Below are 144,179 nucleotides of genomic sequence, written 5' to 3' on the forward strand. Positions count from 1 at the left end.
GCAGCATTTCATCCCCTGCCATTTCTCCCCCTGGTCGCCTACTTTGGACTGAGACTTCTATCGGACTTGCTGGTATACCCTTTGGACACTTTAGACAATTTTACAACAGCTTCCTTCCATTCACGTTGCTGGTTTTTCATAGACTGACCCTGAGTAGTTCATAGACTTTACACACTGTTGCCCTGGGCATTAGATAAAAGGAAAGGGGGGAGATGCTGGGAAATTGTGCAGATTCAGTCACATCTGCCATGTTGTCCCCATCAGGCTACTGCTAGTTCCCGCGAGAGTTGGGACATTCTCGAAGTGCCTGTTTCGCCATGTTGTGCCCTCAGGGCATTGTCTATTTCCCCGCGATATTTGGAGTGCTTTGGTCACTCCTCCCCCCTCCCATTCTCACAAGAGTTATTATCCTATCCTGGAGTGCTATGGTTACTCCTCCCCCTTCCCATTCTCGTGAAAGCTACTCCTATAAAAGCCCTTCTTCTTCCGCACCTCCCTCTCTTGCCAGCGCTTCACTTCGGTGTTCAGACGCAGGAAAGGTTACTGCATGTGGCGGCCATTTTCGCTACCTCCATGTGGCCCAACCTGCTTCTCTAGCACCCAACTCTGAGGTGCCAGCGCAAATAAAGATTTGTGTTCCCTCTTCACTCTGGACCTCCTCTCTCTCTTCTCCGCAGCACACAACAACAACAAAAAGGATGTGTTTCTGAGCTAGGCAGTAGAAGTACACAGGAAAACTGGAATCTTGGCAGTATAACAAGAGATGGACACTTTAGGTCTTCATGATCATGTATATGGAAAGAAAGAAACAAGAACATGTGAAGATTTCAAGATCTGGAGAAAAAGAAAGAAAATTATTCTTTAGAAAAAAAAGTTGAGTTTATTGTAGTCATGGATACACATGGGTCCATAGGAAAAGCTAAAGGACAATAGATATGTACATCAGAGAGAGCTATGCTGGTGATACTCCAGCAAAACTGAAGGTGATGTAAAAATGTATATGGCTGAGATTCCTTTAAAGGTTTCAAGCCCGAGAAAAGAAAGTTGATAAGCCAATGACACAGTTCACAAGGAAATGTCGTGGCAGATTGTGTAGATTTAAGAAGATCTGGGGGAGTTGGGCGGTAGCGCAGTGGGTTAAGCGCAGGTGGCGCAAAGCACAAGGACTGGCCTAAGGATCCCGGTTTGAGCCCCCCGCTCCCCACCTACAGGGGAGTCGCTTCCCAGGCAGTGAAGCAGGTCTCCAGGTGTCTGTCTTTCTCTCCCCCTCTCTGTCTTCCCCTCCTCTTTCCATTTCTCTCTGTCCTATCCAACAACAACATCAATAATAACTACAACAATAAAACAACAAGGGCAACCAAAAGGGACAAATAATAAATAAAATTTTTTTTTAAAAAAAGAAGATCTGGGATGTGAGCAGTTGTACCTATGTTTTGGCGAGGTGAGGGATTGTACCTATGTTTTCAACTGTACTGTAAACCATTACCAACCAATAAAATATAAAAAAAAAAACAGGGCCCAGGTGGTAGCGTACTAGCTTAAGCACACATGACGCAAAGCTCAAGGACCAGCACGAGCCCCCAGCTCCCCACCTACAGGGGGGTCGATTCACAGGCGGTGAAGCAGATTTGCAGTTGTTTACTTTTCTCTCCCCCTCTCTGTCTTCCCCTCCTCTCTCGATTTCTCTCTTTCCTATCCAACAACAGCAATAACAACAATAACAATAATGACAACAAGGGCAACAAAAATGAGAAAACATGGCCTCCAGGAGCAGTGGATTCATCTTGCAGGCACTTCTTCTTCTAGCATTTGCCCTTATTCCGTAGCCAGTCAACAGCGTCAGGTTGAGCCTGATGTAAAGTTTCGAGACCTCCTTTGAGGTCTCTGAGCCCCAGCAATAACTCTGGAGGCAAAAAAAAAAAAAAAAAAAGAAAGAAAGAAAAAGAAAAGAAAATAGAATATGGAGCTTTCTAGTACTTTGGTCACATGCTAAAAACAAGATGAATGAAAGGAACAACTGAGGAAAGAAGTGCAACTGGGGATAGCTACTGGTGAAGAAGTGGGAGGGTTACTAGGTTATAGGTGAAGGGACAAGGAGTTTGGAGATCCAAAGATACGTGTGAATTTTTTTTCCCCTAGCAACATTGAAGCACAGCTGCCTTGGGGAGGGACAAGAAAATGAAAAATGAGAATGTTGGGAAGTGATAGGCAGAGAGAAAATGTCATAATTTGTTGGATGCAGTAACATATTTTGTGGTCATGATGAGATCTATATTAATGAGAAAATTTAGATGAGCAATATAAGGTAATAAGCTGTGATTATAAGTTATAATACAGATCAGATTCTTGGAAGTAAAACAGAAAGTGGGCACACTTTTATTTTCCTTTTACTTTGTTATATTTTATTTTGCCTCCTGGGTTATTGCTGGTGCTTGGTGCCTGCACTACACATCCACTGCTCTCAGAGGCCTTTTTTTTTCCATTGTTGTTGCTGCTGTTGGATAGGACAGAGAGAAATAGAGAAGGGGGAGATAGAAAGGGGAAGAGAAAGATAGACATCTGCAGACCTGCTTCACTGCATGCAAAGTGACCCCCTCTGCAGGTGGGGAGTGAGGGGCTTGAACCTGTCTTATCCTCTGCACTGTATGCACTTAACTCACTTCACTACTGCCCAGCCCCTCCCCTTTTTTTTTTTACGTTTTGTATTTACCTAGGATAAAGTATCAGAGTACCATTCTGGCATGCATGGTGCAGAGATGGAACTTCAGATTTCAGGCTTACAAGTCTAGTGCTCTACACACTACTAAACCTCCCAGGCTGCTGAAGGTTTATTTTAAAGTGGGAGTTAATTAATTAAATCAATCTACTTTATGGCTCTCAGTGCACTGATAGCTACATAATTACTTACACCTATTTGCTTCTGAACAAAAAGAGGTGTTAACTATTTTTAAACATGTCTTTAGACCAGGAAATATAACAAAAGACGGAAAGAAAGAAAACATACTTGTTAGTGTTTGAAGGCAAGGGTGTTAAATATACTCCTCGGAGTCTTCTATTTCAACTCCACAGTCAGTGGTATGAAAAGTTATGTAGATGATTATGTTACAGATCTCCTTACTAAAAATAATAAGAAAGAAAGAAAGAAAGAAAGAAAGAAAGAAAGAAAGAAAGAAAGAAAGAAAGAAGAAAAAAAAAACCCTTAAGGAAGCAGTGCTCCATTTATGCCATACATAAGAGGGGGTAATTTTGTGACGGTGTGAAATATTTCTCTTTTCACTTCAACCAAATCACATGACATAAATTGTAGAAATAAACCTGAAGATTCCACAGACTAGAAAAGTTAAAGAACAGTGTCACTACTTTCCATATATCTTTTCAAGATGGAAGATCTCTTCAGTGCGATTGCAAAATGTGGGGCCACAGTTGCATTCATTGATCAGTGAGCTTGGCCACACAGTTCAACCCACCGACAGCAATGAATGTTGATTGTGACCTTTTGAAAAAGAATCTCTACACAGGAAGATGGACATCCAGATTTGGTTTTTCTGTCTTCAGTAAGTTCTGAAAGCCATGGAGTAGATGATGGGTAGCCATAGGGTACAATCAACGGTCGATGGTTTTGATTTTAATTCCAAACTCACCGACAGCGTTGAATGTTCACTGAAGCGACCTCTAAACTCAGAATTCTGCTGACTTTATAGAAGCTGTAAGTGTCTAAAGGGGGTGGGAGACAGAAACAACAGTGTAGCTTTAGTCATACATTTTATGCATTGTAAGCCATTTCAAAAGAAGGAGAAAGCAGTGTGATTCTTCCAACCAAGAGATTGGCAAACTTCCACCTCATATTGTAAGAGAGAAAAAGATCTACTTCATTGAGCTAAAAAATGCCGATCTTGGCTTTGATCCAGAGATGAAATTATCTCACAGTTAATCACAGGGAGAATTTGTTATTCAAAGTAGGTTGAGGTATCAAAACAATATATTGCAATTTAAATATTGCCATGCTTATCACAGGTAAACACAGTGTGTTTAGATTATTCAAATTGAAGAGAATTTTCTTAGATTTCCCCAAATCAAATTGTTAATCACTGTTATCCTTTTAAATTTAATGTCATTTTAACTGAAAGTTTTAAAATTAGTATAATTTCTCTACACACACTTACTGAGAAGCTACTAAACAAAATATGAAGAAACCAGCTCAATGAATTTTTTCTAAGCTTATGACACAAAATTTTCATTAATAGCACGAAGGGTAAATACAACTTATTTAAGGTACAAAACAATTGCAGTCATTTTGAACATGAACTTTCTAACACTTTTCTTTTGTTGTTTTCATATCCTCTTTTTCCAAATGTATTGTGTCAGCTATGCTTATTTTAAAAACATTGTTCTCCGGACCCGGTGGCAGTAACCCAAGCTGACGGCACACATTACCATTCAAAGCCCTGGGCTGCACCTGTAGTGGGAAATTTCACGAGCAGTAGAGCAGATCTGCAGGTGTCTCTCTTTTCCTCTACTTCACACTCCCTTTTCTCCCTCTCTTTTTATTTCACCCTCTATGAAAGGAACAGAAAAGAAAAAAAAAAAGGCTTGCAGGAACAGGGGAGTCATGTGTAGGTACTGAGCCCCAGTGATAACTCTGGTACAAATATATATATATAGTTCTCCACTAAATACATTTTAAGACCTTCTTTAATTGGCCAGTTTTTTAAAAGTCACCTTAGATATATCAGAACCAGGATAGAAAGTTATTATTTTGTACATATAATTGGCATGCAATATTATAGTAATTATCTGTGGTATGATATTCCAGATCTTCTCTTTTTACTACTTGGAATGGTATTCTGAAGATGACTATAGTCTATTTAAACCCAGGCAATTGCTTTTGCACTATAAATAAGGCATACATACATACATATATGTATGCACACATGTACACATGCATATAGATTCACACATTCTAATTTTATATACATAGAATATTGTAGAGTCACTAATCGTTTAATATCTTCTAGGCAAATTGCTTACAGAAAAATTTATTTTTCACTGGAAGAGAAATTACTAATCTACCAGGACTATGCACTGTGGTGACAAAGAGTCTTAGAAAATAAAACAGTGATTAATCTGAATTTTGCAGTATTTAGTTCTTTTGAAATATACTTTGTCCCCCTACAGAGTAAAACCTTTTAGCAGAATGCTTTATCTGTAAGCATTTTTGTGTAACTGCTGGAAAGATGTTATCATGGGTCTGGGGACACATTTATTTGCATTATCAATTACAATCTGAAGGCCCATCACTTCTGTTTTCCTGCCTGCCTATTGTGGAAACAGTGTGATGTCAACACACAACCATTTTCAATCATGCCTATTCATTTCTTGCTATATCTGCTAGCATTTATATAATAGAGATGCTATGATAAAAGTCTCTAAATTGTGTATTTTTCATTAACACAAAATATGCATCTTGCAAACTAATAAGTAAAGCTCTAGGGCAGTTACAATTAATTTCAGTACATAACCATATTATTTGTTTTCTAAAGTATTTTCCCAGAAGCACTTTGCAGAATATAATTAACGTAGGCTTTAAATTCTTAAATATAAAAATGATTCACAAACACCAATAAGAAATTACATTAAATATTTTGCCATGTTCAAATAGAATAAGAATTGTAGATTAATCATTTTATCTTTTCTAGACTAAATTGGATGTATATTCCACCAAGTTTTAGTTTGATGATGAAAACTTGTCTCTGAGCAGTTTAAGTTTTCCTCAGCTAGAAAACGGGATCTCTGTCTTTGTTTGCATGCACACTAACATCAGAAAACAAAGAACAAAAACAAACCTTTTTCTTTTTAACCAGAGCACTGCTCAGCTCTGGCTTACAATTGTGCTTGGGATAGAATTTGGGACTTCCATGCCTCAGGCATGAAAGGCTTTTTGCACAACCATTATGCTATCTCCCCAGCACCACCACCCCAAACAAGCTTAAAGACTACTGTTTAGATGTGTTTTGCTTAACACAAAAAACACTTCTATTTATTGTCTTAGCTAACTTTTCTCCTAACATGTCCTAACACATGTGTTTTCAATCACTATTTTATATCCTCTAGTGATAGATCCCCTATACCTCTATTTTCATGACAAAATCTTTGTAAAATATTTATGTTTAAAATACTGAGATTCAATGGTACTAATGTTTTACATTTTCTTTTCTTTTTTTTAATGAATCTTTTTTCTTTTTTATATTTATTTTATTTATTTATTCCCTTTTGTTGCCCTTGTTGTTTTATTGTTGTAGTTATTGTTGTTGTCGTCGTTGGATAGGACAGAGAGAAATAGAGAGAGGAGGGGAAGACAGAGAGGAGGAGAGAAAGACAGACACCTGCAGACCTGCTTCACCGCCTGTGAAGCGACTCCCCTGCAGGTGGGGAGCCGGGGTTCGAACCAGGATCCTTACGCCGGTCCTTGTGCTTTGCGCCACCTGCGCTTAACCCACTGCGCTACAGCCCGACTCCCTACATTTTATTTTCTTAGACTTTTAAAAAATTTATCCCCTTTTGTTGCCCTTGTTGTTTTATTGTTGTAGTTATTGTTGTTGTTCTTGATAGGACAGAGACAAAAGGAGACAGGAGGGGAGACAGAGGGGGAGAGAAAGATAGACACCTGCAGATCTACTTCTCCACCTTACGCCAGTCCTTGGGCTTTGCGTCATGTGCGCTTAACCTCCTGTGCTACCGCCTGACTCCCTGTTTTACGTTTTCTATAAGAATGTCTGGAATGTTGACTGTAGTGGACTGTCATAATCCCAAATTCTGAACTGACAACAGCTATATGCATTCTTACATTTTTGTTCAAGTGAAAAGACCCAGAAACCATTGGGCAGCTATACATGAACACTTCCCTGTCTACCTCTCTCTAATTTTGGAAGTTTGCGTGGGCTAAAGAAGACCAACTTTCATCAAGTTCAGTTTTATTTTAGCTTTTACTTCTCATCTCTCAGCCTGTGAGAATTCCAAGTATTTTCATCTTGCTTAAGGTTAGTAGGTCATAAATAAACCAAAGCAATTTCTTTTGCTTTGAGCAAGAGTGCCATAGAATGCACAGAACACCACTTGTAAACAGAGCACACCCTAACATGAACTGACAGAGAGACATGAAGAAGGAGTGTGGTGAGCCTTTGGGAAAAGGCCGTGGGGACTCTGGGTGCTGAAGCTGTCGGTTTTAGGCATAGATTATATATCTTGTCTGATGGCCTGCCTCTAATTTAAGTGACTGCCTCTGCCCGTCCTTCCAGAGGGCAAGTGTGCGAAATAGAGCATCTCAGCGTCAGGCTCCAGACCTTTCCTCTGCCTGATGCCTTGACCTAAATTGAGGACGTGGGCACTGAGTTGGACAAATGTGAGGGAATGAGTCTTTGCTATTTCATGCATTTTCATTTTAATTCTCTCCAGTTTGGACATTTTTGGGGCAGCACATGTTCATAAACTGATTTATAGTTAGTTTTATTTTCTGTTTGTGGGGATTAATCTTTTTCAAACAAAAAAAAGTGAAGAAACATTGCATTATTACATGCCCATGACTTCCTTCTACTTCCCCTCACTCCCACCCAAGGAAATAATGTTTTCTCTAAAAGCCATAATGACATGCTAGGATTACTGATTCTGGTTGGGGGTGAAGGCTGAAAACCCCTTCCTCAAGATGATTTCCGTTTTCTTTGACACCCCCCCCCCCAGTCAGAATAGGAAGTCTCATGAAATGATTCACATCAGCATGCTCACTATCCCAACCCTCCAGTTGAACTGTTAGAGAAATGCTTGCTTTGGGTGATTATCATTGTAATTACTGAGACTTCTGGCTGCTTCTGAAGAAAGAGTGAAAGCAACAAAAAGGTCAGAAAACTGAGTAAAGGCAGAGAGAGCCAAGTTGAATACTTGGACATGGTTCTTCACTGAGAAAGCAGAAAAATCAGGGCAAGTGATGCCAACACTTGGCGCCGATTAGACCTCTTTCAGTGCTGAAACACTGACACCCCAGAGGGTCTGCCATTTTGTTTTCCAACAGCTTTGTAATTACCAATAGCCCTTACTCCAGTTGACAGCAGAGGGCCTGACATGTTTCTCATTTTCATTCTTCCCAAGCTGTGGAAGTGATTCAATACTACTCATATTGTCAAAGACTTTATGAATTTGCTTTGGAGAAGAGAAGAAATTTCAGCATAATCTTTGCTAGAGAGTTGGTAACGTTTCTAGCAAGTGAAAGACACAAGTTGATTTTTGATTACAAACAATATGTGAGACCCACATTGCATATATGCTCCAAAATAAACTGTGAATGATCTACAAGTACACTTCACAGACAAATGAGCCCAATGAATACTTATTGAAAATTTACAGTTTCTATAGAAAACTACAATTTCTAGAGAGATTTAGAAATCTATGTACTACTATGTATGTATACTATCTGTTGATTTTAGAAAGTGTTCACAGATATAAATATTTATGTATTGCTCATTTAAAAACTAGACACTGCTGGGGCCAGGCAGTTGCACTCCTGGTTACGCATATACATTATAGTGCACAAGGACCTGGGTTCAAGGCCCTGGTCCCCATCTGCAGGGGAAAAGTTTCATGAGTGGTGAAGCAGGGCTGCAGGTGTCTCTCTCCTTCCCTCTCTCTTCCCCCCTCAATATCTCTGTCTTTATCCAGTAATAAAATGCTTAAAAATAAATAATATTTTAAAAATCTGGGTGTATCTGACTTCATTAAAAAAAATCAACAGTATCTCAACAGTATCAACAGTAAGGTTTAAAAACCAGATTTACCTTATCTGGGAGGAATAGCTCAGCTGGGACAGTCCCTGGATGCGTGATGTTCCTGAAGAACTTCTTTGTGTACCAGAGTAGTGCTTTGACTCGTCTCCTCTTTTTAACTCTGAACCAAACTTTCATCTATATAGACAGGCAAAGAGAGGGAGACACACCACAGTACTGGAGCTTCCTCCTTCTCCACAGCACCTCCCACATGGTGCTTGGGTTCAAACCTGGGTCACAGGCAAAGCAATGCAGATACTCTACTTCTGCACTTTGTCTCTGCCTCCCCTTTCGGTTTCTCTCTTACACGTTGAATTATCTCAATGAAACAAATGCAATAAATTTCAAAAATGTATAGAGTCCCTATAATCCCTATATCATTGACTTTTTTTTATTGCCTCCAGGGTTATCACTGGGGCTCGGTGCCTGCACTATGAACTCACTGCTCCTGGAGGCTACTTTCCCCCTTTTTAGTTGCCCTTGTTGTTTACCATTGTTGTTATTGTAGTCATTGTTGTTGGATAGGACAGAGAGAAATCCAGAGAGGAGGGGAAGGCAGAGAGGGAGAGAGAAAGACAGACATCTGCAGACTTGCTTCACAGCTTGTAAAGCAACTCCCCTGCAGATGGGGAGCCGGGGACCCAAACCGGGATCCTTACACTGGTCCTTGCGCTTCTTGCCAGTGTGCTTAATCTGCTGTGCTACCTCCCAAACCCCATCAACAACAATTTTTAAACAACAGCTTTAATGATTGGCTTTTTGCCTATCTTGCTTATGTTAATCATTTATTATCAAAGAATTAAAACTTTCAGTATAGAGCTAGACACCAAAACAACACCTATATGTATAATAAGTTTCTACTAGCATGACCTGCACTGATTTACAAGATACGTTTACTGGGCAGGTACTTTCCCACTTCTAAAATTGAGAAAGCATTATGTTTCTTTTTAAATATCCTCCAAATACTATATATTTTAAACCAACACAGTTATATTCCCAGTATAAAGTTTTTCAGCATTTATACATTATACTGTGATGGGTAGTTTTCTTACCTGGTAGGTGGTAGTGATTGATAGGCAGAGACAGCTCTTCTAAAACAGGTAGTTCTAAAGAAGATTGATGCCTACTTAAAAGTGACAATTAATCTTGAACTTTCCTAAACTGGGAACCCTTCATTAACCTAATTTACTCTGGTCTTAATCTCCAACATTAATACAGTATGTAGGAACTATGGTGTGTATATTTAGAATTTTCCTAATCACCTTTCAAAATGTTTTTCTTTGAGTATATGTCATAAATTATTTTATTCAAATGACTATATCCTTGGTTCTATATAGACTTAGTCTAGTATTTAAATATTTCCCAAGTGCTCATGCTTTGAATATTTCTATATCTTAGTGTTTCTTTGCTCTGAAAATTGACTTCCTCCCAAAACAAACAAAATACATACATTACTACATCTACCAAAATCCATAAATTGATTGCACATTTAAATTTTTATTAGGCTTTCAAAATTACCTCTTTATAATGTGTCATAAAAAGTCTAATCTAACAGAAAATGCCATTGCATAGAATCAGACTCTTACAGAAAAAGGGAAGTAAGAGAAAATGATGGTGTGAAGTTCGGAGTGAACTGAACATAATGAAAAATCCAAGGCATAATTTCAACAAGGATTTCTTTTTTGTATCATGAAGATCCGTTTGTCAACAGTGCAATCATGACTTCCACAAACTGTGCCAAGGTCATGATCCTGGAGCTCTGGGTTTTAGCAAAGGAATATTGTGTCATCGGCACAAATGCTTGATTGGTCTCTCAGTTTGGAACTGAGACTTTTTGACTGACCTTCAAAGCTGTTTTAAAACCAACCTGCAATAAGCGTTACCATGTCAATAACACAACTTGTCCTAGAATGCTTTTTTTTTCTTCACTAACCACACAAATTATCTTAAAGATTATATAATGAGTGTTATTGAAAACAACTATTTCTTTCCTAAAAAAACAAACAAAAAAAATGCCAGCCTTTAAAAAGAGGTAAAACTTTCTGTCATTTGTGAGCAGATACGCGCAATCAAAAACCTGTTAGGTTTAAAAAAAAAACTTCATGTGAAACAGTCAAGTACTATTTTATAGTTATATTAAACTTGAACTAGTACAGTAATATTTTTAAAAGATTGACACTATCTTCCACATTTTTCTGAGAGCCATTCAAAATTCAGTCTACAACTCAGAGTCTCCAAAGTGTTTTGCCTCCTTTCCTCACTGTGTTTTAGAATACCTTACTATTTATGGAAGATATTGTGAATGTATTTCTGGCTTCATAAATTATATGAAGCATCTGTTCTCTCAATCAGCAGGGTACCACATGTGTTTTACATCAATCTGTGTGAAACAATGTATAGGATACGATTTTATTTCCTGTGTGCTTCTAAGAGTACTGACTCTTACTCAGAAAAAAATTTTTGAATGATTAGGTTGGTAGAAGGGGAAAGAAAAAATAGTAAATAAAACTTATTGCACCGACCAGTCAACGCCCATGTTCAGCGGGGAAGCAATTACAGAAGCCAGACCTTCTACCTTCTGCAACCCACAATGACCCTGGGTCCATGCTCCCAGAGGGATGGAGAGTGGGAAAGCTATCAGGGGAGGGGGTGGGATATGGAGATTGGGTGGTGGGAATTATGTGGAGTTGCACCCCTCCTACCATATGGTTTTGTTAATTAATCCTTTCTTAAATAAAGAAGAAAAAAAAGTTATTGCAAAGTAAAACAAGAATTAAAAACAAGGATTTTATATATTCATTATGCTACCTTTTTTGGTTTCTATAGCATACAGAAAAGCTAGATTAGTAAAACAACTTTTTTTCTTCACGTATAAAGCTGTATCTTTTTTTAATGATTTATTTATTTATTTTTAATTTATTTACTGGATAGTGACAGAGAGAAATTGAGAGCAGACGGGGAGACAGAGGGAGAGAGGGACAGAGAGTGACACCTGCAGCCCTGATTCACCACTTGTGAAGCTTTCCCCCTGCAGGTAGGGACCCGGGCCTGAACCCATGCCCTTGCGTGCCCTTAAGCAGGTGCGCCACCGCCTGTCCCCGAGCTCTATCTCTATTAAAAAGTTATTTTAATGTAAATATGGTATTTGGAAAATATGAAGGTCAATCAAATATTTGGTATTCATATGTGAAATTTGGTTTACTCTGTCAAAATAATCTTTATGAGAAATTATCTTTTAAGAAAAAATAATCTGGGGGGCTGGGCGGAGGCACACCAGGTTAAGCACACATAGTAGGAGATCAAGGACCCACACAAGGATTCAAGCCCCTGGCTCTCCACATGCAGGGAGGTTTCTACACAAGTGGTGAAGCAGGTCTGCAGGTGTCTGTATTTCTCTCTCCTTATCTGCCACTCCCATCTCAACTTCTCTCAGTCCTATCCAATTAAAAAAAAAACAAAACAGAGTTGGGTTGTAGTGCAGCAGATGAAGCGCAGGTGGTGCAAAGCACAAGGACCCGCGTAAGGATACTGTTTCTAGCCCCCCCCCCCCCCCCACTCACAGGGGAGTCGCTTCACAGGCAGTTAAACAGGTCTGCAGGTGTCTGTCTTCCTCTCGCCCCTCTCTGTCTTCCCCTCCTCTCACCATTTCTCTCTGTCCTATCCAACAACAACGACATCAATAACAACAACAACAAAGCACAAGGGTAACAAAAGGGAATAAATATTTAAAAAATAAAGTTTAAAAAAGATAAGAAAAATGGCTGCAGGGACAGTGGGTTCACAATGTAGACACTGAGCCCCAGAAATAACCCTGGAGGCAAAAAAAAGAAGAAGAAAAAGAAAAAATAATCTAAAGTAGACTTACACATGCCAAGACCTTACATAATGTAACCAGCATGTTACTGTATTCTCTCCACAGGTGATTTTTGGGTTGAGAAATTATTTCAGACAAAAGTCAAGGGTCTACTACAGTTAAATATCATATTGTTTAATAAATCTTGTGCAAATTAGGCTCTCTAGCACAAGTTACTCCTCAAACATGCTGTATGACATGTCTGGATTAATTGTCCAAGGGATTTATGCATTAAATTTATGGACTGGTGAATGATTTCTAAACCTGAGATTCTGTGATTGTTATAGATTCCTTTTATACCAAAGCTCAAAAATTTCCTTAGTTTCTACTGGACTTAATATTTCTTCCAGTCCACACTTTAAACAAATAAATGGGCAAAACCATCGTATTTACCTAACAGTTCATAGTTCTTTCTTCTTTTAAGAAATATTCACACATCAACTTGTTCCTTGAACAGTAAGACCATTTGGTTATTTGAATCATTGAAATCATGACTGAGGAGAGAAAAAAATGAAGAAAAATACTTCTTTCAGAGATTATGTTTGTATGAAAATGCAAGTATTCCTTATTATCAGCGCAGTAATAATCAATATTTCAACCATTTAAAAATTACTCTTATGTTTTTATAACATATTTCTCTTTTAAGAGAGTTACATAAAATAAGCATGTGTGAATACATTTCCAGAGAGAAGAGAGAGTGAGGAGATGTGAAGGTGGATGAGGAGAGGAAAAAATGAAAAATGAGAAAGTGACTTCACAGGAAGTTTCTTCCCATTCACATTTTCAAATTGTCTTCACTTTTGTGCTGCTTTTCCCTTTACAGATTTGCAGAAATTTAAATGGTCTCCCTTGAAAAAAACAAACAAACAAACAAACAAAATGCCATGTTATCCATGATAGCCCAACAGAGATAGAATCAAGCCATCTTAGACGTTTTCAGGTAAAAATCAGAAAACTCTTAATTGACTTAAGCTATCTTCATCAGTTTATTTTATAGAGTTCTCAGAGAACACCTTCTCATCATCACTAATCCAGCTGTGAAATCCCCACTTTCTAATAAAGATGGTGTAGGCTATTATGTTTTTCAGGAAGATTCCTTTTAGACTAAATTGACGAGCATCTTCTCTCCTATATTCATCCTAGATGAGCAGTGAAAGACAGACACAGTGACATGTATGTCCAACAGTCATGTTTTTAAAAAGTTACTGACCCTTATCACTACAGTGACTTCACAACTTGACATTTCCAATCAGTAGAAAGATATTAATCAGATAATTAATCAGATAATTCTGGATCAAAGTCCATGTAGGTGCTTATATTCTCTTAAATACACTGCTCTTCTCAGCAGCCCATCTTAAAACCAGGGTTGAGTGGTGCCTGGAAGCTGTTACACAGCTGCAACATTCCAACCATGAAGTGATGAGTGAATTACACAATGGCAAATGCTGTTAAATTTCTCCTGGGATGGGGTTCTTACTGATGCACAGATTTTTTGAAACAAAACAAAACAAAAGCTTAGATGTCAAAGAACTACAGACATAAAAATATAGATATACCTATGCGATTCCAACGCTCGAATTCAGGGCCTCACACACAGCAAAGCTTATGCTATAAGGGTGGTGAACCATCTTCTGGCCCCTTTCTGAAATATCTTTCAACAAGCACTTTCAATTTGTTACAGTTTTCCATGTAGATGAAGCTAAAAAATAATAATAATCTTTTTATTGATATAAAAATTTGTGTCAAAAAGTATGTCAAAAATAATATGTACTGGGGAATAAATAACAACAAATATCTATTTCTATTCTGAGAGAGTCTGGAGGTATACTACAGAGGTAACATCAAGGTATTTAATTTTCTGACTGCCTTCACACATGCCATTTTATTTTAGATAAAAAGCAATGTATTTTTTAGACTTTTAAAAATATTTTTATTTATTCATTTATTTTAGATAGTGACAAGGAAAAATTGAGACAGAAGAGGAGAGAGAGAGACAGACAGACAGACAGACAGACAGACCTACAGCACTGTTTCACTGTTTGTGAACTTCCTCCTGCACGTGAGGACCAAGGGATTGAGCCTGGGTCCTTGTGCACTCCAACATGTCACTCTTCTGAGTACAACATCACCTGGCTCCATACTTAAAAACAATATCATACTACATAATGTTGATCTACTTAGAATGTCTTCTTGTCATTACTAGAGCTTCACCTCTCTAGGCTCACTTTTTTCATATAGAAAGAGACACAACGCAGGAGAGATACCACAGGACTAAAGTTTCTTCCAAGGCAGTAGAAGCTAGGCTCAAGTCTGGGTTGTAACTAAAAATCACTATTATATTTATTTTTTTAATTTTTTATTATCTTTATTCATTGAATAGAGACAGCCAAAAATTGAGAGGAAGGGGGAGATAGAGAGGGAGAGAGACAGAGAGACTCCTGTAGCCTTGCTTTACTACTCATGAAGCTTTCCCCCTGCAGGGGGGACAAGGGATCGAACACATGTCCTTGCTCACTGTAACGTGTGCTCAACCAGGTGCACCACCACCCTGGCCCCAATATATTTAAAGTACAAGATTTGTTTGTTTATTTGTTTTTTGTTTTTGTAAACCTCTCTGACTACTAGAGATGTGTTATTGGAATGGATGGTAAAATTCAGAAATTAGGTGTACATTCATTTTCATAAATGTGGGAGATTTTGGAAGAAATCATGAAATCAAAATACACATGTCATAATAAGAAGTTAAACACTTGTTTCCTAAAATTTATTATGTTTACTGAATTCAGTATATTTCCAGTATGTTCAGTGTATTTGTAAATTATACTTATTTCAAAAGTTAGACCTTTTTTCTACAAGTAGTGCACATGTCCTCATGGGATGGCAGAGGGGGAAGAAGGAGTCTGTACTCAAATCGCTACATTTGGTAAAACTGCACAGCTAAGTACAGCTGAACGTGTCTTTATGAAGGACTGCCTGAGTGACTCTTAAAACAACAGTTTACATGCTTTTGAACGTTTTCTATTGCATATTCTTTAGCATAGACACCTTGGATTTCACATTTTTTACGTTTTCAGAGAGTGGTACTTGCAATTATATACTAGAGATATTTTTTTTAAAAAATAACTACTATCTTTATTTATTCACTGGGTAGAGATTACCAGAAATCAAGAGGCAAGGGGATGATAGAGCAGGGAGAGACAGAGAAACACCTGCAGCACTGTTTTACCACTTGGGAAGCTTTTTCCCAGAGCATGAGCCCTAGTCCTTGTACATTGTAACATGGGCGCTCAACCAGGTGTGCCACCACCCAGTCCCTAGATATTTTCTTTTTTTTTTTTTTAATATTTATTTTGTATTTTCCTTTTGTTGCCCTTATTGTTTTATTGTTGTTGTTATTATTGTTGTTATCATTGATGTTGTCGTTGTTGGATAGGACAGAGAGAAATGGAGAGAGGAGGGGAAGATGGAGAGGAGGAGAGAAAGATAGACACCTGCAGACCTGCTTCACCGCCCGTGAAGCGACTCCCCTGCAGGTGGGGATCTGGGGCTCAAACCAGGATCCTTGCGCTTTGTGCCATGTGTGCTTAACCCGCTAAGCTACCGCTGGACTCCCGAGATATTTTCTATTATTTCTGCAATAATAAGGCTGAGTCTGGAGGTTTAATCAATTATTGTACTTCATTATTTGCTTTGGAATTCTTAGCAGAGTATGATCGAGTAATTATTACAAAACCTTGGAAACAAAAAGTGAAGGAAGGAAAGAAGGGTGGAAAGAAAAAAGGTAGAAAGGAAAGTAGGAAGGAAGGAAGGAAGGAACGGAGGGAGAAAAGAAGGAAAAGAGGAAAGAAGTGATAAAGAGTGGAGAAAAAAAGTGGGAGGAATTCTAACTGAATTTGGTACATTCTACTAACAGCTTTATTTTAAGAATAAGGAAGAAAAAACTTTTAAAATTGCATTATAATATGGGCCTAGACCTCTAATATGAGCCTCTCTCTAGCACACATCATCATTTTGCTGGCTTTCTCAGGACCATACCTTCACTATGAACTAGCAATGGGAAGGACTGCCCTACTCTACCAAGGGAAGCTGGAAGCTGGGCCACTCTGCCACTCAGGCAAGACAGATTCGGAAGTGAGTGCAGCCAAGAATGTTTCTAGCTGTGACTATGGACTGTGAACCCAGTGTCACAGGAACTAAATTAAGGCTCCAGTGCTAATGATGAATAGATATGGACCCCAGATTAGATCCTTGTGGTGAATAGTAAATTGCATTTACATTTTTCCCTCCAAATTTGCAAGCAACTCTATGCCTCAGTCCTGGCTCCTAGTTCAACTCTCAACTCTGACACCATCTTCCCAGACACTATTTCTCAATTTTGCTCAAACTAAGATTACTAGGACATAGAATCCTAGTAACATTCCTAAAACAAGATCTCGTAGCTTCGTTCTACCCTAAGGTCACTACTTTCTTTCATCTGCTCTATGATGACGGTTTCTGTTTATTGAACATATTGTTCTGCTTTCAGTCTTACTGCATTTCAGTCACCAAGTGTGGGGAGCCACATGTGCCCTCAAGGTTGCTATTGGCATGGCCATAGAGTTTATGTTAAAAGATAGTTCCTGGGAATCGGGCGGTGGCGCAGCGGGTTTAGCGCAGGTGGCGCTAAGTGCAAGAACTGGCTTGAGGATCCCAGTTTGTGCCCCCGGCTCCTCACCTACAGGGGAATCACTTCACAGGCGGTGAAGCAGGTCTACAGGTGTCTTTCTCTCCCCCTGTCTTCCCCTCCTCTCTCCATTTCTCTCTGTTCTATCCAAAAACCACAATATTAGCAATAACAACAATATAATTACAACAATAAAAGGCAAGATACCAAAAAAAAGGGGGATAAGATAGTTCCCGCTTCCCTACACCTTAGAGTCTTTGTTAAAAGATAAGTTCTTTTTCCCCATGAATATATAATAATAAATGAATAGGAAAGATACATCCCCCAATACTCAGTTGGCTAAGGCACCAACCAAACCTCTTTTTCTATAAAGCATTCAAATCAGATGCCCTGCTAACCATGAGAAGCAGATTGCTTGTGTTTCTTCCACAGGAATCCCGGCAAAAACCATCTGGCCCCCTGCACACCCTGACATCACCCACTAGATGGCACGACTACAGTGGCACACCCCCCCGAAACCCTAGATGTCACCTGACTCAATCTGAAGAACCTGATTCACAGACTCCAAAGACAGAAATTTTTTACTGTCTGTCTGCCTTTCCTGCTTCTGCTTTGCCTGTCACATTTTGGCAGTTCCAGCTCACAATCTACAGAAAAGCAGAATTCCAGAGGCTGACCTTCCTCATGCAGCATTTCATCCCCTGCCATTTCTCCCCCTAGTTGCCTACTTTGGACTGAGACTTCTATCAGACTTGCTGGTATACCCTTTGGACACTTTAGACAATTTTACAACAGCTTCCTTCCCTTCACGTTGCTGGTTTTTCATAGACTGACCCTGAGTAGTTCATAGACTTTACACACTGTTGCCCTGGGCATTAGATAAAAGGAAAGGGGGAGATGCTGGGAAATTGTGCTGATGCAGTCACATTTGCCATGTTGTCCCCATCAGGCTACTGCTAGTTCCCGTGAGAGTTGGGACATTCTCGGAGTGCCTGTTTCGCCATGTTGTGCCCTCAGGGCATTGTCTATATCCCCGCGATATTTGGAGTGCTTTGGTTACTCCTCCCCCCATCCCATTCTCATGAGAGTTATTATCCTATCCTGGAGTGCTATGGTTACTCGTCCCCCTTCCCATTCTCGCGAAAGCTGCTCCTATAAAAGCCCTTCTTCTTCCGCACCTCACTCTCTTGCCAGCGCTTCACTCCAGTGTTCAGATGCAGGAAAGGTTACTGCGTGAGGCGGCTATTTTCGCTACCTCCACGTGGCCCAACCTGCCTCTCTAGCACCCAACTCTGAGGTGCCAGCACAAATAAAGATTTGTGTTTCCTCTTCGCTCTAGACCCCCTCTCTCTTCTCTGCGGACCGCGCACAAAAACAACCAAGTTGCAGATGCTATCATGATTCCATCCTGACTTCCTGAGGCAGATGACCTCACCAATGCTTCTTGGAACCTCACCTCTCCAAAGTTCTACCGATTAGGGAAAGATAGAAAAGGCTGAGGGTATGGGTCAAGCTGCCAATATCCATGTCCAGTGGAGAAGTAATTACAGAAGCCAGAACTTCCACTTGCTGCACCACAAAACAATTTTGATCCTTACTCCAGGAGGGATAAACAATAGGGGAAATAAACCAGAGGGCTCTGTATCCCTATTCCAACAGGACCTTAAGCAGGAATCTTGTTTTATACTATCAATGAAAGAGAAGTGAATCTGGATAATACCAGAGCAAGCCAGGCATGGGTAGTTTCACTTATCTGAGACAAAAGAGGAAAAAAGGAAAGACACTTAGAAGTAGTAATAGATGGAGGGTTGAACTAGAACGAAGTGAAGGCAGGGGGAAATACATCTGCACATATGGATAAGATAGATAGTTATAGAATCAGCCTGTGTGGTGACCCTGGGAGAACTACTGCAGTTTCCAAAGGAGGAGATGCCACACAGATCTCTTGGTGGTGGTCACTGTATATGGGATTATACCCTGTAAATTTGTGATAATGTAAATCAATATGAAATCACTAGTAGACAAATCACTTTGTTTTCGTTTACCTTTGTTATACGTTTGTTTCGTTTCCCTTTGTTATGTAAGAATATGCTTTACTGGGAAAAGTCAACATAAGAAGTGTTTTTTTAATAGAATGTTTTTAAAACTGTTTATTTATTTATTTATTTATTTATTTATTACCTAGAGAAAGAGAGGGAGAAGAGATAAAGAGGCAGAGAGAAAGAGAGGCACCTGAAGCCTGGCTGAAGCTTCTCCCCGTGCAGGTGGACGCCCAGGCCTGAACCCCGGGGTCTCTATGCACTGCAGTGTGGATTCCCTACCACTGCAATCACCACCACTTGGCCCTGATTACATATTATTAGATGACAATGAATAGACATGGGTATGTTTCTCAGTATATCAAAAACCAGTTATATACTTTGTCATAAAAAATAAATCTTGAGAAATAACTCTAAAATTAATGACTGGTGCTGACAAATTATTCAAGATCTTATTTTATTACAAACATCTGTTGTGTCTGATATATTTCCTGTCAAAATAGACTACTACTTACACTTCCAAAACTTTTTAAATTTTTTTCCTCACCTAACCTAAGGTAGCCTTTTAACTCATGAAAGAGAAAATGTAGACTTTAGAAATTTTGACTTGCCTAAAACCCCAAGTAAAAACACTGAGAAATAGTCAAGTATCAGCTCAGATTTGGGGCCAACTCAACAGATCTTTTCTACTTTGGGGTGCTCAGTAAAGTCCAGGAGACAGACCTAAAGCTTCTTATCAACTTTCAAGTCCATCATTAGTGTCCCAGTCATTATTGCATTCTTTTTGAGATATCTTATGAGTTTTGTTTGAATTTTTTTCAGTTAAAAGATAGCTCCTAGAGTTCTATAATTTCAAATTCTAACATAAATTATCCCAAATTCTAGTTCCTTCCTTGCTTCCTTCCTTTCCAGAATACTGCTCAACTCTGGTTTATTGTGGTGCCAGGGAATGAATTTGGATATTCTGAGCCTCAGTCAAGAAAGTCCTTTGCATAACCATTGTGTTATTCCCTTCCCACTCCTTTTTTTAAAATGTATTGAAGAATTCAGAGTTTCCAAGTTTTTCAGATCAGTGTCATCATGCTTGTACCGCACATACAGCCAATCTCTCTATGGGCCCTTTCTTTTCCTCTCCCAAAGCCCCTGGCAAATATATTTGATCTCAAATGTCATGAAACATAAGCCTCTATTCATTTTTTTTTCCTTGAAGAGCAAGTATTCTTCACAGATATGTCCATCATTATTTTCCCCTAGGACAAGGAGCTGAATGCATTATTATCTTCTAATAAATACAAACATTTAATCTAGTTCTTAAATCCATATATATGTGCATATATTTATGTTTAAATTTCTAAAATTAAGACTGGAAAATTAAAATTTGAGAATACTACCTGCAAAAATATACATTCAACCTTAAAATGGCACTCTCTTTTATAATATCTCCATCACTGAATTGCTAAGATACACACCAGCATTTATTATTAATACAGCTATGTGGGTTATGGCTGGATGTAGTCTCCACCCAGGCATTTCTCTCAAGGAGAACTCAGCACATAAATCAGAGACTGAAAGTCTGCCTCCACTGAAACCAAGGAGCAGCTGAGGGCGTGAAGGAGCCATTGTCTGCAGCTCTTGGCTGTCTGCTGAGGGTTGTGATTATAGGCTGGAAGAAACACAACCTTGCAGAGATCTAGGAGACTGAAAGATGAAACAGTGATTGACTAGGGAAGCCCAAATTGAAAGACCTGAAATAATGAATAAGTTTTCAGGACAAATGGAATTAATTTATAATGTATAGCAGGTCATCTGCCCGACCTCTGAGCAAGTAAAATCATGAAAATTCCACATATTCGACCCCAAATTTGAATTGTTTTTAACTGATATCTAGAACTCTTTGAAGCTGAATGTAGCGCATATGTTTTAGCTTAGATAAAATCTAAAAAAGGTAGCAGTTGTTTGCTATTATGCAAAGAATCAGACTAAACAAATATTAGTGGAGCCCTTAATCTTTTACAAATCCTTCAAAGGTTCAGATTGAGTACATATTAGTTTATTTATACATTTATTTAGTTGTTGCTGGGACTTAGAGCTTCAAGTTTTTTTTTTTTCATGTAAGAAGAAAAAGACACAGAGAGAGAGAGAGATAGAGAGAGAGAGAGAGAGAGTGAGCCTGAGTGGCAAATATATCATAACACCAGAGCTTTCTTCAGTGTGGCAGGAACCAGCATCAAACTTGTGTTGTATGCATGACAGACACAGGTGAGCAATTTTGCCAACGCAACAACTTGCACTGAACACCCTCTATATTTCAGATATTCTGCTCAAGGCTTTGTTGGATGCTTAACATTTTTAATCATCTCAACATCTTCCCATACTCAATTTATAGGTCTATTACCTTTGCAATAATTTAGTAGATCTTGTCATCAAATCCACAGTTCTCAGTAGCCCTATTAATTATGATTGGTCTGAACAATTTATCTCACTTTTGTTTCTGTCTCTTTTCTCCTCATTTCTACTCTGATCCAGAAATACTTGCCTGCATGCCACTAACAGAGCACATGAAATATCATTTAGTCTTAGGGTCTTTGTATATTGTGTTACTCTTTTTCTCTGGAAAGTTTACCCATCAGTTAGCCTGATGGCTCCTTTATTCTTTTTCATTTATATCTCCCCTTCTCTCACTATTCTATCTAAAACAATACTCTATCACTCTATCTGCTTAGACTTCTATTTTGCTTTGTTGATAATATCACTAGGCGATATTATACTAGACATTAAATATAGTAGATAAAATAGACAATATCTATCCCTTCATGGAACTTATAGTTTAGTGAGGAAAAAGCAACAAAAACAAAACAAATGATTTACAATTATGGTATGTCGGAGAGTATTAAGGACTAGAGATTTAGAGTTGTACTGTAGGAAAGGGGATATTGTGTGGTGAGGAGAGCTGTAATGAAACTTAAGATAGGTAGTGAGTGAAGGTGACATTTAGCTTGGACTGAGTTGAGTGTATTGCAGTAAAGCAAAGGACTCTGGCTTAGAGGGAGCAGGGAGGATTATTTTCTGTGCCCAGTCAGTGTGTGATGTTGAAGAGGGACTTGGATTGGTGGTGGGAGTGCTGTGCAGATCACCAGGAGGTAGGAGACCACTAAAATTTTAACAACTATCATGTAAATGGTTACTTACCCAACAAAATGATTAAAAGAACGAGGAGGAGGTGGAGGAGGAATATCTGAACACTGCGAGTAGGCTAACGTGGCCCATAATTACAAGACAGAAATTCCTGGAAGAAGAAAGGACACTCATGACCTAGAGAAAAGAGTGGACAGGCTCATTTCTCAGTGAAGTACCAGCCTCCTGTATGGGAATGGAACCTCCATTAGAACAGGACTTTCATCTCTCAGCCTCACTGCTAAATCCCTAGCATTTAGAATGGAAAGCTCTAGCTAAGCATAGTTGAATGAATTTAGTAATTTCATTGTTCTCAGTTTATAGCTGAGGGAGTGGAGGTGCAGCAATAACATGATGAGTTCCAAGTACCCACGTGGGCATAAGTGGTGAATGTGAAGTTTGAACCCCAGGACACCCTAAGTCCACAATCTATTTCTAATCACTATCTTCTGGGGCTACAGCAGCTCCCATTTCTCCCTGAGAGTGAGGTCACTTGGTGTGTAGACTAACTAGCTGAAGGAGAAATCAGAAGAGAAGAAAGGAAATGAACTGTTGTGGATTGTTTATTTGTATTCCCAACATTTGATTTAGACTTAGTATGGTGAGAACTTTCCAGTGCAAGGGGATGTCTGAGATTGTGGCAATCAGAATGGTCATCATTTGTGAGGCTGGCAAGAGCAAGACAGCTAGTGCTGGTGCTATCATTACACACTGTGCAGCTCTGGGCCGTGTCTTCTCTCTGTACCTCAGCTCCCTTAGCTGCAAAATACAGCACTTGGGCCTACATAATACACAAATCATTTCCCCCTCCACATTAATGTTCTTCTTTTTTAATTATTAAGTTCCTGAGAATAGAATGTTTTGAGTAACTCTTGTAATTAAAGACAGGATTAAAAATCATCGATGAAGAGAAAAAGGAAGAGGCATTCCTAGGAGATAAGTTTTTGATTTTTATTAATTTAAGTGTATTTTAGCATGCATATGAGAAACACACACACACACACACACCCCAGAGCACCGCTCGCCATTTATAATGTTTTGTTTGTTTTTGTTCTTCTTGTATTCATATGTTCTAAAGAGCCAAATTCAGGGTCCCTTCCTTCCCTTCTCCTCCCCATTCCTGTAAGGCTTTGCAGGAGCCATCTGTGCAGAAAGCTTCCTTTATGACTGTGATTCACCAGCCATTGCGTGTATTACATTTCTTAGTGACGCACTTGTTGGATGACCCAAGTGTGCTCTTCACTTTTTTTTTAATTGTTGTAGTTATTATTGTTGTTGCTATTGATGTCATTGTTGTTGGATGGGACAGAGAGGAATGGAGAGAGGAGGGGAAGACAGAGGGAGAGAGAAAGATAGACACCTGCAGACCTGTTTCACTGTAGGTGGGAAGCCCCCTGTAGGTGGGGAGCCTAGGGCTCAAACTGGGATCCTCATGTGGTCCTTGCGCTTATCCCACTGTGCTACCACCGGACTCCCCTGTGCCCTTCACTTCTAGGTGGAGAATGTGTTTGTCCCCCTGATCCTGAGTGGCTTATAATTCACAAGGCTAATGCATACACTTTCAACACAGGTTAGTATAGCATTAACATTTGTTATAGGATAGCTTATAAAATCTACTAAGTTAGTAGAAATTCATTTCTCAACAGAAAGTTAACAAGAAATAAAAGATAATTGGTTAAACACACACACACACACACACACACACAGGTACTCTGGACTTTGACCTTATTAGAAAATTCTATTATAGTCACTTTGAAATTTAAGTATTTAAGTTAAAGTGAGGACAGGGGTAGATAGCATAATGGTTATGCAAAGAGACTCTCATGCCTGAGGCTCCAAATCCCAGGTTCAATCCCCAGCACCACCATAAGCCAGAGCTAAGTAGTGCTCTGGTAAAAAAAAAAAAAAGTCAAAGTGATTTAATTTGATAAATTTACTTATAAACCAATATATTGGGACTAAATCAAACCATGTTACCACTACAATGATTAGAACATCTGCTCTGGTGTTTCTCTCTCTGTGTATGACTCTCTCTCTCTGCATCTCTATCAGAAATAAAATTAATAATAAAAAAAAAAGCCAGAGGCAGAGCCAAGACTAGGGAATTTCTCCTCAGGAAATATATTCAGATCTGGATCTATTTGTCCAGAAAGAAGATCATGGAGAATACAAGGAGTTTTAGAAATAGAGATGCAAAAAAAGACACAAAAGAAACCTGTAGCATACATGTACAGGAAGACTTAAGAAAAAAAAAATGAAGGAAAATACAGACATATATGAGGCTTCCCCCCCCATTCCCCCCTCTGCTCCACCTCTAAGCCTTAAAGACAGAGATTCAAGTTTGTGGAGGTTGCATTTCTGAGCCACCAAATTGTAAATGCCACTATGATTCCATCCTGACCTCTGGGAAAACCAACTCACCAATGTGCCTTAGAGCCCCATTCCCACAGCTCTACCACACTAGGAAAAGACAGAAATATGCTGGAGGAATGGATCTGCCTGCCAATGCCCATTAGAAAAGCCATAACAGAAGCCAGAACTTCCACCTTCTGCAACCCACAAAGAACTTTGGTTCATGCTCCCAAGATGGGGAAAAGTGCTAAAGGACCAGAGGGCTTTGAACTCCAGTTCCATCAGGACCAAGAGAAAAAAGAGGAAAAAAAAAAAAAAAAAGAAAGCCATTTGCTTGTCATCAGAGGATGAATGGATTTATAAAATGTAATATATAGATATGTAATATATATATATCACTTGACTTAAAGAGGGGGCATTATATTAGAATATGGATGAAACTGGAAGTCATGTTTATTAAAATAAGTCAGATGCAGAATTAGTTCATTGGATAGGGTGTGTTGCTTGCTATGCAAATAATCCACATTCAGGCCCCAATGCCACATGGGAGTGCTACAACACTAGGGAAAGCCCTGGTGCTGTGGTGTCTCTCCCTTTCTGTGTCTCTCTATCTGAATAAAAAATTGGGCCTCAGAGTTGTAAAATCGTTCATGTGTTAGGCTCTTGCTCTACAAAACAGACAAAAAAAAAAAAAAATCAGTCCCCAAAGGCCAATACCATGTGATTATACTCACATGAGCTACCTAAAGTGGTCTACTTTATAGTGACAGCAAGTGGTTACTGCGGCTCATGGGGTAGAGTTTCAGGTTAGAAAGACAGAAAAGGTTCTGAAGCTAGATGGTAGGGATCGCTGTACAACAGTATGAATGCTTTTGATGCCACTGAGCTGCACACTGAGAAATGAACTGTACATACAGCTTTATGTCACGTGTCTCTTATACCCTAGACATTTTCTAGCTAATGCTTTCGTATGTTTTTCTGCCTGTCAAATTCTAATTACAATTGTCCATTTGAGGAATGTATGTTAATATCTCTAATAGTAATTTTAATAGAATGTGGGCAGGGGAGTAAAATTAGTCATTTTTGCTTTGACTGAATCCTCTGATCTTAATCTTGATTTCCTGAGTTTAAAATAAATTCATTCCACCTGTATTAGAATAGCCAAAATGGTTTCTGACTCTCCTCCCTCTTCTAGCTAATGGATTTGTAGAGAATAACTGACTGATTGACTTAGCAAAACACTCATTTCACAAAACTACCCAAATAGCTATTTATAAATGGAATTGATACATACACACAAACAGTACTTTTACAAATGCTGCAAATAGTAAAAATGTTGGAGTAATTAAAGAAAGCCATGTCCTAATGTTATAACATACCCATGTGCACTCATTAGCGCTTTTAAGGTTTCCTTTTTGCATATATACAGTTACTCTAGTCAAAGTTCCTGTTCTAATACACACTTGGGAGTTTTTCTTGGTCCAGTGCACCAAAAATATATAAATAAGTATATGTAGACAGTAACATGTTTAATTGAAAATAAATCAACAATCCAAAATGTCAAAGAAGACCAAAGAAAAATAGAGCATAGGGGAGCCTGGGCGGTAGCGCAGCGGGTTAACCACACATGGTGCAAAGCACAAGGGCCAGCATAAGGATCCAGGCTCCAGCCCCCAGCTCCCCACCTGCAGGGAATCACTTCTGCAGATGTCTCTCTTTCTCTCCCGCTCTCTGTCTCCCCTCCTCTATCCATTTCTCTCTGTTCTATCCAACAACAACAGCTATGACAATAATAACAGTAATAACTACAACAAGCACAACAACAAGTGCAACAGACCAGGAAAAATGGCCTCCAGGAACAGTGGATTCCTAGTGCAGGCACCAAGCCACAGCGATAACCCTGGAGGAAAAAAAAAAAGAAGAAAAGAAAAATAGAGCGAAGTAAAAATAAAATATATAGTAGTCAAGTAGAAAACAACACATGTAATAACATAGAGGAGTCAGAAGTGATTTCAAGTTTTTTTTTTTAAAGTGAGTTCTCTGACCAGGTATTTGCATGCATGAGGTCCCAAGTTGTATTCATCATAATGACAGCATGAATGATGCTCTGGTTCCTCTCTCTCTCTCTCTCCCACCCCGCCTCCCTCCCCTCCTCTATCTCACCCCTCCCTGTATAAATATCACAATGTTGGAAAACTCATGATGCATTTTTACATAGAAACACATGGAAAAAATACCACAGTTCATCTTTAAAATTTAGTTCTATTAAGACTTTATATAAAATGCTATAATTTTTTAAATATTTATTTTCTCTTTTGTTGCTCTTGTAGCTTTTTTATTGTTGTTGCTATTGATGTCGCTGTTAGATAGGACAAAGAGAAATGGAGAGAGGAGGGGACGACAGAGAGGGGGAGAGAAAGACAGACACCTGTAGACCTGCTTCACTACCTGTGAAACAACTCCCCTACAGGTGGGGAGCCAGGGGTCCGAACCGGGATCCTTACAGTGGTCCTTGCACTTTGCGCCACGTGCGCTTAACCCGCTGTGCTACTGCCCCACTCCCAATGTTATCACTTTTTGTAAAGCTCAAAGTCACCTACACACACACATACATATACATGTAAAGGTAACTCCAAAGGAGCTCATGAAGTTGGCATGTCCTTGTGAAAATCTGTGCAGGATACATACTGCATACGTTATTCATATAGGACTGATTGTGATGTGAGAATAGCTATCTCTTTTCATTTTTAGGATTTATTTCTTTATTTTAACAAGACACAGACACCACAGCACTGTTCAGCTCTGGCCTATGGTGGTGCACAGCATTGAATCTGGGACCTGGGGTCCTCAAGCATGCTAACACCGTTCTAACAAGCTGAGCTATTTCCTAACCCGACTGGAGAGTAGTGATTCTCACATTGGTGAAGCACACATCTTACACAATTGTACATGGTTTCCTTGGAAATAATACATTCTAGGGGAGGAGAAGAATGATAGAGAAGAAGCATAATTTTTGGTATTATTCTCTTAAATTAGGAGGTTAACTCACAAGTTTTTATTATATGTATCTAAATATATGTGGGGCTTCATTGCTTATGGCTGACCTTTTCAGATAGAAACACAGAAACAGAGGGAAAGACACCAGGGAGCACTGAAACTATATGGTAAGGAGCCGGGCTTGAAATGGAGTCATGCCCATGACACGGCACGCACACTATCCACGTGAACTATCTTGCTGGCTCCGTCTAATACATTTAAACAACCATCCATCAGTAATTCTAGAAAAGATACTGGGGTTCAAGGGACAGCAGAAGAGAAATGGTTATTAAATGCCTATTTTCCACACAAGGAGGTTTGTTTTTTTCTTTATCTTTATTCCCAACACTATTTTTGTCCTACTATATAAAAAAAGAAAAAAAGAAAAACAATTCATTTTTAGAAAAGTAATGGCGCTATAGCAACCTAGTGGACACAGTTTTATTTAGCATGTGCCTGCAATAAACTATGTGCCATACTGTATATACGAAGAAAACACTAAGAATTTTTTTTTCAAAACTTGTGTGTGAGGGGGAGGGGGAGATTTTGTAGGAAAAGGAAAAGAAACAAATTTGTTTAAATGAATTAAGTGGAAATAAACCAAAGTATGGCCTTTGTTCAGTTTTTCTAGGTCAACTCATAAATCCAGTTTAAGAGACAATTTGCACAGCTCTTTAGCACAAGCAAAAAATGAGGACAAATACAGTAAAGAAGAATTTTTTAATGAGACATACTGACAGATTATAATATGGTGTCTCATCAGATGACGTGGTGTTTTGACTACGTGGCTAAGGAAAGGCTATAATTTAAATGCCATTAAAGACACATAAGCTTTAGCACAGAGACAGGAATACTGTAAAGTCTTTTGGTCTGTAGTCGCAATGCAGATAAAATTGCTCCTTTGATCTTGCAATGCCAAAGTCTGCTGTCCAGAAGGGCAAAGTCGTTGTGCTTCCGTCTTAAACTAAGACAGATTTAATCTTCAGCTAAGCCATTTTGTTAACACCACATACAGGGTGAAATGCATTTTATCAGCAGAGCAATATTTCTTTCACTGTTATTCTAGGTTTTTATGATTATGTAGGGCTTAAAAAAATGTGCCCAAAATACACACATCTGGGACTGAAGTGCACAGCCTAACTTCAAATGCCTTCATATGGACCACTTACTGGCATTTGTAATTTAGAGTTGAAGAACATTGTAGCCTTCTTCTCCATTTACAAAATGTCTTCCTTCTTAAAGGAAGACATTTTGTTTACATGACTAAGGAGAACATAAACACACAAGTCTGATCTCTATGAGGAACTTCAGTAGCTAATCATCTGTATGAAATACATGACTACTTGCAAAGCCATGGAAAATTCTCTCTTGAACATATTCCTGTATTACTGTGGGAATAACTTACCAAAAATGTTAAATTAAAAGGCTAAAGTTTCAGCTGTAAGGAATTATTTTAAATGTACACATTACATTTTTTTCAGAGAAAAATATGATGAGAAATTTTCAAAAGTCTTATTATTTGTAAAATCAAATGAAAGCAACCATAACAATTTGTGCAGTTTTGATGGCTCATTGCATGTAAACCAGCCAGACTTATATCACACATATATATTGTTTTTAACCACAGTTTGCTGATAACTTTCAGAAGCTAGTGTATTTTAGGATTCAAACATTTAAATTCTGATTATCACTTTATAATAAAATAATCTTATTTTAAAGAAATAAATATTTTAGCTGAGGCTGTATCTAACATTATAAGTATTATTTCCATATGTCTTTCTATTCTCATTAATAATAAAGAACTATTTTCAGTTTCATCTTGGGGATGACAGAAAGCATCACACTTAATGGCCAAAAATAACTTTAGTATGATGTCAAATTTCTGTTATCAGGTAGGAAAATCTAGATAATAAATTACTTAGATCTATGTGCATAGCTTAAAGGCAAATCCTTTGTATTTAGATCGTGTTAACCTGTTTTTTTCCTGCCTTGATACACTTAATCATAGGAGAAAAAAATTCAGAAAGTCAACTCTGATTGAAAGTTCTTAGGAAAATTTAAAAGTCTTCTTTTTTTAAGTGAAAAAAAAAGTTTATCCAGCACTCTTTCTGGCACAGATCATACACAAAGTAAAACAATCAAAACACAGAGTATTTCTGTCAAACACCCATGCACAAACTACCAAACAAACTCAAAACTAAAGTCTGAGATCATCATAATTGCTGCTGTTGTAAATATGTGAGAGTGTTTTGTACTCAGTAGAAGTTGAGGTGATTTTTGCTGCTTGCCCCAACCTGAAGACTAACAGAAAGACTTCCATAAAAAAATAAATAAAAATGCGTTTTCTCAGGGTTTGATGTCCACTGTCAATAATGGACAGGAACTAAAACATAACTTCCTTGAGAAAACTGTCCCAGGTAGGACATCTTTCCTTCACCAACCTCCTCCTCACCCCCCTCACTCCCTACAGCAAATAAACACATCAGACTATGAAAGAAGCCCCACCTGCTTGCTGAGTGCTGTCTCTTCTGTTTGGATGGATTCCTTAGCAAGGCAAAGTACATCACTGGCATTTCACTCAAACCTCTGCAAAACATGAATGAGGTGTAAAAACACTAACATGGAAAAAATAATTCTGCTGTATTGATCCGGAAAACAACTGCTCTGTCTACAAGCCTCCTCAAAGCTGAGACAGAATTCCCCATCAGCCAGTGCATGTTGATGAAAAGTGAATTATAGCTGAGAGAACAAGAAAGATGAGTGGCATTAATGGGAGCAACGGCAATAGCGAACAACTCTAGAAAACATGCTGCATATTTTGCCTCTAGTTTTGAGAAATTACTTTTTAAATACACGTCAGCTTCACTCTGGAATCCACAATTGTTAATGGTTTCAAATTATCAGCCCAAGCAGATTGCCTAGCAAGACTTTCGAAAGCATCAAACATAAATAAACCAATCACTATGCAAACAGATATTGATATATAAACTATACATATATATTCTGTAAATATACAATTAATACACTTTAGTGTACAGTAGAGTATTAAACCATCAGCATATGGCAATATATTCTGGTTAACCCAGGAACAGTTGGGTGAAACTTACAAAACCCTTAAGTACATATTTATCAAAATCATCAAAAATGTAAAGGTAGTACAGAAATATTTCTTCCCAGTAGGGGATGTTAGAGGTTACAATCACTAGACAAGCTAGACAAGAAGGTATTTAAAAAAAATCAGGTAAAATCAACTATTATTTTATGAGGCAAAGATTCAGTAGTGTTTATGAAATTCCACAATGGAATATTACTCAGCTGTAAAAAATGGTGACTTCACCGTTTTCAGCCGATCTTGGATGGACCTTGAAAAAATCATGTTGAGTGAAATAAGTTAGAAACAGAAGGATGCATATGGGATGATCTCACTCTCAGGCCGAAGTTGAAAAACAAGATTAGAAAAGAAAACACAAGTCGAACCTGAAATGGAATTGGAGTATTACACCAAAGTAAAAGACTCTGGGGTGGGGAGAATATAGGTCCATGAAAGATGATGAATGACATAGTAGGGGTTGTATTGTTAAATGGGAATCTGGGGAATGTTATGCATGTACAAACTATTGTATTTACTGTTGAATGTAAAGCATTAATTCCCCAATAAAGAAGTAAATTATTTAAAAAAAAAAAAGAAAGGAAGAGATGGCAGGACCACAGAAAAATTAGGCAAATAGATATAAATATAGATAGTTATAGAAATAATAGTTAACCCATATCTGTGATATTGGGAGAAAAAAAAAGAAATTCCAGAAAAAATAATAAATGTTAAGAAAAATAATAAATTAGAGAATTAAGGCAAATAAAATACACGAGGCAAAACAGCTATGTTTTGAGGAAATGCAAGAAAGAAAGAAAATATGAAATCTGCAAACTAAGTACAAATCACATGTCCTTCCTCACTGTTCTGTAGCAAACCAGTTTAGTTTCAAAGAGATCACTGGGAATAATTTTGATTAATTAATAAGGTAATTGTAGGGTATCACTAAAACCTACTTCAGTTCTATTTTGCAAATTAAAAGTGTTAATGCTCTTAAAATGAACATAATAATTATTTATAGTCCTTTCAAAGCAATATTAATAATGTCAACCTAGTTGCTATATGCTTTGAATCTTCTTAAGAAATAAAAGCATTCTGGACAAATAATGTGTACGCATTTCATCTGCTCAGAAACACAAAACAGTTTTAGACATTAAGTCAAGCGAAAATACGGTTGGATTTTTCTCAACAAAATCATCCCATACTCCTTTTGGAAACATCTTGATTTTAACTGAATTGATAAGTATCTGAAAATCTCCATTTGCTGAGGTACTATGTGGGAAATACAGGACACGATTCTCACAATACTATGATGATCAATTTCTAATTAAATAAAAATTTCCCAACAGATGCTGGTAAGCGTTTATCATTGGAAAAGTCCGTTTCCATGTTGATTATTTGAGAAAATGATAGCAGAGGTGAGATCATCAAATAAGCCCTGGCGTGTACTCTGGAATAAACAAAATCTGACTGAATTTTTAAATCAGGCATTTCCTATTTAACATGGCTAATTTGAAATCCAATTACAATGTTCAGCCATACACCATTAATAAAAAAGATAACATCCAATACCTGTAAGTGGTTCAGAATGTCACAAGTTATATTTTTGTGTATGGTCCCAAAATGAGGTTGACACAAAATAGCATGTTCTCCAACATCTAAGCTTCTTGACTGCCAGAAAAATATCAAAACAATTAGGGCTCTTTGGAATGTGTAGTTAACTTCCTGCTGTAGGACAGGAATCACAGCTGCTACTGTAGCAGTGGGTTTCCAGATGTCAAGGCTGTACGGATAGTGAGGTAATTGCAGGAAGGAAGGGATACAATTTTGTTATCACAGATTACCCTCCCCATAGAGAACCATGGATACGGCATTAATGGCAGCTTTGTATGTGCCCATTATGAACTAGAGGTCTTCATGTTGAAGTGTGGAGGTTTGTACATATGCTTCTGTAGAAGAGGATGGGCCCAAACTTAAAAAAAAAAAAATGTTTGTGAGACAAAGAAAAAGATGGATGCTCTCTCAGTGCAGCATCGTTGGATTTATAAAAAGCCTGCAAATTTTAGTAGGGATTTTTTTAAATCATTAAAGTTGTCCTACAAAGTCCTGAAATAAAATAATGGGACTCAACTCTGAATGTTCCCTAACATAATACACCACTGTATTAAAAGAAAATGAAAAGATTCCTGGCCTGTAAGAGGGCTCAGTAGACTGACTCCGTGCTTTGCATAACTGAGGACATAGATTTGAGCTCTAGCATTGGCAGTGCATTGGTCTCTAAATAAAGAAGTGCATAAATATTTTACAAATAAAATGTTTGAACACAGATTAATTAATCAAGCTCATGTAAGGTTGACTTTGGACATGAGTGACTGAGTAGGGGACACTGGATGATGATTTTGCATTATTCAACCAAGAATAACTCCTGTCTCAAACTCTCTTGGTGTGCTGTCAAAAAATCACAAGTTTATTTTAAAAAGTCTTATAAATGTTTATTCCATAGATAAAATCCAAGTGCTAAATCTCTGTATGAGAACTTTTAAAAGTACACTGTTTTGGCATGCTTCAATGGCTCACAGGCAATTGAGATTGATTTTAAAAAATCAGTCAAAGAATTCGTTGCTTTTCTGTCTAAGCTTCCTGATTATTTATTATGCAGAATACAGAACATTGATTTAATGAACAGAACAGCTGATGCCATGTTTCACTTGCAAATGAGAGAATTCCAGGTAGTATCTCAACATGGTCATTTCTAGATTCTTTCTATCAAGTCACAGACATAAGGCATTTCTTATCCGTCCTACTAAATCATGAGGCTTTACATGGTTTTTGTGGGCAGTTTTACATTGTTGTCAACCCACACTGAGATAATGGTGGTCAACTAAAATGCCATAAACCACACCTGTGAGTTCTAAGCCAGGTAGAATGTTGGAATTATGACAAGAACTTTATATCCCTTTTCTGGCTAAGAATCAGCTGGCTCTACAATTCCAGAAAATACATTCGTATCATTCCTACCGGAACTTGTGCAATACATAGCTTCCATGGCCAGGTGTAGCAGCCTTGCACAGCTTTGCGAATACATTTTTAAATCCTGAATAATTTATGCAGTTATTATAGGTAGCTGAATAAGATCTTAATTTTAATAGCACCTTGCCAAAGTTTAAATAAAATAATTGAACTAATAGGGTCTTCACTCTTATTTAAATTACAAACTATACATGGACAATATACAATGCATTTCCTGAGTGAGGGGCAGAGGGAGAAAAAGATCAATTCTTTTTTTAGCAGGCAGAAAAAAGTAATTAAGGAAAACATATTAGTGTAGAAAATAATCTTCAGTTGGTAGAATTAAAAAGGATTTTGGCAAGCTTATATTACTCTTTTGGATTAATCTATCTTTTTTATTGCTTCCTGTCTTTCAGTGGTGTGTGAAAACTCTTTTATTAAAAACATCCACTCTTGTAACTCATTCTCTCCAGTGACAAAGCTAATTTTGTCTATTGCAAAAAAGTCCAAGTTTATACAATGCTTTTATGTATTTGTATTCGTACAGTCATTGCCATTCTTTTATGATGTGGACATTATCACAGCAGCCTAAGAAGCTTCCTTTGAGGTCAAATCTGTGTAAAGGGCAGGGGCTCTTTCCAGTCCTGGATCACCAGATAATTTGTTAGAAATTAAGATTCTGTGCGCTCACCTACTGAATCAAAAAAGTTAGAGGCAAGTCTTTAAAATAAAGTAAAAATCAATGTGAGGACAGGAGATAGCTCAGCAGATAGAATGAACAAGGTTGAGTTTGAATATTGGCACCACATGTGAGTATCAGGGAAAGATTTCACAGATGGTGGAACAGTACTGTGGCCATTCTCCCTACCACCCCTCCCCACAAAAAGGAAAAAGTTATCTGGGAGGCAGTAGGACTGCACATGCATGAGGTCCCTGTACCGCCAAGGAGAAGCATGACTGGTTCACATTTGAATGGCTTAACATTATCTAGTAGAGAGTTTTTAAAGCAGATGATCTTCATGAACTTTAGAATAAACACATGAGAACCATGAAGAAAGGTTCAATCAGCTGTCTCCCCAATACTCTTTAGGGAAGTCTTATACTCATTCATTAGAAATTTGTAAATCCATACAGAAATGAAATAAACCTTCATTCCATACATTTGAATCCTTCATGTAGTTCTTGTGTTAATGCCAAATCAAGTTAAAATGATTAATTCAATAACTCTCGTGTGTGTGGTTTTTTTTTTTTTTTTAGAATAATGGATTATTAGTATCATATAACACTTGTTTTATGTAAACTGAAACTTAAGATTCCTTTGTTTCTGGGTATGTCTTTTCTGATAAGTTGCCTTCAAGATTTTCATAGGGCTATTGTTTTTTTCCTCTCTTATCAATGCATTGCTATAAAATTAATATATATATATGTATGTATGTCTTCTGTATAACTACCTCATTGCTGTTAGCTAAAACCTAAGTGTTAGTTTATAATTTAGACACAGTCATCAACTCATTTTAATAATTTCCTGGGTTCTCCTCAGACTTTTTTCTTTCATTCTTAAAAGTTGTGTGCCATTTGTGTGCCAAGGATAATTATACTTTAATACACGAACAGGGTCAAACACTGAGGCTCACTCTTCTATAATCAACTTCATGAAGACCCATCTCAAATGGCCTTATTTTTTTACCTTGCTTCAAAACAGTTTTTCCTCTGAATACATTGTTATATTTAATACATAGGAAAACTCATATTCAGTCAAAGGTAACTATTTTTTGCATTCATTTACCTGCTTCACAATGCAGATTTCAAAATATGTTACCAAATATGAGCTGACATTCACAATCTCTGAACATTTATGTTTTGTTCCATGCCTTCTGTAAGATTTTAAGTAATCAAAGGACCATTGAGATTTCCATTTTTTGTATTCTGCAGAAATATTTGCATTATAAATCTGTTCTTTGCTTAGTACATAAAAGTTCTTGATGCAATATTTCTATTAAAGTTAATGAGCAAAATCAGTGTAACTCACTTTGCATTCAGTTAAGAGAAGTGAAGCTTGTCTAGACAAGTGGTTCTCAGCCAGAGATAGTATGCGGTAACCGACGTACTATTGGCACTGACTAACTTAGACCATATAGGCAATTCCCCAAAGCAAATAATTATTTCATCCAAAATATTAGTAGTGCCCCTGCTGAGAAACCCTGGCAGAGGGAAAAAAATTAAAACCTGAACAGTAAGTCCTAATGTGACAAAGTGTGGATAGTGTGGACATTGTCATGTGTGACCAAGTCTCAGCCCAGCCCCCAACTCACTGAAGGAAGTCTTAGTTCTGTGGTGACTTTCATTATCTCTGTCTCTTTCTGCCTCTGTCTCTTTGCCTTTATCAAAAAAAAGAGCAGTGATTCCTGACTTGTCAACTAAATCGGTTACATTTACTATAGTTTCCTTGTTAGTGTGGAAGTCAAATCTTCTACTATATATAGTAATATTATGTGTAACCCTGGAATATGAATCAAATTCCCTTCTGTTCTAGTCAGTCTTCCAAGTTAAGTGAAAGAATTCATTTCCCAAGCCCTTACAAAGTGTTTGTCATCAGTACAGAAAACATGGCTCATTATTCCCAACCACCACTCAGTCCCCCATTGCAGTGGCATTCTGGACCATGTGGAACAGTGCTTTGTGTGCATATTTAGTCTTGTTGATGAACTTTTGCTGAATGACAGTATCTTTTTTTTTTTTTTTTTTGTCTCCAGGGATATTGCTGGGGCTCAGTGCCTGCACCATGAATCCACTGCTCCTGGAGGTCATTTTTCCCCCTTTTGTTGCCCTTGTTGTTGTAGCCTTGTTGTGGTTATTATTGTTGTTGATGATGTCATTCGTTGTTGGATAGGACAGAGAGAAATGGAGAGAGAAGGGGAAAACAGAGAGGGGGAGAAGAAGACAGACACCTGCAGACCTGCTTCACTGCTGAAGTGACTCCCCTGCAGGTGGGGAACTGGGGGCTGGAACAGGGATCCTTAAGCTGGTCCTTGCGCTTTGTGCCATCTAGCTTAACCTGCTGCAATACCTCCTGACCCCCGACAGTATCATTTTTGCATAAGTGATACTTTAGGTTTTAATTTGTAAGTTATTTTCTTTACATCTACGTATATATGTTATATTTTTCTTGAGCATTTTTTCTGGACAAGAAGATAGTTCTTTTCCGGCTCCATGTTATTCCTCAACTGGAACTTGTGCTATCTTTTAAACATTTTTTTAATTGAGAAAATAGGTATTTACAAGCCTTTCTTACAATATTTTTTACTTGATAACTTTATTATTTATCTTAGCAAAACAATCATTTTACTAGCCATATTATTGCTGTTCCTAACAAAACTTTTTTACATCCCTTTTATTTGCATTCCTTCATAATTGAACAATATCAATCATTTTAACAAGTTGATCAAACATTAAGCTACAGCCTACTTTCTAAACAAGTCACATCTTTGATAAAAGCAATCTTTCAATACATATCTAGCTCTTCCAATGTTTTCTCAAGTATATGTGATGACTTTTTCTTTGTTAGCCAGATGATGCTTCTATACTGCTGTGGTTTAGAATGCCAGAGAAATTAATATAATCATACAGTATAAAAATTAACAATGGATGAATGTTATAATGTATATGTTGATGTAATCTATGTGGCACTATAAATACCAGACTGGGAGTATCACATTTTTGTGCAATCGATTAATTTTTGTTGAGTCACATCCTATGAAACCACCTTCAGAATGGAGGCAGATGCTACACAGCTGCATACCTCTGTCCCTGAAGATTCTAGAAGCAGCACTCTGACATAAAGCCTAATTATCTCTCCACTGCTTGATCATGGATATCTTCATTAAGGATACACATACCAAATACCCACAAATTCTGACATTATCCAAGAACCTCTTCTTAAATCAAGAATATAATAAATTTTTAAAAAAGGTTTTTTCAGATTAATTTACAAAAGTAACAGAGTAAAAGAATCTTGTTAATTCTAATTTGTCCTGATTCTCTTTTCCCACAATTCTTGACTAAGGGACTACTTTTTTTTTTCCATAAGTCTGTATTCATTTTAGTTAACTTCTTTATATTTTGTATACTATTATATAAATTATGACAATTACAGAAACAAGTCAGGTCTTGACGCCATTTAACTGAATGTGGAGCGCCTGGAACCCAAATTAAACCTGAAAACTGCCATAAGAGATGGTTTAATTCTTTAAAAAAATATATTTCACTTTGATGTATCCTCAATATTTTGTAGCTAAAAGATATGCCCTGGACACATAGCATATAACACAAAAACTGAAAACCACCACCTACTACAATTTCATCAAAATGTCCACTTTTAACTGAAAAAAAAAAGGCTTCATTTAACATATATGCATCAAAATGCACTTGAACTAAATTTAATTGGTTTATGATTGTCACATGCATGCAAGATTTTTAATTTTAACTCCTAAGTAGTGTTACAGGGTTTTTTTTTTTTTCATCAAACTTGTTTTATTCACAACAGTACTGATTTTTAACGATTTGGTCACACACTTCTGTGTGTTCCAAACAAAAATCTGGATTAAATTTTTTCCTTCCCTTTGCCCTTTCCTTTGCTTCCCTTCCTCCCTCTCTCCATTACTATCTCCTTTCCTCCTCTCTTCTTTGCAATGCTGAGACCTCTCATTTATGTGATGCAACAGCGTGGCCAATGTTTATATTTTCCATCTGAATCGTGGGGGGTAGGGTGATGAAGGAGAAAGAGACACAGAGAGGCAACGACAGCAATGCACCATTCCTCTACCCATGGAGCTCTTTTGGAGCTGCCCATGGTACTCCAATATGGTGCTGGATTTGAACACAGGTTTTTAAACCTGACAAGGCATGTAATCTATTGACTGAGCTTTTCTCTTGGTTTCTAATTTTTTTTTTCCCTTCTTACCACCACCGGGGTTTATCACTGGTACTCTGTTCTTGCACTAGAATACATTACCCCCTTCCAGTTTTGTTTTGTTTTGTTTTGGCCTTTATTTGATGGGATAGAGAAAAGTTGAAAGGAGAGGGTAGAAACAGAGCAGAGAGGGAAAGAAACAGACAGACATCTACGGTATCTGCTTCACCACCTGTGAAGTGTCTCCGCAACAGGTGAGAAGTAAATCTAAATCCTAATTTAAAGAAATTGTTTGACATTCTGGAAACACTAGAAATCTAGCCTGGGTGTATGATTCAAATTTTAAAAGCTTTGTCTCATAAACATATTTATTAGCATGTATAATATTTTGATTTTTTAACTTTAAATATTATGTCTTCAAGAGCAAACTTATTTTCTGCAGAATGCCACCAACTTCTTTGACCAATTGAAGTTAGCTAGTTATATACAGTGGATTTCATCACAACACTATTTTTTGCCAATTCTTATCAAAATATTTAATAATGAAAAGACAGGAACTTTTTATATTCAGTTACTAAGAACACAAAGTTAGTAATGAGGAAACTAACTGTGACTTTCTAACACATCTTAAGAAATAATTTACCTGTTTTCCTTTTGACTCTTCCTTTAAATTCTAGATAAAGCTACAGATCATCAGTGCTAAATAATTGAAATACAAAAAAAGGTAAAATAGAGAATATAGAGGATTGCATTTGAATAGAAAAATATTATTTATTTACACATGTAATTTGAAGTGGTTTACATTACACATACATGTAGAACAGAATATACATTAATAACTTAACTAAGTTTTTCTATATAAATAGTATTCCCAGGCAGTACTGCTATAACTCACTCCAGGTCATTTATCTATAGATTTGGTTGTCTGATGTCTATATATATATATCCTGTTTCAGTAAAGCGGGCTTTTACTGAAAGTCTATAACTACTTCATGGTAAAAATGAGCTAGTCTCTGGCTGAGAGAGAAAGCTCTTTGAATTGTTGTGTCTTGTTTTAAAACATGATATTTTATAGGAACACCCAGCATGGAGCAGAAGTCATGCAACTAAGCAACTCAGGTCTTTTTATTTGTTTATTTATTTATTTTAAGATGTGGCAGCCAAAGAGGAGGGTCAGCAGAAGAGCAGGAAGCAAGGAAGACTGAAAGCAGTAAGAAGGTGTGTAGCCCCAGCACAGAACATTCTTTCAGTCTCTCTTTTGTGAATACATAAATCTTAGAGGAAAAAAAAAGAAGATAAGACAATACTTGGGGGTGGGAAGCAACCATGGGTTATCAATGACAGAGACAGAATCAAGTGCAAGGAGAGAGAAGTAGTTATGAGGACAGGGAAAAGAGAGATTAATGAGGAAGAAGCCTGCAAGGAATCCTCTCACAAAGGATGGCAGTCATCTTCCATCTTCAGCGATGAAAGCCTGGTTTTATTGTCTGATCTGATGTTCACTCTGTCCAGTCATGTCTTTAAAATGCCCGACTCCAACAGCTGATGCAGTTGCCACCACAGAAAGAGAAATTATAGCTTTCAGCCTTTCATTTCCCCCCTCACCTATAATCCTCTAGTTCCAGTCTGTCCGACCAACTAACACACTTTTTTTTCTTTCTCCCGTTCTCTCTCTCTCTCTCTCTCTTTCAGTCTGCTCCTCCCCCCATCTTTTGAGATAACCACTTAAATCTGTTTTACACTTAAAACACTATGTATCCCTTGAAACTCCTGAATCAGGAAAAGTCCAGATGGAGACATTAAATAGCACAGAGGGCATAAAATGATGACTGTCCTGTGTCTTATTAAGAGTCACTGTTTGCCTCCAAGTCTTTCTTTAAAAACAATAATAAACTGGTAAGATTATTTTTTTTAATTTTACATTATGGATCCCTTTTAAATTTTTCCCCCAAATGCTTACTAATCTATTTCCACATGCATGTTGTTTGGTGCAGGGCCTTCAAAGACTCTCAAGGTTTACTTTTATATATAAAAAGAGTGAAGATGAAAGCTATTATTTAAATACAGCATTGCCTTCAGTGGTACCAAGATGCTTATTACAACTGCCCTGATGAGACAGTGGGAGCATCTCAGGGCCCCCAGACTCCTCTAATGTATATTTAGGTGTCTCTGATGGCTTGCCTAAGTGATGTGGCATATATCTGATGAAAGGCCAGTAAACAACAGCACTTATAAAAGGCATCTGTTATAGACAAGAAGAAAAGGAAGAGAGAGAGACTGGGGGTGGGGGGGAGGAGAAAGTATCTGCAGTGGAGAGAACAAAGCAATTAAAAAATATATCATACCTTAATTGTGTCCCAGTTTTAGGGTAAACTACATGCCTCTTTGGAGACACAGCATTTCTTCAACTTTTGTGGAACTGTCATCAAAGAAATCAATCAAACTGCCTTCACTGGTCTTTATGGATTTGCTGGTAATTTTGTCAAGATCCCTGTACAAAGCAAAGAGAGATACATGGAACTCTAGCCAAGCTAAGAAAATCAGCCACAATTGATTGTTTAATCTTCTAATAGGAATGTTTTCTAGTCCATCAATCCATAGAGATCTGTCAGCTTTTCATATCCTATACTTTCTCTTCTCTGGGATACTAATTTGACCTTAGAAAACATTTGGGGGGGATGGTTCCTCCTCTACATGAAACAAATCTTTACAAATAACTACCAAAGATATCAGAAACAATAAACAAAATAAATTTCACTACCTCCCCTACACTGATGCTATAATTTTCATGTTCCTTTGGATGCATCTTTCATGTATAAAAGGCTCTGCAATACAAAATAATAATTGTTAAATAAATCCCCAAAACTTAATTATATTTTCCTTGCTTTTAATCACAAAATTATGCAAAAGAGACTAATTCCCCATCTTAATAATACTATGGCTTTTTATATCATTCTTCTAGTTTGCGATACTAATTGGATTTTCAGAAAAGAAACTACTGAATGTGATTAGGCATTATGATTTTCCTTCCTTTTAATTTGGCTAAACGAAGACAACCAAGTGTGTTCCCTTTTCAGTACTGAATTAGGGAATTTTCATATTTTGTTTTATAAAAACAGTACTATAAAAGAAACTTTAGAATTTACAAGTTTGATGATGATGGAGGATGACCTAGTTGGGGACGGGGGTTAAAGTGTTAAGCAGAAAAGTAAGAAATGTTCCACATGTACCAACTACTGTGTACCAAGACTATAAACCCTTAGGCATATAAACCCCAATAAAAATAAGTAAATAGATAAGTAAATAAAGTGTATTCCTTCACACACACACACACAAACACACAGAATTTACAGGTTTGTTGACATCTTTTACTCTAGACATAATGTGTTGTCTCTTCAGGAATGCATTTTTATTACTTTTGTTTTGAAAAGCTGTCAATATCATTCTGAGTACATCCCCTATAAGTCTTTTACCCCAATAATTATCTTTGATGGCCATTGTCATCCATGTGTGAGGCTCTAGAGACTGCACATGAAGCACAACTGAAGAGGTATGAGTGACCCTGCTGACTGAAACTGCACAGAAGTACTTTGAACAACTTTACGTGTCTGTTGCTATTCCCAAGTCTCTCAAGGGAGAGGCGGCAGTGAGCTTAGCAGTGAGATTTCAACTAACTCAAGATTTTTCTGGCTGGAGTTGGGGGCATTACTTTGGTTTCCTTTGCATTACCCTGCTGGTCTGTGTCCATCTGCTTAGCAAGAAAATGACTACTAAGGGGAGAGAGAGCTAGTGTAAATAAATACATCGGATATTCTTTGAGACGTAAAGTATCAGATGTAATGTTACAGCATGTGGAAACATTCTGAAGAGTGAACAAACAAACGGCACCAGTAGACATGTCTGTGGTGTGATGACTACATAGTTTTTGACTGATTCATTGTACTGTATTCACTGAGGATCCCTGACTATTAGACACTGAATCTCTCTTCCATTAAACCTTCAAGTTCTAAAAAACAACAAAAGTCTCATGACTCTCTCCTCCCATAAGTTTGTTGTTAGCATTTTAGAGTAGATGAATTATAAATGTATTAATTATAGTTAATTAATCTAATAATTATAGATTAATGTAGATTAATTACCAAATTATTTTCTGTGATTGGCAAAATTCCTCAATATATAAAATAGGGGTACTGAGGCTTGGAGACTCACTGAGAGTGGCTGAACAGGCACAAAATGTCATACTCTCAAACTCCAAACCCAGAGATCCAATGTGTCTCCTCCCTTTTAAAAACCTATAGGTGGATGTTTGTGAACTTAGTTTCCAATATGGCAAACGAACTATGAATTATTTTTATAAATAACTTTAAAGTGCTGCATTGTATTTTAAATATATTAGAAAAGATGACTAGAATATATACTGGCAGGAGTGTTGTTCTGGGAATAAGAAAATTGTGCAAAACCTTCTAATGGTCATAGGATTTACCTCATAGTCTCACTTCCCTTCCAATCACATTTCATTATATTATGAGGCAATCTGTCAGTTTCTTTTCTCTCTCTGATCCATCTATTGACTGAAGACATTCATAAATTTCTGGAGCTTAAAGAGAGTGGTAGGTTACAAAACGTATACTCGATTAAAAAAATAATGAAAATATTCCCAGTGATATCTTTTGGTCTGTAACTCTTGACAGCTACTGTTAATTACATTTTAAAGTGTCAATGGCCTAAAACTCCCAACATATATTAAGCCTATTCCAAGTACTTTGTGTTGTCGAGCCTATTGTACACTAAGCAAAGAATGTAGTTGAACAGATTGGAGTGGGGATGTATCATACATGCTTTGAGAAAAAACTATCTTAAAAAAAAAAAAGGTTTCAACTGAGCCCAAAATTTAAGGCATCTGAATAACATGAATTCTACCTGAGTCAATCTAAAACTTCTTATAGAATTTTACTTCTGAGTGACCTCAAAAAAGTCTGAGGGCAGGTGGAAAAAACCCTTACATAAAAAGATGTTCAATGTTTTGACTCTAATTTTATTGACTTGCATGGGTGTAGAATGCCAAAAAACTGCAGTGGTACACTCTCACACTTGTATTTGTTTCTCAGACTCACTATACCCATCCACAAAGTCCCAGGGCCATGACTCTATCTGAACAACTTCCTCCACCCTTCCCTTAGCCTTCTCCCCATTTCCTCCTGGTAACCACTATATCTTTATCAGTTCCCAAGAATTACTTTTGTTGCTTTACTGTTTTTTTCCCTCTCAGTTTATATAGGCTGAAGATGGAAGCCAAGACCTCAAGCATGTATGCAAGTATGTAATCTGCCACTAAGTTACATATTGGACCCCCAAAATATTATTTTAAAGAAAACATTTAAATACTTTTCCTTCCCCTTCAAGCCCAACATAGTATACTACATTTGCAGTATAACAAGACAGTAGGTTATGAATTGATTCCCTAATTAATTTTGTTTATTCATTTCCCCCCATGTTTTTCCCCAGTTCTCAAAGTCATTCTGGCCCTTCTCAACATAGGTAGGAAGAAACATATGACTGTCCTTTGTAAACGCTGAGTTTTCTTTGTCTCTCAGCTCCAGCTCTTGCACCTCCACACTGCCTGGTGTGGTGTGGAGGCCAACCAGACGGGCCTCACCGTCAGATGCCAGAAGCAACGGTGGAAGCCAAGGGCCCTGGGCTCACAAGCTAAAACTTGCACGCTTGGCAAGACTCAGATGCCAAGGCTTGAATCTCTAATAAACCCCTCACTGCCTCTCCAGTAATGATACCCTGGGGCTGCTGGGAGGGGATTCTTTTTATAGGAAGCATACTCATAAGGATTTAATATTATCTTTCTGAACCCTTTGATTCAATCGTGTTTTTTTTTTAACTTTCTCCCTTTATTTTTCAGACCCTCTAATGTGAGCCAGTGTTAATTCTTGATGCAACCATAGCATGTAATCAACATCTCTCTACTGAGCTCGAGATTCTTTTTCCCCCTTTAGCCATGTGCTTCAAAAAATATCTTGCCACTGAATGCCTTTTTACAGACTGAAAAGACTTTTTAGGCTAAACAACATTTGTTAGGTTTTGATGCAATCAAACGCAATTTCAATCTTCTTGAAATATTCAGCCCTGCCTCTCTAAAATTGCACATATGTGTCAGCTTTCAATTTTTCTCACTGGTGTTTTACACATGAAGTCTATTTTCACTGAGAAAATGGAATCTTTGTGTCTTTGTCTCTCAGCGCCTTGCTTTCAGGCATGTTCTGGCAGGGGCTTTGACTATCTAGGCACTGGGGGAGGGGCCTGACTGTCATTTGTCAGCTTTTCTTGCATCTGTAATTTCTGGCCACTCAGCATTATTAGAGGGTCTTAGAAAGGAGGGGGGGGGTTGTCACTGATGAAAGCCAAACTCTGAGGAACTGCCCCATGTTAATGACCAAAGAGAGAGGGAGAGAGTCTGAAAAACTTTTATTGTGCTTTAATGAAAAGGATTTTTTTTTCCTTTTGGAAATGGCTAATTTACAAAATTGCACATGGTAACATTTTCAGATCTCAGTTTAGAAAGCCCCTGTCCATATTATGTTACTGATTTCATTGCTTTCAGCTTGGCAATGGTTCATGAAACTATTTTAATTTTCCACCCTTGGCTTCTGGTTATTTCTGCCCTTATTTCCTCGTAACATAACTGACAGCCCAATTAAACATCTGCATTTTTTAATCTGGATTTCCCCCCCAAAAAAAAAAAAACTTTTTTTGTTTTCTTCTAAAACTTCCAGATGTTTGGGCTCGTTTATGATTTTAATGCATGCGACTTTATTTGCTCCAATTTCAAAGGGAGGGAGCTAGATGAACTGACCAGATGTTTCTATATGAAAAGCTTTGTAATACATCAATAAACAGGTCAGTATTTTTGTCTCCTTATGAACATATTTACATGAGAATATATCTTACTTTCTTTTTGCACTGTATTGTTTGAGTTGATCTTTGAAACATTTTTGTGGGAGACTAGAGCTTAGATTTCATACTGTGATCTTTTAATTAACTGGTGTAGTTAATGAAGAAAGACTCCTACTCTGTTATCTCAGCATCTAGTTGTAAGAATAGAGTCTGCTGTGATTTTTATTACTATTTCTGTCTTCTTTTTTTTTTTCTTTGTCTGTGAGAGATAAGAAATTGTAAGCTATGTGTGGCAACAATATATTTTAACTCAGTTTCCGGTTTGGTACAAACATTAAAGCAATCATCAATATCTTGCCTTGAAGTGCTTAGATAAAAGTTAAAAGAGTCTCTAATATATTTCAAGAAAACTTGTTTCCCATAGTTAATAACAGGAAGCTGAGTAAACAGACATTTTCTGACAAATGAAAATGAAAGAGTAACATATACACAGAAACATGGGAAATGAAACAATGAAGCACTGTACAGTCACTCCAGAAGAGTGGTTCAGATTCCAGCATCACTAAACATGCAAAACTCATACCAACTCCAGAGTAAGTCATCATTCATTTGATATCTCAAGGTGATGTTTGAACATTTAGAACCATCTTAGAGAGTGAAATAAGTTCTTCTACTGTTAATATTTCAAAGTGTGCAGGCTATTTCTTTCATTGATTTTTGGGAGGCAGAAACATTATTTCCTGGAATCTAGATCTTCAGACAATCCACTAGACATGGAGGAAGACACTGTTTTCTTTTGAAAAATCACAGCTAGGAGATTTTTTTTCTAAGGGTATTCTTGCTGCACACTTCTGGAAAGAAGAACAACTAATAGAATAATTTTTTGGCACATTAAGATGGGTTTGGGGGGGTATTCATGAGGTCTCAGACAAGCTAAATAAAACAGTCATTAATTAGACAGACAGAAAGGATCACTGGGCAACTTGACCCACTTGTGCTTAAAGCTCCAGACAAAGCTTCCCCGGGAAGTAATGTGTCTTTATCTTCCAATTGTATCATAGAGTGGGGACTGTCTGATCTCAGTACTGACCTTGAAAGCGGTAAACTGATGTGATATGTTCTTCCTCTGGTTTGCAGAAACCCTGAGCTCAACTTTCATTTTTGATGTTTGTGCAGACTTAGTTTCTATATTTTTCCCCCAAAATGAATTGTTTCATCCTCTTGTTAATTTTTTTATAATAATTTAAAGGTGATTATCTAAGAACTGCCAAATGTAAAATTAAACTTAATTAAATACCTATTTCTAGTTTTACAGGATGAATAGAAAGATAAAAAGTGATGGCAAGAGTAAGGAGATTTTTTTTTTTTGCTCTATGATATACTTGATTGCAAATTAAAGGGTTATTTTGACTGCTCAAATGCAATAAAGAAACCTTGACTATCATATAGTCAGACTAGTGAGTATCCCTGGTAAGCTTCGACAAAGACTCAACTTAAATAAGGGGTCAATCATTTTTGACCATGTATAATAAATATTCACAGAACAGACCCAGAAGCCAAAATCAGATTAATTTCATCTTGGCTCAAACTCAGGAGAAATACATTCAATTGGGGTCTAGAGGAGGAGGTTTGTACTCAGAGCTGACCAGATGATCAAATTTAAAAGAAGTACCTCTCACTTTTTTTTTTTATATACACATGGATGAGGAAGAGTATACATGATATACTTTATTCAAGAACTTTATAGTTGTTGGGGAGTATGCAAACAATAAAGTGAATATCTTGATTTTAAAAAGAACAATTTAAAACAAACAAAACAGAAAATTAAAATTGAATCAGAAAATAAGTGAAGTTTTGTTAGCTGCAAGTAGAATATATTGAAGTTTTGTTAGCTGCAAGTAGAATACATTGTTTAGGTTGTAAAATTTTAGTGAATTTGTAAATTAATGAGGAGTACATAAGCATTTAGATGATCAAGTCCAAGAAGGATGACAGAGGACCTAGTGGGGGTTATACTGTTATATGGAAATCTGAGAAATATTATGCATGTAGAAACTATTGTATTTACTGTAGAATGTAAAACATTAATTTCCCAATAAAGAAATTTTAAAAACATGATCAAATGGAATGTGTACTTATTTGGATATTTACAAATATAGGTTGAACTATTGTTTATCCTATATTCTAGTAATATAATCAAATATATTGATTACTAGTAGTCTACCAGTTCTTTGCATTTTTGTAAGACAAGTTTATGATACTAAATTATAAGAACCCTCACTATAGTGAGTTACCTTTTGTTAGATCTTTATAGGAAGAAAAGTAAAATCCATCAGGCTTAGAACTAGAATCTAACTATATATCTGAAAGATATACTTTCTTGAAAAGCTACACTTTGAAAAGTATGTAATATTTTTCCATTTTCAAAGAGAATTTCTAAGACTTCAGAAATCTAGAAAATTTCTTGCAAGTTTTATGGGTATAAACTAACATGATAACTGTCAATGATATATCTAGAAAGGGGTAATCAGGTTAAACATTTTTTTTAATTGACACCATGCCTATCTCTGGGGCACATCTCTGATTTAGTATCAGTACTAAATATACCTCTGTTAGGGGCCATTTTTTCCTTTTTTCTTTCTATTTTATTTGATAGAACAGAGAGTAATTGAAAGAGGAGGGGGAAGTAAAGACACACACATGCACACGCACACGGTGGGGGTGGGGGGCCAGAGAGAAAGAGATACACCAGCAGCCCTCCTCTACCACTTGTGAAGCATCCCCTATGCAGGTGGGAAACAGAGGGTTGAACCTCTTATGGTAATTTGTGCAAGGGGGGGGGTCTGCCACAACCTGGTCCCCTAAACAAAAAGTTAAATGACAATTCTTCTTAGGTTGCATCATTATTGTTTACTCTCAGAAAGCGTTTATCATCAAGTTCATATAGATGATATGAGTTCACTAAATTATTCAATCAAATAATCCCAGGGTCACTCAAGATATGACTTGTTTATATCTCAGGTAAATTGGGTTAAATAGAATTACCAAATGTTCCTCTTCTATTCCATCAGAGCAGTATGTACCAGTCTCTAGATGAATCTGACTCAAATTTTTGGTATATTTATTAAGAGAACAACAATGAACACCACATAATTACTTCAGTCATTAAATAATCTTATTTACAGAGGAAAGTACTAGCTAAAATTTCATTTCTTGAAAATGAGATCTGGAAGTGAAAAAAAAAAAAGACCCTTACAGACTTGTGTTCAGAGCTTAGACTTGGACCAGTATTTTGATCACAAAAACTAATATTAAAATCACAGAGCTGTAAGTTAGACTTGTATAAATTTTCTAGCAGCAGCATTTTTTATTCAAGTGGTTTGTGTATGGTATATGAATTTCATTCCTCTACGTATCACATAAATGTACTTTTCTTCCTGCCTTCTTTTCTTTCTTTCCTTCTTTCTTTCTTTCTTCTTTTCTTTCTTTCTTTCTTTCTTTCTTTCTTTCTTTCTTTCTTTCTTTCTTTCTTTCTTTCCTTCTTCCTTTCTTTCTTCTTTTTTTACCAGAGCACTGATCAGCTTCAGCATATGGTGGTGCTGGGGACTGAACCCGGGACTTTAGAGCCTCAGGCATAAAAGCTCTAAAAGCTATTTGCATAACCATTATGCTTATAAATGTACTCTTAATGTTTTGTGCATTCTATTTTTATTTGTTTTGTAAGGAACCTGTTTCTTTTTTATTTTATTTTATGTATGTGTGTACATATATTTAGTGGTTTTTTGTTTTTTTTTTTGGTTAATTTTCTCTGAAAAGTAGTCCTAACACATATGGGTATAATATGGGTCAAATTTACGAATATATAGGGAAGCCAGCACAATTGTTTCTTGGCTAGTTGTCAATTTCTTTAACACCTTCAGTAGCCTCTGTAGTCTCCCTGTTACTAGTGAATTTTCTGCTGCGGTTGTTAGATATAAGTTGGGCAGCACATGTCAACACTGTTAGTTGAAGTAGAAAATAGTTAGATATTGGAACAATTTTCTGACAGAGGATTTAGCATTCTAAACATTCCCACCTAACCATTTTAAGCTTCAATTTTTTTTCTTTTTTCTTCCTATTCTTTCTTTGTTTCTTTCTTTCTTTCTTTTTTTTTTTTTTTTGCATTCAGGATTATCACTGTGCCAGCACTCCAAGGCCACAGTACCTGGTGGCCATTTTTTTTTAAATTTTTTTATTTTATTGAAAAGGACAGTGAGAAATTGAGAGGGGAAGGGGAAATAGAGAGGAAGCAATAAAGGGAAACCTGCCAACCTGCTTCACTACTTGTGAAGCGGCCCTGCTGCAAGTATAATACTATATGTGCATTTAACTGGTTCTCAAAACAAGGAAGTTCTTCCAAGCTTCAACCATGCTTCTGAGATCTTTTTGGTCTTGTATTTTTGTTAGTTTTAGTAAGCACATCTTAACACGTTTCCTATCACTGTCATCTTTTTTTTTTTTCCTTTGGATAGGACAGAGAGAAATCAAGAGAGGAGGGGAAGACTGACAGAGACACCTATAGATCTGCTTCTCCTCCAGTGAAGCACCCCCCTGCAAGTGTGGAGGCAGGGGCTTGAACCAGGACACTTGTGTTGGTCCTTGTGCTTCCGGCCATGTGCGCTTAACCTGCCGTGCTACCACCCGACTCCCTCACTGTCATCTTTTTGAACATTACAAACTGCAATACATACCAAATCTACTGGTGGAAACCATATTATTTTGCTAAGAGTGTTCTAGCAGCAGAAATTATTAAGACTGAAGAGCAGTTTTAGAATTTCTACTCAAGCTTGGGTTAATGACTGTGATGGGACTTTGAAGCAATGATTACAATTTTAATTGTAGTGTAAATATAGCTCAAGAATAGACATGTTTATGATAATAAATATTAATAATATATATTACTTTTCTGAGATAAACAATGTAATATGTGAAGCTATACATCCTTTTATCTTTTGCTTTACAAAGAAAGTAAATGGTAGGCTATTACTGCCACACAATTTGTATCCTTTCTTTACTCTTCCCTCCAGGTATATGTCTTCCTCCTTTGCTAAAGGGAAATTACTCCTATAAATTTTAGAGAAAGTAAAAAATATATAAAGTTTTGTGTTAGTGGTTTACGATATATATATATATATATATATATATATGATATTCAGAAACTAATTTATTTCAATTTTAAAAAACCAAGCATGTCAGATTAAAAGGTTTAAATATAAGCTACATTTTCAGCTTAAGTTAAAAATTTAAATGTTGTTTCAGAGGATTCCTAGAAAACCCAAGTATGCATCATGAATTTTGTTTGTTTCAGATAAAAAAAGCTTATTGAAACCTAAAGAAAATATAGCACATGTTTCTCCATGAAAGAAAATAAGAATAACTGAAATTTTAGGGCAATGATGCAGTCTATTTCAAGGTAACTATTGTGCATGAGTTACACTAACTCTAAAGTTTTCAGCTCACTCCTAATGCAGTGTGCTAAGCAGGCATGTAAAACTGTATGTACAGAGTAGGAAAACAGCCTGCTCTGAGTCTGTTGTTTCTGCATTTTCTAAGTAAGTCTCTTTTGTGCATATAAACAGGCTGTATACCCTTTTATTTGGCAACTCTTACTTCTGCATTAGCTTCTGCATTTCACAGGGTTAGAATAAAATCAGCAGCATTTTACATACCTGGGAAGTTTATTGAATAAGAAAAATCACAGATTTCTTTTTATTCTTGTGTGTCTTAATGACACACCTTTTACTCTATGAATTCTGTGTCAAAGATAGTGATCAAGCCAAATTTGTTATATAAATTCAAGTTAAAATTCCAGATAATAAATATTCTTCCTTTAGCTGTGTTTATTAAATAAAACTATACAAGCTGTTTATTTCTTTCAGCCTAGTATATAATTTTAATTATATGCAATGTGGAAACATCTTTATAAAGTAATTAGTTCTAAATGTTAATTTTGTGTAGTTTATGAATGCTTGTCAAGATATTACAAAATAAAATGTTTTTATATTCTATTACTAAATTTCCACGTATAATTTTAAAAATAATTATTTGATTTGATCTTAAAGCTCTATGACAAAATATATTTAATTCTTATTTGGGCTCAATAAGCTTAACAATCTCAGATATTTGTGGCTTTGAGGGTAATTTATTATTTTAATGGGATTAGCACATTTTGTACTCCAAAGCCTAACAAAACTACCAAGGTACCTTTTCATTGTACTCCTCCGTTGTACTTAGTATACTCATTGAAAATAAAACACACTTAAAAGGAGATCCAAAGGATAATAAACTCCAACTCCTTGTCTAACACAATTTTCCAGAAACATCTAAAATATGTAATCATTGTTTAAGGACGCCTGACTTTCAATCAATCCCATTTCCAAAAAAAGGATTGTAATGAGCATCAGGGAGTTTGACAGGATAAATGACTTTAGCTGACTTTACACTAAATATACATGCATCTATTACATTTTGTAAGGCAGGAAGTCACTTGTGTCTCTTCACATCAATATGAGAAAGTGAAAGATTTTCATCATGAGAGGCCTGAGACATCATCTAGCCAATAAGAGTATTTGAAACTACCCTGCATCATCCTGACTGCCATTGATGACTGGATATACCTAAACACAACAATACCATATTTTATTATTGTGATATCCATAGTCCAGCAACCATACAGTGGACTGATGACCCTGACTGTAAAAAAGAAATTGGAATGTCCCATTTTTTTTATCTCCCATCTTCTAAACTTTAAATTCCACTATGATCAGAGTCTAGTTTAGCATTCAAGAATAAAAGGAAAAGAAGAACTTAAGAGAATAAAATGTCATGTGAGAGAGGCAAAATTTAACTTTCATGGGATCCAAGAAAAGGTAGAAAATTCTTGTTGGACAGTTGGCACAATTCTGATTTTGTCTCTTGATTAATATTTAATTGCTAACAGTCATTAGACATCAATTATTTAACACTTTAAGCAATGGCAGGACTTCATTTCTTAGATTATCTGACTTAAAAGATAATTTAGGAGTCACACCTTCATAAAGCTGAGGCTGTGTCCAGTCTCTGTTAACTATTTCTACCTCTTGGCTAGAATGCCAGGCATTTTAAGGATGTTCATGAGATGCAGAACCCATCAGACTCTATTTGGGTTTCCAGAGATAGTAGTAGATACAGAAGAGAAAGAAACGAATGCTTGACTTGAGAGGCTAAGAGTCTGAATCCAGTGTGAGTGTAATAGAGATATTCAGAAAGGAAACTTGTGAAGAAAAAAAAATAATTCACAGGTACGTGAGGAGGTAGACTTTTTAAGGCAGTTTCCTTATTCTGTGATTAAAATATGGACATTTGCATCATGTTCTAGCATTTAAAACAACAGTAGCTAAGATTATCTAAGGATAAATGCTTATTCAGGAACAGCAAGGAGAGAAGTAGTTAGGATCCTAATGTTCCAGTACAAAGTGTATTCTAAGATAATATTATCACTACAGAAAATCCCTGTTACATTCAGTGGAGAAGCAATTACAGAAGCCAGACCGTCCACCATCTGCATCCCATAATGACCCTGGGTCCATATTCCCAGAGGGTCAAAGATTAGGAAAATTATCAGGGGAGGGGATGGGATATGGAGTTCTGGGGGTAGAAATTGTGTGGAGATGTACCCATCTTATCCTATGGTTTTTGCCAATATTTCCATTTGATAAATAAATAAACAAAAATGTTTAAAAAGATAAATAAAATCCCTGTTAGCTGATTGGTTAATATCAACAGTTCAGAGTAAATAAGTAGGGGATTGAAAGCATTCTTAGAATGAAAGATTGGTTATTAGTCCCAACATACTGTGGTTCATAATTCAGAATCCAAATTATGTGAACCCTCTGGTGCAGCAATAAAGTTATATTTCATTCTTAGAAATAGTTTTTAAAATGTTGTCTTCTGGTAATTTCTTGGTAGGTATTTTGAGCCCCTTGTATGTACAAATAAAATAACAGAAAATACCACCTATCAGATACAGGAAATGTGCTCATTAAAATTGCTCAAATGGGAGTCAGGCTGTAGTGCCGTGGGTTAAGCACACGTGGCGCTAAACACTAGGACCAGCATAATGATCCCAGTTCTAGCCCCTGCTCCCCACCTGCAGGGGAGTCACCACACAGGCAGTGAAGCAGGTCTGCAGGTGTCTGTCTTTCTCTCCCCCTCTCTTCCCCTCCTCTCTTCATTTCTTTCTGTCCTACCCAACAACAATAACTACAACAATAACAAGGGCAACAAAAGGGAAAAATACATAAATACTTTTTAAAAATAAAGAAAATTGCTCAAATATGTATTATTAAAGTATTATTGGGGCCAAAATTTAAAAAACTGTCAAAAATGACAACAATATTAATCATTTGAAAATAATAATTTTTAGGAAGCTAACAATTTAGTGAATATTAAAAAATAGTCCTAATGCTAAAACATACTTTACATGTGACATGTAAAACTCCTAATGGATATACAGAAAAAAAAAAAACAGAAAAACAAAGAAACTGTGGAATTTAGTGAGAGTGGAACTTTGAAGCTCTGAGATCTCACTTAATTTTCTGATGTAAAGTTAATCACCTAAGTCTCTCTGAGCATGACAATTAAGCCTTCTCAGAGACGACCTACGACAGACGTGTATTAGACGTCCTCCCCAGAGAAAATTACTACTAATCATATTACTACTACACACATGTCATAGAGTCAGCTATGAGAAGAGATTTTTATTTATTTATTTATTTATTTTACAAAATTGGCATCAGGTAGAGTTCTATCCAGTATGTGTCATAAAGAATGATTGCCTTTTGCTTCTAAATTCTACCTAGGAGGAGTTAGGAGATACAATGGTGTCAGGAGAGCCCATACTTTATCATGCACAAGGTTTGAGCCCCAATTCCATATGGGAAGACCACACAAAGGAGAAGACCTCACAAATGGTGGAGCTATGCTGTAATGTCTCTCTTCTCTCTCTCTCTCCTATGTTTAAAACAACAATATCAATAAACATTCTGCTAGGAGTAATGGAAGCATGCAGGCATGAAGCCTGAGAGACAAAATATAGTCCCACTCACCCCCCAACCTCAGCCTAGCCTGCTTGTTGCTCAGAATCCCATGTATCCTTTGCAAGTCAAGCCTAATTACATCAATTCCACTTCTCCTAGAGGTCAGCATGTTCCCATCACTCTTAGAATACAATCCCAAATAGTAACCAAATTCTGCAAAAAAGATGCAGTGATCTTCCCATCTCCCCATTCATAGTACCTCCTTGCCACTGTTCTCTTAATAACTGTATTAGAACTAAAATGATCTCTCTCCTCAGTCTTGCTCAAGACTCTACTATCATTCCTGCCTTGGGGTATTTGCATCTAATGTGCCCTGGCTTGGAAAGCTATTCTTTGGAAATTCCTGTTGATTCCACCACCTTTTCATTCATTTCTACCTTATAAAGGTCTACCCTAATAGCCTTACTTAACATTTCCCACTCCACTTCTTGCCACATAATTGCCTATGTGTTTACATGGGTGGGAGTGTGGGGGGCTTTGTTTGTTTAGTGTTGTCTTCCCAACAAGTGGAAGATGCCAACTCTTAAACATCGACTTTCAACAAATATTTGTTGAATAAACATTAAATGTTTAGCAGTTGGTCTCATGAGTATATAAACCAAAAATTCTGCATCTGTTTCTCATATGTCACAGTCACCACTTATAATGTCTTAATAGTCCCTATGATTTGTGTAATTGATTTATTTCTCAAGATCAATTACTTGATGAGTCTTTGTACTTCTAAATGATTAAAACTTAAGGTAAATTGGCATGAAAATCTGCAAAACTAATCACAGTCTTCAGCACTGGCCTTTTGTTGAGCATAGATGGGTAAAGTCAAGAGAAATGAAATTTATATAATAAAATTTAACAACTCTCTGATGCCCCTCAGTACCTAGGGTTTTCATATTCAGCATATAAAGGAAAGTAGGACTATATGATTGTTACACTATAGGCATGGAAAAAGTAATACTATTAAAATTTCTAGAGCTATTTCGGTCCTAGAACCAACATTTAGATTTCTACAAGGAGGTCTCCAAGTTCCTGCTTGTTCATTCAATGCACTGACAAAAATATACTTTGCAGCTACAAGGTAAAGAACACTCTGATGGGTGACAGAGACACTGCTTCAAGGACTGGTGTTTTAAGGATGAGAAGACAACAGCACAATGAACAAAGTAGTTGGTGTCTTGAAGGAGTAGAGCTGGCAAGTTTCTAGAGTTTATGAGGAGATGGAATCCAGCCTGGATAGAAGGGGGGGGAGGGTAGGAGAAGGTGGCATTTCTGTTGGGCTACATTTGGACTTCAGAGAACGAGTGGGGGAAGATCTTTTCAATAGGAGGAAATAGCATAAGCAAAATGGGGAGGTATATATGGAAAACAAAACAATAGCTTCACATAATAATGGGAAACCTTAGATTATGACCATTTATACACTTAAGTTCTTGCAGGAGAGTACTATAACACTAGCATGAAATTGAGACTAACTTCAAATACACTTGGAAAGATGAAGTTCTAAAAACTAAAGTAATAATAATAATAATAGTTTGCTTTAGCTGCATGCTTTAAACAAAAAAGAAATCCTCAAAGATCCAAGAACATTAGAAAAATCCAGTGTTATATATTATTGTGGCCATGAAAATAAAGCTTGCATATATTACAGGCAGGGAGGTGGTGTATCTGGTTGAGTACACACATTACAATGCACATGAACCCGGGTTCAAGTCTCTGGTCCCCACCGGCAAGGGAGAAAGCTTCACTGCTGATGAAACAATGCTGCAGGTGTCCCTATCTCCCTCTTCTCACTAAATTTCTCATAGTCTCTATCCACTGTATAAACATAAATAAAAATTATAAAAGATACTATCTTATTTTGCAAAATATCAACTTATTTATTTTACATGTAAGAGGTAAAGAGAGAGTGTGAGAGAGAACACACAAAGCATCTCCCCTATACCCAAGTTTGAATCCAGGGTCTCACATACATAAAGCATATATGCTCTACCATTTGACTCAGCACCCTGAAAGGTGATTAATTTCTAAGCCATTCTTTGTAGTCAATGTAACTTAATTATGAGATGTACTATATGCTCAGATTAGTTCACATTATTTTTTAAAAGATTTTTTAAATATTTATTTCCTTTTTGTTGCCCTTGTTTTATTGTTGTAGTAGTTATTATTGTTGTTATTGATGTCATCGTTGTTGGATAGGGCAGAGAGAAATGAAGACAGGAAAGGGAAGACAGAGAGGGGGAGAGAAAGACAGACACCTGCAGACCTGCTTCACCACTTGTGAAGCGACTCCCCTGCAGACGGGAAGCCAGGGGGCTTGAACCGGGATCCTCACTCCGGTCCTTGTGCTTTGTGTGACATGCGCTTAACCCACTGCGCTACTTCCCTACTCTCAGTTCACATTATTTTAATACATGTAAATATTAGCTGATAAACAAAAAATAAGAGAAAGAGAGAAAGAAAAAGCAAGAGAAAGGAACGGGGTGGCGGAGAGGTGGGAGGGAGGGAGGGAGAGAGCAGGAGTTTCTGCAATGGAACCCAGGCCTTCCTGGAGGCAATTTAGCCCTTTTATCACTGAGTCACTTTTCCAGCTCTTCCAGAGTCACTTATTAAATCTGCTATCATCATCAGATTTCACTATTACGGCAAAAAAGCATGTCTATAAATGCACATCAGACATTTCTCATGCCTTGGGTATGTGGTAAATATAAACTTGGTGATTTTGCTAAGAAACCCCAGGGGGAAACTGTTCTCCCATCTATGCTTCTCTTATGAGAATTAACATTTTATCTCCTACATGCAACCCATGGCTGTGACTTCAACTTTCCCAATCTATCACAGTCCTTGCAAATATATGGCCAAGGTAGACAATACCATGTCCAGTGAAAAATGTCAGCATATTGCATTTTTCATGTCTGAATGCATATTTCACTTTCTATAGTGTCTTTTTCAAATGAAAAATGTCAGCATTCCTGCACAAAGTGCATCTGGAACAGAACAGAGCACTTACATGACTGTTGAAAGGCCCAAACGAGCATCAGCCGCAAAGGACAGAAAACATGCACTTGGGGCATCCTTGCACTAATAACAACTGAGAGTTGTCTCTTCCGTGGTTCGCTTTAGCTTTTTACACTTCCAGTAACAAAGTTCTATCTAGTCTGAAACCACACTGACTTAAGTGTTATGATCAAACATGTAAAGGAGGCAGAAGATACAAAGGAAAGTTAATGGCTCCCTGTTTTTAAGTATTTTAGAAAATGAATGCTGTGAGAAAAATACAGATTACATTTCATTCCTGATCATTACTTCATGTTTTGACAATGACAATGCTACTTGGTCCAAATGGATCCTAGGAGTTATCCTCCTAAGATGCAATTTTGAACCTGTCACTCTTGTGTCTACAACCCTTAGATGACTATTGATTGCTGGATTTGAGAACTTTATGAACCTAGTTTTGGAAACAAACCCGCGTTTGCAAAGGAGCAGATGGAATGCTCCACATGTCTCCACAGGGAGTTTATTTGAGAGGGAACTGTGCAAATGTCCCTATAAACCCATGCCGTTTGGTGGGAATTTTGTAGCAAAGTGCCCTTGGTCTCAAAACTCTTCTCTAGATCTGACGGTCATAGTCACTCCCAACTCCACACTGCCTACAGATTCTGACCATTCTCTTCAGTCATGTGAGCAATTGCTTAAATATGCACGTGCGCTTGTGCATACACACACACACCACATATATGGCATTCACACACTTGGTTCTGCTTCTTGAGAGAGTCCTGTCTGCTACAAGATGGATGAGTTGTCTTAAAAATGATTTCAGAAGGGCACCAAGCAGGGTACACCTGATTAAGCACACGTCATCATGTGCAAAGAACCAGGTTCGAGCCCCTGCTCCTCACCTGAAAGGGGGGGGTGCTTCATGAGCAATGAAGCAGGTCTGCGGGCATCTCTCTTCCTCTCTCCCTTTCTGTCTTTCATGCTTTTCTCAATTTCTCTCTGTCCTATCAAATAAAACATAAAGAAATAAAAGAAAAAAATGGCTGCTGGGAGGGTGGATTCAAAGTGTTGGCACAGAGCCCTAGTGATAACCCTGGAGGCAATAAAAATTTTTTTTAAAACTATGGTTTCAGAATACTGATAGGTCTTGAGCTATGCCTTATGTATTACTATTTAAGTCCTTGTGAAGTCCTGTCACATACTCCCTCTCAGGTTTATTTTAGAACTAGCTCAACTGAAATCTGTTGGATGTCTTGGCTCCCCAATGTACTAGAAATATTCCATTATTCAGGACTGGCTGAACCAATAATAACTAGCATGTCTGTGCTGAAACGTGGCAACTTTGTGAGTTCCTTCAATAGTCATCCTATTGCTGTTTACCCCACATGACAAAGGCTTGATATAAGCAGAAGGGCTAGAAACATAAATCCATGGAGAGGAGCCATAACTGAATTCCATGACTGTAATCAATGCTTGGAGCTAGGCTGTTTCTGCTCTCTGCAAAAATTAACATGCAATAGCTACATGAGAAGGTTTCTGCCTGTGATGAGACTGTACAGGACTTTTGTCATCCAAAAGTTTTTATCACTGAGCCTCAGACAATGGAATTTCTGCAGCAAAATGTTTCTAGATATTTGCCATATCCTACTATTTTAAGTATTTGTGACAGTGAGACAGCTTTAGAAGAGTTATGTATAGAAATGTTTAATGCAATGTTTTTTCTTTATTTTTTAATATTTATTCCCTTTTGTGGCCCTTGTTTTTTTATTGTTGTAGTTATTATTGTTGTTGTTATTGATGTCATCATTGTTAGATAGAAGTGGAGAGAGGAAGGGAAGACAGAGAGGGTGAGAGAAACATAGACACCTGCAGACTTGCTTCACCGCTTGTGAAGCAACTCCCCTGCAGGTGGGGAGCTGGAAGACCAGAATCCTTAGGCTGGTCTTGCGCTTTGTGTCACCTGCACTTAACGGCTGTGCTACCACCCGTCTCCTGGAAAGCTATACTTAAAAGTGCACGTTTAATTTGATGGTGAAGCCTGAGTTGAAGCAGCTGCTCAAATGGTGAGTGGAGAGTTGAGGCGCCATTTTTCTCAGCACCAGCTCACCGGTGGAGGGTCAACATACTTCACCCTTTACTGTTTGAAGCTCTGGCCCTAAATCCCATTGGGCTCCACGTGTAAAGACCTCATGTCTCTAGGGCAAATCCCTAAGGATCTTGACTTTAGTGTTATATGGACATTTTTGGCAGTCACTTCAACCCACTAGTCACCATTATCCCCTGTGGAAAGATCTCTCCTTATTATCTATCAAACATGTCTGGGTTATTGGCTAGCTGTCTTCACTAAGATAAAGAATCAAAGACAAGTTATTTTGTTTAGCTTTCAAACTGTCTTTGGGGGCTAGAGGATGGTGTACCCAGTTGAGCACAAATGGAACTATGCACCACAATCTGGGTTTGAGGCCCTGGTCCCCATTTGTAACAGGGAAACTTCACAGTGGTGAAGTAGGTCCGCAAGTGTCTTTCTCCCTACCTCTCAATCGCCCCATCCTCTCATTTTTCTCAATCCTATCAAAATTAAATCAGATTAAAAAGCTGCCTGTTACCACTTCATTTATGTTGTTCTATTCTAAACCTCTTTTATGCATATCTTACCTTACTCTTGATTTCCCACATAAAGCTATCCCACTAGCACATTGCTCTAGGTATGCAGTCAGCTTACTCATATAACTCCAGATAGACATTTACTTGGAAAACTTAGGGGAATAATGGACACACGAGTCAGTATATGGCCAAGATCTCGTGTGTGTGTGTGTGTGTGTGTGTGTGTGTGTGTGTGTGTGTGCACATACACTTATCTGTTCACATCTCCCTGGAGCATTGCTCTGCCTGCAGAGAGCAATGCACTCTGGGGACTTCTCCATGCTGAACTGTTCAGCCCATGTGCTTTAAGGTGTGAGCCATATTCTTCAAAATAATCAGCTATAGCAATAATAAAGGTGAGATTATGTCTCCATCTGTTTTACATTTTATTTTATTTCAGAACCTGAGTTGGGAAGAAAGGTGCTATTTATGGATTGCCTTCAGAACTCCAACTATCTAATGCTTTGCTTGCTTGAAGCAAACAAATCCTGATTTTCTGCATGAAAAATGAAGCATTACCAAAATATATCTACCTATATAACTATGTCATACTGCGACATAGTTCTATAACTATGACTCAGAACTATGTGGCTGAAGGCCCATTGTGACACATTCTTATTTTCCTCTTTAAATAGTCTAAATCAATTGCTTCAATTAGTTATGCTGACACTTAATTTCTCAGAACTAAAATGATCATCTACACTTAAATTAGAATAATGTCAAATGAATACTGATTAAGACTTTTGGGAGTAAGACGGTAGTGCAGCGGGTTAAGCACACATGGCACGAAGTTCAAGAACTGGTGTGAGGATCCCGGTTAGAGTCCCTAGCTCCCACCTGCAGGGAAGTCGCTTCATAGGTGGTGAAGCAGGTCTGCAGGCGTCTGTCTATCTTTCTCTCCCCCTCTGTCTTCCCCTCCTCTCTCCATTTCTCTCTGTCCTTTCCAACAACAATGACATCAGTAACAATAAGAATAATAACTATAACAATAAAACAAGGGCAAAAAAAGGGAATAAATATTTTTTAAAAGACTTTTGATAGCAATTGCCTGTATTATCTCTCCTCCATCTACTCTATTAGAAAATATAAATTTGGCCCAAAATGACGTAAACAGCTTTGATGACATTTTTAAAGATGTTTACCCACAGATCAAGCTATTTTGCAGGACTGACATGTGCTGCATTACAAAATGTTTCAACTCCTCATTTTCACACAATGGACAGAAGACTCTGCTCCAGAAATATATTAAGATATGTTTCTTTCTTGAATGTCCCTGTTAATTTAAAGGTGACATTTCTCCTCTAAGGAGAAAATGGTTACAACTAAGAACAGAATTTCACAACTACCTTCTCATTGGCTTTTTTTTTTTTAACAATTTGAAACAGCTACACTACTCTCATATGCGCCTTACTGTGTATTAATGTTCAGCATAGAGAAGCTATGGCAATTTAGTTAACATTATTGAAACTGGCTGTATATTGGGCAGATAGGACAGTGTACTAAAAAAAAAAAATCAAGAGACAACATTTGTGTCACAGAGAGAACTTTAGGGCTGGTGAATCAAGAAATACCTTTATACTAAGAGGTGCATTAGAGAGAAGGAATCCAGTCAGCAGGAAGGCACGTGAGGCATTCCTGGGAGGAAGCACTCTAGTAGCTGTTGTCATAGCTGCTGCTGGGAAATTTACTCTGAAGTGTCATTTACTCCAAAATGAGAGGAGAGCACAGAATACCCAGGGCTGATTCTGTGATACCTGGAGTCTGTAGAGGCAGCACTGCACACCTGAATCTACAGGACCAAGTTAGAAATGGAGCTGATCTTTCTGTATGCCTCAACAACTTCATCCTGACTCCCAGGTCATGGCGCCCCATTTAGTCTGTATGTTGTGTTCCTTTGCCAGCTCCCTGCAATTTTCTACTTTATAAAGCAATTCTATCAATGTTATTTCAGAGACTATTTTAGCTTAAAATCCATCTAGCGGTTTCTTTGACAGAGACACACCCAGGCCCATTCTCAGAATCAATAATCAAAAGCCCTGACATTGATGTGGGCAGTTTCTAGGAAGTCAGTGTCATTCTGTCATCTGGCTTGAATATCCTTTAGGCTAATTATGGGTGAGGACAAGTCAAAATAAGCTCCTTCACATTCACCCTGCATACAGAAAGGAAATGGATCATGGTGGGGATAATGCTGAATGGGATGGGATGACGACAAGGCTTCCATGATAAGAGAGCTAAGAAACGCAGACGCAACTTTCAAGGTGATGAGAGACCAGAACTTGTCAGTTGAACCAAATGTTCTAAAATATCAACTATTCCTTGAGCTACCATTACAATGAGACTCCAGATTATCGTGAAATTTATACAGTGGGGGAAATATCCTGTCTCCATGGGTCTACTTACACAGTCAACATAGCACTTACCAGTTCTACTGTGCTGAAACAATTTTGAAACCAGTATAATTTTGGTCTTATCTGATGAAACATTTATGTGACAAGACATTTAGGCCACAAGAAGAGGTCCTTGAGACTATCATTGGTAGCCCTGAATTGATCCAGTGACCATCCCTAAGCTGATCAGTGCTTATGCTGTTCCATCTATACTCTCAATGAGAGAAGTGCCTTGATAAAGATGAGCTCTGGAACATAAAGAACATAAAAAAATGAGTGTGAATATTCCAGGTGATAGTTGGAGTGTATTTGAAATGCTTGTAAATTTATTGGAGCAAATGTCAAACAGCAGAAGATTCTTATATGAAAAAACAAAAAAAAGGAAAGAAGGAAAGAAAGAGAGAAAAAGAAAGAAAGAAAGAAAGAAAGAAAGAAAGAAAGAAAGAAAGAAGGAAAGAAAGAAAGGAGGTCTGTTTGGTGATTTCTTCTCTTTCATAGCATTTACATGCTCTGAGAATTGGGAGATTAGATTTTAATCAAATAACACATGAATGGACAGCATTGTTTTTACATATATTAAAACAAGTAGTGATTATTAGATTTAAAATACCCATTCATTACATGAGACCAGAAACTTTAAAAACAGATAAATCTCTTTATGAAACTGGATTGAAACATTAGATTTTTGTTTCCCTCCTCCCCCATTTCATATACTTTAGAAAATATAGGCTTTATGCCAAAACTGTACTGACAATAGACCAATGATTATTTTTATAATTCTACAAATTTAAGATAATTATTTCTCTGGTCATTATTGCAAAGATCAATACTTAAAAAAAAAGTATTGGCACCAGCTAAGGCTAAGTGTTTATCTGGTTAAGTTCATATAATATAATGTGCAAGGAACTAAGTTCGAGTTCTGGTCTGTTTCAACCAAGTAAAAGCTTCATGAGTGGTGAAGCAATGCTGCAGATGTCTCTCTTTCCCTCTCTAGCTCTCATTTCCCTTTCATTTCTCTCTATCTCTATCTAATGAAATAAAAACAACTCAAATATACATTTTTTAAATATTGTGTAAGGACAATTTTGAGAATGCAATAACTTAAAATATTCAACTCGAGATTGTGCAGATCTATGAACCAGCCAAACAACAACCATAGTATTTTTGTTTTGCTTTGTTTCATTTTTTTTACTTCATCATATAGATTTAATAAAATAAGTTAATTTATTTGAGTTCCTCTAAATTTTAAATCAGCTTTCTTATGAACAACCTTGGAGAGTGATATTTTTCATATATATATATATATATATGTATATATATATGTATATATATATACATATATATATATATAATATCAGGAATGATCAATAGTGTAACAAATAGGTAGTGAATTCAATGCACACTGATCCAGCCTCTGTCTTTTTACCCTGACAATGTGGTCAGTTTCTCTTTTCCTCCTTATTCCTCAGGAACATATAGCGATCAGAATACATGAGTGTTTTTATTGAATGACTCAAAAATCACTTATGAGGGACGGGGGAACTATCACAATAGTTATGCAAAAGACCTTCATGCCTGAGGTTCTAAAGTCCTGGGTTCAATTCCCCACATCATCATAAACCAGAGTTGTGCAAATATTTATAATTAAATAATTAAGTAATTAATTAAATAAAATTAAAACCATTTAACAAAGTTACCCTTGACCATTAATAAAAAAGTTTTTGTCATAGCTATCTGAAAGACATTAGATATGATTTAAATAGTGCATATCTAAATAGACACATTAGCTATGTTTTAATATTTAATTACATATTTATATATATATATAATAAATTTATATATAATAAATTTATTATATATAATAATTTAACATATTTAATAGTCAATTAGATATGTTTTAATATTTAAATAGACACATTAGATATGTTTTAAATAGCAAGTATCTTCAAAGTTATTTAAGCAAGTGAAGGCTATATTTAGCAGAGGAATGGTGAAATAGCTCACTTAAACAATGTTTTTTGCCATGTATGTGACTTAGATTTGAATCCAGCAGACTATCACCCCTTTGAACGAAGTTTCAGTGCTATGATCTATCTCTTTCTCTCCTTCTCTTCTCAATGTAACAACAACAAAAGGCCATATATAGCATAAATTACTTCATATAAAGAGAAAAAATTAAATCATCCTTTATTGCTGTTTAAAGAATGAATTACTTTCTGTGATGAGTTTCACTACTTGACATAAATCAAGAACTTTTTTTTTTTTAAGAAATCTGAAAATCAACAAGTAAATTTTCGGGCAATGACTTATGTCTCTTCTCCAACAGAGAAGTTGATTTGAGTCGGAGTTTCACATCTACTAACATCTAGTTGATTAATGCTTAAAGAATCACGAGACAGAGTCATGTGAGTCCAACCAAGTTTCCAAGTAAATCAAATTTTAGTTGTTTATGGAAGTATTAGAAAATGCTAGGCAAATGAGAGGTGTGAGATTTTATTATTCCTACAACTTTAGCACATATTTTTAACCCATTAACCTTAATCCAAGGATGAGCTTGCCCACAGATTTTCTTTTTGAAGCCACAAGAATATAAAACATGTTGGTACACAATATCTTTTCTACAACATTCAATGCAAACTTGAGATTTCTTATAAATGCCTATATTGTTATAATTTGATAGCACTGTTCTTGGTTTCAGGTTGGTCCTTTTGTAGTGGTTACTTGAAGACAGGATTTCTATGCTATTGTAAACTATTTGGTTATCAAGCTTAAGAGTATGTGCTAAAATGCTTCAAGATTAATTTTTAACTGTGCAACAACTACAGACATATCATTGGGACATCTCTGCTATTTTGATGAAATAGCAGAAAATAATATGTTGATTAGGTGGAGGAGATTAAAACAGGAAGCTGATGAACCAAAAGGAAACATGACTGAGAACAAACTGATTTCATAAAAGCAAATATTATGGGTGTGGAAATGAAAAGTGCATTACTCACACACGTCAAATTTTATTACATTGATTTTCAAGAGAATCTGGTTACAAGAATTCAAATAAATTAGTAAAATAAATGGGCTTTTCCATGGTGTTTACATATGTTCTATCTAAATCTTCCTTATCATGGAGTTCATTAGAGAGAATGACCTGCATATCCTAAGTGACAACCTTGATAGAATGAAAGAGGAACACCATCTTTTCTAGAATCAATACTATCTTACATTTGTTAAGATGTTTTATTATATGGATGTCACCCCCCACACACATATAACTCCATCGGTGCTAGTCCATATTTTAATACAATATAAAGAGGCAAAATTTTGAAGAAATGCAGATAGATAAATAAATGGCATCTGAGTTTGTAGTAAAAATACTAGCCCTCCCCCACAGGCATTTGGGAGTTTGAGCTTTTAATTTAGTCACCCTGTTTCTGGATTTCCACCGAATTCAGCTCAAGGAAATTTTTGTGAGAATTGGATATTGTGTACATAGTATTATGATTTAGAGAAGTAGGCACTCAAGGTGCATGGCATTATGAGAGCTATAGGCAATGGGCTTGACAGTTTACAAATGATGGAACTGAATAACAAAGGGGTTTAGTTCTTCTGTAGATGGTTTGATGTTTCTTATTAAAATGAATTGATTCAGTTGTATCTTTAGCAAGACTTTTATCAGAACTAATATTATTAACCAAATGGAACTGTTGTTCTTTCATCTTTATATATTCTTCTTTATTCAGCCATTAAAAACAAAAGGCAACTGAGTAATTCACTCTAAGTAATTTGTTTTTGTGAATTTAGATGAACTCCTTTTCTTCTTAGGCCTCAGTTGCTTTTGTGTATTGGAAATCTCTTGAGGCCTGTTCCTGGTTAAAATAGTATTTCATAAGCTGATCAATCTTTGAAGTTCGGCTCATAAATAAATAACACAAATTCTAAGAAAAGTAGCTCACATTTTGATCACAAAAATTTCATTATATTTAGATTTATACATATTGTGTAGGCACTGATTTCCTTGGTCATTTCTTCCTTTGATTTAATATCCTATTTTTTAAAAAGTTATGGTGGACATTCAGATGCATTAATTCAACTTAACATTGATAGCAGTTAAAGAGTTAAATTTTTCTCTACCAAATCTAATATGACTAATAATCTATTGTGTATTAATGTTTACATTTGGTCTAATGTAGAATCGTATTAGACCATAAGTGATATCCAAATCATGTTAACTAGGAGATGGCTAAGTGAGTGGTTAGAGAACTTGCATATATGAAACTACTGGTTGAATTCCTAGAGCTGTGATCTCTCTCTCTTAATTATTTTTATTATCTTTATTCATCAGTTGGATAGAGATAACCAGAAATAACCAATTGGGGAGGGAGAGAAACAGAGAGATACCTGCAGCCCTGCTTCACCACTTGCAAAACTTTGCCCTGTATGTGGGGACCAGGGGCTTGAACCTGGGTTTTTGCAAATTGTAACGTGTGCTCAACTAGGTGTGCCATCACCAGACCCCAGAGCTGTAATCTCTCTATCTCATGGGATAAATAAATGAATATTTAAAAATAAGATAGTATTTGAGTATTATTTAATGATATATTTCTAAATATCTATGCATACTTCACTAAATGACTAATTCCACATTTTTAGCAGATAAAACTACAATCTAGGTTCAGTATAATCTTCAGTCTCTTTTTGATTCTTCTCCTTCATTTCCTCTTTCTTAAAGATTAGGCTATATATGATTGCTTAAGTGATTTTTTAATGAAGAAAATCACAGGCATTTCTGTAATTTCATATTGTGAGTAGTTTGATGACACTTGATTTTTGTATGCTGGGGATACCTATAAAAGCAATTTAATTTGGATCTATTCTGTGTAGCAGAATATTCTAGAAGCAGAGATAATTTTGGTGGACAAATAAGTTTAAGAAATTTATTTCTAATTGTCTGCTTTATGACTCGATCTGAATAGTTGTTGATTAAATTGCTGATTACAATTTTCTGAAAGAATAAATGAAATCTTTAGACAAAGAAAACTCAGTATGTTCATAGTTCTTTATTTCAAATTTATTTTTGCAGTTCAACTCATATTTACTATTTGATTCACTTGGGATCTGATTTTCCTCGCTGAACTCCCAAGGCTCAGACTGCATTCTTAAGTTTTGTAGTTTTAATATTATCCCTGCTTCTGTCATTCGAAACTAAGTTGAATTCCTTATACTCATTCCCCCATGGCAGCCAGTATACATCCACCTCAGTAATAAACTCATTTAAACCTCAAACAACATCTTAATTAGCATGTGAGTTTATTCTAACTTATCTTAAGTTCATAAACAAGAAATATGAGTAAGTTTGAACTGCTAAAATAGAGGGTAATAATGTTGTAAGAATTCCTCAATAGTCTCCCAATGATCAACTTCCCTACAATAAAAATACTAGCAATGTTAACTTAAAACACTATAACTTTGGTAATATCTTGAATATGCCTATTTTGCAACTTTTGTTATTAATGTCTAAGTGGGTACTTGGGAACCCCTATGGTCATATTGCATAATTACAGTAATAACAGTAACGTTATATCCGCCAGTAAATTCTATTTTCTATGCAATCCAATACTTTCTGATGATTATGGAGTTTTCAAAGAATATTCTACTAACAAGATTTTTACAAGCAAATGACCATACTCCATTCTGACTTTACTGGATCATCAGCAAAACTCATTGTGGGAATTAGATTTTTCAAACCATCTGGCTTCACATATGACATGGATGGTCCATACAGAAATGAAAGCGTATATACAGGAACTGATATATGAAAATGAATACTTAAAAGGAAGAGTCTTAGACAAGTGTAAGAGTTACCATAGTTTAGACAGAAGGGACCACTTCCTACACATCTCACTACTGAGTAACAACTATCTTGAGAGCTCAGAATTGATCCCTGTGCCACTAATCCCATTTTTAGTTAGTCATGCAGAGAATATCCTAGGATTTTGGAGATCTGCTAGTCCAAATATTCTAGCTTACTTATAAGTAATTGAGGACCTAGATAGTAAGGTAACACTCTTTGGACTTTAATTTCAACTAATTGGTAATACATCTTCCCACTTCATATCAGTGCTCTTTGAGAGGAGACATACTTGTTGAGGGTGATAGTATAGTTTGGTTTGAACCTGAAAAAGTGATGTCATATGACATCTTCATTATTAATCCATCATATTACAAGTATAGCCTGAAGCATCTATTTGCCAGTGGTTGCTTCTTGATTGATCTTTAAATAGCATGTGATCCATAAATCCAATTTGCAAAGCTTTGATATAAGCGAAATCAAAGTAGTTTGATATTCCTTTCCCTTTACATGTTGATCTTGGATTTAAAATTTAAATTGACTACAGTTCTATCTTGATATGTGTGCTACCCAGATAATTGAATCAGCATGGAAATGATAGGGAAAATAAATCTCAATTAACTGTTATGTAACTGTAAATTTATCTACCTGAAGATTATGGTTAGTATAACACCTGACAAGAGACTTGGTGGCTCTATAGGTAATTAATTGCATACCTAGGACCATATGAGAACAAGGACATCATCATGGACCAAAATAGGTGGAGCTCCTAGGATGGTGAAACAGTATCTGAGTGTCTTTCCCTCTTTCTGTCTATATCTTAAAACAATATCCAAATGATATTGGGTTAAAAAAGCATTCAGCTGCATCATACATGCATAAGGTCCTAAGGTCGTCTTCTGGCACAACAGCAGCAAAAAAATTAAAAATAAGTCTGGGAGCCAGATAGCTCACCAGATAAAAGAGGTGGTTTGCTATGCACATGACCAAGATTCAGTGGCACCAGAAAAGTTCAAGGGCAACAGAGGAAGCTTTGATGTTATGGAGTCTCTCCCTCTCTGTCATCCTCTCTCTAAAAGAAAAGAGAAGCCTGCTGTGGTGAAATTTTCTGTGAGACCAAAGTTACACTGAAGCTAAAGAAAATATAAATAAACTCTGGACAATAAGGTACAGGTGTATATTTCTTCTTTGGTACCATTACAGAGATGATGGTATTCAAAAATCTATATAAAGGGGAGTCGGGTGGTAGCACAGCAGGTTAAGCGCACGTGGCAGGAAGTCCAAGGACCAGCATAAGCACCAAAATCAGCCCCAGGCTCCCTACCTGCAGGGGAGTCGCTTCACAAGTGGTGAAGCAGGTCTGCAGGTGTCTCTCTTTCTCTCCCCTGCTCTGTCTTCTCCTCTCTCCATTTCTCTCTGTCCTACCCAACAATGACGACAGCAGTAACAACAATAATAATAACTACAACAATAAAACAAGGGCAACAAAAAGGAATGAATTTTTTTAAAAAATCTATATGACAATGTGCCTCCGCACACATTCTGTGAATCTATGATGATGTTGTGTTCAATTTTATTCTTAACTTCAACAAATTTTTTTCAGAAAATGCATTTGCTCCTTTTCAAGGGTTGCCTGACTCCAAAGAGAAACAATCCTTATATAAATTCTCCTTTCTTTACCTATGATAATGCTGGCATTTTCTCAGAAAATAATAAGAATTCCTTATTATTGTGGTCCAGGAGGTGGCGCAGTGGATAAAGCATCAGACTCTCAAGCAGGAGGTCCCAAGTTCCATCCCTGGCAGCACATGTACCAGAGTGACGTCTGGTTCTTCCTCTCTCTCCTGCTATCTTTCTCATTAATAAATAAATACATCTTTAAAAAAAAGAATTCCTTATTATTATTGTGCTCCTTAAATATTTTTAAATAAGCATTCTTAGAAATATTATGAGTATAAAATATAAAAAAATAATATCCACATCTGAAGCCACTTAGAATAAATGCTTCCTTGTGAAAACAATAAAATGGGTGATAATCTTAAAATAGATTGCAAACAGTCAAAAATTCTAAAGGTTTAATTCTAATAATTTGAATAAGAAGGGAGTAAGAAGCATCTTTTCTCATTCTCTGTAACTAAGGAAGTTAGCTGAATCAGAGCAGGATTATTTTAATCAAAATCTTTATACTTACTTAGTATTGTGGATTTTAAACCAAAAATAAATGAGTAAATTGAACTACACATAATTTATTTTGCAATGGATTAAATACAAAAATATTGAAAAGTTAAACATTCTGGTGGTGAAAACATGGTGGTATACTATATTGTATTTTTACTTTTTGGTGTAGTTTTTCTCATTTATTTTAAATTTAAAAAAACTTACATATCTATTATTCCTTCTGTAAAATTTGAAAAGTTTTCATAAGTTAGAGATTTTATCTTTTTCATAGTTTAAAAACAATGTTTAAAATGAGTAAATTTGAGAATTGTCTCTAAGCACTCAACAGAAGGATAAAAAAATCCTCAGTATATTTTGTGTATTCTGATAGTTAAGACATTTTATTTCTATCTTTATATTTATGAGTTCACTTGAAGTAATTTTAAATACTTTATTCATGTTACCAAACATTCAGAAGCATAAGTGTTTTATTCAGAAAATTCATTGATGGATATATGTAAATGAATGTCATATATGTATGTATATATATCGAAAATAAAACAGAAGTAAAATGTACTTTAGAATTGTCATTGTATAAAGCATCATATTTTGGGATAACATACTAAGGAATTTTGTGGTTTTTTTCTCCCTTTTAATTAATGAAATTAATCTTTAAGAAAAAAGGGGACCTGCACTTCATGTGTAACTAAGAGTAGTACATGAATTTTTTGAAGAAATCATTAGATACACTTCAAGTATAATTCATTTAGACAAAAATAATCTTAAACATAGTCTCTTGAAAAAATTCACCACAGCAACACATGCTGGTTTAGATGTAAGTTTGACTTAGTCTCCTTGGTGAGATCTTGGAAAAGAGCTACTTTCCCTGTGTATTACTTCTTAAAGGAAAAGGATGTAAATTTACTGATCACCACCATTCTTTTTAATATGGGCATCATAACTCCTGGATATATTTTATGCTCAACAGAATCTCTTATTTCACAATTGGACACTTGCACAGTGTCCAATAAAGGCCAAGTAGTTGCAAATATGTTGCACCTGGAACAGGGAGGAGTGGAGAGAGCAAAGGTCAAAACCAGGCCTTAATAAGCATTGACTAAACAGACTTTAGACTGAGTAAAAGTCCAGACGACCCCCGCAGCGTCATCTTACAGCTCTGATTTTCTTCTTTTCAAAATGGAGTATAATCCATAAATACAACCAAATCACCAGCAGCTTAGTCTTTGCTTTGGTTTTTATCTTCCAGGTTTTTTTTTTTTTCCTCCCTCTCTCCCTCCCTCCCATTCACAGAGATTTGAAAAATTAACCCCTTTCTATCCCCAGACTCACTAAAGAATGAATTTCTTCATAGTCACTGTTGTCAACTTAAATCTTTAAGTCCTTTCAGGGCAAGAGGCATTTTGTAAAGTGGCTCAGAACACAGGGCACTGACTGAGGACTTCTTTTTTCTCCCTACTTTGCAGAATAATGTCCTGATAGATGGCTAACAGTAACAAAGCAATCAAATGAGTATACAAATCACTGAACTATCTCCTTTTATGATTGTTTCTGAAGCAATACATTTAGAAGACTTAAAACTAAATGGAATTTTTTGTTGTTTAGTTCTTGTTTCCCATCACACAGAAGCTCCATTTACATACAATCCTAAATATGCCATAAGTATGATGAAAATGTCTATAACCAACTTATAAAAATATATATATCTCCTCCTTTTGGATTATCATACCCATTTGGCGTGGGTACAGCTCACAGCCTCATATTATTATGGATATAAACCTTTTTTGTTAGGTTTAGTTTCCTTAGTACAACATTTCCTAAATGTAAATAAGAGAGAGTGTGTGTGAGAGAGAGAAAGAGAGATAGAAGTCAGGGCTTTGGGGTTAAAAGGAAACATATTGTTCAGATTAAAGGGAACAGAGCATTTAGGTTAAAATGAAATAAAACAAATCAAGTATAAGCTGTTAAGACTGCAGAGTGTACTGGAGTGCATTAGTTGAGAGAATCTTTCTGCTCCTAGTGGACACAGTCCACATGCTAGGAGTGAGAGGTGTCCAGTCAATTTCACTATAATCTTTATCCCCTTACAGAATTTCTTTCACAGTTTTAGAAAAGAAGTGTGTGTTCACATGTAAAATGTACTTATTACATTTAATAGATGCATGTGCAATGTATTTTATGTATGTATGAAATGCAGCTCTGCGTATGAATCATAGCTGCATAATTAAGGGTGAGACAGAGTCAGACCTAAGCAGTAATGACTTGGAAACGGCAAACTGAGTAGGAAATCTAAGGTTTCCGATGTGTGCTGGAGTCTGAGGAGACATCTCCTTTGGATGGAGTGTGAAAGCCGATATAAATGGCACTCCTGGAGAGAGTGAAAGGCGACCAGGTTTCTCAAGAATCTCTGCCTTGAACAGATCATCACAGTCTTATGGAAGAGGAAAGGGGAACAAGGAGGGGCAGACATTTTGCACAGCTTCAAGGCTTCCATAACTGACCACAAGTGCTCCTGTACTGTTCACCAAACGAATCAGAAGACAGCTAAAGTAGCAACTCTCAATCATGAGTCCACATAAACACAAATATCAAAACACATTGGAAACTAAAAGGACTATCTATTTAGTGCCTGTGGTCACCTATGATGCTGCAGAATTCAGACCTACCCATTTATAGAGCAATATGGGGGAGAGAAAGGAAGTAGCTTAGAGTTCTAAGTCTTCTTTGTACCTGTTTTGAACATTTTGGTTTCAATGATCTAAAATTACAATACCAATATAACTTTGATACATTCCCCCAGACCCCATTGTCTCTCAATACACATACTGCCATTACTGATTTAAAATTAAGTTACACTGCTAATTAAAATCTGTTTTTTTAAATACACATAAGCTAGAAATATATACTGTTACTAACTTAGACTGTATTAGACTTAGGTTTTGTTTATACGTAGATAACTTAAATTTCTAAATACATTTACTCATTGGGCTGGGGTAGTAGAACAAGAATTGGCTGAATCACTGCCATATACTCACATTTCCAACGGATATTTTTAAAAAAATTTTATTTATAAAATGGAAATATTGGCAAGACTATAGGATAAGAGGGGTACATTTCCACACAATTCCCACCACCAGAACTCTGTATCCAATCCCCTTCCCTGATAGCTTCCTTATTCTTTATCCCTCTGGGAGTATGGACCCAGGATCACTATGGGGTGCAGAAGGTGGATTCTTATAATTAATAATACTATAGACAAACACAATGTGTGGAGGAATTTAGGTTTTGCAGTGCTCATTAAGGATTGACTTTTTATGTTGGTGACTTAAAAAAAATACCCTCATAACTATGAACCATAAGGGAAATCACACTTAAATTTTTGTATGATTTCTATTCCAAGAAACCCTATAATTGTATGTCATAAAATTCACATTTTTAAAACAAATAGTATATCTTTTGGTAAGATTTATTACTTTTAACAGCTAAACTTACTTAAAAATAAAGGTTACCTGAAGAAGAATGAGTAAAGAATTTCCAGGTGGAATTTTTCTTATCTTTATATTTTTAAAGAATGTTCCTTTAGGGCATTGTTTTTTCTTTCCTACATTTGTTAGTCAACACCAGCACCAGGATAAGCTGTTTTTATTGAACTTTTATCAATCAAAACCCAAATTTTGAAAAAAAAAAAAGTGATCACTTCAACTCTCCAGTAATAAATTATTATGAAAATTATGTGATTCAAAACTTTGTCAAAGGAAAAAAAAACCTAGAAAACACACCCATGTTTTATGACATACATAGTAGATGAAGCAATCTGTAGACCATATTCAATTCCTGATATATTTTATTATCTGAGTGATGAGGATAATAAAGCTGGCGTTATTGTTCTTTTGTCTTGTTTCAATGATTATGCCAACATTCTTATACTTTTTTAGCCAATACCTTGTTGAACAGCAAGACAAGGGCTTGTGGAAGAGCCTGCTAACTGAAATTTTTTTTTTTCACTTGTGATGAAATGGCAGCGAGTGTTATCTCAAACAGATGCAAGAGGTTTAGTCGTGCAGCTATGTTAATAGTAATAAAAATTAAATGCTCTCAATTAGTTTAGATTGGCTAGTAAGAGGCAAATACAAAGACAAAACTGAGGCGCGGAGTCTCACAATGACTCCACTGATTTCTCCACTGGCCCTTCTTCTACACATGGTCAATTAGAATTGAAAATCCTGTGCTGATTTCATTCGCTGGAATTTTTAAGCAGGTCAGGAAGAAAGATGTTATTGAATGGAAAAGTCTCATCTAAATGAGAAAGGAGCACGTGGCCATCTGGTCTTGAGCTATACATATAAAAAAGTTATTTCAGCTGAACTGCAGGCTTGATGTTTAAAAAGATGTGCCAAAAAGCAACTCCAAATCTGTTTATGGTGAAATATCCCAAATGTTTCTTTTTAAGCCTCCCCCCAAAATGCAATGCACAGTTCATTTCCTATCTGTGATTCATGAGTCCATTTGACCCCAGTGCCTCACTGAGCTTGACTGAGTTACAGGCAGTGGGACATTCAATCACTCTCAAAACACTTTTCCTTCATGGGATAGCAACAGGACTGAGAAGGCTTTGAAAATAACTTTGATGGTATTCACTTGGATTCATTTGGAGTGTCGTCTGCATGTGGGCTTGAACGAATAAAATTTGAGGCATGAAGCAACCAAACCAGTTCCCCTTCTTTGCGCATTGGGACTTGAGGTTCCTGTGTATGCCCTGTTCAATACTCAAAATAATTCCATGATTCTGACTAAAGACTAGTTCGGGAAAAAAACTCAGTCTCTCCTTTCACAAAAGAAATTATAAGTGTGAGTCTGCTTTTGGAAATCATCTTCATGATGGTAAGAAACAAAGATTTTTTTAAAATAACATTCTATAGTATTTACAAATTAGCATAATATATTTTGATACAATCAAAAAATGTTGATGGAAGGCATTTGCAATGATTAACACATTAAGTTAGTCATTATCTTAGTATATCCTCTGCTAGCATAGCCATATTGCAACCGAGTTTCACTGTACTAAAATATAGTAATTTCTAGTTAAAGAGCATTTAATAACTTTAACTGCAATACAATTACCTTTAGTTATAATACTGCTTTAAAATACATATATTTGCATATGCATACATACTAATGAGTAAGTATAAAATTTATACATTTATATGTACATATATAAATGCTCCATGTATGAGCAAACATTCAAATATACACGTTACATATGTATACTATCAATACATATATGCAATATAAATGAACAATATAAAATGAACTCATGCTAGGTAAGTATAAGCTTAAATAATTAAGCAAATCATTGAATTTAGACTATTTTAAATTCAAATGAAACACAAAAATTCACAAGACACACAAATATATGAAACAGAAGAATTTGCTTTGTCTCTCACATAAAGATCACTGTTTGGTTTTGTATATTTACTGTTTGTTCTGCTATTTCAAATAGACCATTAGCATTGTGTAAGGAGAATAAACTGTACTATAGTAAAATGTTCTCTATCCGTTATGCTCTGAGAAACCATTTGTTCTTGAATTGGCATTACATAGTTCAACTATTTCAATCAAATCCATTATTTTCTTTTCTTTGAAAGATGCCTTTTCAGTAACCTGTATTCCCAATGGCCAATGCCACCTTTTATTTTTAGGAAGTAGGTAAAATTTAAGTCCAATGGTTAGTTCATTTTTATAATCTTTGATAAAACAATTATATAAAGCATCTTTAGGCAAGGATTTCACTATATGTTGCAAGAACCGTTTATATAAAAACTGTAGTCAGGTCCAAGAATTTCTCAAAAAAAGTTATTTATTAGTTTACACTGAAGTCTTGCCTCATAGAATATAACCTAACTTGTGTAGCTTGTTTTTTCTAAGTACAAAATAAGCCCTTTAAAAATGTATTACTTTTTATCTATAGTAGTGACATGAAAAAAAAAATTCACTTTAAAGAAATCCACCAGCAACAGCAAACTGAGTATCAGGCATTTGCTGATGGAGAGATGTTTGGACTCGTGCACTTTGCAAATTCAAAATTAATCCTCTTTAAGTATGCAAGAGCATTAAGAGAAAATTCCACAATTGAGAAACTAGTGTATTGAATAATTGATACATAAGTATACCCAGACATTGTATGAGGACTAACTTAAATTGCATATTAAAACTTAGCAAGCAACTAAAACACACTATAAATATGCAATCATTATATATTTACAGCTCAGCTATTATTTAACTTCACACTATGTGCCCTAAGCAAAATAAAACAGGGTTTTTAAATACACATATTACCAAAAAGTGAATGTTTACTTGATGGGTTACTGTTTTAGTGTTAGAACCACAAAATAGACTTGAAATTTATTATAAACACTGCACTAGCCTTCAAAAATTTAATCCAGCTATCATTGAACCTAGAACTCATGAAATGAGCATTCCTTCTTAATAGTTTATATGAAATGATCCTTTTTTTAAGCTGTAAGTTAGCAGTAAAGACAGTTTAATGGGTACAATAAATGTTTAAATGAAAGAAACACCAAGTCATAATAAATACCAGCACTGCAGCAAGTTTATCTAAATATCTTCAAAATGCTCACCATTTCTACAGCTTAGTCTATCATGAAATCCAGTCACCTCTGAAATCTTCAACCAGAATATTAATAAGGCTTCCTAGAACCAGGAAACTCTGCTCGTCTGCATACATCTTGATAAACATGCCATACTGTCTCATCCTCACATCCTCAAGAAAGAGATAACTACAAATAAAATAGTCTTTCCTGTGGGTGTCGGTTAACCCCACAAGCACGTGAACTTCCTATGGGCACACACCCAACAGACATCGGCGACTAGGTGATTGAGAACGTTGCCCACAAAGGCGAAATTTTATATGTGGTGACATCACTGGCAAACCTGAGTTTTTCTGCGATCTAATTCCCTGGCTGAATGCCCCTGTTGAGTGTGAGAGAAGGAGAGAGAGGGAGAGAGGGAGAGAAAGAGAGAGGGATGGGGAGAGGGAGAGGAGTGAGAGAGACTTAACCTCATCAAAAAAGAAAAAAGAAAGAAAATGCCATAGCCTTCTGCAAAAGATTTAAAAGATCTTTCCACAGACCTTTTGACTTTTTTTCTCCTTCCAGATCTCCCCCAGATTAAGTTCATTCAAAACTGCATTGCCCCCACACGCCGACTATGCTGTGTATCTTCAGTACAACTACTCATCCTAAAACACCCCGGTGGGTCTGCTGAGACGAGATTTCTGGACCAAATGAGGCATGTGCATGTGTGTAATATGGTGCAGGAGTTGCAGGCTCCCCCGAGACCCGCCTTTGGCCTTGAGAAGACGTCTTGCTTGCAAAGGCAGTGAAAGGGTTAAAAGCTGAGGCTGTCTAGGGTAAGAGAAAGGGGATATTGTTGTCTTTAATCTTTCCGCAGTATGTGCAAGACTTCCATCCCGTATCTGCACACAACAGTGGAATAGGCTCGGCATGAATTGCGTGCAAGCTCCTTGATTGTAGAAGGGGGGGGGGTGGACCTGGCTGGCGTCCAGACAGACTGGAGCTCTGTTGATCATTATGTCTAGCCTTCAGGTGTCTCAGCACACAGTGGGCGGCGGTGGGGGAGGTGTAGATAACACAAGAGCAGACAAAGAAAAAAAATGGTGCATTAAAAAAAAAAAAGATTATGTGAAACTGTGTGTCCAGGTCTTTTTATTATTATTATTATTATTATTTAAAAAGAACCCTAACGTCTTGGACTTTCATAATTAGAACACAAGCTCTCAGCCAGCCAATCTCTTTAAGCTGTAATTAGTTATGTCTGGAGGTTTTGAATAATTCTTTTCAATAACTGATTGAGTTAATATTCTCTTTTTAAAATGGGGAGGGCAATGTTTTCTAACTAACTCTTGTCTTTTTTGTTGGTGGTAGCTTTGTCGTTCACAGTCTTCATCAATCTAAATCGCATCTATTTGATTTCCCTTTTAATTTCCTATGAGAGCTAGCTGGTAACTTTTTTAAAGATTCAGAGGATTCTATAAAAGTAAAGGCAGAATGCATTGCTAAAAATTACCTTTAGCTGGATATAAAAAGAAAGCCATCAGGCAGAATTATCGCCACCCCCCAATTTGTTTCCATTTATTTTATAAATAAGACGTTGCTTTGTATGTTGCTGCTGTTCTGAAACTCCATTTAAAAAAAAATCTTGCCAGGAATGCAACTTAGATGTTAATCATACCTTTTTGCCAGCTTAGAAGAAGAAAGCTGAAACATTTCATTTTTCTAGAGAATCTACTGCATGCTTCCACCCCACCCCCACATCCTCACTCCACCCTATTAGGAATTAAAAAAAAAAAAAATCCTTGTACATGGAAGGTTGGATCCTGAGACATACAAAAAGCTTTCATTTTTTGGTTTATTTATTTATTTATTTTTTTACACTAGCCACTTTCAGCCACCTTCCACTTAGGCAAGGACTTTATTTCACATTTTCTGGGCTGAGACACTGAAACCAGCTCAGTCTCTCCTTATTCCAGAATTAAAAGTGATGATTTTAAAAAAAGAAAGAAAGAAAAAAAAACCGCTAAAATAGAAAGCAAGCCGTGGCTTGAAGCCATTGTTCAGAATTTAAGAGCTATTTGCCCCCAAGTGTCTTAGCCATCTTTCAGAGCTAATTATAATAACTGTCAGATGTCTGGAAAGTCGATGGTGCCCTTGTCAGTAGAGTCAGCAAAGTTTGTCTTTTATTTTTCTTGGGGACAGATCAAACCTGATTAGACATCAAGAGGGAACAGAAGTGAACTAAGTGCATATGTGTGTGCCTTAGTGGGTTTTTTTTCTTCTTCTTCTTCTTCTTCTTAACAAAGCAGCATACTAGAGCAGTATTCCGAGTGCAGCCTCCTGCAGCTCCTCTTGAAAAATGTCTATCTTTTATTTATTTATTTTTAATTCTCTGACTTCCACATAATAAAGCATGCAACAATTGTCCCTGAAATATTTCCCTGCCCATTGAATATCTGTCCACACACATATAAAGGCATGCCCTAGGGGGAAACAAAAAAAGCTGCACCGATTTGATGCTTCTGACATCAAACTATTTTAATCAGTGCACTCGACGCAAAGAAATGTATACTTACAATTTCCCACCGGTTATTTGTGCTGGTCCCTTGTCCTCGGAGGCAGAGCAGAGAGGCTTTGGCCAGCTAGCCCTTATGCAGGTGCAGAATCCCTGATTTCATGCAGGAGGGTGGTGGGAAAGTGCTTCGGAAAGTCACTGGGAACTCGGCCACTTGTGCTCAGGCATCCCTTGCTCCTGTGGAAGCTGTACTATCTGCAGTTCTGAATTGAACTAAATTACAGCCCATGTGAAAGACAGGGGCAGCGAGTCATGTGGGAGATACACAGCTACCCGATTGGCCACCAAGACATAGCTTAGGCATTCTGCCTTTTCCACCATTGGTGAATAGTTAAAACTGAAAGCATCTAGATCCTCCTCTTGAGCTTATTTGTCCTTTATGTGTGTGGAAGAATGACTGTAGGATTTTACAGTGACAGAATTAGTTAAGAAAGGGACTGAAGTCATCCTTCACAGAGACTGGTGGGAGGAAAGTGGAAACTGGGCTTTTTCAAGAATGTTTCCCTGCCATTCCCCCCACAACCTTTCTATCTCTCTGCTCTGCAGTTTTGTCAGGGATTTGCCTGTCTGAAAAGCGGGTGTGTGTGTGTGTGTGTGTGTGTGTGTGTGTGTGTGTGTGTGTGTGTGTTTCCTGGTTAACTTTAGAGGTGACAGAAAGCAAATTATCATCTTATTACTTTGTAGAACACAGTCATGCTTTGAAACACAAAATCATTTTTTTTTCTTTCAGTGATGGATTTTTCTAATTTTATTTTGATTTTTTTAAAAGAAGCTTTATGGAAGTTCTAAACTCAAACACAAAATTGTTCACTAGTGACACCAGAAACAGAATCTACTTTGCAGTATAGCTATTACATGTTCATGAAAGCAGAGAAGAAGAATAGAAAAGAAATTTTTAAAAAAAGCAACTCTGGAAAATATTAACAGGCAACCATGTCAAAGAAATCAAAGAAAGCGCTCTAACTAAGCAGGGATAAAGAGGGAGTATAATTTTTCCAAAGTCATTCTTTAATTTGCCTCCTTTGGTAATGCAAAATGCCCATGAAACTGGCAGCCAGATGGTATTTTTCAGTTATTCCAGGTTTATTTAATTTACCTAATTCTTGAAAATCTCTCATGCATTTGTAAAAAAAATTAGAGATATAGTTACCTTAGAGAGCACTGAGTTCTATATTTACAGGCAAAAACAAACAAACAAACAAAAACAACACCGAGGACAGAAATCTTTAAGTCTGTTTCTATTTGAGAGTTTGTTATCTTATTTTCATTAAATCATTTCCTCTATTGTATTATAAATATTTCACGGATCAGACTCTAGCTCATAATTTTCTAATGTGATGCCTGAAAAAAAAATAAGAGTCTTCTGTACACAGCTAACCTCTGAGCATCCTCTTCAGCCCTGTAATTTCATTAGATATTTATTTAAGGGGGTGGGGTGAAAGTAATAAAAAACATAGCCATGTCCTGTCATCTCTGGAGTCTCCTTTGGTGCTGTCCATGGTGCCCACATGTGGTGACGGGAATTGAACTCAGGGCCTCACAGACTGTAAGGAGTGTGTTGTGTTAACCACCAACTTATCACTGTGCCACCTCCCCGACCACAACCACCAAGTTATCTTCCTGTCCTCTCACTATTTTCTAATTCCTCATGATCCTTGTCATGTAAAAAATATATGTATACACACATACACACATATGTGTTCCCTGCCACTAGCAGTCACCAGAGAGAAACAGGGATGAAGAGCTGACTCTGCGGGATATAGTACATGATAGAGATCCTAGGTTTGGATGCTAGCACCGTATAAAATAATGGAGCAGTATCCTGGTCTTTTCCGATGATGTTGATAATGATAATAACAATAATGTCTTAAGAACCACTTATAATTTTATTTATTTTAATATTAACTAGTCATTGTTTATTAAAATATATTACATATCATATTTTATTATTTATTGGATAGAGACAGAGAGAAATTGAGAGAGAAGGGGAAGATAAAGGAGAGAGAGAGAAACCTTGCAGACTGAGGACTTGAACCCAGATCCTTGAAAATTGTGTACATGTGTGCTCAACTGGGTTTGTTACCACCCAGGCCCTAAATAGAAATTTTAAAATGCTTGTTTATTATGAATTAGAAAGTAAACAGGAGGGAGAAAGGTCAGAATAATGCCTGTCTCTGGCATATAATAGTGCCAGGGATTGAACCTATGACTTTTAGGACCGCAGGTATGAAAACTGGAGTTTGTTGAAACAGATTGTGCTATAGATTCAAGCCCCAACTTGAAGTCTAAATAAATGAGTCAAAATAGAAGGATAAGTACAGGAAATTACTCAGAGACACAGATTCTTTCCAACATTGGTCTAAATCATATACAACAGCATTTGGCTAACCTGACGATCACAGTACTGATACACACTCACTCCACTGTTGTCATTTGCTATTTCTTCTTTAGTCCCTCTAAATGACTGGGGAGCAGGCACCATATACCCAGATTTCCTCCTCACTCTGCCATAGTTTAACGTTAAAGGGGCAACTCAATGGACGCTCTAATATCTACGTTCCCTGACCCACTCACTTTTGATGACCTTTACCTTCTCTCTCACTGCAGTCACCTATGCTCATAACATGGAATTTGTGGAAGTTTACTATTAAATTTGTAAATTCAAACCATCTAATCACTAACTATAGTCTTCAAGCCTTCAAATTCCACCAAAACATTTCTTTTTTTTTTATTATTTATAATAATGCCAACTCTTTTTGTTGCTGTTACAGGGAGTTCAAGCCTCTGGGCTGACTTTTCAGATAAAGGGGGGGGGACATCACTGTGGTAGGGTTCAGGCTCAAACTTGGGTCACACATATGACAAATCAAGTGTACTCTGCAGGTGAACAATCTTGCAGGTATAATTCTTTGACACCTCTGCTTTCTTTTGAACTGGAATTCTCTCCCATTTATAACTCTTTTTTTTCTCTTCTACCTGTCCCTTGGTAGATTTCATACAGCATCTCCTCATTGTCCTCAACATTCTCACCCTACTTCCATTCTGTAGCTCCTCTGCAATCCCACCACATAAAATCTATTTAGGATTATTCCATCGTGGAATCTCCTGGCATATAATAGTGTCGGGGATTGAACCTATGACTTCTAGGATCCCAGGCATGCAAACTGGAGTCTGTTATAACAGGTTGAGCTATAGATTCAACCCCCAACTTCTAAGACCAACTATATAAAATATAAATGTCTTAAAGTAGTATTACTATAAACTCACAATCCATGAATTTGACTGGTTACTCAACAATGTGTAAACCTCATGTTTATCTGCTCAGTTCTTTCATTCGTTTTTCACGATTCCACCCAACCACACCCTTTATCTCTCTCTATCCTGGAATTCCCCCTAGATTACATAACCTTCTATGTACATAAACTTGCCAATATATAGATTCATCCTTTGCCCATTCCTTCCTTTGACAGTGGAAAAGTTGTTTGCAAACTTGTTTAAGACAAATCACTAATTGCATATATAGACCTTGATTTCTCTTACCTCTATTAATCATCTCAAATTTCACACAAGTTTTTCTAGAGACACTTAATTCTATTTCAAAAATTTTAAGTCACATCATAAACTGCTATGTCTCTTAAAGTTGGTCTCACACCTTTTGAAATCTTCAGATAAGATTATGCATATATAATACAACACATTTGTCTAGTGGCTTGCAGAACTTCCAAGGGAACTAGCATCCAAGTCCTAGAATATAAGGATGATGTTAACTAGAGACCCAATCATGGTGCACATATGATAATGTTCAAGGACCAGCCTTTAATTCCCTGGATCCTGCATACCAGGAAGAAACTTCATGAGCTGTGGGACAGAGCTGCTGACCTTCCCTTCTCTATATATCCCTATCTATCTATCTATCTATCTATCTATCTATCTATCTATCTATCTATCTATCTATCTATCATCTATCTCACTATCAAAGTAAAAGGGAAAAATGGTCCCCTGATAGATGGAACCTTACAGGCATAAGTCCATTGAAATAACCATGGTGGTAAGAAAAAGAAAAAGAAAGACAATCTTTCTTGGTGTGAACTTGAAGAGATTATTCATATTCACTCAGATATGGTTTCCATTCTCCTACTCAAAAAACCGCTTATCATGAACTCTAGTAAAGTTCTAGGAAGTCTCAAATATTTTTACATAGTTCCCTCCCTTGCCTGGGGTCTATAAAAGTGAGAGCTTCTAAACATAGAACTAATGAAAAGTATGAGGTTAGTCAGGCACATGGTTTTAGTTTTATTTTGAGTTCCCTCTGTTCTTTAACTATGCTGCTCCTCTTGTTTCCCCCAACTCAGTTAACAGCAAACTCATTTGGAATTGACCTATCATCCTGATTCCCCTTTTTCTCCTTTGAATGTCCAAAGATAAACAAATGTTAGGAGAATTTTCTTCAAAGTTAACCTGAAAAGCAATTGCCTCTCACTGTGACTTCTAATACCATGAATGTCCAAACCATTACTGCCGCTCATGTACAGTATAATAACCATCTCCTATCCAGTTTGACTCTACATGTGCACTCATTCCTACCAGAGCATTTCCCCCACACAACAGCTTACTTACTTTTAAAGTGTTAAATAGGCAGTTGGAGAGATGACTTAACTGACAGAGGTTTAGATTCACATACCTGGGGTTCCATGATTAATCCCCAGCACCACATGTATCAGAGCACGGAATGCTCTGGCTTCCCTCTTTCTGTGTGTGTCATATGTGAAACTCTCTCTCCCTCTCTCTCTCTTTCTCTCTCTGTCTCTCTCTCTCTCTCTCTTGCCTCCAGGGTTATCACTGGGTTTTAGTGCTTAATCCACTGCCCCTGTGGATATTTTTTTCAGTTTTTTTGGATATGACAGAGAGAAATCGAGAGAGGAGGGGAAGACAGAGAGGGAGAGATGAAGATAATATCTGAAGACCTGCTTCACCACTTGTGAAGTGACACCCCTGCAGGTGGGGAGCGGGGGATCCTTGCGCAGATCTTTGTGCTTTGTACTATGTACACTTAACGCACTGCCCAGTCTCCCTCCCCCCTCGTTTGTCTGTCAGTCTGTCTCTCCGTCAGTCTGTCTGCCTGCCTGTCTTTCTATTTATCTACCTATGTATCTATCCATGTATCTCACACACATTAAATAAAATAAGTTTAGAAAATGAAATAAGGGCCTGGGCAGTGGCACAGCTGGTTGAGTGTACACACTACAGTGCATTAGGATCCAGGTTTGAGCCCTGTTCCTCATCCGAGAGGGGTATGCTTCAAGTACAGTGAAGCTGGTTTGTAGCATCTACCTTTCTCTCCATTTCCCTCTCCCCTCAGTTTCTCTATACTATCAAATAAAATAGAAAGAAAAAAGAAAAAACAGCAAATAAGAAAGCACACACTATGCTCCTGCTAAGAATTCTGTTTACTACATCTGTATTGACCTCTTGATTCATGCTATAGCCTGTGAGACACAGCATCGTCCCACCTAAAGCCTTACCTAAAGCCTCAACACATCCTGGATTCACTTCTCCTCCACTGTGCTACAATTGCACAGGATTCCTTAATGTTTAAACTTCCCTCAAGCTCTTACCCCTGCCTTAAATGTCCCCTTCAATATCTTCACCTGCTGTGTCCTTCTCATTATCTCTTCAAATAGCACTACTCAGAAATAAATAAATAAATAAATAAATAAATAAATCTTCTAGAATAACTCCCTACCTTTGCTCATAGAAATTACTGTGTGGGAGTCAGGCTGTAGCGCAGCGGGTTAAGCACACATGGCACGAAGTGCAAGCACCGGCTTAAGATTCCCAGTTCGAGCCCCCGGCTCCCCACCTGTAGTAAGGCTGCTTCACAGGTGTTGAAGCAGGTCTGCAGGTGTCTGTCTTTCTCTCCCCCTCCCTGTCTTCCCCTCCTCTCTCCATTTCTCTCTGTCCTATCTGGCAACAATGACATCAAAAACAACAACAATAATAACCAGAACAATGATAAAAACAACAAGGGCAACAAAAAGGAAAATAAATAAATAAATGTTTTTTTAAAAAAGAAATCACTGTGTTTAAAAAAATATATCATATTGTTATGTGTCTCTTCCCACTTGAATATAACTCTCCTAGATAGTATCAGTCACAATTATTTTTTTCTTTTAGAACTTTATTTATGGGTCCTGGGAGACTATATAATGGTTATGCCTGAGACACTGAGGTCCCAGATTCAATCCCAGGCTCCAACATATGCCAGAACTGAACAGTGCTCTGTCCTCTCTCTCTCTCCATATATATATATATATATATATGTGTGTGTGTGTGTGTGTGTGTGTGTGTGTGTGTGTGTGTGTATGTATGTTTTTCTTTATGTACTTCACATTAAAATAAATAAATAAATTATTTTTGAAAAGAACTATAGTGAGGTAGAGTCAAGATGGTGGCTTAAGGACAACACCTGGCCAACTCTCCATAATACAGAAAAACAAAGTAAAAAAAATGCTTTGAATTCTGTGAATTCTAAGTGAGAGCAGGATTTCCAGGCCAGTAGGAGAAAAATTATAGAGGAAGCGACAAAGAGGAACCACAGTGGAATATTATCTATAAATTGGCGAAAGTGCACTGAAAAGGACAAAGGAGAATGGAGTAAGGATCCTGGTTTGAGCCCCCGACTCCCCACTTACAGGGGGAGTCACTTCACAAGCAGTGAAGCAGGTCTGCAGGTGTCTATTTTTCTCTCCCCATCTCTGTCTTCCCCTCCTCTCTCCAATTCTTCTGTCCTAACAGTGCCGACAGCATCAAGAACAACAGCAGTAATAACTACAACAACAACAACAAAAAAAAAAACAAGGGCGACAAAAGGGAAAATAAATATAAAGTGTAGAGGTCTACTGTACTGTTGCTAAAAGCTAAATGCACAACTTAACAAAAATGTCTGAGGGGAGGGTCAGCAGGATAGCTCATCTGTACAGTATTCCTGGTTTGTTCTGAATGAGACCGGGGTTTGAGCCTGGCCTCCAACACACTGGAGGAAGTTTCAGGGCTGTGGTATCTTTCCCTCTCCCCTTCTGTCTCTCTGTCTCTTTCTTCATTCTGAAATAGCCCAAAATGAGGAAACCCAATGAACAACAACAAAACATACATGTCTGCAGAGGAGTTGGTGCAGAAGGTGGAGTGCAAGACTTATAATCTGGACATTCAGGTTTGATCCCTAATAACACATATGCCAAAATGATGCTCTATTTCTTTATATATCGCTCACCGTAATAGATACATAAATAAATCTTCAAACACACACACACACACACACACACACACACACAAGCATATGTTAATGGTAAATATTCAGTGATCTAGCTAAATATTTCATGTCTAAAACTTGTGCTGTGTATGGTTCAAAAATCTTAAAAATTCCAAATATCTTATATTATACAGCAGCCAGTCATCTCAAAGTTCTTAACATTGCCTGTTACAGTTAATATTTACAGCACCACAATGAGGATAGTGACACGTGCATTCTTTCATTCCTCCACATAAATTGAGATCTGGAAATAATATGATTTGTAGAAACTTGTAAGAAACATCATGTCTGTGCCCTCTACTTGCATGCAAAATGACAGAAAATGTTGAGTTCTGTACCTTTAATGTGCAAAGATCAACTCACATTCCATTTAACTAATCTAAGCTGCCCTCAAACTTGCATTCTAAAGGAGAGGATACAGAGAAGTCTCCGCCTTTCACACATTTCCATACAAACCGTTTTCATTATAAAATTAGCTCTTGGTAGAAATTGTGTTTGTTTGTCATGGGTGGTCTGAGCCTTGGGTGGGAAAATTGGGATCAGATGAAAATAAGAGATATCTGAGCAGGAAGTTTCCCAACCCTTCTGCATTTACAATGAGCATATATTGGGATGTGTGTCCAGCAATACGGAGTTGAGCCAAACATGACAGAAGCTACTTTTTTTTTTTTTTCTATTTTTTGAACTCTAAAAGTAACAAATCTTTTGTGAACTTAGATTTCTTTTTACTTTTAAGTGACTGGAGTGCTTAGTTTATCTTTCCCCCTTGGATTTGGTAGCCAGATATCTCTATATGTAAGCAAAAGTTCAATATTTAGATAGAGGGGAGAATCTTAAATGTGCCATCAATGTGCATATAATTTAGGAGAACAAAGTGAAAAACTTATGGTTTTGCTCTTTTTCATTTTTCATGGTGCTATGTTGACATCATGCAGAAATAGGAAGAGAAGCAGGTCAAGCTACTGTTGTCTTAATCTGATTTTCAGTATCTTAGCTGATGAAAGACAAAGCATGTTCTCTGTTTCTTTTCAGCCACAGAGAAACATCTATGAAAGCAGCATGCAAGCTGGGAACAAAGCTCCAATTTTAAAAGATCAACCAAGCTTATTATTCTATTATCACAATCTCATGCAAAACAATACAATCATATTTACCTTAAAAGAATAATGGCTTTGGGCTGGATGGTGGCTCACCTAGTGGAGTATACCTACTCCCAGGCACAAGGATCTGGGTTCAAGCTTCCAGTCTCCACCAGCAAGCAGGAAGCCACACAAGCAGTGGAGCAGTGCTTCATGTTTCTTCCACTCTCTGCCCCTGTCCTGCTACACACACTCACACTCTGTTTCTGTACAAAAATGAAAGGAAATGAACAAATAGCTATAAGGAATAGTACCTCAGCAATAACCCTGATGACAAGGGAGAGGAGAGAAAGAACTAATGAAAGAGAGAAAGAAAGAGAGAGAGAAAGAAAGAAAGAAAGAAAGAGGCTTAGAGAGTCCTTATCCCTAGCAACATACACATATCAGCAAAATGTAGCTTATAGAACCTTAGTTGGAAACATCTCCTAATTAAAATTTTACTTCCTGCCACCTTATTTATCTGTTCAGGGTATTAAATTTACTTTCATTCACAACTCTAACTTTGGAATGTCTTCTCATAACTCTTGGATTTTAGACTCAAATATACAATGCCATTTTTGCTTTATTTTTTTTTTTTGTTGTTGTTTCTATGTCACAATGAGTTGAAAAATAATCTATTTTGGGGGAAAATGTTTGTTCAGCATTCTGCTAAACTGAGCTTGTTTTAAGAACATTTACCAGTAGATCTGTTCTAAATGAATTTCATTCTGTAAGGTACACTGCTCCCCACCTGCAGTGGGGGAAGCTTCATGTATGATGAAGCAGGGAGTGTGTGTAAAATATTTATACATTTGTGTATCCAATGCATAGTAAGATGAGAAACTGTCTTATCTATCTACAATGGTATTGTAAACCATCAGCCTCCTCCAGTCAAAAGACAGAAAGAAAAGAAGTCAGTAGCTACTTGGAGAGAAAACACTTTACTGCATTCTGTTTGAAACATTGAAGTTTCTCTCAATAGCACACATATGGTTAATTTAAACTGTACTAGTTTCTTTTAGATTCTTTGGCACACACTGTCAAGCTTCATTGATATACACTGTCAAGTTTCTTTGGTATATACTGAGTATCCTTGTACATGCAACACAGTCAAGGTTTGAAGCACTTTTAACTCGACTTGGGAAGCTACAAATATTTATGGAAACTGCAGCTGAATGTTCTTTAAATTTTCCTAGGTCTCTCTCTTTTAAATCACAAAAGTGTCACTTCCATTATATTGTTTTTACCATCAAAAATATTTCTCATTCTGTGATCATGATTGACTTGACACTATTTAATGAAAGAAAGTATGCTACAGGCAATTGACTTTCATAAATTATCCCATTGACCCTGGAAAATAAAATAAAGGCATGAGGAATTGTATTTCACTCTATAACTCTGGCTTCTTAACCTACGTAAATACATGGTTTTCGCAGACACACCAAATTATCTATTAAGGTCTTCAATTATGAAAATTGTCAGGCCTACCAGACATTACATTACTTCTAAGCTGTATCTATATACTCAGTTCTAACTCTACTTCCAACTCTTGGGTGGGCTAAAATTGAGATAATTAATTAAACCCTTTGAAAAGCATCTGCTATCCACATTTTGTCTTGGATGAAAGAAATTATTTCATGCTTTACTTAAGTAAAGTTAATACCCAAAGGCTGCACATTAACACTGTCCTGAATTAGAACTTACCAAATCTGAAAATTGGCTACTCACATGCAGTCTTCTTTAATAAGTTATAAAGGTTTAAATTAAATTGGATTAATAATTCACATAGAAATTTCTACCAGTGAAGCTTAACACTTTTAAGTTTTAGAAAAATCAGTGTAAATTTCACCTAGGAAAATGGGTTACTTGATGTACTAATCTAATGGTTTTAAAAGACATTACAAACAAAAAATATATATTTCTTGGGAATTTGTCCTAAAACAATTTATAAAGGAAACTATAGAATTTGTGAAAGTTCCAAAGAAAATGGAACTATTCTGCCTTCTCACCCAACTAATTTCTCCCACCTATATGGGACTGGAGGGTAGAAGAGGAGAGGGACAGTATTATCAGTTGAGCAATTTAAATGGATAACTCTTTCACTGGAAATTTCCAGTAAAATCTTTAGCATCATAAAACATGGACATAGGAAACGAAAATCAAATGATAAAAATACACCTCTTAGTGGGAATGCAAGCAAAAGAGGGGCATAACCAGCAGTTTTCCCGGGCATGTCTGACCCACTGCAGTTTCTCCTTCACATGTTTGCAGCTGGAACATTTGTGTTCATATAACCCAGCCCAGCACGCACTGACTCAGATCTAGGACTTAATCTGATTAACTCCTATAATCACAGTCCTTTTCTTGGGAATCTAAAGTTATGGCAATAGATTTCTGTTTCAATCTAAAGAAAAGAAAACTAAAGGAAACTAAACTAAAGGAAACTAAAACTAAAGGAAAGAAACTCATTTTTAGTAAGAAGAAAGACGAGGAAGTGAAGTCAAGAACAAAGAGTGATGCAAAACCTACAGATGCGGATGGTTGACTACTCGAAATTTCTGCAATCCATTGTCTGCTTCAGTCTTAATGCTCAGCTATATTCTGACTCTGGGTGTTCCTGACTCAACCTGTCCTTCTACACCAAAGAAGATCACAGAAACAGTCATCCTTATTAGAAAGGCTTCAGTGTAACTTATGCTGGTAACAGTATCATTTGTGAACAAGCTTTATTTTCCCTCCGTCTTATTTAACAAACTGCACTTTAACAGAAAAAAGTATACAGTGTATTAGTATTTCTTTGTTTTCATTTTGTTTTGGTCACTTCCATCTTCCTGGAGCAACTGAGAAGTTTTTCTAATGCTTGAGAAGTTTTTCTGAATGATGTTATCTTCTTCACTTACAATCTACCCAATATTATTTATTTATTTAACTGAAAGTGAAGGAAATGTCTTTTTCTTACTACAGGAAGAGAGGGAATGACTAACCCCACTAACGTAAGTCCCTTGTATAATTATTGCAACATCTAAATTAATATATATGGAGATGGGTTACTTTGACATACTGAATTTCAGGTGTTTTCTATATATAATCTAAAAAAAAAAAAAAGAAAGAAAGAAAGAAAGAAAGAAAAAAAAAAAAAAAGAATTACCTTGGCACTAAGGAAATGAAAGTTTAGTCGACACTACCACCAAAGCACCCAGCCATAGAGATTATTGTTCTACAAATATCTCAGATAATGATTTGCTTGTGATTTTTTTCTTTATGTTCTGTGGTGCCTAAAAATGGTATGATGTTTATTAAGTTCCCTGGGGAGAGCTTTTTAATCAATGTTTTTAGTTCATCTATTTCATCTCTTATCTACTAATCTTGATCTAGAATGAAAATCAGCTCCCGAAGGAATGAAGAAAACTGAAATGACTGATTTATTTCAATTGATTCTATCTTTGAACACTAAGTTGGTAGTTTTTAAAAAAAAATACTCAAGGCTTTACAGATGATAACATATTGCTTTCTACTTTGCTTATGTTTGTGAAAGCAAAAAAGTGAACAAATACATCCCTACCAGAATTTTAATTATAATCATTTTTCACCCTCCATCCCCTAAAGCCACATCCTTGTAGTTCTCCCCAGGCCCAAATCACTGTTAATCTTGACAGCTTCAGTTGCTGTGAAATTCACCAAGCCTCCCAACTCTCACACCCCTTCATTTCTGTTGCTACTATGCCTTAACAGCTTTAGGATAGTTGGAATTTACCAGTGCTCTGAAAGGACCCACATCTTTTGTCTATGATGACTCTAAAATTCAGAACTGCCAAGTATATTTGAGCAGTCTAAAAATGGTATGCTGTTTTCTAGAATATTAGAGCATCTAATTAAATTATGTATGCTGCCTTGACCAAATAAGGCATTGGTTTATTTTAATAGGAAGTGACATTTATTTTAACATCCTAAAAGAATACCATAGATTTTTTTTTTTTTGCCATATATCTTTTATTGTAGTAAAGGACAATTTTAGCTATAATATGATAACCCTATAGACATAATACAATTTATGGGTTTAATTTCATTATTTATTTATTTGGTTTTGATTGTTGTTGTTCTGGATTAGTCCTCATAACTTAAAGAGGTAGATTTTCCTGACATGAATTTAAAAATTAACACTAGGCTTAATATCTAACTTCAACTTTTCATCTTAGTTTTTTAGTATAGGTTTTGTCCTACCACCCTACCCCCAGTTGGGGAACTGAACATATCATTTGACTATACAATTTAGAATCAACATAACTATTCTAAATGGGTTATTTTAATGTTTCAAATGACTACTGAAATGTATACAATGGGGTCAAATTGCAATTGACAAACCTTTATACATATTGAAAGTGATTTCTTTGGTGGTGATATGTTTTCGACAGATAATGATGTTATCCTCTGCTGGGCTGAATTTAATTTTAGCAATTTTTATTCATGGTATTCTAACTCATGCTATATTAAAATATGTAGAGAATACTTCTAGAAGTGTTTAATTCTCTTTGAGATGTGGTTTATCATACAGTTAAATACTACACATCATAAGCAAACAGTTCATGTAGAAAAATGTGCCTGTTCTTTGGATGGCAGTAAATAGCTAGGCTGTCCAAAGTACAAGGAAATAGAGCATAGATAATGTAGGTTGCAGATATTCTGTTGCTTAAGTGATGCATTAAATCAATATTCTGCAGCCTTTTACTTGTGAAGTTATTTACTTGAAAACTGTCACAATTTTCTATTAAATTGTCTCTTTCAGACAAAAAAATATTTTTCTCCATTCCCAATTTCATTTGATTAGCATTCTTTAAACTATTTCACTATATATGCAAATTACTAGCGATTTTCTTTATGTCACTCTTCCACCCAAAGACCTTCAGTGTTTCCTTATTTCTTGTCACATCATAGGCAACTATTTTCATCTGATTTTCCACATCTACAATATGGGGGGGCTTTCTGTAATGATGCATCATTATTTTCTGGTACTAGCCAACATTCTCTCTAATGCAGTCAGAGCTGATGATTCCCACTGCCTCATAGGCCTGTCATTGTCACCCATGGTAATGGAACCATTTCTTTTTGTTTCTTTTCCTCCTGCTCCTCTTCTCTTCCTCTTCTTTTGCTCATGTACATGTAATGCTTTTTCTCCCAATCTTTTTCTTTACTATTTAAAGGAAAAAGGAAGAAACTTTACTAAAGGCTTGAAAAAAAAAAAAAACTTTTGCAAATATAGGCACATAACCCAACCATGAAATACAGCTCCTGTTTATATTGTATTTATTTAATGGTCATTCTTGTATAGTAGGGAGACTTATTGTGTCATTTATCACTTGGGATAAATGAACACAGCAAAATAAATTGTTTGTGGTGGTTACAGATGTGCCAGAAACAGGAAACCAATCCATGTTTAAATCCAAAAACTCATTTCTTCTCACTCTACTAAACTGTATGCCATGTCGGTAATTTCTCCATTGCTAAATCCCATGTATTAAGTAACAACGGAGTAAATATGGAACACTGGCAGCAGTGAGATCATATGACTGAGTGAGTATATGTCTGGCTTTAAACCCTCTGTGCTGATTGAGGGTCTCTATCTTTCTGAGTGAGAGTTCTACTCTCTGTTTCCTTAAAGCTCTATAATTCCTTGACAACAGTTTACGGTTCTTTATTTTTTCAAGAAGATGATCAAATACTGAGAATATACTTGGCATCCAGTTGAAAAAAAAACTTTTTTCAGTGGTAAGGTGCTAATTCAAATCATGATTATAAGAGTTTGATTCATGTCTACTATAACCAATGGAAAAAATACAGAAGTTGGTAACATCTGTCATAAAATCTTTATGTAAAAATACTTTAGAAATATATAATGTAAGGTGAATGTTGAAAAACATATGTTCATGTGACGCTGAGGAATTATTCTGATGCAGTCTCCGCCCCCAGGTTTTACCACACCCCAGGAAATCCTAGCAGTGCCCCCTTCAACCAATCCTGGCCCCACATGTCACCCCTGGTTGTCGCCCAATAAAAGCCCCCTCACCCCCCTCGCTCTCTCTGGGCTCTCGGTACCCCCCCCTCGGCTCCTTCACTCTCTTTCAGATCTCTCTTGCCTCTCTCGCCCAGTGGTCAGGTAGTGGGGACGGCCATTGTCGGCTGACTCCACGTGGCCTGAGCCACCCCCCCCATCCTATAATAAAGATTTGTGTACCCCACTTGCTCTGGACTTACTCTCTCTTCTCCGCAGTGCAGCCTGACACCTGATCGCCACAACAACATTCATGAATAAATAGTCCAACTAAAAATGAACAGGGTATTATTACACAACACATATGAAACAAAAGAGAAGGCCTTTTGCACTGACCAAAATTTTAAATGTCAGATGCACAAGATGAAATTCAAAAACAAACCATATATATTAAGAAAATAGATACTTCTTTTTAAAAATTAAAAATTTTTTTTCCTTTTGTTGACCTTTTGTTGTTGTTGTTGTTGTTGTTATTATTGTTGTTGTTAGTGATGTCATTGTTGCTATTGGATAGGAGAGAAAGAAATGGAGAGAGGAGGGAAGACAGAGAGGGGGAGAGAAAGACACCTGCAGTCCTGCTTCACTGCTTGTGAAGCAACTCCCCTGCAGGTGGGAAACCTGAAGTTCGAACCAGGATCCTTACCCTGATCTTAAGCTTCACGCCACGTGCGCTTAACCCGCTGCACTACCACCCGACTCTCTTTAATTTTTTTATATTAATTTCTCTTTTTGTTGCCTTTGTTTTTTTATTGTTGTTGTAGTTATTATTGTTGTTGTTATTGATGTTACTGATTGTCAGGACAGAGAAATGGAGAGAGGAGGGGGAGACAGAGAAGGGGAGAGAAAGATAGACATCTACAGACCTGTTTCACCACCTGTGAAGCGACTCCCCTGCAGGTGGGGAGCCGGGGGCTCCAACCAGGATCCTTATGCCAATCCTTGAGCTTCGCATGCGCTTAACCCGCTGCACTACCTCCCAACTCCCGAAAATAGATACTTCTATTTTAGCACTACAGTGTGATCATTGAAAAATTAACAATTCTAGATTACTTTGTTTAAATCTTTAAAAAGTAGTTGAAACTCCTAGGCTCCCAGAGCATAGATTTCTTATAATATTTAGTTGTTATTTTTCATCAAGGACATAGTGGGCTGATATTAAGTTCTGATCTCCAGACCTAAGAATCTTATCTTCAATGGGAAAAGGTGTGATTTATGATTCTGAATATGGGAAGTTGGTATTTTGAGATTATCCAGGTGTGGCCAGTGTACTCACAAGGGTCACTATAAGGTGAAGACAAGGAATGTTAACACAAAGTGATATAAAGACAATAGCAGAGGGGGTCAGGCGGTGGCGCTGTGGGTTAAGCGCACGTGGCGCAAAGCGTAAGGACAGGCATAAGGATCCTGGTTCCAGCCCCCTGCTCCCCACCTGCAGGGGAGTCCCTTCACAGGCGGTGAAGCAGGTCTGCAGGTGTCTTTCTCCTCCCCTCACTGTCTTCCCCTCCTCTCTCCATTTCTCTCTGTCCTATCCAACAACGAACAACATCAACAATGGTAATAATAATAACCACAATGAGGCTACAACAACAAGGGCAACAAAGGTGGGGGGAAATGGCCTCCAGGAGCGGTGGATTCATGGTGCAGGCACTGAGCCCACCAATAACCCTGGAGGAAAAAAAAAAAAGACAATAGCAGAGATGGGAGGTATGTGGCCACAAACCAAAGAATGTCAGCAGCCACCAGAGGCTACAAGAGGCAAGGAACAGAATCTCCACTGGGGCCTTTGAGGCAGCATGGTTCTGACAACTTGATTTAGAACGACACCTTGATTTCGACCCGTGACTTTGCTTTTGCACTTCTGACCTTCAAACCTGTGATGGAATATGCTATCTTAAGTTAGTAAGTTTATGTTGATTTGTTTAGAGTGGTAATAGTCATAGGGAACCAACAAAGGTGATTCCTATTTAACATTAGGATTTTGTTGTACTAGAGAAAAATTAAATTAGAAAAAAATATATACTAGTCTAATCCCAAAGGGCTATTAAGCACTTTGATTCCATCCTGACTTCCCTGGGCAGAAGATCTTACTAATGTGTCCAGGTACCTTACCTTTTCGGGGCCCTATCCCACTAGGGAAAGATGGAGACAGCCTGAGGGTATGGATCTACCTGCCAATGTCCATATCCAATGGAGAAGCAATTATGGAAGCCAGACCTTCCACCTTCTGTACCCTAAAAGGAGTTTTGCTCCATACTTCTTGAGGCAGAGAAATGGGAGGAGATGACCAGAGGGCTCTGAACTACAACTCTATCAGGACCTGTAAAGAGAAGAGGCAAAAAGTAGTAGTAGGTATGAGTGTGAGTGACAATGAAGGGAAAAGAGAGCAGGGCCACAGAGAAAAACAAAAGGCAAATGTATATGGATGTAGACAGATAATTACAGAGTTAATAGCCTGTGTCTGCGACTCTGAAGGAAACTACTGTAGCCTCCAGTGAAGGGAATGGGGACGCAGGGCTCTGGTGGTAACTGTGTGGAACTGTACCATTGTCATTTTGCGGATTAATATTAAGTTACTAATAAAATTAGTAAAAAAAAAATAGCAACATTCTATTCCATTATTTAAATCATTTGCTAGCTCTTATAGTATTTAATTCTGCTGTGCAATATCATTTGTATATTTTTCACAAATTCTCATCTAATAAAGATATAAAATGCTGATTTTAAAAAGGAGAATGATCTTATCAAGCAGAATGAACCCGTTCTACAGCTCAACTAGTTAAATGTACACAGAAAGAACCGCAACACTGCCATGAAATATATGGCCATGCAAATACAGGTCCTAAAGTGAGATGCACATCTATGCTTTATATAAAATCTGGTAGGGATGTGAATTCTACTTTTTCCTTTGATTTTTTAAAATTTTTATTTATTTATTTTTATTTGTTTGTTTTCTTATTTATTTGTTCTGGATAGAGACAGAGAGAAATTGAGAAGGGAGGGAGAGATAGAGAGGTAGACAGAGAGGCACCTGCAGCCCTGCTTCACCACTCATGAAGTTTCCACCTGCAGGTGGGGACCAGAGGCTTGAACCTGGGTACTTGTGCTCTGTAATGTGTTAGCTTAACTAGGTGCTACACCTCCTGGCCCCATAAGTGGTTTCTTTAAATTAGGTTGTCAGAAAAAGGAACTCTGATAAAGAAAACATTATCAATAGTTTATAGAGGGCATGAAGGTCATGGGTCTTTGAATGATCAAGGAAATACTCAAATCAAATTCAAACTCTTGTTGGCAAAAGCTCTGTAGCAATGAAGGAATTAAGCTGGTATATGAGAACTTTGTACCATGGTGAGTGGTTTTGAGGGCATTATAAATATTGTTAGGTTACTTTGAAAACTTTAGTCCTTTTTATTTATTTTATTTTATTTAAATATTTATTTATTCTTTTTTGTTACCCTTGTTGTGTTTTTATTGTAGTTATTATCATTGCTGTTGATGATGTCATCACTATTGGATAGAACAGAGAGAAATGGAGAGAGGAGGGGAAGACAGAGAGGGGGAGAGAAAGAGAGACATCTGCAGCCCTGTTTCACCACTTGTGAAGGGACTCCCCTGCAGGTGGGGAACTGGGGGCTTGAACTGGGCTTCTTAAGCCAGTCCTTGCACTTTGTGCCACCTGTGCTTAACCCACTGTACTCCCCTACCCGACTGACTTCCTTATTTTATTTTTTAAACTGAGGCCATCACTGCATTATAACATGGCATAGCTCCTAAGTGTGTATTCTTGAATAGCAGCATATGCTTCTTTGTCCCAATTAATGCTCTCAAATGCCCCAAAGATCATAGGAGGGTGTGGGTCAGGACAAAGAAGAAGCAAATGTTAGTTCTAAGAGTGTACAGGAGGAACTATGTCATGTCATAGAGTGATGATAGGTTATTCACCCAAGTCCTTGAGGGGAGATGTGTGCTTTCCTGGAAACAGTGAATGAAGAAGTCTGGAGAGGCTATGCGGGAAGTCTCTTCTTCATTCTAAGGTCAAGTCCTGTCATGTGTATTTATGAAAAATACACTGTCTTTTTTTTTTCCCTCCAGGGTTATTGCTGGGCTCGGTGCCTGCACCATGAATCCACTGCTCCTGGAGGCCATTTTACCCCCTTTTTGTTGCCCTTATTCTTGTAGCCTCATTGTTGTTATTATTATTGCCATTGTTGATGTTGTTTGTTGTTGGATAGGACAAAGAGAAATGGAGAGAGGAGGGGAAGAAAGAGAGGGGGAGAGAAAGATAGACACCTGCAGACCTGCTCCACCACCTGTGAAGCGACTCCCCTGCAGGTGGGGAGCTGGGGGGGCTTGAACCAGGATCCTTACGCCGGTCCCTGCGCTTTGCGCCACATGCGCTTAACCCACTGCGCCACCGCCTGACCCCCCACTATCTGTCTTCTATCCACTCCTCACACAAGGGCATGTTGAGCTTCACACCCCATGGAGATATAGATATAGATATGGATATAGATATATAGATCCAGACAGATATTACAGTAATTCTGTCATAGAAAGAGAAGTTGTAGACTTATAAAAGGAAGGGGTTGACTAGTTTCAAGAGCAGCCTTGTGACAAGCAGAAGTGTATCCTTTCATAGGCTTTAGAGGATATAGGCATTAAAAGCAGAGGAGCTATAGTCATTGGAGTTCCCCGTAAGTTCGGTTCCCCATTCTCAAACTCATTGTTGGTGGGCGTATTTTTTTTCCTTTGTCTCTACTTTTATTGCCCTGCACAACGTTTCTTTCTTCATTTATTTATAAAAAGGAAAATACTGACAAAACCATAGGATAAGAGGGGTACAACTCCACGCAATTCCCATCACCAGAACTCTGTATCCCACCGCCTCCCCTGATAGCTTTCCTATTCTTTAACCCTCTGGGAGTATGGACCCAAGGTCATTGTGGGATGCAGAAGGTGGAAGGTCTGGCTTCTATAACTGCTTCCCCCTGAATATGGGCGTTGACAGGTCAATCCATACTCCCAGCCTGCCTCTCTCTTTCCTTAGTAGGGTGGGGCTCTGGGGAAACAGAGCTCCAGGACATATTGGTGGGGTTGTCTGTTCAGAGAAGTCTGGTCGGCATCCAGCTAGCATCTGGAACCTGGTGGCTGAAAAGAGTTAACATATAAAGCCAAACAAATTTTGATCAATCATGAACCTAAAGTCTGGAATAGTGCAGATGAAAAGTTGGGGGGTCCTCCCTTTTGTGGATAGCTAGTAGGCACATTTTAGTTATATCCTGAAAGGCCTGTGACTATACTAGTTTTTTTTTTTTTTTTTTTTCTGAGCCTGAAATCTGATATGCAGGTGGATCCAAGTTATTGTCTGGAGAGATGATGTCATGGCTGGAAAAAGGACCAGAAAACTGGATCAGGGAAAAGAATAGCTCCCAAATATGATCTATAAATATGGCCTATAAATACTGTTGACTGTAAACCCCATGGATTTGATGTGATCTGTGGCCCATATTCAGCTTAGGAGCGAGCCTATGTCACCTCTGCATCCCTGTAGATCTGAGCTCACATTCTGTGGTCATGAGTAGGAACATTCCAGGCTGCCCCAGTATTGACCCATCTTCCTCAGGTGTAGCATAGAGTATTTTGTCCATCCTCTCTTTGGAGGATGGAACATTCTCTACCATTGTTGATCCAGGTTGAGGGCAAGGTCCCATTGGGGGCCTACAAAAGGGTCTATTTTGTTGTTCTTGTTGGATGTAATTAATGTAGTCACTTCCCAATAAATGTTGCTTTCCGATGACCCAGGAATACAGTTGAGTACTTCCTTTATAAAATTACTTCTCTCTTGCTTCTTCTTTTTTTTCCAAGATAAAGAGAAAGACAGGTGAGGGGGCAAATCGAGACTGTAGCACCAGAACTTCCTTCAGTGAAGTAGGAGCCAGGCTGGAACCTGGGTCATGCACATGGCAAAGTGAGCTGTTTCATGGACCCAAAATCACTTCTCTGGGTTTATTTTTATTCTTTCATAGTTTTAGTTTAGCACGACAGCATTTGGGGTACTATTTTAGTAGTTGCCCTAGAGTTTTAAATTATACAATAACCATTTAATTAACCAGTTAACTCCACTTCAGTTTCAAATAAAGCTTTACCCTATCTTCCAACAGTATGAATACAGGCCTCCCCAACTAGGTGAGAAAAGATGCTCATGTTTATTTTACATTGATAGTTTATCTTGAGGGATTTGGGGTCACTATCACCACTAATGTATACAGAAAATTCTCTGTACACCCTCCTGGACCAAAAAAGCACCCTACCAAACTACACCAAGTATAAATTTTTACTTTTCTATAGTGGGGGAAAGCGCTAGTCTTCCTTTTATTAGCAAAATAATTATTATTCCTTCTTTCTGTCATTTACTGGTGCCCATTCCATTTGCATATAAACAGAGATGATAGAAAGATACATGCATAAGCATACACTGCTCCTATTATTACCTATTAGATTACTTTAAGCAAGATACAAGTGTAATGATACCTGTATTCATTCTTTCCTAGGCATTATTCTTTTACGTGTATTTGAGTTTCTCTATAGTATTTTCATTTTTTCTCTACAGAATTTCCTTTCTAGGCGACTGGCAACAAATCCCCTCAATTTCTGTTTATCTGAAACAGACTTTCTGTCTCCATTTCTGAAGGTTAATTCCACAGGGTACAGAAGTCTCAGTGGGTAGCTACTTTTTTTTTCTATAATTTGAAAAATTATATAAATTTGTACTTTTTGTTTTATATTGCTTGATGCTCTTAAGATTTCTGTATCTGTGGTTTTATGTCTGCTATAACTTTGGACAAATTCTCTACCTTTGTGTCAAATAATTCTTACGTTATTCCCTACTCTTCTTTCTTCTTCTCTTCCTTCTCCCTCTTCTTCCAGTATTCCCATAACATGTATAAGGCATCTTTTTGAGCTATCTCACAGATCCTAAATATTTTCTCCTGTTTTCTATTGTCATTCCCATCTGTCCTCTTTGCTTTTCAGTTTTTTTTTTAAATTTTATTTATTAGATAGAAATTGAGAAGAAAGGGAAGATAGAGAGGGAGAGACAGAGAGACACCTGCAGCCCTACTTCACCACTCGTGAAGCTTTTCCCTTGCAGGTGGGGCCCAGGGGCTTGAACCCGGGTCCTTGTGCACTATAATGTGTGTGCTTAACCAGGTGTGCCACCATCTGGTCCCAGCGTTTCAGTTTTTGAGAATTCTATTGATACAGTCTCTAGTTTAGCTTATGTCTTCTAGGTTGTGTCCACCTTACTAATGAACTAATGAGCCCTTGAAAGACTTTCTCTATTCTTGATAGTTTTTTTTTTATCTCTAGCATTACTTCTTAATTCTTTCATAGAATGTCCACATCTCTCCCTTTGTTTTTGCATTTTTGTGCACTTTACTCCATTAGAGCCCTTATGATAGTAATCATAGCTGTCAAAAATTATTGGCCTAATGATATCAACATGAATTGCTATGCCTGGTTATGATGCTTTCTCTGTCATTGCATATGGTATGTCATGTAATATTTCCCTGGCCAGCTAGCTGCACTACACAGACTAAAAGGACTTAATGGAAGTAAGACTTAGTCATGTGGTGGGGAGAGGTGGAGAGAAGGGCAGCATTCATTTTCTTTGATTACATCTGAGCTTTTTGGTAAGCTTGTGCCTTTGGACTCTGAGTTTTACAAATGTTTCTCAGATTTTGTTTGTTTTGTTTTTAACCCCATTACATAGCAAAGGATAGCTAGAGTGGGCCTAAGTTGAATATATTTTCCTTCCTCAAGTCAGTTAGGCTTTGTTAGACCCAACAGTTTAAGGCATGGTTAACTGATTCCACTGAGAGCACATCTTGTTAAAGAGAGAGTATATGCAAAAGCATTTCAAAATGACTCTATTCTTCATTTACCAGAAATCTGAGGGAATCTCTTTGCCTTGGTAGATACTATGGAAACTGGCCAGGCTCCCAGAGGTAATTCTCATAATCTTAGGGATCTTTCATAATTGAGCTCTCTCTGGAGTGTTAACTTTCAGAATTGTTTACACTGAATCTCCAAGCATTTATAAATATCTGTTTTCTTTTTAAGAAGCAAGGAGAACGAAGGAGAGAAAGGACTAGAAACTTACCCAGTTTAGGCATGTGGTGTTATTGAGGATTGAACCTGTGACTTTGGGGGCCCTGGGCAAATAAGTTGTCAGTCTAACAGGCTAAGTTATCACTCCCAAAGGAGTTGACAGCCTTTCAGAAACTATAGTTCAGGGCATTGGTCCAAGCATTGGTACATACCACAGAATGTTTTTGCTCTGAAAACTGTTCCTGTGGGTTGGCCCAACCTATGTTAGTTAGCCTCTGTGTCTCCCCAGATGTGAGCAGTGTGCCCTTCTCACTTCTATGAATTTGTAACCAACTAGCTATAGGTGTTTCCCATGAAATTAGAATTAAGAATCTACAGCACATCCACAGGCTGTGAAGCAGGTCTGCAGGTATCTATCTTTTTCTCCCCCTCTCTGTCTTCCCCTCCTCTCTCCATTTCTCTCTGTCCTATACAACAACAATGACGTCAATGACAACAATAATAATAATGACAACAATAAAAATACAACAAGGGCAACAAAACGGAATAAATAAATAAATATTTTTTAAAAGAATCTACAGCACAAGATATAAAGAATAATTTTATTGCAAGGCTAGAATATGAGAGAAAAACAGTGTTACCATGAACAAGGACCTGAGTTCAAGCTTTTGGTCCCCACCTGTACAGAGGAAGAGCTGTGCTGTAGCTCTTGTTCTCTCTCTCTCTCTACCTCCCTCTCCTCCACCAGATTTGATATTTACATCAAATATAAAATTAATTAAAGCAAAGAAAAGATGAACAATTTGTTCTTGTCCCTTTAAAAAAAATCTGTTTGGGGCTGGAATTACCTAGTTTTTCTAGTTCTACAGGCCGTTTGAAAATGTAATTAGCCTTGCATAATTGGAGAAGAACAAGATGAGACTTGATGAATAGTTCTCATAGATTTTCTATGGGGTCTACCTCACCCTGGCTGAGACTGGTGTGATCACTGTCATAGGCTTTCTCGCAGAAGCTTATACCTGCTTTGACTATTTCCTTGAGGGGTAATGGATGAAGGGCAGAAGATGAGACTCCATATGCATCATCTCCACTGTTGCCGTAAAGGACATGCTCTCTGGGGGTTGGGCAGTAGTGCTACTGGTTGACCACACATGCTACTATGTGCAAGAACCTGGTTTTGACATTTTGAGCCCCCCAACTCCCCACCTATAGGGGAGAAGCTTCACAAGTGGTAAAACAGGTCTGCAGTTGTCTCTCTGATATCTCCCTTCTCAATTTCTCCCTGTCCTATGTAATTAAAAAAGAAAAAAAAAAAAGGAAAAATGACTACTACAGGAAGGAATGGGTTTATGGTGTAGGCACCAAGCTCCATTTATAATCCTGGTGGCAAACAAAAGTAAATAAATAAGTTAATTAGTTAAAAAGAAATTTTCTTTAATGTATATTGGATAGCATGACCCTCCGAGGGCTCCATCTATTTAGCTAGTCTAATCCAAGAAATATGATTGATTTTTCTGTGTCTTCAGTATTTTCTTTATTGCTGGAGTGGAGAGGTAAGTACCAAACTTCTCCCATACTGAACACAGAACTTACTGTGTGAGTCTGTCCTGACACAGAGTCTCCTTGCTCTAGCTGAGTTGTGCTAGGTCCTAATGTACAAGACATACTGTTAGCGTTCCTCCATTATGGCATGCCAATGTTAGGCTGTTCTGAGAAACACTGGATACCATGTAGAAAGTGCTTTATGATTTGACCCATCATTACAGCAAAGCAGACATCTGAAAATATGAGTGAGACCTTAGAGACTCAAGTTCATTCACATGCCTAAATTGAAAAGGGAAGGACATCCTAGCAAAGTGAAAGAGAAGATGATCAAAGGTGCTGACTTTAAAAATGTAAATTAAAAAACCTGAAATTGACCTCAGCCCCCACAGACATCATCATTAGGAACTAGTAAGAGAAAAATGAAGGGAACAAGAATCAGGACTAACTGTCCTCTCCATTCCATCTCCAATCTTTAAATTTAACTTTCAAAGGTGGTAGCATAATTGTCCCTAGAGAACAGACTAATGACACAGGCAAGGAATACTGTCCAACTGGGACCACTCTGTCTAAAAAAAAAAAAAAAAAAAACAGAATATTGCTCTAATTTGAAACATATTATAATGTTCTCAAGTTATTCATGTTTATGTTGAGCCAAAATGGCAGATGTTGGGGCAATCTGGCTGTGGATTATCGGGGGATATTCAACTGAAATTGAACGGCTAAGTGTCTGCTTTCACCCTTACAAGTCCCACTGAACATTATGGGAAACTTTTCATGCTGAGAAAAACCCTCTTCATGACAGGTTAAGTTTACCAGCAGAATCCAAACTAGGCTTCATTTTCTGTACAGACAGAAACAATAGCACCAAATTGATATGAATCTCCCAGATAATTAAACTACTTAGTACATCATAAAAATTGATTCAATGAGAGGAGTCGTGGCAGTGGTTCACCCTGTAGAGTGCATATGCTACCATGTACAATGATCGAGGTTCAAGACCCCAGTCCTCACTGACAGGTGGTGAAGCAGGGCTGCAGGTTCTTTCTCTCTCTCTGGCCCCACTTGCTTCTCAATTTCTCTGTCTCTATCCAGAACAAATAAGCATATAATTTTTGAAAAAAATGATTAAACTTGACTTTCATTTGTATGCAAATACTTTGGTCTTCTCTAATATTGAATTCATTTATAATTCCCAAGTGAACGGAAACACAGGTTTAGATGTGGCTATTTTCCAGGTACATCTAATTCAAGAAGATGCTTTTATTCTAGTGTTTTTGAACACCAGGCTATGGGTAATCAATCACTCATCACATCAGGTACATTCGAAATTTTTGGATTTGCAACTTAATACTTTCTGATTTCTTTGTAAAAGTCTGTCCAATGAAACTGACAAAGGCAGGCTTTACGAGATCTCTCCATACTGATTACAGGACTTTAATGGCCAACAGTGTCAGGACAGAAAAAAGACTGTAGAGCTATTTATGATTGTTTTCTCCATACGAATATAAAATTCTGCAATACCAATGGCAATGGAAGGACTCCAAAAGTGTTTTGTAAAGCACAACTTACCTCTTGATGAGATTTTAAAGTAATATTTTGAAGTTTTTACTTAAAATAATGTATTTTACAAATATTGTCTTCAAATTTTTAAATGCTTGATTTCTGCTACCAAAAGTGAATACAGAGCGGAGGGCAGCAACATAATGGTTATGCAAAGAGCCTTTCATGCCTGCAAAACCAAAAGGCCCTAGAACTACTGAAACCAGAACTGAGCAGTGTTCTTGGAAAATAAAAACAAAATAAACAAATAAAAAACAAACAGCAGTGAATACATATTTACTTGACCACACTTTATGGATACAGTCACTGCCACCCAGACATTGGTAATTAACCAGGACAATATAAAATTTTTATCCTCAAAGTCTATGAACTTCAGTTTGTCTAGTAATTTGTTATGTTACTATGGCTTTCCCATAATACTAATGATAGTAATTTTAAAAATATTTTAAACATAGGAGGAAAGCAAAAGGCATCCTTTAATTATGTTCAAGAAATTGTATATTTCCCCAATGCATATTTCTATAACAAGCATCTAATATAAAAAAATTTTTTAATGGGAAGAATGCCTTTTCCTGTGAGTTGTAGTCATTTGGTAACTACAACTGAGTTGACTCTTTAATCACAATATTACTGACATACATAGATTCAATTAGCTCCAAAAAGTGAACATTTTCATGCTTCTTAACATGTAATCATGTGATCACTCCAGTACAGCATTCAGTTTGCCCAAGAGTACTGCTCTGGTTTTTCCCATAATTGGATCTCATCCAGTTAATGTATGACCCCTTTTAGCCCTTGTAATATCTGTTCCATAATGAGCAGTGGGAAGGATAAGAAAAGAAAAGAAAAAAAAACTATTGAAACTCTATCAGGTAGTAACAGTACCAAGAAGATGAGGTGGTTAAATTTAATATGTAGCATTACTACCCAGTGATGTGAAACATTTGCTATGAGCCTGCGGTGGAGGAGTGAGACTTCTTTTACCTTTTGCAACCATGTAAGAAATAAATCTCAGGATTTCATTATGTGGGGGATGGGAAAGGGTCATAAATTACAGTTTAATGCTCATTTCAGAGTCTCCCCCTCCCCCCAGACCCCCTTTTTTTGTGCTAATGGAATACAGTCCAGGCCATGCAAAAATGGATTACTTTAAATGACTTAAAAATCTGGTTATATTTTATGAAATCAGACATTTGTTTTTGGAGAAAGAACAATGCATAGCAGTGAGATTCATTTTACTTAGTGTCCCAACAACCACGTGTAATTTTCACGCAGGAGCAAATTAGTCAAGTATCTGGTAAAATAATATTTAAAAAGTGGCCAGACATTTGAAATTTTAACTGACTAGAAGTTGCTTTGACCGTTATTCTACTATGTTTTGTCTTCCCCCTTTCTTTCATTTTTTCTGTGTTTTTTGCTTGCTTTCTAAGCCTTATTAATTTAGGCTTATCTTCAATCTGAAAATGGCTGATGAATTTTAACTCATATTGTATTATAACAAAAAAAAAGAGAATTTTTTTCTTGCTTTAATTGAGTTCATTTTTTTTTAACCATTCAAAGTATTACACATGAAGGTATTAAAATTTCCATAAAAGGAAACTCAAGAAGCACTAGGAAATTTTAGAGAAAGTGGAAATAATTTCATACAAAACAGGACACATAACTATATAGATTGTATAGAGAGTAAATAGTGAAAAGATTCTGGAAACAACAGATTTTGGAAGTTCAATGTGAATTCATGATGACAGCCAAGAATAAGTGCCCAGAAAATGGTGAAACAGACTGTTGGAGACTTATAAGGAGAAAGATTGAAAAGAACCATGAAAACTTACTTTGAAGTTGAAAAGTTATCCAATAGGACAGAAAGGAAGAACTTCTATGAAATGCTGTCACCTGCAATGTGACAATCATGGACAAAACTGATAGGGAAGATATGCCAGTAATTGGAACTTTGCTATGATCAATAAAATCAATAAGTACCCAGTCACTTGTAGTTTAAGCAGAAGTTGGGTAACTATTTCTCATGTTTAAAATAACAAAACAGGTTCTCTCACCTTTGTAAAATTTCCTGCATTGCATCAGATCAGGGCGATCATGGCTTAGAAAGTTACTCTTACTTCATCTTCACTTCTCTCTCTTTAAACTACTTTATTATTTCAATTTTCACCCTTAACTTCATATTTTTAGGAAGTGAAAATTCACACATGAACCATTTCACTACTCCAGGTCTACTTTTTCATTCAGATTTAGAGATCTGAGGAAGGGAAAGATATCACAACACCGATGTCCCTGGTGTGGTACCAGTAGTTGAAATTGTGTGACACTCATAGCAAAGCAGGCATGTTATCCAATAAGATACGCTTGTTCTCTTTAACATTTTATTGATAGTTAATTAGCTTTGATAGTGAGATCAGAAACCTATTTACTCTATATTAGACCCTAGCAGGAAAGGGATAATTTGATTTTTATATCATTAGAAGTGATGCCCCAGAGAAAGGGTTTTTTGTTTAGTTATAACAGTATTTTTTATAAACATACATATATTGCCTTCTCATAGAGATTTATGTTTTTTCACACAAACTAGAATCATAGGAAATTAACAGACTCAAAACTTTATTTTCTGAGACCATACTAAAATGTTAGACATGTGAGAATTAAAAAAGCAACAACTAGGTAAATACTTGGTAGTTTTTTGGGTTTTTTTAAATTTATTTTCCCTTTTGTTGCCCTTGTTGTTTTTCATTGTTGTTGTAGTTATTACTGTTGTTGTTACTGATGTTGTTGTCATTGTTAGATAGGACAGAGACAAATGGAGAGATGAGAGGAAGACAAAGAGGGGGAGAGAAAGAGACACCTGCAGACCTGCTTCACCACCTGTGAAGCGACTCCCCTGCAAATGGGGAGCAGCTGGGGGCTGGAGCCTGGACCCTTATGCAGGTCCTTGTGCTTTGCACCACCTGCTTAACCAGCTGCGCTACCGCTCAACTCCCAAAATGGTAGTTTTGTTTATTTATTTATTTATTTAAAGATCTGCTTATTTTACAGGGCCTCCTCTCCATTTCTCTCTGTCCTATCCAACAACAATGACATCAATAATAACTACAACAATAAAACAACAAGGACAACAAAAAGGGAATAAATAAATATAAAAAAAGAATACAAAAGAATAAGAAAGCTACTAGGGGAGGGGATGGGATATGGAGTTCTGGTGGTGGGAATTGTGTGGAGTTGTACCCCTCTTATCCTATGGTTTAGTCAATGTTTCCTTTTTCATAAATAAAAAATTAAAAAAGAAAGAAAGAAAGAAAGAAAGAAAGGAAGGAAGGAAGGAAGGAAGGAAGGAAGAAAGAAAGAAAGAAAGAAAGAAAGAAAGAAAGAAAGAAAGAAAGGAAGAAAGAAATATTTACATATTCTCAAAATCACAGGATGCCTGGCCACATGTCTGAAATTTCAAGGTTGGTTCCTTGTCTCTCTCTCCTTCCTTCTGAATTAGTTGTAGCATTAAACACACTGTGAGTCAGCCTCAGGCAAGTGCTATGTGTAAACAGAAACCCTGCTGTGTTTGATTGCTTGTGCCTCTGGAGATCAAGCACCATGAGTACACTCTCTGTAGCATCTATTGGAGGGAAGCAATGGTGTAATCAGGAAAATCAATTAGTAAGTTAAGATCCTGGCAAAGTAAGACACAGTAAAGGATTATGAGGAGAGCAATGTGAGAAAGAAGAAAAATGGGTAAATTCTAAACCATTTCCAATGACACCATCAAAAGAATTATTTCATTTTCCTCTGGTGTGTCTTAAAACGAAAAAAAAAAAGTCAAGAGTTGAATAGCGAGGCGTGCATTGGTGTCATTTTCTAAAAGAGAAAATTTAGAAAGAAACAAGTTGGTGCTTTTTTTTTTCAGTGGGGGATTGGAGGGAGAAAATGATCAAATACAAATGTGAAATTTTTGAGATTTATGAGGCTATGTTAAAAATTATTTTAGCTAGAGAAAAAAATTGAGAAATCTCTATTTTTATATGGTATTTAAATTACAGAAAAATATATGATCTTGTAGAAGAGTTTAGAGCAAAAATTGGGAGTGGAAATTGACTTATAGAAAGGTAAACACATAGGGGCCGATGGTGGCTCATATAGCACTATGCTCAAAGACCCAGGCAAGGACCTGGTTCAAGCCCCTGCTCCCCACCTACACCAAGGATGCTTCTCAAGTGGTGATGCAGGTCTGCAGGTGTCTATCTTCTCTCACCTTCTTCATCGCCCTTCCTCTCTGCCCTCAATTTCTCTTTGTCCTATCAAATAAATAAATAAATAAATAAACAAACAAACAAACAGCTGCTAGGTGCCATGGATTTATAATGCCAACACCAAGCTCCAGCTATAACCCTGGATACAAAAAAGAAAGAAAGAAAGAAAGAAAGAAAGAAAGAAAGAAAGAAAGAAAGAAAGAAAGGAAGGAAGAAAGAAAGAAAGAAAAAGGAAGGAAGGAAGGAAGGAAGGAAGGAAGGAAGGAAGGAAGGAAGGAAGGAAGGAAGGAAAAGAAAAATAAGGGCAGGGGAAGCAGAGGGTAGTGCACCAAGTTAAACATACATAGTGCAAAGCACAAGGATCAACACCAGGATCCTGGTTCAAGCCCCTGTCTTTCCACCTGCAGGGGAGTCACTTTGCAAGTGGTAAAGCAGGTTTGCAGGTGTCTATCTTTCTCTCCCTCTATCTGTCTTCCCTTCCCCTCTCAGTTTCTCTCTATCCTATCCAACAACAGCAGCAACAACAATGGAAAAAAAAAAGGCCACCCAGAGTCAGTGGATTTGTAGTGTAGGTACCCAGTGATAACATTGGAGACAAAAAGAAAGGTAAACAGATAAAGTTAATATGCATTTTTCTTAAAGGAAATCAGATAAATTTACCAGAGTTCAGTAAACAATCAGTTCTGAATCATAGATTTTGTGTTGTAAAATGCAATATTGTGTAACTGAATCAGGATAACAAATAAATTCTAATATTTAGGAGAGATTGGGAAAGCTGTCTGGATTAAGGAGTTCAGGATTTGAGCAAGAAGCTAGTGACTTGGTTTTAGCAAACAAGAATTTTCACCCAGTAGGCACATATCCACATAGACAAAAAAGAACTCAAATCAGGGTCAGGTGTGTGTGATACAAGTTAGTATTAAACTTTAATTGGTAGAGACCAGAAAGGCACATTACCATGGACTATGTAAGTACAGCTACAGAAGAATAGGAAGAATCAAACCTTTTTTTTTCTAGAAAAGATGATGTAAGCTATACCCAGAAAAATCAGCAAGTAGCAAGATCACAATAAGTTCTGACTTAGCAACTGGATAATAACACCACCTTCCCTACTGAAATTACACTGGCATGTTGAACTTAACATTTGCCAAAGCAATCACCCCCTACACCAGCACTCCAGTAACCCTTGCATTCTGAACATGCTTGCTGCACTCAGCATTCCCCTATATAAAGCATTCAAATGCATACCCTGAGGCAAGTCAGTTCATAAGACTCTCCTCATGAAGCCCCTACAAGGGCTTCCTTTTGCACTTATAATAAAATACGTGATTTCAAGGGCTCTGACATTCAGATTTTGACCCACTCCCTCTCCTCACATTGTAACACTCCCCTTCTTATTGATTACCCTTTGGCCAATTAGCCTTCTATATGCTCAGATGCATTAAAGCTTCAGCTTTGTCATTTCACTTAGAATGCCTTCCATCTACTTTCAAGTTTTAGCATAAAAGTCTCTTTCTCGGTGTTTTAATGTCTTATTTAAAATAGTTCCCCTTGGAATAGGGCACCAAAGTAAAAATCTCTAGGTGGAGGGTGAAGGTAAATGTTTGGCTTCACTGCGGGGGGGGGGGGGGGGGTGAAGGGGAGACTGGATGAGATGGGACACAGCCTTTTGGTGGTGGGAATGGTGTTTATGTACACTCCTATTAACTTCTAGTCATATAAATCACTATTTAATTATTATGAGAGGGGAAAAACTGATTGAATGTCTCAAACTTTTTAATGCACAGACCATAGGCTGAGTCTTTGAAATGTTGACTCTCCTAAAAGCTTAGAGAACAGAAGCAACTAGTGGCGTTACTCTATAAGACACAGCTATATATAATGTCAAAGGACATAAATTATGGTGATGTTGTGTATGATATAGCAAATCCTAACAAAGGGATTTTCAAAGTTAACCCAATACTAAATAATTTGATTATAGCAATAACTATCTATTGCCTTCTTAAACCCTAAGACAGCAGGAACCTCCCGCTTCCTCTATAGAGCCTATATTTCCCCCAGTCCTGGAGCCTCTAGGGTGGGGCTCACTTTCCTGCATGCTTCTCTCAAGTCATACCAAATGATATTGTATATGCTGATTCCAACCTAATCAAATCAATGAGTACCATATCAGCATGCTTCACTTCAGACTGTGTCCAGAGATGTCAGGCATGGAATGTCAACCCTTCAGCCTCATTACTTGGTGAGACCTTTCCTTTCTCAAAGGATTCTCTAAAACCATTACAGGTGGTTCACTTCCTAACAAAGTCTCAGAACCTAGATATAGACCAGGTCATATGAGATAGGGCATATGTTCACATGTATCCATAAATTTTAGGGCAAAATATATACCTGGAAGCAAAAATACAACAATAGTCTGCAGTGAGTTAGTATATGCAGCAAGCAAGTAGAAAGACTTAAAAAGACTCCATAAACACCATTCCCACCACCAAAAGACTGTGACCCATCCCTCCCACCCACTCCCACCCCCCACCGGCCCAGGAAGATGCATGTCTACCCCTCACCACAGGGTTTTTACTTTGGTGCCCTACTTACAATTTGATCAGGTCCTGCTTTTAGTTTCTCTTTCAGATCTTCTTACTCACTTCTGTTGATGAGGTGTTTATGTACACTCCTAGAAAAATGTAGATATATAAATCAGTAGTTAATTAATATGAGAGGGGGAAAATCAGTTGTATGTCTCAAAGTTTCTCAAAACACAAACTGAATCTTTTTAATATATAGGCTGTGTATTTGATATGCGGACTCTCTCAAAAGCCTAGACCAAGTAGATTAGAAGCATCCAATAGCAAAGCTATATACAAGATACTGGATACTGTACAGCAAACCATAACAAAAGGACTTTTCAAAGTTAACCCAATTACCAAATAATGTGATGATAACATTAACTATCGATTGTCTTTTTGAACCCTAAGACAGCAGGAACCTCACATCTCCACTATAGAGCCCCTACTTCCCCCAGGCCTGGAACCCTTGGACAGGGCCCACTTTCCCGTATGCATCTCCCAATCCAAACCAAATAATATTGCATCCGCCAATCACAACCTAACCAATGCAACGATTGCCACCTCAACATGCTTCACCTCAGACTGTGTCCAGAGACTTCACATGTGGAATGACAACCCTTCGGCTTCATTACTCGGGTGAGACCTTTCCTTTTTATAGTACACTCTAATTTCATCTCAGGTAGTTCACTTTCTAACAAAGTCCCATAACCTAGATATACACCAGTTTCTGTGAGAGAGAGCCTATGTTCACACGTATCCATAAACTACTGCAAAATATATACCTGAAAGCAGAAGTACATTAGAGTTTGCAGTGAGTACCTCCCTAACACTTCCTCTCCACTATTCCAACCTTTGTGTCCATGATTGCTCAACAATTTGTTTGGCTTCGTATGTTAACTCTCTTTTCAATCACCAGGTTCCAGATGCCACCAGGATGCTGGCCAGGCTTCCTTGGATTGAAGACCCCACCAATGTGTCCTGGAGCTCAGCTTCCCCAGAGACAAACCCTACTAGGGAAAGAGAGAGGCAGACTGGGAGTATGGACCGACCAGTCAACGCCCATGTTCAGCGGGGAAGCAATTACAGAAGCCAGACCTTCTACCTTCTGCAATCCTCAATGACCCTGGGTCCATGCTCCCAGAGGGCTAGAGAATGGGAAAGCTATCATGGGAGGGGGTGGGATATGGAGATTGGGTGGTGGGAATTGTGTGGAGTTGTACCCCTCCTACCTTATGTTTTTGTTCATTAATCCTTTCTTAAATAAAAAATTTTTAAAAAATTAAAAATAAATAAAATAAAAACAAAACAAAACAAAAAAAAGACTCCATAAGATGCATAATGAAATAGTTTCTATTTAGACTTAGATACCCTCCTCACCTACTTCCTATTATACCTTCCTCACTCACTCCAAAGCTAACATTATCAAAGCAAGGACTGCACAAGCTGAATAAGGCCAAGAGACTGGCATACTTTAACGATGACTCTCTATTCAGTATCAGGCCATCTCATCAGCTGTGGCCCTAGTCAGGGAGTTCTGAGATTCCCGAACAGACATGATGGGCCTAGACCTCGAACAAATCCCTCTCTCCCTTGTTACTGGTCATCTCTATCAGAAAAAACAAAATAGACCCCTTTGTGGGCCCCCAATAGTACCTTGCCCTCAACCTGGATCAACAATGGTAGAGAATGTTCCATCCTCTGAAGAGAGGATGGACAAAATACTCTTGGAAGATGGGTCCAGATACTGGGGAAGCTTGGAACATTCCTACTTATGACCACAGAATGTGAGCTCAGATCTATAGGGATGCAGAGGTCACATAGGCTCCTAAGTTGTATAAGGGCCCCAGATCCCATCAAATTGATGGGATTTACAGTCAACAATATTTATAGACCTTTCCCATATTTGGGAGCTACTCTCTTCCCTGATCCAACTTTGTAACCCTTTTTCCAGCCATGACATCATCTCCCCAGACAACAACTTGGATCCACCTGCATATCAGATGTCAGGCTCAGAAAAACCAACAAACAAATAAAAAACTAATATAGTCATGGGCCCTTTGTAATATACCTAAAATATGCCTACTAGCTATCTACAAAATGGAGGACCCCTGCCCCCAACTCCAATTCTTCATCTGCACTATTCCAGCCTTAGGTTCATGACTGATCAACAATTTGTTTGGCTTTGTATGTTAACTCTATTTTCAACCACCAGGTTCCAGATGTTAGCATGATGCTGACCAGACTTCCTTGGACAGACACCCCCACCAATGTGTCCAGGAGCTCAGCTTCCCCAGACCCCACCCCACTAGGGAAAGAGAGAGACAGGCTGGAGTACAGATCGACCTGTCAATGCCCATGTTCTGTGGGGAAGCAATTACAGAAGCCAGACCTTCCACCTTTTGCACCCCATAATGACCCTGGGTCCATACTCCCAGAGGGATAAAGAATAGGAAAGCTATCAGGAGAGAGGATGGGATACGGAGTTCTGGTGGTGGGAATTCTGTGGAGTTGTACCCCTCTTATCCTATGGTTTTTGTCAGTGTTTCCTTTTTATAAATAAAAATAAAAAAAATAGTTCCCCCTCTTAGTGCCTCTGTTCAATTGTTCAATTTGCTTTTTTTTTTTAACTCTACATGGGTTATTAATTAAATATTTATTATTATATACTTGATACATTTCTGCCTGAACATTAGGCTAAAATTCTATGGAAGAATTATGGATTTTTGATTAAACACTGTATGTATGGATGGACTGAGCACATCAGCTATTAACATTAACAATGTTTACTAAATGAATGAGAGTATGTACATTGAATAACAGTAATGGGAATGTGAGGGAATAATTTAATAAACAAAAAAACAAACCTACTTACTAGCATCTGGCTTTTTAGTGCATTAATAAAAGACATCAGCAACAACTATAGTCCCGGCAATCCATTTCTTTCGGCAAAGCATGAAATGTTGTAATAGTTGTACTCAAACTAAAATGTCCAAGAACAACATCTGCTCTTGAATTTTCATATAGCATGTATATCTTCTTTGGCACTGTTCTATATTTTAAATTATGTTTGTGAGTCTAGTTAATGCATTTATACCTTTAATCTAAATATTTGCTTCTATTTTTAATATCCTATGTCCAATTAAAAATCAGTAATTTACTTATTCTAGTCTGACTAGAATGCTAATGTTACAATTTATTAAGTAATTCTACTTTCAGAATTTAGAAATACAATGTATTTATTGTAATTAAGTATTTAAAAATATTTTTTATTCTAACCACTAATTTAGGGTAATCTTACAATTAGGGACCACAATGAGATGTAATTGGACACAAATTCCACCCTATTTCTAGTTTTTAAACCTAGTTTTCATGTTAAGTTCATATAAATGTCCAAAAGAAGTGATTGAGGAAATGAGGTCAGTGTTTTACTCTGCTATGGATAATACTTTTGCAAGTGGTTGGAAAGCCTTCTAAAATCTGTGGTTTGAGGGGAAAGTGCATTACCTATTTTTCATTTCACTGTGAATCTTTCTTTGAAGTCACAAATCATCATGATCTTTCTCTATGCCAAGTTACATTCAGTATATAATATGGAGCTAATGTTACACCATGAAAAGGAATGTTCTCATATTAAAACTCAAGCACTGATCTAGGCAGCTCTCACTCTTCACGCTTCCAATACGCACTGATATACTCATATACTCATATACTATGACTTAATTAGGTAACATCAGTTTCCAAAACACTGGTTCAAATTTCAGTCACAGGGCATATGAATTGTGAACAACTGCATAAAGTAAGCACTTTGCTGCTAGCTCTTCACTTCAGAAGTTACTATGTAAAATACAGATCCAAGGCAAGTTTAGTAGCCAGTATGTTGCTTCTTCCCAAGACTGCCAGTGTTGAGTCACTCTGCATTTGTTGTTCTGTTCACACATAGACAGGAAAGTAGGTAGTTGTGTTGCCTCTTTTTATTCCCCCTGCAAAACACTCTCACTCCCAGCCTAGGTCCTCCTCCACCATTATGCACCAGGACCTAAAAGACCCTTCCCCTCTCCCCCTGCCCAGAGTCCTTACACTGGGGAAGTACACCAGCCTTTCTATTACCTATGGATAAAGTTATGTGATGATAACAAAACAAATGCAATAAAAAAAAAAAGGAAATTGGATAGCAAAGACAAAATTTTATTAAAAAAGAGAAAAAAAGGTGAGAATAGTGGCAATGATATTTGAGTAAATAGAGGTACAGAAGAAATAATTATTGGGGGAAACTGTGCATGTGTGGTCAGAAGAATTTAATAAAGTTGAGATCATCAACATAAATGGAAAGGATGAAAAGATGATAGAGAGAATGAATACATTCTAGAGGAAGAGATAAAGGCAAAAATACATCACATTAAAGGTTTACTTGAAAAAAATATATATACATATATATATTTCGTTTAAAATCTAAAGGATAAAAATGATGGAAGGTGATCCAGCATTAGAAAGGATTTGATAATTCATGAAAGTAGCACAGGAAAGATGCCAAATTTTTTATCTCGTGTTATAGAATATATCTATTCAAAAAAATAAAAATAAAAAAGAATATATCCATTCATAAAAAAGTTAATCCATTCTCAAATTACTCTTGGAAAGATTTTCACAAGGCAGGGTTAGGAAGCTAGTGTAGAGCAAGCAGACTTGCCTTGCATGTCTCGGGCAGTAAAGGTCCCAAGATCAATCCTTAGAATCACCATAATCAAGACTTGAGCAGATCTCTGGTTTCTCATAAATAAATCAGTAAATAAATACACTTCTTTACTTCATTTGCATGATCAAGAACCAAGTAAAATACTATTTACTCTCTAATTGTTGTTGCCAGCATGTTCTGTACATTTGATGAGGTAGCAGATAGGAATTATTTCTGATTGTCATTAGTTATACTTACATAATAATGTCTAGGGTACAGGTGGTGGCACGCCTGGTTAAATACATAATATTTAACTTCTGTGCAAGGGCCTGGGTGCAGGGGACACTTCATGAGTGTTGAAGCAGGTGTCTATCTTTCTCTATCTTCCCTTCCCTTTCCAACTCAGTTTCCTTCTGTCTCTATACAATAGATAGATAAATAAAACTAACACAAATAAAATTTAATAAAAACTGAAATTTTATATGCTTTGGAGCATATTAATAAGACTAAACTTGAAGGCAATTACTAATATAAACATTTTGATATGAACATTAACTTACCCTGCTAATGATCAACATTACAAGGAGAATAAAGCATATGGAGTTTTCACTGGCCACATATTACTGGAAAATATTTACTGTAATTAAACACTGAAAAAATAGAAGTTTAATTTAAGCCTCAAAATATACTTGTTAAAGTTATGATTGATTTTTTTTAAAGAAAGTACTCATCTGCATTACTCCTATCCCAAGAAAGAAGTCGTGATTTATTTTTTTTATAAATTATTGTCTTCACATGTCATAAATAAATTAATTACATAAAGATTTTCTCCCATTATAGGAGCAAGGGGATAAATTAATAATGTATTTTAGTGTGAAAGAGGTACAAAATATGGGGCCAGCAGAGATATCTGTAGAGAGAGCTCATACATGAGGCTGTGTGTCCAGTTTATTACACCATAGTGGAGTAAGATGGGCAGCACAAGAGGGAGCTCTGTAACCCAGGAAGCTGTCCATTGGTTTTTCCCTTCCCCCTCCCTTCCCCTCCCTTCCCCTCCCCTCCCCTCCTGTCTCTCCTCTCCTCTTTCTCTCTCCTCCTTAAATACATAGAATGAAAAAAAAAATTGGGGCTCGAGAGACCACTCAGAGGCATGATCCCTGTACATGTTGATTTCATTAAAAAGAAAAGGAAGAAGGAACAGTGACTTGAGATATACCTGAATTTGTAGTGCTATAGAACTTCCAAAGATTTCCTGTTCAGTCCCCAGCATCACATGTATCAGACTGTTGCTCTGATTTGTCTTTGTCTCTCCCTTTCTCTTCCAAATGTGAAATTCTCTGACATGTAATAAAATAAAGTAAATCTGCATATAGAATAGAGACAAAGATAAAAGCTTTGTTAGTCTAAGTTGAACCACAAATTAGTAAGCAGACCAGAAGCCAGCTGTATCAATCAGACAAGGGTGAAAATAGAATACAGCAAGAATAATTCAAGAGATGTTAATGAACGCTTTGAATAGAATTAGAAGAGCAGGATGTGTTGAAACAACCAGAAACTAGTAAACATGAGAAGCTTTTGCCCTTGGCCTACAGGAGTAAGGAGATACATTGTATTAATTGCCTACTGAACACAAGGTGAAGTGATAGGGGTTACTGAACAAAGTCTGTTGTGATGAAAGATGTAGCCTCCCCCCGGTGGGGGGGGGGGGGACAGTAGCACAGCAGGTTAAGCGCACATGACATGAAGCTCAAGGACTAGTGTAAGGATCCTTGTTCCAGCCCTAGGATCACAACCTGTAGGGTGTGTCATTTCAGGGCGGTGAAGCAGGTCTGCTTCTCTCCCCGTCTCCCCCTCCTCTCTCAATTTCTCTCTGTCCTATTCAACAACAACAACAGCAATGACAACAATAACAATAATAAGAACAACAGAGGCAACAAAAATGGGACAAAAACATGGCCTCTAGGAGCAGTGGATTCGTAGTGCAGGCACTGAGTCCCAGTAATAACCCTGGAGGGGGGGGGGGAAGGAAAAAAGGAAAAACAGAGAGAGAGAGATGCAGCCTCTGTGAGAACTACGGCTTTAAGGAGGAAGATATAGGACACACAACACCCTGATGTTAACTCATACTTGAATCTCTTGTGTGTGTACTGTATAGTGCACTATACAAGTGAACCTGTAATACAACCTAGAAAGGTCCACTTTCCAAAGATTTAAGTAACATAAAGAAAAGATTTGGGTTCTGGGGTCTTGCCAATGTGCTTGTATGCCACCAAATTCTACTTCAGAGGCAAGATTCAAACACAGCTCAGGATTTCAATACAGAAGTTTAATCAACTCCAACAAATGTGCTTTATTACTTATAGTAATGCTAATGTCTCAAGAACACATATGCCTGGCCTTTCTTTCTTCCTTCCTTTTAAGTGTGTTCATGTGTTTCAGTTTTCTTTATATTGTGCATATGAGTGAAACTATATAGTAGTTGTCTTTCAGAGAAATATAGGTCACTTGGTAACAGATATAACCTATAGCAATAAGAGTACTTGAACACAAACATTGTATCAAAGAATCTCAAGATATTATATAAATAAGAAGAATGAGAAAAAATAATTGTAACAAAAATTAAAAAGTAGTAGAGAAAAGTGACATCATTTAATAAGACAGAGGATTGTATATATGTAAATGTGTTACACATAAAAGTATTATCCATTAAATTTATCTATAGATTATATATCAACGCATCTAAGAGTCTTAAACTGTTCTTGTCTCACTATTCTTTTCTTGAAAATGAACATATCCTACTTCTTCCTCCCATCTCATACTTTGAAGTCTTCTTTGGCTTATATTTCCAGGTCTGTTTTACTGTGTGTCACTTTGCTGAGAGTTTAAATAGTCCTTATTTCTTTCTCTGAGGTGCTCCTTTCAGTAACTCTTTCAAGGCAAGTTTGGTAATGGCAAACTCTTAGTTTTTGTATGTCCAGCACTGTAGTCATTGTTCCTTCATATTTGAATGCTAAGTTTTTTAGAGTAAAACACACGCATAGCTGGAAGATAATGTCTTTTAAAACCTTATATATAGGGAGTCGGGTGGTAGTGCAGCGGTTAAGCGCACATGACGCAAAGCACAAAGACTGACATAAGGATCCCAATTAGAGCCCCAGCTCCCCACCTGCAAGAGAATCACTTCACAAGTGGTGAAGCAGGTCTGCAGGTGTCTCTGTCTTTATCTCCCCTTCTGTCTTCCCCCCCTCCATATCTCTCTGTCCTATCCAATAACAATGACATCACAACAATAATAATAACTACAACAATAAAACAACAAGGGCAACAAAAGGGAATAAACAAATATTTTTTAAAAACCTTATATGCAGCACTCTACTCTCTCCTGGACTCCATGGCTTCTGTAGAAAAATCTGATGTAAGTCTAACTAAAGCACCTTCATAAGTTGTTTTCGTCTTTCCCCTGCATATGCCTGATTTTTCTATGAAATTTTGCCTACTTCTTTTTTCTCACATTATTTCAACTATTGTATATATCCTGAGGTCCTTGTAAGCTGGGAGTTAGCAGGTAAAAATAAAATAGGTGAAAGACAGCATGTATTACATAAAGGAATAAGTAGTCAATGTTGCTGGTCCATTCTTCTTCTAGCGTTTGCCCTTCTTCCGTAGCCAGTCAACAGCGTCAGGTTGAGCCTGATGTCAAGTTTCGAGACCTCCTTTGAATCTGGAGAGGTGGCAGTCGTTGACTATGTGAGTCATAGTCTGTCTGTAGCCGCAGGGGCAGTTCGGGTCGTCTCTGGCTCCCCAGCGATGGAACATAGCGGCGCACCGGCCATGGCCTGTTCGATAGCGATTGAGGAGGGCCCAATCATAACGTGCTAGGTCAAAGCCGGGTTGACGCTTGTAGGGGTCTGTGATGAGGTGTTTGTTCTTTACCTCAGCTGACTGCCAACTCTGTTTCCAAGAGACTGGAACAGAGAAGTTCGCTGGTTCATTAAGAGAATGAGATGTCATTATATGTGATGAGTAAGGGTGAACAGGAATTAACTCCCCCCCAAAAGAGAGGCAGCATGTTCAAAGGCAAGAAACACCAAAGACGTTTCTTAAATTAATGATCAGCTCTCTATACTTCATTCCCATCTAACAATCGGTTATGATACATTTGTAAGATGAGCCATCTTTTCTTTCTTTCTTTCTTTTAATAAAATACAGTTGTGTTTTTTTTAACATTTTTTTAATGAAAGTTACAGAGAGAAATATAGAGAGAGAGGGAAAGAGGGGGGAGAGGGAGAGAGAGAGAGATTGAGAGAGAGAGGAAGAGAGGAAGAGAGAAACACCAGAACACTGCTCAGTTCTGGCATATGGTGGAACAGGAAATTGATCAGTTCTGGCATATGGTGGTGCAGGAAATTGACCCTCGGACTTTTGGTGCCTCAGGCATGGAAGTCCTTTTTGCATAACCATTGTGCTATCTCCCCATCCCTGGGCTACCTTTTCCAAAGGACAGGGCTTTATGTGTCTTCAAAGTAATGTTGCATTTTAGGTTTGGGGATAAAATGGAGATAAGATTTAGTTCCTAAAAACTAGGAACTAGAGAATATTTAATTACTTTAACAGCTTCCTCTGCTGGTCAGAGAGATTCTGCCTTCTATCAAGGAGATGTTAGAGCAGTTTAATCAAGATTAAATTATTTTAGGTGGGGTAGATAGCATGATAGTTATGCAAAAACACTCTCAGGCCTGAGAATCCAAAGTTGCAGGTTCAGTCTCCCATTATCACCATACACCAGAGCTGAGATGTGCTCTGGTAATAATAATAATAATAATAATAATAATAATAATAATAATAATAATAAGTTAAATTATTTCACAATCTGAAGGGGTTTAAAGCATTAAAAAAAATAATAAACTGGAGGGTCAGGCGGTAGTGCAGCGGGTTAAGCACATATAGCGCAAAGCACCAGGACCAGCATAAAGATCCTGGTTCCAGCCCCCAGCTCCCCACCTGCAGGGGGGTCACTTCACAAGCAGTGAAGCAGGTCTGCAGGTGTCTATCTTTCTGTCCCCCTCCCTGTCTTTCCCTCCTTTCTCCATTTCTCTCTGTCCTATCCAACAATGACATCAATAACAACAATAATAAAAACCACAACAACGATAAAACAAGGGCAACAAAAAGGGAAAAAAAGCCTCTAGGAGCAGTGGATTCATAGTGCAGGCACTGAGCCCCAGCAATAACCCTATAGAGGCAAAAAAACCAAAAATACAAAACAAAATAAAAGAACTGACAATGGCGAGTATATTGGTCACCTGATAGTAAATTGTGACTTTTGATATACTTTATAGTTCCAAGGTCACATTTAATTAAGCATAAAGAAAATGTTATAAACAGTGTGCCAGGCCATGTACTTGGCCATAGCTACAGCATCTGTCTCTAGGTCTTCAAAATAAGGCACATAAAACAGCTGAAAAAGCATTTGCCATTTATAGCTACAGATTTGTGTGGATCTGGGCTTTTGACACATCATGACTTTAAGATATGGAAGAGAAATTGTTTAGATGCTCAAGTTAATGTGCACTGTCAGATCTCTAGCTGTCTTAAGGGGAAAAAAAATGCCAGAATTTGCTGATTTATAGAGGCAGATCTTCAGGGGATACATGTAAGAATAAACTCAGAGCTGATTGAACAGAAAAGGCAGAAATCATTTCAAATAAGTCTGAGTTTATCAGCTTTCATGCATTTAACCAGGGAAGTCTAGTCACAACATTTAGCACAAGCAGCTGTAAGTAGTTTGAATTATTTGCCAATTTGGTTTTAATTCACAAACAGACCACTTCAACGCAGTTGACCACGTACCAGGTAGTTGCTGCTACAATATATAATGTAGAAAAGAATCCAAGGACTTTAGAGACTGCCCTTTTTAAAGATCTAGATGCCTTCCCTTTAGTCCTACGCTAAGAAAAAAAATAAAGTAACACTATAACAACAAGGACAACAAAAATGGGGGGGAAATGGCCTCCAGGAGCAGTGGATTCATTGGATTCATAGTGCAGGCACCTAGCCCGGCGATAACCCTGGGGGCGGAAAAAAAAGATTAAAAATAAAAAATTAAAAAATAATAAAGTAACATTACAGTGCAGGATATAGTATCATTCTTGAAAAAATAACTTTGTGGATTTTTTTTAAAAAGACTAAAGATTCTGATGTCAGATTCTGTAACTGATTTCAACAAGGATGAGAGATGTGGTCAGGCCAGGTTGTGGCTGTAAAGAATTAATTCCAGATGGGAGAGTGGCCTTGGGAAGTCATATGATGAGTCTGCTCACCATTGGTCTGACTGCTATAAGAGAGCTGATGAAAGGTTCTCTGGGGTGGAAAGAAATGGTGCAATGCACACAAATCTTCTGTTTTATTTACTACCTGGAGATCCTTCTGGGGAAAAAGCCTCAGGATCAGATGCTAGAATCCTTGAAACATCTCCCATGTAATTTCCTGATGGGATCTAGCTCCTAGAATCATATACATATTTTTTTAAAAAAATCCTTATTTTTATTCATGAGAAAGTGAAAGAGAGACCAGAGAATTGATCCATCATATATGGTACCAGGGATCAAACCTGGGACTTCATGCATGCCATGTAAGTTCTGTGCTCTACCTACTGAGCCACCACCAAGGCCAAGTCAAATACCCAAAAACCAAAGTCCTTGCAACCATCCTTAATGTGGATATACCAAATTTCCCATCAAATGTCTCCCAAGCTGATTGACTTATTTCAGCAGATAATTCTGTACTGTTAAAAAAACACCTGGACTTTTGAGATATTATTGGACCTTTCATCTGAGGTCACTCTAATACCTACAAATCCAGAATAATTCCATAAAATCTCAGTCAGATGGCAGTGCTTCCTGGGTTATTTATTAATAAGCTTGATTTGAGCTCAGATTCTGTTAAGTTGCATTGAGTTCCCAAATTTACTTATACACTCATCCTCATTCTTGAGTGTGATTGAAATTGATATTTCTAGAGTTGGCAAGACTATTCACATTAAGAGAAGGCATTGAATGAGACTGGAGGGAACTACTGGATTTCCTACACTTTACAAAAAGAAACTAAAAGCAAATATTTTCAGAAATAGGGAAGTCACAGTGATTATTCAGATTGCCACCAAATTGTATAGTTTAACCATCACAAAAGAAAGATGAGTTTTGGAAAATGGTGCTTGATCGCACAGTACTTCACATTTAATGAGATGGTGGTTACTATTGCAGCTCTTATTACAGACATGTGCTAAAGGTAAGGGCTAGGGAGTCGGGAGGTAGCACAGCGGGTTAAGTGCACATGGCGCGAATCACAAGGACCAGCATAAGGATCCCAGTTCGATTCCCTGGCTCCCCACCTGCAGAAGAGTCCCTTCACAGGCGGTGAAGCAGGTCTGCAGGTGTCTGTCTTTCTTTCCCTCTCTCTGTCTCCCCTCCTCTCTCCATTTCTCTCTGTCCTATCCAACAACAACGACATCAATAACTAACTACAACAATAAAATAACAAGGGCATCAAAAGGGAATAAATAAATAAATAAGTATTTTTTTAAAAGGTAAGGGCTATAAAGGGAACCAGAGGGAGAAGACCCAGGTGATATAAAACAAAAGAAAGGCTACTACAATTTCTGACCTCATTTTATGCACAATAACTAAAAGTGGCAGCTTTGTACTCAAGGGAAAGAATAATAATATTCCAGGAAGAATGGGTCTAAGTAATAAGGTAAAAAGTAACTTGCTGCAAGTTCTATTTCAAAATGTGGAAGAATTCATATGCTTTGAATGCCAGCTACCCCATCACTGTTTCTTTCTCTTCTGTGAATTCAATCACATCAGTTAAAGTATTTCATAGTATCCTACAGGTTAATGAGGCTCTTTTCTTCTTTTTTTTTCTTAGCTCCCTCCACCTGTTTCAATTTGAATAATTATCACTGTGTTGCAGATCTGTTTTTGTGCTTTCTTCTTGAATAGTTTCAATCCTTATTAAGCATACCTTGTGAGAATTTCATTTCATTTATTGTTTCTTGAGAGTTCCAGGATCCGCATTTGGCTCATTTTGATAATTTACATGGCTCTATTTAGATTCCTCATCTGTTCAGTTGCTGAATTTCTTTTTTTTTTTTTTTTTTTTACTTTAAGTGTATAGAGACTCACATTTCACTATTTTTTTTTCATAATCTAGAATCTTGTCATTTAAACCTGATTTGTGGAACTGTGGAAATGTAACTGAGCTTCTTCCTTTTTTAAGAACATAAGAGTGAAGACATTCATTCTGGACAAAATTTACTGATAGGCAAGTTGACCCTCTTGAAGGTTACTAATTATTTTCTAATATTTTCTATTATCTCTAATATTTATAATCCTAATATAAGAGTAGTCATTTTTTTAGTTATTTAATAATAGTTTATAAGATTACAAAGGTTTACATTGTTAATTATTTTTATATACTTTTCCCATATTTGGGAGCTACTCTCTGACCCGATCCAGCTTTCTGGTTGTATTCCCAACTCTGACATCATCCCAGACAATATTTTTAGCCCACCTGCATGTTAGCTGTTAGGCTCAAGCAAACGTTAGTAATGTCATGAGACCCTCAGAACATACCTAAAGTAGACTTCCTAGCTTCTTCCAACATGCAGACCCTAAATCTCATTTGCTATATTCTTACCTTTAGGTTCCTGATTATTAAATGTTTTTCTCTGCTTTGTATCTTAATGCTTTTCAGTTACCAAGTTGCAGATATTATCATGATGTCAATCTGACTTCCCTAGGCAGATGACCTCACCCTACCTCCCCATATCCCTGCTCCACTAGGAAAAGACAGAAACAGGCTGGGAGTATGGATTGACCCGTCAACAGCCATGTCCAGTGGAGAAGCAATTACAGAAGCCAGACCTCCCACCTTCTGCACCCCATAAAGATCTTTGGTCCATATTCCCAGGGGGATAAAGAATAGGGAAACTTCCAGTGGAGGGGATGGGATACAGAACTCTGGTGTTGGGAACTGTATGGAATTGTACTCCTATTATCTTTCACTCTTGTTAATCACTATTAAATCACTAGTAAAAAAAAAAAAAAAAAAAAACTATTACAAAGGTATAGTTCCACAGAGCAACTACCACCGAAATTCTATGCCCCCTCCCCTAACCTGCCACCCACCAGCTCTCCAAAGTCTTAGCCGTAATTTGATATTCTTGTTCTTTTCTTTTCTTTTCTTTTCCTTTGGCATTCTTTTAAATGAGTTCACGTGTTTCAGATTTTTAAATATGTATGAGTTAAACCATAGAGTACTTGTCCTTTAGGGAAATACAGGTCATTTTGGAGCAGATATAAACTATAGCAACTAGAGAACTTGAACACAAATACCAAATTAAAGAACCTTAAGATATATATAAGAAGAATGAGAGAGAAACAAAAAATGTCAAAAGAAAGACTTAAGAAGGATTACAAAGTACTAAAAATCCTGAGATTCCCAAACAGACATGATGGCCTAGACCTTGAATAAATCCCTCTCTCCATTATTACTAGCCATCTATATCAGGAACAACACAATAAAATCCTTTGTGGGTCCCCATAGGACCTTGCCCTCAACTTGGATCAACAACAGTAGAGAATGTTCCATCCTCTGGACAACATACTCTATGTTACACCTGAGGAAGATGGGTCCTGATATTGGGGCACCTTGGAATGTTGAATGTTAGCTCATATCTATAGGGAAGCAGAGGTCACATAGGCTCCTAAGCTGAATTTGGATCCCAGATCACATCAAATTGGTGGGTTTACAGTCAATAATATTTATAGACCTTTCCCTTATTTGGGAGCTATTCTCTTCCCTGATCCAGCTTTCTGGTCCTTTTTCCATCATGACATCATATCCCCAGACAATAACTTGAATCCACCTGCATATCAGATTTCAGGCTCAGGGGAAAAAAAAAAAGAAAAAGTAAAACAAAACAACAATGACAACAACAAAAACACTAGTATAGCCACAGGCCCTTTGGAATATGACTACTAGCTATCTACAAAATGGAGACCCCAAAATCTTCATCTCCATTATTCCAGCCTTTAGGTTTATGATTAGTCAACAATTTGTTTAGCTTTATATGTTAACTCTCTTTTTAGCCACCAGGTTCCAGATGCTACCATGATGCCAACCAGACTTCCCTCGACAGACAACCCCACCAATATGTCCTGGAACTCCAATTCCCCAGAACGCTGCCCCACTAGGGAAAGAGAGAGGAAGGCTGGGAATATGGTTTGACCTGTCAACACCCATGTTTGGAGCAGAAGCAATTACCGAAGCCAGATCTTCTACCTTCTGCATCCCACAGTGACCTAGGGTCCATACTCCAAGAGGGATAAAGACTAGGAAAGCTATCAGGGGAGGGGATGGGATGTAGAGTTCTGGTAGTGGGGATTGTGTGGAGTTTTACCCCTTTTATCCTGTGGTTTTGTCAGTGTTTCCTTTTTATAAATAAAATTAAATTAAATTTAAAAAAAAAAAGAAAGAGAAATCAAGAGGACGGTGGGGGGGAGATGGAAGGGAGAGAGGTGAGAGAGACACTTGCATCACTACTTGCCTACCTATGAAGCTTCCTCCCTTTGACTTGAACCTTATGCACTATAATGTGTGCACTAAACCAGGTGAGTCACTGCCCAGTGCCAAAATTAAAATACTCTAAAATAAACATACATGTTTTTTAAAATATTGATTTATTCCCTTTTGTTGCCCTTGTTGTTTTATTGCTGTAGTTATTATTGTTGTTATTGATGTCGTTGTTGGATAGGACAGAGAGAAATGGAGGGGGGAGAAGGCAGAGAGGGGAAGAGGAAGGTAAGACACCTGCAGACCTGCTTCACCGCTTATGAAGCGACTCCCCTGCAGGTGGGAAGCCTGGGGCTGAACCAGGATCCTTATTCTGGTCCTTGTGCTTTGCGCCACATGTGCTTAACCTGCTGCACTACTGCCTGACTCCCAAACTTACATGGGTTTTAAGGTGTTTAGACAAGTATAAATAAGTTTATAAATGACACATGAATTAAGTCTAGACTCCATCAAGCTTCCTCTTAAAATTAGCTACACTTAGAAGCAGAAAAATCTGAAAGCTAAATTTAAAAGCTAAAGTAATCATTTATATAAACCTATATTCTTAAAAAAAACATCATTTAACACTTAACTAATGACCATCAGAAACCATGTACAGCTGCAAATATTTATTTATGGACAATATTAGCAACATTTTTCTCTTCTGGAAAGTTGTAAAGCCATATAAAGACAGAAAAGAATATCAAATGAGAGCACCTTTTTCTGCTGATCTGGGTCTTCTAGAATGCCTAGCCTATATTGGCACTCAATAAATATTTGTTTCATCATCAAAATAGGCAACAATTACTTAACAGTTCAATGAGCTAGACAAGAAAACTATGAAGCGTCGTATACAAATATGTGGTATCAAGATATAGACAAAACAAGTTGTAAAAAGGGTAAATGTGTGCTATAAAGTAAAAATAAAAGTGATAGGAAAGGATAGAAATATATCATCTGGGGGCTTGGCAATAGCGCAGTGGGTTAACTGCACATTGAGCAAAGCGCAAGTCTAGCATAAGGATCCAGGTTCTAGCCCCCAGCTCGCCACCTGCAGGGGGGTCACTTCACAAGTGGTGAAGCTGGTCTGCAGATGTCTACCTTTCTCTCTCCCTCTCCATATACCTGTCCTCTCTTGACTTCTCTCTGTCCTATCCAACAACAATGACAGCAATAACAACAACAACAATAATAACAAGGGCAACAAAAAGAAAAAAATAGCATCCAGGAGTAGTGGATTCCTGGTGCAGGCACGCTGGAGGCATAAAAAAGAAAAAAAGAAAAAAGAAAAAAAAAGAAATATATAATTTTATTTATCTTCTCCTATAGTCCTAAGCAATAAAACTTAATTAAAAAATTTTTGTTGCATTATATTTATTTATTTATTTATTGGATAGAGACAGCCAGAAATTGAGAGGGAAGGGAGTGATAGAGAGAGACACCTGCAGCACTGCTTCACCACTTGCAAAGCTTTCCCCCTACAGGTGGGAACTGGGGGCTCGAACCTGGATCCCTGAGCACTGTAATATGTGCCCTCAACCAGGTGTGCCACCACCCAGTCCCAAAACTTAATTTTTAATAAGAATTTTATCCATTTTTTACCTCCAAATTTAATGATTCTACAATGGAGTGAGTGCCCAGGGCACCTTAGAAACCAGGCACTGATCAAAATCTGTTACCACTTTGCTCTTACCTTCCAGGCACCTTCCTTGGGACATACAGATATTTTCAGGCAAACCACAGCCAATATTTGACTAGTTTATTAATCATTAATCATTAATCTTCCATTTTCTGTGCAAGGATCTGAAAGTAAACACTAATCACCATTTCCTGAGACTAAATTTAAAGGATCACACAGAAGGTACTAAAAATGTACTGGAGGAGGAAGAATAAAGTTATAAATCAGTTAAGTCACTATGCAGTATCCTTCAAAGACCCTTGAATGTGATCCTATTCTTTTAAGGTCTTTTTAGTCTTTATTCTTTCATTTTTCTCAATTATCATACCCTGTGATTAAATGATATTTAACAGTTCTAGTCCTTCCACTGGTAAACAGACTTATGTTAACATAACTTTAAGGGGGGGAATTCAAATTATGGAAAGTTGATAAAGTTCTTGTATTTTCAAATGGAAAATTTCTATTTATGTAAGTTCAATGAAGGCAAAGTACATTTCTTATTTCAAGATTAATGTTCACCATCTAGCATTATACCTGACTCAAGATAAATGGTTAATAAATATCTGGTTAATGAATGAGAACTATTTCATGAAATCTGATCAATAAATATCATAAGCAAAAACAATACTAAAAAGAATAAGAAATGACGAGCTGGGGAGATAGCATAATGGTTAGTAATGGTTACACAAAAGATTTTCATGCCTGAGTATCTGAGGTCCCAAGCTCAATCCTTGACATCACCATAAGCCAGAGCTGAGCAGTGCTCTGGTGTGTACTCTATCTATCTATCTATCTATCTATCTATCTATCTATCTATCTATCTATCTAATCTATATCTCTCATTAAATAATAAATAAATCATATTGGTGTTCAATAAATATTTGTTTCATTATGAAAATAGGCAACAGTTACTTAACAATTCAATGAGCTAGAGAAGAAAACTATGAAGCCACATATACCAATACGTAGTATTAAGATATAGACAAAACAAGATGACAGAGGACCTAGTGGAGGTTGAATTGTTATGTGGAAAAACAGAGAAATGTTATGCATGTACAAACTACTGTATTAACTGTCGAATGTAAAACATTAATCCACCAATAAAAATTTAAAAAGAAAAAAGTAATAAATAAAATATTTGTTAAAAAAGAAATGAGTGTACCATGTACTAGGAAGATTTTTTTTCTGAAGTTGGAGCCATTGGCTTTTAGTGGGTCACTTAGTAAAATTGAGACTCAGTCTTTGGATCAGTTAAATGGGAACTGATATGTTGAACCTCATTGGATTCCTGTGAATCTTTAATAGTATATGTCACCACTTCCTTTATTTCTTTTTCTACTTTCCTTTCCTTCCTCTCTTCCTTTCTTTCCATTTTTCTATGCAAAAGTAACAGTTTTCAGAGACACAGTTCTAAGCCCTTTGCATATATTCATTTAGCCCCATCCTAGATGTGATTTATTATGCACACTTTATAAATAATGAAATGTGAAGACAAGTAAAAAATGGATTTCCATTATCCTGCCACAAAAGTGTAATGCAGTAAAGTACCAAGTACTGAAGGTAAATAGAGGAACAAACTTCTACAACCAAGAACTTTCTTTCAAAGCACCTGTCGTAGATTGAAGTTTTTCTTTCTTTCTTTTTCTTTCTTTCTTCCTTCCTTCCTTCCTTCCTTTCTTTCTTTCTTTCTTTCTTTCTTTATTTCTTTCTTTTTCTCCTCCAGTATTTGACTCCTCTACCTACAAGAGGATTATATGTTGGTGATTTTTGCTGTCCAGGGAGAGGGCAAGAATATTACATATGCCCAATACATAACACTTTGGCCATAAAAGCTTATAAAGGTATATCCAGTTTTTGAATGTTTTTACAGATGTCTCCTTTTCCATGTCCCACACAAGACCATGCCAGCATCCCTCTGCCCAGAATTAACAACAAGGTGAAACAGCCTTGAATCTAATTCACAGTCATAATTACCTCTGTTGGGATGTGATACCCACAATAAATAGCATCAGTTTTGCGCTTGTTTGTTATGCAGTGTGAGTTTGTGAACTCTAACTATAGTCCCTTAGTCATAAAAAGCAAGTGAAAGTTTATTCACCTTGCCAGATCACAGCTTAAACTGAGTACCCAGAAGCATGGATGACCTTTACAATGTATGTTTTCAGATAATTAAATAGATTAGATAGATAAGTTGAGAGAGAGAGAACTTTACCTTTCAGTTCACAGTTCTTGTGTCTCATTAGATATAAACTGTATTTTAAAAGTACTTTCAGTGAGGTAATGTTTCCCACCAGGAAGGTTTTAAAATACATGTACTTGTGGCACCTAACAGCACTTCTGAGATTCACAACTCTGAAACTGACGTGTACAAAATTAGGTGGGGCCCTCCCCCCCCACGTTTTCTTTTGAAGTAGAATAAGCCTACACTTAGAGGTTTTTTTTAATAGGCTTTTAAAGTGTAAAGACTAAACATTTGATAAGTATAATATGTAATAAAGTATAATATAAAACACAGACTGGTTGGCTTAAAATATGTAGACAGAAAAAGCATGATTTACATGCATGAACAGGGCTCAGCAGTTGGTCTGCACTATGTGTATGCATTCACATGTGTAAATATGCAAATTGATTCAATTGTCTTTGAAGTTTTAATTGTGATTTTTAATTTTTCAGAATTTGTCATCATAACATCTCTACACAGAAAAAAATTTTTTTTATAGGAATAACTACTGTCATGTTTAAGTCACAGCTGTGTATTAGGCATTCCTTAATCTTGCTATCAGGGCCATCATAATCAAAACAGCCTAATAGTGGAACAAAAATAGGCATACAGACCAGTGGAACAGAATTGTAAGGCCAGAACCAAACCCCCACAGCTTTGACCCAAAGTATTAAATGGAGGAAGGAGGCTCTCTTCAATAAATGGTGCTGGGAAAACTGGGTTGAAACATGCAGAAGAATGAAACTGAACCACCTTATCTCACCAGAAACAAAACCAACTCCAAATGGATCAAGGGCATGGATGTTAGACCAAAAACTATCAAATACTTAGAGGAAAACATTGGTGGAACATTTTCCCACCTAAACCTTAAGGACATCTTTGATGATACAAACCCACTTGCAAGGAAGACTAAAGCAGAAACAAACCAATGGGACTACATCAGATTGAAAAGCTTCTGCACAGCCAAAGAAACTATCACACAAACAAAGAGACCCCTCACAGAATGGGAGAAGATCTTCACATGCCATACATCAGACAAGAGACTAATCACCAAAATATATAAGAGCTCAGCAAACTTAGAAACAAAAAAGCAAATGACCCCATCCAAAAATGGGCAGAGGATATGAACAGAACATTCACTACAGAAGAAATCCAAAAGGCTAACAAATACATGAAAAATTGCTCCAGTTCGCTGATTATCAGAGAAATGCAAATAAAGATAACATTGAGATACCACCTCACCCCTGGGAGAATGGCATACATCAAAAAATATAGCAGCAACAAATGCTGGAGAGGCTGTGGGGACAGAGGAACCCTCCTGCACTGCTGGTGGGAATGTAAATTGGTCCAGCCTATGTGGAGAGCAGTCTGGAGAACTCTCAAAAGGTTAGACAGGGACCTTCCATATGACTCAGTAATCCTCTCCTAGGGACATATCCCAAGGACTCCATAATACCCAACCAAAAAGAAATGTGTACACATATGTTCACAGCAGCCAAATTTGTAATAACTAAAACCTGGAAGCAATCCAGGTGCCCAACAACAGATGAGTGGCTGAGAAAGTTGTAGTTTATAGACACAATGGAATGCTATGCAGCTATTAAGAACAATGAATCCACCTTCTCTGACCCATCTTGGAGGGAGATAGAAGGAATTATATTAAGTGAGCTAAGTCAGAAAGATGAGTATAGGATGATTCCACTCATAAACATAAGTTGAAAAGAAAGAACAGAAAGGGAAACTCAAAGCAGGATTTGACTGAATTTGGAGTAGGGCACCAAAGTAAAAACCCTAGTTTGAGGGGGAGGGTGGATGTTCAGCTTCACAGTGTGTGGGGGGGTATGGAGTGGGACACAGTCTTTTGGTGGTGGGAATGGTGTTTATGTACACTCCTATCAATCTGCAGTCATATAAATCACTATTTCATTAATATGAGATGGGAAAAATTGATCAAATATCTCAAACTTTTAAAATCACAGACTGAGTCTTTTTCATATATAGGCTGAGTTTCTGATATGTTGACTCACTTAAAAGCTTAGACCAGGGAGAACAGAAGCAACCAGTGGTACAGCAAAATACAAATAATGTCAAAGGACATAATTATGGTGATGTTGTGTATGATACAGCAAATCCTAACAAAGGGATATTTCAAAGTTAACCTAATTGCCAAATAATGTGATTATAGCAATAACTATCTACTGTTTTCTTTTATTTAAAACATTTTCCATTATCTTTATTTATTGGATAGAGACAGCCAGAAATTGAGAGGGAAAGGGGTGATATAGAGGGAGAGAGACAGAGAGACACCTGCAACAATGCTTCACCACTTACGAAGCTTTCCCCTTGCAGGTGGGGACTGGGGGCTTGAACCCGGGTTCTTGTTCACTATAATGTGTGCGCTCAACCAGGTGCACCACCACCCAGCCCTCTCTTGTCTTCTTAACCCTAGGACAACAGGAACCTCATGCTTCCTCTGTAGAGCCTATATTTCCCCCAGTCCTGGAACCTCTAGGGTAGGGCTCACTTTCTTGCATGCTTCTCTCAATTCATACCAAATGATATCGCATCTGCAGATCCCAACCTAATCAACACAATGAATACCACCTTGGCATGCTTCACTTCAGACTGTGTCCAGAGACGTCAGGCATGCAATGTCAACCCTTCACCCACATTATTCAGGTGAGACTTTTCCTTTCATAGTATTCTCTAATTCCATTCCAGGAGGTTCACTTCCTTACAAAGTACCAAAACCAAGATATAGACCAGGTCTCGTAAGATAGAACATATGTTCACATGTAGCCATAAATTAGGGCAAATATATACTTGAAAGCAAAAATACACAATAGTCTTTAGCGAGTCAGTATCAAGTTCATAATGAAATAGTGTCCACTTAGATGTAGATACCCTCCTCCCCTACTTCCTATTACAGTTCTCCAAAGCTAACCTCACTAAAGCAAGGACTGAAAAAGCTGAATAAGCGCAAGAGACTGGCATACTTTAACGATGACTTTGTAGTCACCATCAGGCCACCCCATCATCTGGGGCCCTAATTAGGGGGTCCTGAGATTCCCAAACAGACATGATGGCCTAGACCTCGAATAAATCCCCCTGTCCATTATTACTAGTCATTTCTATCAGGAACAACACAATAGTTCCCTTTATGGGCTCCCATAGGACTTTGCCTTCAACTTGGATCAACAACGGTAGAGAATGTTCCATCCTCTGAAGGGAGAATGAACAATATATTCTATGCTACACCTGAGGAAGGAAGATGGGTCCTGATATTGGGGCAGCTTGAAACGTTCCTAATTATGACCACAGAATGTGAGCTCAGATCTATAGGGATGCAGAGGTCACATAGGCTCCCAAGTAGAATATGAGACCCAGCTCACATCAAATTGATGGGGTTTACAGTCAACAATATTTATACACTTTTCCCATATTTGGGAGCTATTCTCTTCCCTGATCCAGCTTTCTGGTCCTTCTGCCAGCCATGACATCTCCCCATACAATAATTAGGATCCACCTGCATATCAGATTTCAGGCTCAGACAAAAGAAAAAAAAAAAAAACTAGTATAGCCACAGGCCCTTTGGAATATACCTAAAATATGCCTACTAGCTATCTACAAAAAGGAGACCCCCACCCAACTCTTCATCTGCACTATTCCAGCCTTTAGGTACATGACTGATCAACAATTTGTTTGGCTTTGTATGTTAACTCTTTTCAGCCACCAGGTTCCAGATGCTAGCAGGATGCCGACCAGGCTTCCCTGGACAGACAACCTCACCAATGTGTCCTGGAGCTCTGCTTCCCCAGAGTCTTTCCCCACTAGGTAAGAGAGAGACAGGCTGGGAGTATGGATCTGCCTTTCAACACCCAAGTTCAGCTGGGAAGCAAGTACAGAAGCCAGACCTACAACCTTCTGCATCCCACAGTAACCTTGGATCCATACTCCCAGAGGGTTAAAGAATAGGAAAGCTTCAACAACAAGGGCATCAATAACAACAACAATAAAACAACAGGGCAACAAAAGGAAATAAATAAATATTTTAAAAAAAGAATAGGAAATCTATCAGGGGAGGCAATGGGGTACAGAATTCTGGTGGTGGAAATTGTGTGAAGCTATATCCCTCTTATCCTATGGTTTAGTCAATGTTTCCTTTTTAGAAATTAAAAAAAACTTGCTATCAGATGGGTCTGTGTTGAATCGTGATTCTGCTGTGTTATTGAATACTTTTAACATTCTGACTATATACAATTTCCTTTTCTATGCCTATTTTTTGTTTCACATCTGTAAAAATACAGTAACTCAAAATTACCCCTTAGGTTTGTGAGGAAATTTTAAAATTTGCATAAGATACACAAGAGAATTTTTGTGTCACAGGCACACAACAAATGCTTTCAGTCAGATGAGTATACATTGTAAGGAAATTTCCAGTGAAACTGCAGGGAGGTCAAAGAGAGAGCCTAGTAGGATAAGGAAAGTAGTCGCTGATGATGTTCAACACAATTTAAATGACTTTAGTGGATAGTTAGAAGTTTTATCTTCATGCATAACAAAGGCTGTTCATTGGTTTCATAGAGACCGGGCTGAAGTAATCAGAATAGAAGATGGAGAACAAGTTTGGATGTCATATTTTAGAGTGAGATGTATGGGGATGAAGAGAGAGTTGAGGAAGAGAGAATGGATTTGAAACACGTTTTAGGGATAGGACCATAGGGTTTGCTGATGGATTGGATCGAAGAAAAAGACAGGTATCAAGGATGACACCCAAGCTTTCAACTTTAGCAATCAGGTAGAAGTAGATGACCTTTTCCATTATACTTATTAAGATGAGAAAATTTTTTGGGGGGATGGGAAGTATTTTTATGAAAATGATGAAAAATTCACTGGCATTGGGTGAATGGGATGTGCATGAGAGAGAGAGAGAGAGAGAGAGAGAGAGAGACACTAGATCACCACCTAACACCATGCACCAAAATTAACTCCAAATTGATCAAAGATATGGATATTAAACCTGAAATTATAAAAAAAAAAAAAAGAATTGGTGAGACATACCAGAATCTTAACATTAAAGACTCCACCCCGTGGGCAAGGAAATAAAAGCAAAATGAATAAATGAGAGTATATCCAATTAAAAAGCTTTTACACATCAAAAGAAAATTCCATAAGGATAAACAAGAAAACCAGCAAGTGTGAAAAGACATTTGAACACTACACTTCAGACAATTGGTTGATATCAAACATCTAATAATAAAGAACTAATACAGCTCAACAAAAAGAAAAAGAATAGTCCAATAAAAAATGGGCAGAAGTGAAGCACGCTGAGGTGGTACGTGTTGCTTGATTAGGGTGGGATCAGCAGAAGCAATATCATTTGGTATGAATTGAGAGAAACATGCAGGAAAGTGAGCCCCACCCTAGAGTTCCAGTGAGGGAAATAGGTTCAGTAGAGGAAGCAGGAGGTTACAGTTATCCTAGGGTTTAAGAAGGCAATAGATCGTTATTGCTGTAATCAAATTATTTGACAATTGAAAATACCTTTGTTAGTATTTGCTGTATCATACAAAACATCATCATAATTTATGTCCCCTGACATTATTTGTTTATAGCTGCGTCTTATAGAGTAATGCCACCAGTTGCTTCTGTTCTCCCAGGACTAAGCTTTTAAGAGAGTCAACATTTCAAAGATTCAGCCTATGGTCTGTGCATAAAAAGTTTGAGACATTTAATCAGTTTTTCCCCTCTCATATTAATTAAATAGTGATTTATATGACTACAAGTTAATAGGAGTGTACATAAACACCATTCCCACCACCAAAAGACTGTGTCCCATCCCATCCTCCCCCTCACCCCCAGTGAAGTCAAGCATTCACCCTCACCCTCCACCCAGGAATTTTTACTTTGGTGCCCTACTCCAAACTTAGTCAAATCCTGCTTTGAGTTTCCCTTTCTGTTCTTTCTCAACTTCTGTTTATGAGTGGGATCACCCCATACTCCTCTTTGTCTCTCTGACTTAGCTTAATACAATTCCTTCTATCTCCATCCAAGATGAGTGAGAAAAGGTGGGATCATTGCTCTTAATAGTTGCATAGTATTCCATTGTGTATATATATATATGACATATATATATGACAGCTTTCTCAGCCACTCATCTGTTTGGGCACCTGGGTTGCTCCTAGGTTTTAGCTATTATGAATTGTGCTGCTATGAACATAGGTGAACACATACTTTTTTGTTTGGGTGTTATGGAGTCCTCGGGGTATATCCCTAGGAGAGGAATTCAGGATGCTTCATTTCAGACTGCATCCAGAGACGTCAGGCATGGAATGTCAACCCTTCAGCCTCATTACTTGGGTGAGACCTTTCCTTTCATATGGTTCTCTAATTCCATTTTGGCTGGTTAACTTCCTAACAAAGTCCCAGAACCTAGATATAGACCAAGTCCCATGAGATAAGGCATATATTCACATGTATCCATAAATTAGGGCAAATGTATATGCCTGAAAGCAAAAGTGCACAATAGTCTGCAGTGAGTCAGTATATGCAGCAAGTAAGTAGAAAGACCTAAAAAGACACCATAAAGTTCCTAATGAAATAGTGTCTACTGAGACTTCCATACCCTCCTCACCTACGTCCTGTTATACTTTCCTCAGTCACTCCAAAGCTAACCTTATCAAAGTAAGGACTGTGCAAGTTGAATAAAGGCAAGAGGCTAACATACTTTAAGGATGACTCTTTAGTCACTATCGGGCCACCCATCAGCTGGGGGCCTACTTGGGGAGTCCTGAGCTTCCTAAACAGACAAGATGGGCCTAGACCTTGAATAAATCCCTCTCTCCATCGTTACTGATCATCTCTATTAGGAACAACAAAATAGACCCCTTTGTGGGCGCCCCATAGGAATTTGCCCTCAACGTGGATCAACAACAATAAAGAATGTTCCATTGTCCCAGCTCCCCACTGCCACCTTGACCGTAATTATAACAATTATATTAACTACATATAGCATAATCCTCAAAAACAACGATTCTCTTTTAACCAAATTAGAAATCATTTGATCCTGTTTAATGTAGCATGCAGAAAAATTCACTGTTATCTCATTTGTAATTGGATAGATGATAGCACTATTTATTGAGATGGGGGTAATAAAGAAACAGGTTTGGGGGCCTGGGTGGATGAGTGCACATGTTAGAATGCACAAGGACCCAGATTTGAGCCCCTGGACCTCATCTGCAGGCTTGAAAGCTTTGCAAGTGGTCAAGCAGTGCTGTAGGCGACTCTCTTTCTCGTTCCCGTTCTGTCTTCTCCTTCCCTTTTGATTTTGGTTGTCTCTATCTCATAAATAAAGAAAATTTTTAAAAAGGTATGGCTATTATACTGAATTTTTGAGACTACCAAGTCTCTGCTTTCAGGGTATATTTTTGAGACACCTTTGAGGATAGGTTAAGTCTGAATTTTGTGTCTGCAAGTTTGGCATATCAGTGTGAAATGGGCTGGAGATAATCATTCTAGAGCCAAAGATATGAATTTTAATGATAGCAAGGGGCCTGGGAAGATACCTCACTGGGTAGGGTGCCTACTATGCCATGTCTGCAGCCCAGATTCCAGTCCTGAAATCTGGGGCTAGAACACAGAGAAGAAAACTTGCTAGTAGTAGTAGTAGTAGTAAATTTTGTATTTAAACTATTTTTTCTATTCTAGTGTTTATGTTTTCTAAAATCAAATAAACCAAAAAAAAACTGTGTGTTACAAACACACTCCAACTTGCTTGAATAACACAATAACATATGAATTCCTGAATTCTTTGAAGCACATATTACACTTTGAAAACTTGTGTTTTTTAGAGTTTGGGCGTACTACTTTGTAACACTCTGGTTCTCAGTCTCTTGTTCTAGTGACTGCTATTTGAAGAAGTAGTAGTTCAGTGTATACTGTGATCACTACTACATCGAGTTAATTAGTATTCTACCCTCACTCTGTCTATTAGCGTTTTTCTATGAAGTATAGAGAGTAAAAAGATACACTTCCTAATAAAGAAAGATACACTTCCTAATATCCTCTACAAACATGATTAGCAGTGCAAATGAGCTCCCTTCAATTATAAATAGATATATCAAGAGAAGTCAATTTACTGATGTTACTATTTCCGTTTTAAAAAGTATATTTTATTTACTTGTTTTTAATAAAAGAGAGAAAGAGAAAAATAGAAAGCAAAACAGAGTCAGATAGGCAGATAGACAAACACTCTCAGCTTTGGTTTGTGGTGAAGTGATTGATTGAACCTGTGACTTTGGAGCCTCAGGCATGAAAGCCTCTTTGCATAATCATTATAGCCATTGACTTTCCTAGGGGCAAGTTACAGAAATGCCCATTCTGCTGTGTGGAAGCTGAGTGACTAAAATGGTGGTTACAAATATCAACATATTAATCTAGTCCCTAGACTAATAGTTAATCTTAGTAATTAATGATATTTTAGAAGCAATGATCAGGTTCTTTTTTCAGGGTCTAAATTACTGTGGGGGGAGCGATCTTATTCTGGCTTTCTAATCACTGGACCACAAGCGAATTCTGACTCCCTATATTCTTGGCTGCGTTAGAAATAGTAGCAAATCAATGCCACCATATTCTGGGAATCATTTTAGGAAATTCATCATTGTGCCCAGAACTCCAGTACTGGCACAGTTTCACAAAGGACTTCTTTCTAAATCCCTGTCTTTATAAAAAAATACCTAGCCACATATTTGTTTTATTTCTTGAAACAGGATCCACGGCTCAGTGGTATTTTATTCCGAGGTAAGTAGAGTATCAATTAAAATTCAACACTATAAAACTGTTGATAGAGGGTCTCTTCAGAATCATCAAATTTTCATTATTTAATTTAGTATAAAACACCCACATACTAGGGGCTTACAGTGCAAATATAGCCAAACTTAGTAGCCAGTACTGACTTTCAAATCTTCAGAGATAATTCCTAGGTGAAAATAAGTGACTAGCAGTCATGATTAACAATTTACATGATTGTGCTTAATGTCCTCATCCATTACACACTGATCGAAGTAATTTATTTCTAAAAGCACTTTATCATCTGAAAAAGGAAAAGAAGACTCATTTATGTAACTAAACTCATAATAAAATTGTCAGAATCTTTATATTAGAAACAAGCTACTATTTTTAAGGACACAAATATATCGTCCTTTTCATTGCTAAAACATTTGATATAATTATGATTTATGGCATTTCAGTTGGACAGCCAAGAAATGCAAATGGACTCTTTTCAGGCTTTGCCATAAATATGTACATACCCTCAGCTCCTACTCATTATTTTTTATTGCTCTATTTCCAAAATATTGAAAGAACAGGAATTGTAGCTTTGAAAAGTTAAGTCTAGTCTTTTTATACATGAGAAATAGAGTATGAATATTTTAGCCAAGAGAGCAGGTCCATCACTGCCTTGCACATACTAAGTAGCCCATATTAGGTGTGCAATGAAGAATGATTTATGTGACTCTCCTTGGGACAAAATATGTGATTTGGAAAATCACCATAATTGAGGCTAGCTACTAAACTTAAAATCTCAGTAGTTATTAAGCAGACATTATAATGACAATGAGCTTGCATGTCCTTTGAAAGAAGTTAAGGTCACTTTAGTTACTGGATAGGTCTGTACTTTAATGTTTTACATGTGCAAATCTAAAAAATTTTGGCATTTTCCTTATCTGTAAATAAAGATAATGCTTCCCTAGAAATGATAAGATGATGTGGGAGGTGCTCAAGAAACAGTAGTGGTAAGTGTTGCATGGACATTTTCTTAAATCCTGTCAAGAAGGTACATGTCTTCACGCTAATAAAAAGATGCATCTCTTTACATACCTAGGTCCCTCATACTTAGAAATTTTTTCACCTCTCTCTCTTTCTCTCTCTCTCTTTGCCTGCAGGGTTATCACTGGGACTTGGTCCCTCATACTTAGAAATTATTTCACCTCTCTCTCTCTCTCTGCCTGCAGGGTTATCTATCACTGGGACTTGGTGGTGCTGGCACTAGGAAGCCACCACTCCTGGTAGCCATTTTTCCTTTTTTTTTTTTTTCATTTTATATGATAAGACAGAAAAAACTTGAGAGGGTTGGGGAAATAGTGGAGGGACAAGAAAACACCTGCCAACTTGCTTCACTGCTCATGAAGTGTCTCCTCTGCAGGTGGGGAGCAGGGCTCCAACCCGGTTCCTTGAGCATAATACAATATGCACTTATTTGCTTATTTGGGTACACCACTGCCCGGCCCTCACTCCCTCTTTCTCTGTGAGAATTCTTCATGCCTGTTGTTCTTTTGGGAAAGATTTAATTCAGTACTCAAGTGAATTCTCCCTGGTAAGTACCTTCACCTCACTAATAGATAAAGAAGTGTTATTTCATGAGGTCAACTTTGCTTTCTGTCATTTTTTTCTCTCTCTCTCTCTCTCTCTCTTTTTCATTTTACTGGGGAGTTAATATTTTACAGTATGGTTGTTGATACATGAGTACATTAAGATACCAAGGTCTGCTTCACCCCTCCTGACTGGTCTTTTCCCAGAGTCCTTTGCTTTGGTGCTGTATCCCCCGCTCAGTTCATGTTTTTGCTTTGTGGTTTCCTTTTCTAGTCTTTCTTCCTTTCTCCCTCCCCCCTTTTTAATGTTTGCCTGCATAATATGGCATTCATTTAAAAAATTAATATCTTTATTTATTTTTGGATAGAGAGAGAGTCAAAAATCAAGAGGGAAAGGGGAGATAGAGAGGAAGAGAGACAAAGGGACACCTGCAGCCCTGCTGCACCACTTGTGAAGCCTTCCCCATGCAGGGGGGACCAGGGGCTTGAACCTGGGTCCTTGTGCAGTGTAATTTGTGCATTTAACCAGGTGCACCACTACCTGGCTCCTTCTCCCTCGCCCCCTCTCTCTTTCTTTCTCCCGTCTCCCCTCTTCATCCTACCTCTCACCTTCCTTCCCAGGAGTTCTTTACTTAGTGCAAGTTCCATCTCAAGTTTTCCCTTACTGTCTTTTTGTCTTAAGTTCCACCTCTGAGTGAGATCACTTGGTCCTTCTTTCTGACTTATCTCACTTATTGCCCCCCCCCACACACACACAACATGGTACTTCCAAGTTCTTACCAGAATATTGCAAAAAAAAAAAATGGCCTTGTCATTTTTAACAACTGCATAACCCAAAGTTATGGGAGTATGATTTTTTTCACATTTTAAAATTGTGTTGTGCAATACCACTCTTAGATATTTATCCAAAGGACACCCAAACACTAATTTGAAGGGACATATGCACCCCTATGTTCCTAGCTGCATTAGTCACAGTAGACAGAATAGCAGCAGCCTAAATGCCCATCAACAGATGACAGGCTAAAGAAGTTATCGGATATATATTCCATGGAATGCTGCTCTGCAATCAAAAAAGTTGATCCCATGCCCTTTGGGACAAAATGGATGGAACTGGAGGTGACTATGCTTAGCAAAATAAAAAGATGAAAGGCAACTGATGATGGCTTTACTCATGTGGAATCTAGAGAACTGATATACATGAACTTGATTAAAAAAAAAAACCCTGAAGGAAGCAAACTGTTTTCTAAGACTTTGTGAGAACCATGGTGGTTTTCTTTGGGAAGTTGGAGGATGGGGATACAGAACAGTGATGGGTACAGTGTGGAACTGTAGTCTGACAATATTATATCTCACTTTTTATCACAAATGAAGGAATGAAGAGAAATAAATAAATAAATAAATAAGAAAACTGTTCTGTCAAAGCTAAATTATCACTGCGTATTTTTTCATGCTTATGCAGGATTTGACCGAACATATACATATGTGTATTTTCTATGTAAGCTGGTGAACTATCAGGTGGGACATTTATATGTTTATGCCCAAAGCAGTAAATTGCCAAACTGTACAAAATATGTATTTATATATTGACATCACAGGCATATATAGTTAACATTAATAACGTACAGATCTGTTATTCATATATTTTGTAAGAAAACTCTTATTAAAATAATCTATTTTTAGTAACTCAGCATATGTTATATTATATTTTAAATTTTTTGTATTATCTTTATTTATTTATTGGATAGAGACAGTCTCTCTCTAAGTTTATATCCAAACCAACTACTGGGAGATTAAAATATTTAAACACTTCTAAAGATTTGAGCTATGTATAAAAATCTAGGTTGTCTATGCTTTTCTTTGTTTGGTCCTAAAGAATGCATATTATGTGACCTATTTATGATAAGCTCTGAAGAGGATCATGGTGAGTTCAAGTGCAAAAGGGATTTCTATTTGCATTTGAATTGC

General features: G+C 37.2%; 1 long non-coding RNA gene across 1 annotated transcript; it reads right to left on the reverse strand.

The window, feature by feature from the left end:
- Positions 1 to 23,534: 23,534 nt before the first annotated feature.
- Positions 23,535 to 80,366, reverse strand: LOC132534600 (uncharacterized). The gene is made up of 4 exons (XR_009546308.1): positions 80,166 to 80,366; positions 41,282 to 41,427; positions 30,433 to 30,513; positions 23,535 to 26,791 (listed from the first exon to the last, which is right to left on the reverse strand). It is a non-coding gene; the product is annotated as an uncharacterized LOC132534600 (long non-coding RNA).
- Between the last annotated feature and the right edge of the window lie 63,813 nt (positions 80,367 to 144,179).

Source organism: Erinaceus europaeus, chromosome 19 (assembly GCF_950295315.1).
Source record: "Erinaceus europaeus chromosome 19, mEriEur2.1, whole genome shotgun sequence".
Lineage (NCBI taxonomy): Eukaryota > Metazoa > Chordata > Mammalia > Eulipotyphla > Erinaceidae > Erinaceus > Erinaceus europaeus.